Below are 144,179 nucleotides of genomic sequence, written 5' to 3' on the forward strand. Positions count from 1 at the left end.
GATGTGAAAATTTTTTTGATTAATCAATTTGGTAGTGATTGATTTCACATATCCTGATGCTTTTCGCAAATCAATGATGGTATTCAGTGTGTCAAATAATGTTGCCGATAGGTTAGCTGAATGCATTCGCAATATGAAAGATCGGGGGCAGGAGAGCTCGGGGTGCCGAGAAGGGGGCAAGAGAGCTTGGGGGGCCAAGAAGGGGGCAGGAGAGCTCAGGGGCCGAGAAGGGGGCAGGAAAGCTCGGAGGGCCGAGAAGGGGGCAAGAGAGCTTGGGGGCCGCGGGGCCAAGAGGGGGCAGGAGAGCTCAGGGGCCGAGAAGGGGACAGGAGAGCTCGGAGGGCCGAGAAGGGGGCAAGAGAGCTTGGGGGGCCAAGAAGGGAACAGGAGAGCTCAGGGGCCGAGAAAGGGGCAGGAGAGCTCGGGGGGCCGAGAAGGGGGCAGGAGAGCTCGGGGGGCCGAGAAGGGGGCAGGTGAGCTCGGGGGAACCGAGAAGGGGGCAGGAGAGCTCAGGGAGGCCGAGAAGGGGGCAGGAGAGCTCGGGGGGCCGAGAAGGGGGCAGGAGAGCTCGGGGGGCCGAGAAGATGTGGCTTCGTACAGACCAACACACGATAGAGATCACATGACCTACCCACATCCACCTGGAGTAAAGAGTAGACAGGTCTGTAAAGGAGAAGTTGCATGGAGGAGGTTACCCCCAATTCCAGATGCTTGTATGTATTAGTCATGACGTGTGGTTGTAAATCCAGGTGGAGACCAGCAAGCTGCAGGTGATGCAGGAAACACCTGAAGTGCATCCCCACACGTGTATACCATGTGACTAACTGTAGCAATCCAGTTGGCCTTTCATTCTCCATGTTGAACCTTCGGTGTTCTAATCATTCATCTTCCATGCACAAAATCCATGAATGTCCTCATTGATGCAGTTTGCACGAATTTCCACTTCTTACCAAAACGTGAGGACGACGTGACAATAATTCCGAATCTTTTTTTGTCAATTCAAACATTAATATCTTTGTTATTGTTCAGCTGATTTCACTTCTGATTGTACCGTCACCAATAAGAACGTACGATGATGTTTTGAATCGATTAGTTCTGTTTATATGATTTTTGGTTTTCAAATACTTTCAGAAATTGTTATTATAAACTTTTACATAAATGATGTGATCTTGTTTACCTCCACCACCAAAGTTGGATGGAGGTTATGTTTTCACCCCTGTCTGTCTTTGTTTGTCTGTCTGTCTATGAACATGATATCCCAAAGCTGTGGACGCATTCGGACGAAATTTGGCAGAGATGTAGTGTATGTGACGAGGACGAATCGATTCGATTTTGGTGAAGATCCGGATTTGGATTCGGATATAAGAATTATTTAATTATAAAGTGATTCTTCACCATTGACAGATCAGGCGAAAAGTGATATATAACGTGATATTTAAAAACGTTATGGGCGAGTTTTGACTAAACTTGGTGGACGAGTTTAAGTGACAAGAACAAGGTGATTCGATTTTGGTTCAGGTCCGAATCCAGATCCGGCCTTTCATTGGGATACAAAACAAAGTGTTCAGCCTCGTGGAGGTATGTGCTCTTCCGAGTGCCGTTCTAGTTTATGAAATTGAAAATATAAATTTCCTTTATTTTGCCCAATAATTTATCATATTAGAAAAATACAAAAGTACAGGCTGTTTCAAAAAGAGTGATACAACTTTAAACGTTTATTTACAAAGAAACAGAAACCTCGGGAATGTGAACCAAACATTTCTTTAAAGCTTATGACCTGGTATTCTCTGTCACTGATTGCTATTTCAGTGAAGTCACTGATGGAGTTAGTGAGAGCCCAAGGTCTGAAATTGGCATTTATGCAAAATCCTTGTAATTGACGTCTCTGTGTGTGCCCCACATCGGTTCAGACAGGCATTGATCCTGACTCCAAAGTTCTGTCCAACTTTCCTGTAGGTCTCATGTGGCACTGCCTAGAGGTAGTCTGAGACCTCCTGCTTCAGATCATCCAGTGTGGCAGGGTGGTTGACGTAGACAGACCTCTGGCAGCCCCCCAGAACCGAGTAGTCCAGAGGGTTCACGTCTGGGCTATGGGATGCCCAGTCATGAGCGGTACCCAGGGCAACGAGGCGGTTTCTGAAGAGCTGCTGCAGGAAAGTGATGGTGTCACCAGCTGTATGTGGGGGTGCACCATCCTGCATAAACCAGGTCATGCTGAGCTGGTTTGGGGTGACCTTTTGGGCTCTATCATTATGGGACTTCTGGAGCATGGCCCAGTAGCGCTCACCGTTGATCGTCACCGTCCTGCTGTTGTCATTCTCAAACCATTAAGGCCCTAGCATTCACCATCTGGCATTGAAAGTGCAGAAGTATGTGACCTTGGGCCCTTTCAGGTACCTCGCAGTGATCTCCTCAGGTGGTTCTGCCCCCCAGAAAATGTTGTTGTGGTTGTTGATTTAGTCTCATACCACAGACCCACCACTTTTGTCTTCTGCTCCACGGTCAATGGCAAAGTTGAGCTACGGAGCTAGAAATCCCAGCGAACAAATACCACGATAACCCCACCAAACGCTGAAAAGGGAAAACGGTATAGGTCTAAAAACAAAGAAATAGCAGAAAGTCGAAGTTGTGTCAATCTTTTTGAAACACCCTGGATATACATTCTCAATGCTTCTACTTTACATTAAACACAAAATGTATTTAAAAAAGAGTGTTTCCTGAAATAATCTTCTTCATTTTCTGTTTTCCTCACTTGACAAAAGGTTTGTCTGAACAAAATCTGCTTTATTGTAAAACCTCGTTTTAAAAAAAAAGATCTTGATGAATTGTTTGTTGTTTCAAAATTCAAAATGCTGTCTTTTTGGGGATTTTTTTCAAAATAAAAATCTTTTATTGGCACATCGAAATGTCACAAACGACATTGCTTTGTTTAAGTATATTCAAACCTTTTTTTGGGGAAACTTTTAAACTAAAAATAATTATCGCTTGAAGTACTTTTTTTTGCCTTTTCGACAAAATACAGATTATCTCATTGACAAATTTTGACAAATTTCCTTTTGGAAACGACAACAAAAAAAGTCCAAGAGGAAACTTGCATTCAAAGTTGGAGAAAATGCCGGTAGTTCATCTCGCGTTTCATGAGGAAATGAGAGTCGGGTCACATTTATGTCAAAGAAAATAATTACCAAGTTTTCTTTAATGTTTGTTATCCTCACATTTGTGCTTTTGAAGTAACTGAAGAATGCTTTGATCCCTTGGCTTTTTGTGGTTGCCCTCAGTTTAGCCTTGTGTACGCCTCCTGAAATGTGCTGCTTGATATCGGATAAGCTGCCAAGTGAAATGGAGAAACTCCATGAGCTGCCATGTAATAAGCTGCCTGATGATTGTATCTTTAATCTACCAGTCATAGCTGGTAGAAAGCCGTCGTTCTACATGAAAGAGTTGTCCTTTTTGGGGTTCTTCCTCTTTTGCGGTCAACTTTGCCACAATAAGGTTATTGCAGGGTTGCCGGCGTACCTGCCTGCGCTGCGTGTTACCTTGCAACTTTCAAATACTTGCATCTTGCCCTCCCCTGGCCCTTCCACACAGGCCAAGTCAAAAATATTCTGCCTCCGGCCAACTGAGGGAAATTTACCACGGTCACTTCTCTTCAATCTTTGGGCAGAGTAGATCTTCTCTTGGCTTATTGTGCAGGGGATGGTTGGGGTTCTGAGATGCATTGAGGGCTTCTTGTCTAGTAATGGCTGCTCATCTAATGTCATGGGGATGAGTGCCCACGAGGACTAGGAGGTGATAGGTGGGTGTAGGGCGAAGGCATCCACTAATGCTCGGGACGGGGGAAGTTCCAACTCTTTTCTCATACCCCTCTATCCCCGGCTCACTTCCAAAGTCTCCGTGCTCCCCAACGCGCTCCCCAAAAACGATTTCCCTACTTATTACATGGTGGTTCTTCTTCACGACAATCGGAGCATGCTAATCTATACACTCTACCTGGTTCTCAGGTAATCATTGTCTACCCCCGACAAACGTAACAATATTTTACCAACTATGACATCTCTAACAAATCTTGTACCAGCTATGACCTCTCTACTAAAAGCTTTTACCAGCTATGACATACAGTATCTACCTCTGCACGTGGTCAGGTCAGATCTGTGGTACCATGTAAACCATGTGGTTGCTGCAGGTACCATGTAAACCTGTATGTACGACCTATTCCATGGTCGAGTTGTTTGACGACTAAACTGACTCCTCCACCGGGTCTCCAGGTGAAGAGGGTGTATCAATATGGATACCCAGCAGGATTTAAAACAAAACCTGAAAAAGGGTGGCAGAGATACAAGTGAGCCAACAACCATCCATCCATATCTGGTTCCCAACTGTGTCCGTGGACGTCCTCCTGTAGTTGGCTTAGCTATTTCCTGGAGGTTGGTGGCAGGATTGGCACTCTGACCACCATAAAACACTTCATTCCGCAACAAATACTAACATGAAGAACCCGATGAAACCCAGAAGAAACTGTTCACAGGGCAGCTCACTGGATGATGGGATTGGACCAAAGCCTTCAGGACCCACAGTCTCTGATGATAGGGGAGAAACCACAGGGTAACCTTGCTGGGCCGGATTGTGGGGGTTTGTGTCAGGGTGGTGCTGAGGTGTCCTCCACTAGATGGCAGTCTCCTCGGGTTAATCTGAGGTGGTTCCTTTGGGTGGGTGCCTGGAATGTCCTCACTCTTGGAAAGGATGATCACCTGTCTCCACTGTCATCTGGGCTACAGCACCACGGCATCAGTATTGCAGCACTTTCTGAATTTTGGAGACCGGATAGTGTTGAGATAATGGTCGGAGGCTACACTTACAACTCGACTGGTTGCTCTAATGGTTACCATTACCAGGGGGTTGTTGTAGCTGTGTCCAACAAACTGGCTCCTTTGGCAGTTGAGGTAACACCGGTCAACGAGTGTATTATGAGACTGAGGATTCGTCACTCTCTGGAGGTCGTTTCCCTGGTCTCTATATATGCTTCGACTGAGACAAGTGATCTCACTGTGAAGGAGATATTCCATGCCACACTCGAGGCGGTGGTTGATCGGTGCCACAGGCGAGGTACTCTTCCAGTCTTGGGGGATATCAATGCATCGACTGGCACTGGTAAGGATACCTATGAGACGTGTGTTGGTTCACATGTGTATGGAACCAGGAATCAGAACAGCACCAAGTACCTTGACCTTTTGAGATGCTGTGGACTTGGGATAGCTGGTTCATGGTTTTAGCACCCACAGCCTCATCGCTGGACTTGCTATTCCGATGTTGGTGGTGTGGCAAAGGAGATCGACCATGTTCTCGTTGATGGTCGCTGGAGGTTCCTCTGGAACTGCGGGGTCTACCAGAGTGGTCATTTCCTCAATACAGATCACAGGCTTGTTTTAGCAACTTTGAAGCTGCAGCACAAATCCAAGAGGAATGGTACCATCCCAGTGTCAGGGAATAAATATTCATATTGACAATATTGCTAGAATATATCTCAATGTGATCGTGTGTAAAGTGGAATATGTTTTACTTTACGAATGAGCAAAGAGCATAGAACTAGAGTTAACAGGTGGTCGGGAGAGTTAATTTCAGACAAAATGTGTAACGCTCTTGGACCGCCATCTGTTTATCAAAATAGCCTATGTTCAGTTCACTGCACACAGGCTGCAAATTCTCCCTGAGCAGGTCAGAGCATTTGACCTCTTGAACAGAAATAAGTGCTCTCAGTCGCTCAACATAGAAATCTGGCCAAGAGAGAGCCAAATAAGGTTTTGGATAAGGGAACCAGAGACACCCTGCATGCTCCGCAACATCAAAGGAGTTTGGGGCTTTAAAACCAAGAGAAAGTTGCGATTGGAGAGCAGAGTGGACAGAGCAGAGAGAACTGGGAGAGTGACGGAGAAGCAGTGGACTGGGAGAGTGACTGAACAACTGAAGACCAGTTGACCTGATCAACCAACTGGAGACTGGTCAACAACTGAACGAGGTTCAAAAAAGACCTACAGAAGGAGCTACAGCCACGACCGACAGAACAACGTCATTAATATCTAATTCGTACATTTAGTGAAATACAGCAAAACTCTCAAAAGTGAATAAAACATTGATTTTGCTATAACGAGTTTCTGGAAGTTTCTGAAGTCGAAAATCAGTTAAATTTATTATTCTACAAATTGGTGGTCCGTAAGGGAGTCAACTCCACAGAACAAGGTAAGCTTTTGTTTGTTATCTGTGTAGTCTGATGTTAATCTGCGCAAAATTGTTCAGTGTTTGAGTTTTGTGTATTTTTGTTGATATGTGGAAGGTGGAAAAAGCCACGAGGCACACCTCCTCGAGGGAGAACCGCTTGGTCCCTTCGGGGTCTTAAAGGTGTGAAAAGATTTCAGAAGTCATGACGATTAAATTTAAATAATATAAAAAAAAATTGTTTTTTGGTTTTTTTCTGTAATTTGAATTTTTTTTTCGGTACATTCTACGACTGCAAAGAGCCACTAACGAATCCCGGGACGTTAGCGAAAAGGGTGCTGCATTCGTCCAGTCATGAAAATATTTTGTGTATGAATATGCTTTTTGTGTATTCATTTGATTTCATACGTGATTCCAGTTTAATGGTCTGCGTCACATATCTGCCCGTTCCTTTTGTATGATGATTCAAATATTGTTGGGTTCCTACGGTTGAGACTTATATAATATTTTTTCCTGTGGTGAGCCTCTTCTTTGATGTGGTCACGAGGGACGAGTCGATATGCTCTCGCACACGTTGAACAGCGATTTTTTAAACGATTATCTGAGGATTTTTAAATAACTAGCGATTTTTGTAAAAAAACTGCATTTTATACAGTATACAGTGCTAAGGGAAAATCGGCTGGATTCGATTTTCAAACATGAATTCCCAGTGCTACAAAAGTGAGTTTAGCATTGTCATAAAAGTTAATCCGACACGTGCTAGTCTGCACGAGTCGATGGACGGTCTAAGAATAGGCATTCTTTTCCACTTCCAGCCGGGCACGTTGTAAAATGCGTGCAGGCAGGTTGCCCATGGCAACGCTTGGTGTTGCGTCTTGGTCCCTGTCCACTTCTTACATATGGGATCAGAAACGATTTTTTAAAAATGTAACCTCTTTCACCTTCTCCTGCCCTACACCCCCCAGCCAAACACATTTGGGAGACAATTGTAATTACATATGTAAGTTACAGATGAGTATTGGGTAGGTCATACAGGAATTTATTGAAATAAGATACTATGCCATGTGGCAAGGCAATTAACTGGACCCAAACACAAAATTGTACCTGTTTGATGAAACAAAACTTAGATCTGTATATATATGGGTGAATTTACAGGTAAATGGATTTGGTGACCCTTTCAAGTGGTGAACTAACATCACGTCCTTTCCCTCCCCCCCCCCCCCTTCCATTTCCTGTCCCCTCTACCCCAATCCTAAACCCCATCCTGCCATCATCGTCCCCACCAAGTCAGGTTATATTACAGATTGTGAGGCATGTATAGAAGTGTGTTGTTGAATAGGATTGTTGATTGTATGGGATTGGATGGGATTGTGGATCCCATATCCCATTGGATCCCATATTGATTTAGCATATCACCTCATTATGTGGTCTTGCTGTGTTTTTGTGTGTGTGGGTATGTGTTTTTGCACCCCTCTTCCCCCCCCCCTCCTCAAACCATGGCCCAATACTGCTAAAATAATTTGTGAAATGGTACGACACAGTTTACATCGTTAGATAATACACAGATGAGTGTATGGCTTGCACAGAAGTTTGAGAGGGACAATAGTATCCACCATGAAATCTCTCACAGCCTTGTAAGGGAGAATAAGTGCAGCCAATAATACACAGGTATTTTTAGAAAAATACAATGTGTCGTATTTCGCATAGTATTAATACCCCTAAGGGAGCCCCGCCCCACCCCCCCAGCCTCATCCCTCCCTTGGCATTCTGCCACTTCTCCTCCTCCCTTCCCCACCCTTCATCATTAATGATCAGTGGTCTTGTTCATTCTCAAAGTTTGTTGAAATGACTGATTATGGTATGACTCTGATTATGTTAATGCATTACAATTTACAATTATAATTTATAATTGCCAATTTACAATAATGGTAAATTTTCATTTATAATTACAATGATTTACAATGAAAATGGTTTTACAATCATGAAAATTGCTATGATTGTCAGGCATGTCATCACTGGGTTTTGATGTAAATCGATTGCATGGACTTTAAGGATAGCTTTACAGCCCTGCAGGATTAATGATGTATTACAAGTTACAAAGTTTGTTGGAAGGTTGCACTTTCAGTGTGATTGGATTACATTGGTCAATATTATGAATTAATTGCCATTCATTGGTACGGCATTTCAGGAATCTTACAACATTTTAATTATCAAGCACTTTGGGTACCCAATGAACTGGTTCATATCTGTGTGATCAATTTGGTTGATTGTCTCACAAATGAAGGGTTGAATTGCCTTCAGTGGTTGTTAAACTTGCATTTGTGACCAGACAGGATTGAAAGATATGTCAGATATGATCCAGAGGCAGAACGGTTATTTGTCAATTGACGGAAGGTATGGGTCGAAAGTGACGTCCATGATCAAATACCTCCGCCAGCGGACGGAACTGTTTTGGCAACATTGGGAAAAGGCTTAGGTATAGAGTTATCAGACTGATAAATGTGACTTTTGATATTATCATTTATATTATTTTATTATGTATTATTATTAGAATTTTATTGATTAATATTGATAAATTGATTGAAATTGCATAATTGAATTAAATATGGTCGACCTTGGGTTTGTTTGGGTTTGTTGTTTATTTTTGTGGGTATATATTTTTGTGTATTTTGTATATATTTTCACGACAAATTCCAGTTAACATCCTGCAAAATTTGCTCGTTTTTCTGGCCGAGTCGAAATTGCGTTGAGTTCCTATGGCATGCGCCATTAAAAGCGCCGTGTAATGGTTGAGCTCCCTTTATTTCGTTTTGGTCATGCGGATGAGCAGACAAAGTGACGAATGCTGCGGCTGGAGCAGTAGAAGCGATTTTTCTTTCAATTGTTTAATGATTAGTCGATATTGTTATGACTTATTGTCAATAGGTATACTAAGTGGTCAGGAGGTAGCCTTTTGCTATGTACAGTTTATTTTATTGTTGATTATACCACATAGCTGTGGTGATAAAGGAAATGTTTGTTTTTCAAATAGATGATTATGATATGACCATGGTTATAAAATCATGATGATTATTATGAATGATATCATAGGGTTCCAATGCAGAATGATTGCACGAACTTGGAAAAGAACTTTCAAGCCCTATGGGATAAATTGGGTATTACAAGCGATGGAGTTTCAAAATTTAGCATGATTGAAGGAATTTGACAGTCCCATTTCAGGACTTTTGCGAAAATTATATTGCCAAGAGATTTGGGTACTATTAAAAGAAAAATGATGAGATATTTTTCCCAAAGAACTTTAATATCTGCCATCCATTTTGGCGATCTCACGAATGAAGGATGAGTTGCCTTTAGTGGTTGCAAAGGAAATTTGTGGAGACCAGGCAAAATGGAAAAATAGGTCAGATATGACCCTAGGACAGAACAGTGATTCGTCAATTGACATGAGGTATGAACCAGAGGTGACGACCGATGAGCTTCGATCTTAGTCATTAGATGGACCTGTCCTGACATCATTGGGGAAAGGGCTTATGCAAGGAGTCATCCAAAATGATTAATTTGATTTATTGATGAATATTGATAAATTAATTGAAATTGAATAATTGAATTGAACTGAATAAATTTAATTGAATAAATTTAACTGAATAAATTTAACTGAATAAATTGAATTGAATATATTGATTGTTTGATTGATAAAAATTGCGGTCTCAAGAAAGAAGCTTTGAGACATTTGCGAAACATCAATGTGCAGACAACCTTGGACGATGAACGAGGTGGTGAGTCTAGTAGTTATTTGTTATATTATATGTGGTTATTTTTGTTTGACCCCCCCCCCCCTCAACAGGACTTACTGATCCAGACTCATCTGCAACACTGATCAGTGAGATTGGGGTGTGGGAAAAGCCACAGGTAGTACCTGCCGAAAGACCAGAACAGAGTGCAGCGATTGGTTCTAGTCAACAGAGGACAGGTGAAAGAAGTGACCCATTTGAGGTAACTACCCAAGAGGGTGCAATTGGGGCACAGGAACCGACTCAAAGTGGGCAAACGATGCAACCAGCTGCTATACCTTTATCATGCTCTCCATTTCACCATACAAGGAGTAAGGGTCGTGTGATAAATGCCAATCAATCTAACGATCAATGTGATTGGCTAATGAATGATCAAAAGTTGACTCTCTCACAAGGAGGGTTTGAGCAATGTGGTGTTATGAATTTTCCTCAGCAGCAATTTCCAGGGGCAAATCAGCAACAACCAGATCTGATGTATAGACCATGGCAGGTACATCAATTGAAGGCATTGCAGAGTAGTATGCCATCAATCAAAACAGATCCACTTCAATTTGCGGAAGAACTGCGGTTAATGGTGGAAACTCAGTTGCCCACTGCAAGAGATATGGAAATACTTTTGAAGTGGTTAATTCCTAATACCACCACTTTGAGGAACTTAATGCGTGAGGCCAACTGGGTAAATATGGAAGATGGACAGGTAGACATGCCCACGGAGGCTAGAACGGCACAGATCAATACATTGATAGAGGCCATACAAAAATTGCCACCAGTGACGGATTGGAACAAAGTGGTTACATGCAAGCAGAAAACAGGCGAAGATGCTAGCGATTATTTGGATAGATTGCGAGATGTTTTCCGACTATATTCAGGAATAGACCGGGCACAAATTGACAATGCCTTAAAACCCCTTTTTATTAATGGTCTGTTGCCCAAATTGAAGAGTGAAGTGGAAAGACAATGTATTGCTTGGGAAGGCAAGCCAATGCAAGAAATATTGAATTACGCCTTGCATCATCAGCGGATTCAAGCCAGGAATAGTGCTGTAAATGCCGAGAAATTGATGCAACTACAGACTCAAGCCCTGATGACTACGAATCAACGCAATAGGTTTTCTGGGCAACAATGCAGTAGGAGGTAACCAGAAAGTGGAGTGGCAACCCAGAAACCAAGAGATGCAGCCTAGAAATACAAGTGAACAGGTGGACAAACCAGCCAATGACAGACATCGATGTTTTAATTGTGGAAATATTGGACACTGGAAACGATGTTGTCCATATTCAAATAGGAAGACGAGTTCATAGGACGAACCAAGATCAAGGGTACCAGTGCTTACTGGTACCTCAGATAACGATTAGGCCTTCATTGCTGCAGATCCCAAATGACGACAGGCCTCAACAGAGTAAATCATCAGACCAACATCCAACATGAATAACTGTTGATGCTTCTTGTCTCAAAAATTTTCGGAGCAAGAATGAATTTTACTTTTGCTTATTAGCGAATTAATAATTAATTGATTAAATGCCAAAATTGGATTTTTTTTTGGAACATGAATTAAAAGATCCAGAATTAGAGTTCATTCTGGAAGCCTCATATTTGCCAATTATAAATGTCGTTTTAGGGAGTATTTTGGGCGAAACAATTTTTTACAACAAAACAATTACCAAAGTGTGGAACATTGCTTTGCACAATTTTTTGGAAACCAAGTGACGAGCGTCACATGATCATCAGGTGGGAATTTTGGACTATTCTTTTGCATGCTGATAGGTCAGTGGTTGACTGACATGTAAATAGAGGTGTTGTAAAATTTGGATAAATTATTGTGGGACCAAAAAGGGTAATTTCAATGTGACATTATAGGGGTTTTCTAAAAATAAACTTTTGTCTATTTGTGTATTAGCGTTTCTAAAATTAAAGGATAAATTTTACAAAATTGAAATGAAATTGACACCCATCTTGATCTGTTAATGATGGTTCAAATGCAAACAAATATACATAATGCTTGGGTTTGTGTATGTTTGTGTGTCAGTTTTTTTTGTTTTGTGTGTCAATCTTACAAGAATATCCAGAAAATTCTTCCAGTGTTAATCCAGTGTCAATTTCCAGTGTCAATCTTACAAGAATATTCAGAAAATTTGTAAAATAAAATAGGAATATAATTTGATTATGAACATTATCTCTTTTGTCAAGGGCGATGGAATATACAGATTTGATGTGCTAGGTTATGAGCAGCCATTAATTAATAGTAAAATTGTGAGTAATTTTGGGATTCCATTTTGATAGAATTTATATGAGAATAACATCTATTTATGGATATGAGCTTCATAAAAGGAAATGAGGGAGTACAAAATTATCCAAATTTGGGAGAGGTCTTACACTGACTTCCCAGAATACTCTGCTCATGGATTTTTACATATATAAACTTGACCTTTATCAGCATATAAATTGTGCTGTATGTATGGATGTGTCTTAGGCATAGATGATATGGGCAGATAGTAAAGACAATTTTGTTGAATTGAACTATTGTGAGTTTTAAAACGAAATGCATTGTGAATCTTAAAACTTAAATTCTTAAAATCTTAAAACCTTAAAACCTGAATCTTAAAACCTGAATCTTAAAACCAAGGGGCAGACGTGAACGCGCTGTTATGTTTTTTTACACTCAGATGTTTTTTTTGTTTTTTATGGGTTTTTACACTCAGAACACGATGTTACGTGTACCTGCAACATATTTTGTTAATCTGCCACACCTATATTGGCATACTGGTGTTAGTAGTATTCACTAAGTTGCATAGAAATGGAGGAGCAACTTTTAAGCGAGCATACAACCACTTATTTGGATATTTTCTACAAAAGTAGGGGTTTCAATACGTGGTAGCTGTACACACGGGATTTATCAAATTAAGTTATGGAGTTTAAACAAAGTTACTGGTAAACAGAAGGGAAATGGATAGTAAATAAATTCTTCAATGCTGGGTAAATTTAATGAGATATTACAAAGACTTATAAGAGCTACTGTTCTTCCTTATAGCAGTGGGAAAAGGGTGAATTAGAACCAAATGAATCTATAAATGAATGTGATAGGGATAATATCCTCAATTTGTGTTACTTATTTGATTGTGGGTAAAGGAATTAATTTATTGTAGTGGATTGTTAACAGCAGCCTGAAAAATGTCCTGAGAGTGTGCATCCATGTAATTAGAAATCCCAGATTTGTTTTCATAAACAACATTTTGGTAGAGGTCTTATGTCGACGAGCACTTACTTGGTAGATAAAAAGGTTCTGCATGTTGGCAGCCACTTTTGCGGCCATTTAGGCCAAATAAATTGATAGGAAATTGTAGTTCAATAAGTAATTTACACATGGCTATTTGTAAAAGGGAAGTTGTTGCGATGGGAAACATTTCTGAAGGTTTATTAAAGTGTTATAATATGACATGTGTCAAGGCAAACTATTGGAAGGGAGAATTAGATCTGGTTATAGAATGAATTTGCTGACCCTTTGAAGTTAATTCTTTGAATTGATTGTTTTACTAGTATTTTGAGTTCAACTTGGAAATAGTATGGTAGAGCTTTGTTAAAACCTATGGTTGTGGTATTTTGGAACGAATTCACAGATCGTAGGAAGTTGATAACAATAGAAACAAATATGGACCCCGGGAGATAGGGGCATCAGGATAAGGCAAATAATCAGATTTATGTTACATATTAAGGGATTAAGGGATGTTACATATTAAGGGATTTTTCTTTAGTCTCATTTTAAGAAGTTTGTTAGTTTGGTATATAATGTTGAATGTCATTGACATATAATTATGTTATAGGTATGAACATATACGAGGAGTAGCAGCTGAGATACTCCAATATTTGTTTATTGGATTAGTGGTTATATTGGCAATAGTTTTAGTAGTGGCTTGCTTGAAAACCTTAGTGACGGTGGGTTTGAATAAGATAACAAACAACACTATGATAGTGCAAGCAGCCACAAAATAGGAAATAAACAAAGCAACAAATGAGGAAATGAATGTGGAACCACAAAAGAGGAAGACTTCTATGGCGACATGAATACTGAGATTCAACGATTGAATCAAGTAATGTTGAAAATGAATACAGTAGAGTTAAAATAAGGGCATAACAACTTGTTGTGAACTATGTCCGTTTTACAAGATCGATGAACTCATATCACCACAAGTTACGCTGTTAAAGAAAAACAAAAAGCGGGGAGGACTATGCTAATAATACATTATGCATAGTTTGCTTGTTTGCAAGATTTGTTGGGAATTAGATATTCCTGTTTGTGATTTCAATCATATATACTCATTATTAATGCATTTATTTTCTTTGAAGTTGGGTTACAATACCTGCATGAGTTTAATTTTTGAATTATATGAACCTGAAAGCAATTGTGGATGCTATTCTAAGTTTAGTAGTGAAAAACACATGTCTGATTTGAATATTATTCGTGTGAAGTTGTTATAAAATATAGTGATTTCATGTTACAATGTACCCCATCTGATTCAATCTGTGTGGAGAGCAGATATAAATGTGGCTGAGTAAAGGGAAGACCAGATCACATCCCAAATGGAGTGCTAACGACATCTGGGAAGAAGTTTGAAAGGACAATTTGTGAAAAAATGAAGTTAATCCTGGCATACACCCTCTTTCTCAAAGAACGATGAAGAAATACTCCTTTGTAAGATGGATGTTTACCTTCACCAAGGGAAAATTATGTGACCATTTGTCTGGATCACACTGCAACATACGAAAAATGGCGATCACTTACTTTTGTTCGAATACCTCGAACATTCATCACATCAGCAATTGCAGGACGACGACATTTTACCTGCAACGTCTACGGGATACGGTGACGTGTGTCATTACTTCATCAACTTCCGGGGAGCCAGCATGGAGCTGCAAGCGAACGTCTGCGCCTTTTCCTTCACAACAGCTGTGCACGATTCTGCTGTGTGCTCCTGGTATGGACCATGGACAACTGAGTACCATGGTTCCAACATCATCATTGCGGATGCATCCGGCATCCCTGCTCCACATCTTGTTGACAAATCAACATCACATCAACACTTGCTCCATGCTCACGATGAGTGAGGAGGCAAGTCGACTACAACTGGATGGAGGCCTTGTTCAAATCTACTATGGCTCACAGCAAGAGTGGCAAGGATGCTGCATGGAGAGCAGGGTCAGTCTATGACTCTGCCCAGCTATCAGAACAGCAGAAAAATTCTACGCAAATAGTGAAGATGTGATGAAGACAACAGGAGAAAAATGTTTTATGCTGAAATTTCAAACACAAGTGATCCGCCCCTTTTTTTCAAACAAAGTCAATATTTGATTAAAGGCAAATATTTTGCCAAATGTTGCAGATGCTTTATTATTTTAATGATGAACTGAAATTATTGCGTTTTGGTGAAGGTGAAATGTTTTGTGATCTTTATGCAAATGAGTTGAATTGAATTATCAACATAGAAAGAGTCAATGAACAAGGAAATGTATTGTGATCAAAATTCTTCCAGAATGACGGTGTATGCCTTAGGAAATTGAATTACCAGATTAGTGGTTTGAATATTTAATGTGGTAATGTTTAGATTAATGGTTAATATAAACATAAAAGAGAAAAACCGGGGACTGTCAGGGAATAAATATTCATATTGACAATATTGCTAGAATATATCTCAATGTGATCGTGTGTAAAGTGGAATATGTTTTACTTTACGAATGAGCAAAGAGCATAGAACTAGAGTTAACAGGTGGTCGGGAGAGTTAATTTCAGACAAAATGTGTAACGCTCTTGGACCGCCATCTGTTTATCAAAATAGCCTATGTTCAGTTCACTGCACACAGGCTGCAAATTCTCCCTGAGCAGGTCAGAGCATTTGACCTCTTGAACAGAAATAAGTGCTCTCAGTTGCTCAACATAGAAATCTGGCCAAGAGAGAGCCAAATAAGGTTTTGGATAAGGGAACCAGAGACACCCTGCATGCTCCGCAACATCAAAGGAGTTTGGGGCTTTAAAACCAAGAGAAAGTTGCGATTGGAGAGCAGAGTGGACAGAGCAGAGAGAACTGGGAGAGTGACGGAGAAGCAGTGGACTGGGAGAGTGACTGAACAACTGAAGACCAGTTGACCTGATCAACCAACTGGAGACTGGTCAACAACTGAACGAGGTTCAACAAAAGACCTACAGAAGGAGCTACAGCCACGACCGACAGAACAACGTCATTAATATCTAATTCGTACATTTAGTGAAATACAGCAAAACTCTCAAAAGTGAATAAAACATTGATTTTGCTATAACGAGTTTCTGGAAGTTTCTGAAGTAGAAAAGCAGTTAAATTTATTATTCTACACCAGCCTAGGCCACATGTTGGATTGTTGGTAATTTATTTATTCATATTGTTGTGGTTTTTAGAACCCTCACTTTGTAAATAATTATTGTAAATATTCCATCATTTAAAAGGTTAAAGGTTGCACCCTTAGTTAGTCCATATGCAACACGTAGGCCACCATAGGAACTTTAGTTATTTCCTTATTATGTGTCAGATAAGGCCGTGTTCCCAATTGTTGAATCTACGTTGCATCAATTAAATAAGAATAGGCCCTTCCGTTCATTTTGCAGCCGCTCTCTCCAAGCTACGTCATAATGCGCCCCTACAGTCGGGGCTTGTCTCTCCCCAAATTGTCACGTGGTTTGATTAGCAGCGTTCGCTGCATTGAGCCTTCATCGCCTTAGCGCTCACTCCAAACGCCATTAACCATGCGGTCTCAGGCCGAGGAAAAAGGGGGCGGGACACAAGAACGAGGCGTGGCCCTGTCAACTCGCCGTCAAGGGCGAAGCCGGTGAGCCCACGCCAACCAACCAGGGCTGAGGTGAACTCACTGGCGGGCGTGGTTTGATGAAGCGCGCATTGATCTGTGAGCGCATTATATAAGCGCACGCGCCACGGACTGCTTATTGTGAAGGACTGCGTGGAGAGAGCTCAATTACCACGGACTTGGGGACTTGAGGAACTGCGTGAGGGAGCTCGTTTGATACGAACTGCCTTTGATACGAACTGCCCTTTGATACGAACTGCCTTTGATACAAACTGCCCTTTGATACGAACTGCCTTTGATAAGAACATTGATCGGGAGAGAGAGGGAGCGTTGGCTCAAAATACGTATTATGTACGCCGCATCCCTGTTCCCCCGATATCTGTAAGGTCCGCTCGCGGTCAACGGCAACGACGCGCTGCCGGCCCGCTTCCCTCACCACCACAGCACGAGTCGGGACCGGACGAGGAGCCTGGACATCTGCTTGGACCTTCCTCCCCTACCAGCTACCATCCCGTGTGAGTGTGTCTGTTTGTCCTGGGGTCGTTAAGTTAAGACTGTATAGGTAAGCCGACCCTGTGTCCTGCTTCTTCTTCTTCTTCCTGTACATTCTTTCGTTTCCTCTTCTTTTTGGTTTGTTAATAAATTCACCTTGTTATTTCTTGGTTTTTCCCTAATCCGATCGCCTCCGTCCTTTCTTTCCATTGAGTACCTGTGGCACGATTTCGGAACCGCTTAGAATCGGGTTTAGTATTTGTTAATGGCTCGGATCGCGGATTGCTAACCGCTCAGCAATATTCCATTTTATCCGTGGTTCGAGCGGGAGTTATTTCCCTGCTCGCGGTCGGTGTTGGTAATTAGGTATTTGGGACCCAAATTGACCAATCACCCTACCCAAGACCGACCGGGAGGAGCGTTGTAACTTCCCAAGGACTCGGGACGGCCAGCTTAAAAGACAAGGGGATTAACCCCCCCTTGGTAAGGGGAGAGCCGACCCCCGAATCCACAACAATATGTAGCCTTTGGCTGCTCAGCTGCATCATTTTCTGGGGGTGTGGTTGTGCTGCTGATGCAATGCTCCTTGCCAGCTAGCTGGTACTCATTTTGCTGACCTTGGAAGGATGATGGGCTGAGTCGACCCACATGGTGTTAATTCAACGGCATGACAGGGGCTTGAACTCAAGACCCTAGGATCTTAAGCCAGACACCTTAACTGTTAAGCCAACACCAGGCTTTGATGTTGGCAAGCTCAAGGATGAAAGGGTAGCTGAGGAGTTTGCGAACAGGTTGAGTGGGGGCGGGAGGGTTCTCAGAGATTTGGGGATCCTGAAGAGTTGTGAAGTTCCTTAAAGATGACCATCCTTTATGTTTCCGGTGGTTTTTTGGAACCCCACATCAGGTGAAGTAGTCTTTCAAGGGACACTCCATTTGTCTCCCAAGGGACACTGGATGCAGTTGTGTCCAAGGGGCACAGACCTGAGCTGTTCAGGAAGCTGAGGCATAAAACTGTAGGTTCATTGAGGACAGACAAGGAGGCCTATGTGCAGAAATCTGTGAAAGGTTAGAGCATCACCTGTGGCCGAGTAATTCTCCTGCTTACAGAGCGTTCCGAGCATCACCTGTGGTCATTGCGTTCCTCCATGCCTGCCCCTCTGTGTACTGCAGTTAGAGCGTAGGGTGGTGAGTTTTTGACAGAGGAGTCTGAGGTGCTGGGCCGGTTACTTTGAGCGGCTTTACCAGGCTGACCCAACATCTGCTGAGTTTAATGTCAGGGGTGTTACTATCCCTATTGCTAACCCCCCCAATCAACTGTGAACCACCTTTGTTTGTGGAAACGCAGGATGTGGTGAACAATTTAAAAGCTGCAAAGCTCCTGGGATTGTGGCATTCATGCTGAAATCCATGTGGCAAGGCTGGTGGAAATGATGTAGGTACTTATGTTATTTGTTGCATGCACATCTGTGCTATGGTTGGAGCACATGCATCATCCCAAACGACTGGAAGAGGGACCTTATTGGCGCCCTCCGGAAAGGCAAGGGTGATCGCCATAACTGCACCAATGATCGAGGGGTGACGTTGGTCTCAGATAGTTATTGCTAGGGTTCACCACCATCTGCTTGAGCACCAGCGCCCAGAGCAGTCTGGCTTTACACCAAAGGGGTCAACAATTGACCGTATCCTTGCTCTTTGGGTCCTCACTGAACGTGGATGAGAGTTTCGGCAGGAGCTGCTCACAGCCTAAGTTGATCTCCGCAAAGTGTTCATTTCAGTGAATTGGGATGCCCTCTGGAGGGTCTTCGTGGGGTGACACCAAAGCTTATTTCTGAACAACCCAGTACTCTCCTGTCGAGAGTGCTACATAATGTGTGGTGGTTCCATCTCTGACTTATACGCTCGCCTGAGGAGAGGGTATTGCATTTGAGTCAGTTTGTTTGTTTGTTTGTTTGTCCGCACAAAATAAATATGATTTTCTCTGCAACTGTTGGTCCGATTGACAGGAAATTTTCACCATAGGTGCAACTCCACCTGTATAATTTTTTGTGATAATTATGACATCATAGGTCACGTGGTTCGACCGCCATCTTGGAAAAATTGAAAATGTTGAACCTCCATATCTCCGAAAGCGGTGAATAGAAAAAATTGAGACGGCTCATTGTAAAGAACTCTCCATGGGGAATAAAATATGTTAATGATGATGTCACAGGTGCCTCCATTATGACGTCATAATTCGACAAGAACAAAACTTCATCCGATGAAGATGAAATTTATTGAGCGCAATGTAGGCATAAGCTGGTGGAGAATTTTTTTTAATGATGTCATCGGTCACGTGGTATGGGCGTCATCTTGGAAAAACGGAAAAACTTTGCACCTCTATATCTCTGAAAGTGCTGAATGGAAAATATTGAGACAGGGCTCATTGTAAAGAACTCACCATGGGGAATAATGTGTTGATGATGATGTCATAGGTGCCTCCACTATGACGTCATAATTCGACAAGAACAAAACTTCATCCGATCAAGATGAAATTTATTGAGCATAATCTAGGAAGAAATAAGTTTAGAAAAAAAATGATGACGTCATCGGTCACGTGGTTCGGCCGCCATATTTGTTTTAACACAAAAGTTTTGAAAACCAATGAAAATACATCCTGGCGAGAGTTTGCAATCTCTGATTGCTCTTTCTTGTTTTCATTTGCCACTTGAGTATGTCCGGGGTGTGTATCGGCACCCACGCTTTTCAACACTTGGTTGGAGTAGATTCTGGGGGAGGATGTCGGAGAGATCAAGCTGCAGTGCATCGTTTGGGAATGTCAAGATCTCTGACCTTGATTTCGCAGATGGTGCAGTCATCTGTGCGGAGACGCTGGGCATCGTTACGGGGCTTTCAAGGCACCGAATGAGGAGTCTCCTGGTTCGAGATTGAGATGCAGGCGTTCAATGACATCTTGATTCCTGCTGTTCTGTCTGTGGCGAAGATGTTAAGGTCACTGAGAGATTCACTTTCCTTTGAAGTGACAAACTTAGGGGATGAAATGAGATGGGGGTGCACCAACTGCTGGAAGTCCTGGAGTTGCCCCACTGTGAGATGATATGTACCTTCCCTCATTTTCCCCTTCTTAGTTATGAGCCTTGATGTTGTAAAGAAAAAAAAATACAATGGTTCCACCATTTGCAGATTAATTCCCAGAGAACCCCCACAAAGAATGGCAGATGCAAAGCGTCGCATGTTATCAGCGGTGGTTTTAACGGTGTTTAAGAGCCATGATGACATAGTCCGTCGCGGCCGCCGTTTATTTTTTATTTTTTATTACTTTCCTTGTCTGTTTGAATTACAGAATAGAAAATGATATATTTAATGTTATCGCAAAATCTTCGTTTAATCTTCTGGGTTTTATTATATGTTATAAAACTAAACGAAGAAAGAATAAAGGGGAAAAAAAATTGAACATGTCACGCCCTTTCAAAGGGCGGGGACTTTGTATTGCTCTTGCTCACGAACTTCGGCGAGACAGAGACAGACAAGCTTCTTGTACGAGAGCAAAATGTCCAAAGACTGAGGTGAGTCGAAGCGTCTGTCGGGATATCTCAATAATGTCTGTCATGAGTAACATCCCTCGTTGTGTCTTCTCTTCCCTGATTCCATCACGTCCCTCGTCCGACGTCGGGAAATCATCCGGTTGTACAAATCAACCTGCGGACAGGAACTGCCTTGTTTATGCTCTGTTAGTGTTATGAGACAGAGCTGTTGTTCCCGTTTGTTTCATTTAATCCAGAAGGTTTTTGTTCCGAGTTTAACATCGATATGTGCGGACACAATGAGGGTTGCGGACACAATGATGGGTGCGGACACAATGATGGGTGCGGACACAATGATAGGTGCGGACACAATGATGGGTGAGGACACAAGACAATGATGGGTGAGGACACAATGATGGGTGTGGACACAATGATGGGTGTGGACACAATGATGGGTGTGGACACAATGATGGGTGTGGACACAGGTGGGTGCCGACGCAATGAGTGCTTCAACACAGATGTCATTTTCTTTCCATATTTACAATTCCCCCCCCCCCCCTTTACCCCTTAGTTTTTATTTCCGTATGGGCCGACCCTTGCACAATCCTCCCCTCGCCCCCACACACCACCTTTTATCCATCTCGCAGGGGTGGCAATTTATATTGTAATTCCATTGCTGTTTTTTGTTCAAACAAGTTCAACTCCTTATTAAAGATCGGGGGCAGGAGAGCTCGGGGGGGGGGGGGGGGGGGGCGAGAAGGGGGCGGGAGAGCTCGGGGGGGCGAGAAGGGGGCGGGAGAGCTCGGGGGGGGGGGCGAGAAGGGGGCGGGAGAGCTCGGGGGGGCGAGAAGGGGGCGGGAGAGCTCGGGGGGGGCGAGAAGGGGGCGGGGGGGGCGAGAAGGGGGCGGGAGAGCTCGGGGGGGGCGAGAAGGGGGCGGGAGAGCTCGGGGGGGGCGAGAAGGGGGCGGGAGAGCTCGGGGGGGCGAGAAGGGGGCGGGAGAGCTCGGGGGGGCGAGAAGGGGGCGGGAGAGCTCGGGGGGGCGAGAAGGGGGCGGGAGAGCTCGGGGGGGGCGAGAAGGGGGCGGGAGAGCTCGGGGGGGGCGAGAAGGGGGCGGGAGAGCTCGGGGGGCCGAGAATGGGGCAGGCGAGTTCAGGGGGCGGGAGAGCTCGGGGGGGCAAGAAGGGGGCGGGAGAGCTCGGGGGGGGCAAGAAGGGGGCGGGGAGAGCTCGGGGGGCCGAGAAGGGGGTGGGAGAGCTCGGGGGGGCGAGAAGGGGGTGGGAGAGCATGGGGGGGCGAGAAGGGGGTGGGAGAGCATGGGGGGGCGAGAAGGGGGTGGGAGAGCTTGGGGGGGCGATAAGGGGGCGGGAGAACTCGGGGGGGCGGGAGAGCTCGGGGGGGCGAGAAGGGGGCGGGAGAGCTCGGGGGGGCGAGAAGGGGGCGGGAGAGCTCGGGGGGGGGGCGAGAAGGGGGCGGGAGAGCTCGGGGGGGCGAGAAGGGGGCGGGAGAGCTCGGGGGGGCGGGAGAGCTCGGGGGGGGGAGAGCTCGGGGGCTGAGAAGGGGGCAGGAGAGCTCGGGGGCCGAGAAGGGGGCAGGAGAGCTCGGGGGCTTAGAATGGGACAGGAGAGCTCGGGGGCCGAGAAGTGGGCAGGAGAGCTCGGGGGGCCGAGAAGGGGACAGGAGAGCTCGGGGGGGGGGGGCGAGAAGGAGGAAGGAGGGCTCGGGGGGGGGGGAGAGCTCGGGGGCTGAGAAGGGGGCAGGAGAGCTCGGGGGCTGAGAAGGGGGCAGGAGAGCTCGGGGGCCGAGAAGTGGGCAGGAGAGCTCGGGGGGCCGAGAAGGGGACAGGAGAGCTCGGGGGGGGGGCGAGAAGGAGGCAGGAGAGCTCGGGGGGGGGGCGAGAAGGAGGCAGGAGAGCTCGGGGGGCCGAGAATGGGGCAGGCGAGTTCGGGGGGCCGAGAAGGGGGCAGGAGAGCTCGGGGGGGCCGATAAGGGGGCAAGAGAGGTCGGGGGGCCGAGAAGGGGGTCGGAGAGCTCGGGGGGCCGAGAAGATGTGGCTTCGTACAGACCAACACACGATAGAGATCACATGACCTACCCACATCCACCTGGAGTAAAGAGTAGACAGGTCTGTAAAGCAGAAGGTTACCCCCAATTCCAGATGCTTGTATATATTAGTCATGACGTGTGGTTGTAAATCCAGGTGGAGACCAGCAAGCTGCAGGTGATGCAGGAAAGACCTGAAGTGCATCCCCACACGTGTATACCATGTGACTAACTGTAGCAATCCAGTTGGCCTTTCATTCTCCATGTTGAACCTTCGGTGTTGTAATCATTCATCTTCGATGCACGCTTAGCTCTTTCACGAGCCTCGATTCAGTATACAAAACAAAACAAAACAAAACCCCCAAAAAATAAATAAATAAATCCATGAATGTCCTCATTGATGCAGTTTGCACGAATTTCCACTTCTTACCAAAACGTGAGGACGACGTGACAATAATTCCGAATCTTTTTTGTCAATTCAAACATTAATATCTTTGTTATTGTTCAGCTGATTTCACTTCTGATTGTACCGTCACCAATAAGAACGTACGATGATGTTTTGAATCGATTAGTTTTGTTTGTATGATTTTTGGTTTTCAAATACTTTCAGAAATTGTTATTATAAACTTTTAAATAAACTAGGACGTGCCCGTACGTGGGTGCCCGTTCCTTGCCAAAAAAAAAAAAAAAAAAAGTCTTCGCCCATGCATGCATGGGCGTGCCCATGGGCGTGCCCGTAAGTGCGTGATGTGACCGTACAATGAATGTATCGTCCCGACGCCGCAGCTCGGATGGCGCTGCAGTTAATCGGGCCTGTATCGGCAGAGTTATTATAAACGTGTACTACAATCGATCGTACCTTACAGCGTCTGCTCGCCACGTTCAGCATCAGTACGTCGTCACTATGACTATCCGTAAGTCCGGAAGTGACGTCCTCATTTGACTGTCCGGAAGGTCGCATATCGCAGTTACGATGAATCGCAAATTAGTTTTAATTAGTTTTAAAACGTAGTTTAACGCCAACATAGCGCCAACATAGTTTGCCAACGTGAAATAAATGAATACGCTCTCAAATGTGCCGTCCGAGGCAGAGTCTGTTCGCCACGTTCGGCACACGTGATAGCTCGCTGCTCTCTGATTGGTTGAATCGTTTTTTGGACATAGCTCGGTAACTACTTCTCCGATTAATATGAAACCTTGAAAAGGCACATCCTCAGGTCCCCAGCAATATATCTGGCAAGTTTCAATTAGATCGGACCCGTGGTTGTCGAGAAACAGCGGTCACAGACAAACACACACACACACACACACACACACACAGACACACACACACACACACACAGAGATTACTGGAATTGTAGATAGATGATGTGATCTTGTTTAGTCCCGGGGCCGTATTATTACCTCCACCACCAAAGTTGGATGGAGGTTATGTTTTCACCCCTGTCTGTCTGTCTGTCTGTTTGTTTGTCTGTCTATGAACATGATATCTCAAAGCTGTGGACGCATTCGGACGAGATTTGGCAGAGATGTAGTGTATGTGACGAGGACGAATCGATTCGATTTTGGTGAAGATCCGGATTTGGATCCGGATACTGTAATTTTTTAAAAGTGATTCTTCACCATTGGGAGATCGGGCTAAAACAATACATAGCAGGATATCTCAAGAAGTTATGGACGGATTTGCACGGACCTCGGTGGACTGGTTGGGTGTCTGACAAGGACGAATCGATTCGATTTTGGTGAAGATCTGAATATGGATTCGGATATGAGAATTATATAACTTTAAAGTGATTCTTCACCATTGATAGATCAGGCGAAAAGTGATATACAGACTTGGCATTTAATATGGAATAATTTTTTTTCCTTGACTTGGGTTTACTTTCTGAACTCAGTATATCAATCTGGTGAGTTTCTTTTATCCTTCGGTGATGTCTTTGTTGAAAGAACCACATCACCGATTGTCTTTCACAGCAAGAAGTCAATAACAGGATTATATCACAGGTGGCGTGACAAAATGTACGGACAGGTACATTTGACGATTGGCTTCACAATCGGGTATATAAGGGTTGTTGCGTTCTGTATTCGTGGAAAACAACTGCTGCACGTCTACAAAAGTTATTGCCGCTTCCTCTGGAGATGGTCCGTCAAATTGACAATGCTGTTTGTCATGGAGTGGTGGCTTTACGAAATTCTGGCATGAAACAGCGTGCTATTGCTCGGCAGTATGGCATCACTCAAGGTCAGGTGTCAAAGATCCTGAAACGAAATGCTCAGAGGGGTGTCCCTACTCCAATACCGAGGCCAGGACGTCCACGCAGAACCACAAGGAGAGATGATCGCCAGCTGCACCGGTTAGTCTGCAATGGCCGTACCAAGTCAGCTAATCGGCTTTGGGCTGAATGGCAGCAACTGACAAATGTGTCTGTATCCAGAAGGCTAGTCAACCAACGACTGGTTCAAGCAGGCTATCGTGCCAGGCGTCCCCTGAGAAAGCCACGCCTGACCAGACAACACAGCCAGCGCCGATTGCAGTGTGCCAGAGAGCACCGTCAATGGCAGCCAGGACACTGGAATCACGTGACCTTCAGTGACGTCTAGATTTCTGGTCTATCGTCGTGATGGCCGCGTCCGAGTGCGCAGACAAGTGCATGAAGCCCACAACGAAGATTGTGTAGTGCCAAGAGTCCAAGCTGGAGGTGGTGGGGTGACTGTTTGGGCTGCTTTTCATGCAGGGGGGCAAAACTGACCTGGTTGTTCTGAATGGAAACCTGAACCGGTTCAAGTACAGGGTCATTCTGGAAGAAACATTGCTTCCATTTGCTCGTGCAGCCTTTCGAGGAAACTTTGTCTTCCAAGATGACAATGCACGGCCTCATTGTGCTCGCATGATCCAACACTTTCTTGCTGACTGTGGTGTAGAGCATATGGAGTCGCCTGCCATGTCCCCGGATATGAATCCGATAGAGAACTTGTGGGCAGAATTAACACGTCAAATCGACAACTTGGACCAGCAGCCTGCCTCTGTGCGTGAATTGCAGCAGGCTATTGCCACTGCATGGCAAGCGATTCCTGTCCAAACCTTGGCAAATCTCGTGAACAGCATGCCTCGACGTATACGTGCTCTCCTGAATGCTCGTGGGGGTTACACGAAGTACTGAACTGTAATTTTACTGTCTGTAATCCCAGTCGTAATTTAACTTTTGTTTTTGCAAAAAAAAATTTTTGGCTAATGTGCAAAATAAAGAGATACTTCTGGAAAACGCACAGAAGTTTAACACAGTCCTGTCCGTGAATTGAGTTCGATATCAGTTTACATCACATTCAAGGATCAATTTATTTGCTTCGAAATGTCAAATGTGGTTTTTGTTTCTTTTAAAGGTCACACTAACAAAACCTAAAATAATTTCAACATAATTCCAATGAACTTTTGGTTTTAAATCATCTTGAAAAGTAAGTTCACCCCCACAAAAAAAAAAAATTCCATATTAAATGCCAAGTCTGTATAACGTGATATTTAAAAACGTTATGGGCGAGTTTTGACTAAACTTGGTGGACGAGTTTAAGTGACAAGAACAAGGCGATTCGATTTTGGTTCAGGTCCGAATCCAGATCCGGCCTTTCATTGGGATACAAAACAAAGTGTTCAGCCTCGTGGAGGTATGTGCTCTTCCGAGTGCCGTTCTAGTTTATGAAATTGAAAATATAAATTTCCTTTATTTTGCCCAATAATTTATCATCTATCTATAATTCCAGTAATCTCTGTCTGTACGTCTGTACGTTTGTTTGTTTGTCTGTGACCGCTGTTTCTCGACAACCACGGGTCCGATATACTTTTAACTTGCCAGGTATATTGCTGGGGACCCGAGGATGTGCCTTTTCAAGGTTTCATATTAATCGGACAATTACTTACCGAGCTATGTCCAAAAAACGATTCAACCAATCGGAGAGCAGCGAACGATCGCGTGTGCCGAACGTGGAGGACACACTCTGCCTCGGATGGCACATTTGACAGCGTATTCATTTATTTCACGTTTGCAAACTATGTTGGCGCTATGTTGGCGTTAAACGATGTTTTAAAACTAATAAAAACGAATTTGCGATTCATTCGCTTTCCTGCGCGTTTGTGTACGCGATGGCGATTTCTTTACCAAACTCCGGAAGCCGTTCGCTTTGGACCGAACCATTTCATGTAAATAGAGGGGGGGGATTGTCACCACTCGCAAGCCGTTCGCTTTGGACCAAACCATTTCATGTAAATAGAGGGGGGGGATATAATTTTAGATATATATATATATAGTACGGGCATGCCCTAGTATTAGAAAAATACAAAAGTACAGGCTGTTTCAAAAAGAGTGATACAACTTTAAACGTTTATTTACAAAGAAACAGAAACCTCGGGAATGTGAACCAAACATTTCTTGAAAGCTTATGACCTGGTATTCTCTGTCACTGATTGCTATTTCAGTGAAGTTACTGCTCGAGTTAGTGAGAGGCCAAGGTCTGAAATTGGCATTTACGCAAAATCCTTGTAATTGACGTTCTACGTGTGCCCCATAGCGGTTCAGACAGGCATTGATCCTGTCTCCAAAGTTCTGTCCAACTTTCCTGTAGGTCTCATGTTGCACTGCCTGGAGGTAGTCTGAGACCTATTGCTTCAGATCATCCAGTGTGGCAGGGCGGTTGGCGTAGACAGACCTTTGGCAGCCCCCCAGAACCGAGTAGTCCAGAGGGTTCAAGTCTGGGCTATGGGATGCCCAGTCATGAGCGGTACCCATGGCAGGGCAATGAGGCGGTTTCTGAAGAGTTGCTGCAGGAAAGTGATGGTTTCACCAGCTGTATGCAGGGGTGCACCATCCTGCATAAACCAGGTCATGCTGAGCTGGTTTGGGGTGACCTTTTAGGCTCTATCATTATGGGACTTCCGGAGCACGGCCCTGTAGCGCTCACCGTTGATCGTCACCGGCCTGCTGTTGTCGTTCTCAAACCAGTAAGGCCCGAGCATTCCCCATCTGGCATTGAAAGGTCAGAAGCACGTGACCTTAGGCCCTTTCAGGTACCTCTCAGTGATCTCCTCAGGTGGTTCTTCCCCCCAGAAAATGTTGTGGTTGTTTTTGGCTCATACCACAGAGCCACCACTTTTGTCTTCTGCTCCACTCTCAATGGCAAAGTTGAGCTACGGAGCTAGAAATCCCAGGGAACAAATACCACGATAACCCCAGCAAACCCTGAAAAGGAAAAACGGTATAGGTCTAAAAACAAAGAAATAGCAGAAAGTCAAAGTTGTGTCAATCTTTTTGAAACACCCTGGATATACATTCTCAATGTTTCTACTTTACATTCAACACAAAATGTATTTAAAAAATATTGTTTCCTGAAATAATCTTCATTTTCTGTTTTCCTCACTTGACAAAAGGTTTGACTGAACAAAATCTGCTTTATTGTAAAACCTCGTTTTTTTTAAAGATCTTGATGAATTGTTTGTTTTTTCAAAATTCAAAATGCTGTCTTTTTGGGGATTTTTTTTCAAAATAAAAATCTTTTATTGGCACATCGAAATGTCACAAACGACATTGCTTTGTTTAAGTATATTCAAACCTTTTTTTGGGGAAACTTTTAAACTGAAAATAATTTTCGCTTGAAGTACTTTTTTTTTGCCTTGTTGACAAAATACAGATTATCTCATTGACAAATTTTGACAAATTTCGTTTTGGAAACGACAACAAAAAAAGTCCAAGAGGAAACTTGCATTCAAAGTTGGAGAAAATGCCGGTAGTTCATCTCGCGTTTCATGAGGAAATGAGAGTCGGGTCACATTTATGTCAAAGAAAATAATTACCAAGTTTTCTTTAATGTTTGTTATCCTCACATTTGTGCTTTTGAAGTAACTGAAGAATGCTTTGATCCCTTGGCTTTTTGTGGTTGCTGTCAGTTCAGCCTTGTGTACGCGTTCCCTTCCAACGTGATAACCGATACAGACAAATCTGCCGGCGAGCAAGGGCGGATACAGACATAACACTTCCTACGGATGGAAACTCCAAAATCATAATTGTATTGAGGAATTTATGAAACCTCCCACCCACCTTAGAATACCTGCTGGGATCCAAAATGCCCCGCAGAAAGTGCGTTGGTCTGTGGAGATTCGGCTTAGCCTCTTGTATCGTACCCTGTGGGGTAATCTTCTCTGAACTCCCGCTACTCATGGAACCCACCTGTCAGATATTGTACTGCTGTTATCTCGGTGACGATCCAAAGCTGCGTCTTGTATACACTTATTTGCGCCATTTCAGGTGATTTGCGCACCATTTTTGAGAAGTCAGTCAGTCAGTCAGTCAGTCGGTTGGTTGACTTGTCTCTCAGAGCTAATGCGTCCCTCCATCCTCTCCTGTCCTTCAAGTAACACATCGTCCTTTACAGCTTGGAGTTTCCATCATCACTATGATGCAGCTGTACCTGCGGATTCAGGTTCTTCTCCACATTTCGGTGATATGAGGACCTCACCTTTCCAAGAATTCCAAAACGTGACTGTCAGGAGGCTTCACAATTTGTGCGCACCGTCTGGACCCGCTGGGGTTACTGCAAAAACTGCTTGCTTGAGCTAAGTTTCCATGTCGAGAGTCACGTGTGAACTTGTGGCTGCATTGCCGTCTGCTGAGGGTTGGACATACACAATTTGGGGATTCCTTTACCCCCCCACCCCCCTCCCCCCCCTTCCCAACCTGCACCCCCCCCCCCCCCCCCCCCACTTTACGTGACATGTGTTTTGTTCTTCATAATGTAGTTTTACTACACCAGTGGTTATTGTTGTTTCCGGTTTTATCTTTCTTTTTATTCTTGCAGTTTACAAGGTCTTCATTTTCTAAGGACAGATTGCTGCAGAGAGTACCAAGTAGGGGAAGAGACGCAATAATTGAAACGTATCTGAAAGACAGGGTGGAGGAAGAGGTTGACACAAGGGATTGCTGAGCTTGAAGAGGTGGTTGTTTTAGAGGAGGTGGCATTTGGGCTGCCAGGGTTTGTTCTGTCCATGGAGAGTTGGGGTTTCTTGGACAGGGTGACGTCCCCATTGATATGTCAGCTCCTCTTGTTCCTCCATCTACTCACCCAAGGTAAACGTTCGGATATTTTAATTTTTAATTTGTTTGTTGACATTCAGTGTTACTTGCATTAGATTTCCACTTCCAGCAGAAATCCAGGTCTATCAATTGAAAGTGTTCTATCAGTCTATGCTAATATGCTGATTTGTTTAATCAGTGTTTAGAGCACTTCGATTTAATATTGTCGCGTCAGACGCCCAGGAAAGATATTCTGAACTGGGGGTTTGTTTAACCCCTGCGAGTGGCCGAAATGGTGTTTAAAATTACTGCATTCTATTAACTACTAGTGGGGGGGTTACCCAGCGTTGTTGTGGGGGCAACTGAGAAGGGGGGCATGAGCTGGGAGAGGGGGGGGGGGCAGGACAACCACCGGAGCGGGGGTGTAGAGGGGTGGGGTGGGGGGGGGGGGGAGACAGAGGAGGGTACCACGATAACGGTTGGAGGGGGAGGTAGAGGGGCAGGACAATAGACTTGTTGCCAAAGTATGTTTTAAGCTTCGGAAAGACAACAACACGTTGAAATGACTCTCAAAAAAAAACAAAAAAAACAAACAAATATATATTGTTGCGGTTCTGAGAATGTACATATACCATCAACAACAACAACATGCATTTTAAGGCCATTTTCCCTGCTAGAGTGGGGGTTAGCCTTGCGGTCCCCATGACAATCTTCTCCATCTTGCCCTATTTTCTGCATCTCTCCTTGTTAACCCCCTTGCCCGCATTTCTTCTTCCACTATCTTTAGCCAAGTCTTTCTCGGTCTTCCCCGTCCTCTACTTCCTTCTACATTCATTTCCATCACTCTTTTCAACCAGTCACTTTCATCCTTCCTCAACACATGACAAAACCATATCAACCTGTTCCTCTTCACAGCATCAATCACAGGCTCTATTCCCATCATCTTTCGCAATTCATCATTTGTCTTCCTCTCTCTCAACGATACTCCGCACATCCACCGAACCATTCGCATTTCCACCCTTTCCAGCCTTCGTTGCTGCTCTACATTCATGACCCATGTCTCACTCCCATAAATCATAACACTTCTCACACATGCAGCATACACCTTTCCCTTCAGCTTCAACGACACTCACCTCCTCATCAGCACGCCACTCAGTTCCCGAAACTTCTTCCATGCACATCTCACTCTAGCAACCGTTGCCGAGTCTGATCCGCCTTCTCCATTCAGCATGTCTCCGAGGTAGCAAAGTACATATGCCATCATTAAAGGTTAAAGGTTTGCCCCCATAGTTAGTCCACAAGCAACGTGTAGGCCACCTTAGAACACTAGTTATGTCATAATATGTGTCAGGATAAGGCCATTTCCATTAGTGATACCAAAGTGTGGATGGTTTTGTTGTATGGAGTATGTGGGAGTATGTGGGAGTATGTGGGAGTATGTGGGAGTATGTGGGAGTATGTGGGAGTATGTGGGAGTATGTGGGAGTATGTGGGAGTATGTGGGAGTATGTGGGAGTATGTGGGAGTATGTGGGAGTATGTGGGAGTATGTGGGAGTATGTGGGAGTTTGTATGGAGTTGTGGGAAGGAGTATGGATGATTTTGAGGGAGTTCATGGGGGTTACGGATATGGTGTGAGAAATGGAGAAGGTGAAAGGATTTTGGAGTTTGCTGATGGAGCTGATTTGTTGATTTGTAATACTCAGTTCCAGAAAGAGGATAATAAGCTTGTTACATACACGTCAGGTGGGTCGACGACAACTGTTGACTACCTGATGGTGCGTAGGTGAGATAGGGGGAACCTCCGGGACACAAAGGTGATCCCGGGGGAGGAGGCTGTTTCACGGCACCACTTGGTTGTCTGCGACATAAGGGTGAAAGGTGCGAGGAGAGCTCGGCGGGTGAAGTACCAACCAAGAATGAAGGTGTGGAGGTTGAAAGAGGTGACAGGAAGGGAGGCAGTAAAAGAGAGGCTGAGTATGGTAGAGGATGATGTGGTTGAGCTTGAAAGTGGTTGGATGTCAATGAAAGCTTGTCTGTTGGGAGCCGTTGGTGAGGTATGTGGATGGACAAAAGGACCACCGAGGCACTCGGAAACATGGTGGTGGGATGATGAAGTTGGAAAGAGGATTGACGAGAAGAGGAAGAATTTCAAGGAGTGGCAGAAGGTGAAGGGTACGGGAGCAGAAACAGCAGAGCATGAAAGTTATAAGGCAGCCAGGAAGGCTGCAAAGAAAGAGGTAGCAAAGGCGCAGGAGGCATGTAGGAAAATGTTCGGAGAACGCTTGGATTCAGAAGAGGGTCAGAAAGCAGTATTCAGGATTGCAAAGCAGATAGCGAAAGAGAGGTGTGATGTGATGGGGGTGAGTTGCTTGAAGGATGAAGTGGGACAAATCGTTGTCGACCCAGATGGAATTAAAGGAAGATGGAAAAGATATATGGAAATGCTGTTGAATACAGAGAATGAATGGGATGGCAACATAGAGAGTAACCCAGTTTTAGGACCGGCAGAGAAGATAACTGAGAAGGAAGTTGAGGAAGCGATAAAAGCAATGAAGAGTGGAAAAGCGGGAGGGCCGACGGGAGTTGTGGGAGATATGTTGAAGGCAGCAGGAAGTTGGGGTGTGAAGAGAATGACAGAGATCTGTAATCTGGTGGTGAAAGAAGGCCGCATTCCTTGGATTGGGAACTGAGTACCCTCGTCCCTCTATACAAGGGGAAAGGTGACCCTCTGGAGTGTGGCTCGTACCGAGCGATAAAGTTATTGGAGCATGGAATGAAGGTATTGGAAAGGGTGTTGGAGAGGAGGATAAGGAAGAAAGTGAAGATCGACGAAATGCATTTTGGATTTATGCCAGGAAGAGGAACGACAGATGCGCTTTTCATTGTGAGGCAGTTGCAGGAGAAGTAAATGGAGAAAAGGAAGAAGTTGTTTTTTGGATTTGTTGATCTGGAGAAAGCATTCGATAGGGTTCCACGCAAAGTATTGACATGGGCATTGAGGAAGTTAGGAGTGGAGGAATGGTTGATCAGAGTAGTGATGGCAATGTACAAAAGAGCGCGCACAGCTGTAAGGACGAAGGATGGGAACAGTGGTGAGTTTGAGGTGAAGGTGGGAGTGCATCAGGGGTCGGTACCAAGTCAACTACTATTTGTAGCTGTGATGGAGGTGCTGGCTCAGAACGTAAAGGAGGGTTTACCGTGGGAGTTGTTGTATGCAGATGATCTGGTGTTGATTGCGGAAAGTATGGATGGACTGAAGGAAAAGATGAACAAGTGGAAGGAATGTATGGAGACAAAAGGTCTGAAGGTGAATATCGGAAAGACGAAGGTGATGGCAAGTGGTAAAGCATGTGGTGAGGTGGAAAGAACTGGGAAGTGGCCGTGTGCTGTGTGCAGGAAGGGTGTCGGAGTGAACTCCATTCAATGTACAATGTGCGTTGAGTGGGTTCATCAAAAATGTAGTGGTCTGAGAGGGTCATTTACCAGTGTGGCAGCTACATTCAAATGTAAGGTGTGCACAGAGGAAGCTGCAGATGGAGGAAATGTTGAGTTGGATCTTGGAGACGGCGTGAAGCTGGAAGGTGTGAAAACATTTTGCTACCTCGGAGACATGCTGAATGGAGAAGGTGGATCCGACTCGGCAACGGTTGCTCGAGTGAGATGTGCATGGAAGAAGTTTCGGGAACTGAGTGGCGTGCTGATGAGGAGGAGAGTGTCGCTGAAGCTGAAGGGAAAGGTGTATGCTGCATGTGTGAGAAGTGTTATGATTTATGGGAGCGAGACATGGGTAATGAACGTAGAGCAGCAACGAAGGCTGGAAAGGGTGGAAATGCGAATGGTTCGATGGATGTGCGGAGTATCGTTGAGAGAGAGGAAGACAAATGATGAATTGCGAAAGATGATGGGAATATTGCCTCTGATTGCTGTGAAGAGGAACAGGTTGAGATGGTTTGGTCATGTGTTGAGGAAGGATGAAAGTGACTGGTTGAGAAGAGTGATGGAAATTAATGTAGAAGGAAGTAGAGGACGGGGAAGACCGAGAAAGACTTAGCTAAAGATGGTGGAAGAAGAAATGCGGGCAAGGGGGTTAACAAGGAGAGATGCAGAAAATAGGGCAAAATGGAGAAGATTGTCATGGGGACCGCAAGGCTAACCCCAGCTCTAGCAGGGAAAATGGCCTTAAAATGCATGTTGTTGATACCTGTGTTGTGTAAAAGAAATAAGCTTCGGTCCCGTTCATTTTGTGGCCCACCCTCCAAATCGACCTCGTTGAGCAGCATCCATCCCGCGCCCCGATTCGGCTAATGCACCTTACTTGTCAGCAGCGTTCGCTGCTCTTGGGTTTTCGCTCAAACTAGTCGGGTGGCCACGAGGTAGGCCTGGAAAAGGGGAGGAGCGCGAGAAAGAGGTGTGGCCGCATCAAGCAGCACGTCAGAAGGCGTTGACGGTGAGAGCCAACAACCAACCAGGGCTCGGGTGACATGGCGTGAGGGGCATGGTAAGGGCGCGGCTGGCAAGTTCCAGAGGGTTCGCTGGGCGGCGCTATATAAGCGCATGTACAAAGCCCTCGAGAGGACTGATGAGCGAGGGGCTTTGTATGAGGACTGCCCTTATAAGAGAACTATATAACAGGACTGTCCAGGACTGACGCAGCTGCACTCGTTGTAGAAGGACTCTCGTGATAAAGGACTCGTGAGGAAAGCGCATTGGAAGAGGACTGCAGCGGATACGCGCTTGTATGAGGCCGTATGATATTGAACTTGCATTGGAGAGCGCCTATTGAGCGGTATTGGGAGCGCATATAGTGCCAGTTCATCTAATACGTACGCGACCGTGGTCGCCAGTAACCGCCAGCCAGCCTTGCCTTTCGCTCTGTAATTGTCCGCTCCGCGTAAACGACCCGCGGGGAGCTTCTGCCGCCCTGACCATCTGCTTCACGGTACGAGTCGGGGACCGGAGTGGACTACCTGGACGCCATCATCCCTGGACCATCAACCCGACCATCTACATCCCCGTGTGAGTGTGTCTGAGAGTGAAACGGGCCCGTGTCCTGGGATAAGTTAAGACTGTATAAGCTTCACTGTGTGTTCTTCCTCTCCTTCCTGTACAAATTGTGAATAAACCAATCTGTTCTTCCTGTCTTTCCTGATTCGACCGTATCAGTCCTTTCCTCCATTGGGTAAGCGTGGCATGATTCGGAACCGCTGAGATCGGGTTTAGTTCTTGTTAACGGCTCGGATCACGGCTCGCTATCGCTCGGCGTTTCCACTACAACCGTGATTCGGGCGGGGTTATTTCCTTCCTTCCTGGGAGGTGTTGGTAATTAGGTAATAGGAATTCGGCCTACGACCCTTAACGCTGACCGGAAGGAACGTCATAGCCCCGGATCACGTCGGCTAGTAAAAGACAAGGGGACTAATCCCCCCTTGGTAAGGGGAAAGGCCGACGTTGAGATCCGCAACTATATATATATATATATATATATATATATATATATATATATATATATATATATATATATATATATATATACACACACAGTGGAACCTTGACTTACGAGTGCACCAACTTACGTGTTTTCCGAGATACGAGCCGTCGCTCGGGCGGTTTATTGCTTTGAGATGCGAGCCGAGATCTGAGTTACGAGCTTACGCCACCCGCCACTAGGTGGCTCAACGAGCGTTCCGGTCACGTGGTTATCTTGCCGTGCAAGCATCTCTGCCGTATATCGCTGCTGCTTTGTTTTCGCATGTTGGTTATTTTGGAAAATTTCTTAGTTTTAACCATGGGTCCTAAGAAATTGAGTGGCAAGGGCAGTACTGAGAAGAAGAAGAGGATGATGTGCTTGGATATAAAACACGCAATCGTCGAAAAACATGAGCGAGATGTGCGTGTTGTCGACTTGGCGAGGCAGTACGATCGTAGCAGTACGATCGAAACATTTTGAAAGGGAGGAAGAAACAAACCTCGTTGGACAGGTTTTTATTGAAACGCCCTGCAAGTGAAAGCGAGGAAAGTGTGGCGAAAAAGGCAAAAGTCATCTCCTCCACCTCCGCCAGCATCTTCGTCTGATCTTCAAGGTAAATACACTTAATAAAACCAGTTTATTTCTTTGCATTGTGGCGGACACGGAAGCTCACTGGCGTGGTGACATCATTCCGCGCACCAAGTGGGCGGTGGCCACGCCGAGGGGTAGGCGTGGCCTCAGGATATACACCGGGCACGCAGCCCGGAGCGCGCCATTGTTACAGTGAGCTCTTGAATAAAGACTCTTACAAATTACCGCGTTGTCCGCTTCCTCCTTGTTTACAAGCAGCGCGCGTAACGCCGCTTATTATGTACAGTATATACGAGGTCATGCTTGTTTATACATTATTTGTTATTTATAAAGTACATTTTTCTTATTTAAAAACACGTAACAAAAAAAATTGGTGTGGTTTTTTGGGGGCTGGAACGGATTAATAGCATTTCAATGCATTTTAATGGGGAAATTTAATTTGAGAAACGAGCAAATTGAGTTACGAGCTCGGTCACAGAACGAATTAAACTCGTAAGTCAAGGTTTCACTGTATATATATATATATAGATATATATATATATATATATATATATATATATATATATATATATATATAGATATATATAGATATATATATATATATATATATATATATATATATATATATATATATTGTTTTCTTCATAAGAAACACTTCAAAAATATACATCTCAGACTAGCAACGGAGTTTTCACACAACTTCCACACTTTCGTACTGGGGAAGAAACGGCGCCCCATGACCACAACGCCGTCCGAGAGAGGACGCCACCTGGAGTGATGCAGCCACAGTGACGTGCAGCACTCCCCGATGGGACCTTCACAAAACGATCCACAAAGTGCACCACACCACCTCTAAAGCATGGCCAAGTTGGAGGGGGGAATTGTGGGGGGCACTGACTGCAGACGATGTTTGAACAAAGTCCTCCCCAGATAATGCCAAAGTAGATTTCCCCCTCCCCCCCCCCCCCCACCCCTCCCCCCCACCCTTTCTCCAACATCCACAACCATTAATCTTCATTCTGATGAAGTCGCACTTGCATGGAAGGAAGAAGCTCACCTCAGTGGAGGGTTCTTGACGGGGCAACGTGGTTCTCACACAAGTCTTGCGGTTTTGGGCTCGGAGGTGCGAGGTGGAGAGGGTGGGGGTACTCGGGTTTGCTGTTGAGAGAGGGGCGGGACCTGGTGACTGAGACCATACCCATAAACTGTCACAATATAATTAAGAATTACAATTGGTGATATCATCATTATCAGTAGTCTTAAAAATCAAAGTAGCCCATGTGCAACAGGAGGTCCAATTTGGTCTGTTTTTACAGACAGACAGACAAGTTTTGTGGCCCAGTAGTTTTGGTGTTTGGTGTTTCACAGACGGACAGACACACAGACACACACAGACACACACAGTGTTCTGCCTTGTATACAGAATCGAGGTTCATGTAAGAGCTAACACATTGAACATGAAAACATGCACAGACACATAAAACGTACAATGAAGCGAGCAGTGGACAGGAGGGGTAGAGAGAGGGAAACACACAAGCACAAGACCAGTAGAGAACAGGGACATCGGTAGATCTGTGGAAGGGGGAGGGCTGAGGAAGGAGGGATGGGTACATGGTATAAAGCAAATGAACACTTCTCGGAATTTCAGGAAAGAAGTTGGGGATTGAAAGAGGCGGATTTGGAGAGTTTTAACGGGGGTAGAAAAGATCAAGGTTTTGGATGGGGGAAGACAAGAGATGGTGGTGAACAGTTGTTTTGAAGACCTGGAGGGAGGAGAGGGATTGAAGGGAGTGTGGGACTTTGTTCCAAAGGCGGGAGAAAAGAGGAATGAAGGTGGGCAGAGAGTCTTGATTTTGGCAGTTTCATCAGAAGAGGGTTGCAGGCAGATCTTGTGCGTCCTACAGGAATATTTGGGGGGCAGAGCACCGACGGAGCAAGGCTGGAGAGGAGTCGGAAGAAGATAGAAAGACCACCAACCTGCCTGCAGTGAGCGAGAGTGAAAGGCTCTCAGAGTTAGCTTCATCGCGGGAGAATCCAATGATCCTGAAAGCTTGTTACTACAGCATGAAGCCGAGCTAGGTGTGAGGCAGGAGCACCAGTCCCGAGGGGAGAGCAGTATTCCATTGAGCTGTGGATGAAAGCTTTGTATGTGGTGAGGAGCTCAGAGGTGCCAAGGAAGGACTTCGCACGAAGGAGGATGCCCAGTCGGCGACTGGCTTTGGAGGCCAGCTTGGAAATGTGGTTTTCCCAGGAAAGATCATGGCAGATAGTGAGACCCAAAAGCTTGAGTGACAGAACTTCTTTGAGAATTTGTTCAGAAAGTAGATGGTAGGGTTGTCCAGTCGGTCTTTTCAGAGAGACATAGTAAGAGTGTGAGATTTGTCAGGATTGAAAGACATGTTCCACTTGTTTGACCAGTTTGTGTTTTTGTCCAGGTCTGCAGAGAGTGAGGAGGCTGCAGGCTGCAGACTGCCGATCTGAGGGATGAGGTATGGAGCGGCAGAGAGTGGAGTCATCAGCAAAGAGATAGAGGATTTTCCAGAGAGTCGGAGAGATCATTAATGAAGACCAGAAAAAGCGCAGGGCCCACAACACTGCCTTTATGAACTCCAGCCTGGACAGGAAGGTGAGATGAGAGAATTCCATTCAGGGCCACATGTTGACCGACCAGAGAGGAAGTCCGCAAGCCATGCTTGGAGGTTTCCATGGATACCATTGGAGGAGAGTTTGGTGAGCAGGGCTGGGTGCCAGACCGTATCGAAGGCACGTGATATGTCAAGGGAGACGGCTCTGATTTCCTGTTTGGCATTTGGGACGTCCATACATTGTTGAGACAGCAGAAACAGCATGTCCAGAGTATAATGACCTGGTCTGAATCCAAATTGATTATCCGAGATCAAGCCATTGGAGAAGAGGAAGGATTTGATGTCAGAAGCGATGATGGATTCCTTGAACTTGCTGATTATTGAAGCAGGCTGATTGGTCTGTAGTTGCAAGGATCTGTTTTTGCACCTTTTTGTGTAAAGCGGTAATGTTGGCTGATTTCCAAACTGGAGGAAGATGACCTCGAGCAAAAGTGAGGGTGAAGAGAACAGAGAGAGGGTGTGAAAGAGCAGCAGAGCAGGCTATTAGGATCCGTGGACTGATGCCGTCTGGTCCACTTGCAGAATCAGAGTCGAGGTTTGACAAACTTCTTCACCTTGTCAGGAGAGAAGGACAGAGTCCAGGAGCAGCTGTGTTCAACTGGGTAAGGTGGGCACAGACAGAGATGGGTTTGGGACAAGATTTTGAGGCAAACACAGAGTTGAGGCATTCAGCTTTGTCACGTGCAGTGTCAGCTATGTAGCCATTTGAGGTAGGGGAGGGGATGGAGGGGGAGCAAACACCAGAAACAGATTTGACCAGACGCCACCAGGATTTGGAGGAAGGAGACAGGTTTAAGAGTTCATTCTTGAGAGTAGAGAGATAGTTTCCTTGCTTTGTGAAAGGAATGGAGATTGCCTTCAGTTGGATTAGCCTTCCAAGAGGCGAAGGTAAGTTGTTTCAGGGAAACTGCCTCACTACAAGATTCAGTGTAACATGGACGGGAGGAAGGGTAAGCCAACTGAAGACGAGATGGGATAAATCTGTGCATGAGAGAGAGCAGTTTACTTTGGAAGAATTCCCAGGAAGAGTTGATGTCAGAGGCAGTAGAGATTGGATACAAGTCCAGATGACTGATGGCTGCTTGAAGACCATGGCAGTCGGCTTGAGTGAAATGCCAGACTCGTCGACGCTGAGGAGGCTCTCTGAGAATGGCCAGAGAGATGTCCACTTTAATAAGCACATGATCAGATGAACTGACTGGAACAGAAGAAGACTAGCAGACATTTGCAGGGAAGTTTGTCATAACCAAGTCTAGAAGAGAAGATGCTTCGTTGATTGAGATCCGGGTCGGGAAATTGACAGATTGTGTCAATCCCAGTTGGTTGCAGAAGTCCTTTGCTGAGGTGCCATGGCTGGTGAGAGAGGTACCCACATCCAGCCAGCTGGCATGATGACAGTTGAAGTCTCCTCATATGAGGAAGAGAGAGTTGGAATGAGTGGATAGAAGTTGGTCCATGTTGTCGGACAGCTCGATGTAAATGGAGTCATCACTGTTTGGAGGACGGTACAAAACACGGAAGCGTATGAACGGAAGCGTATGAACCAAAGGTGGGAGCGGAGGGAAAGCCGTAGCCAGAGGTACTTCTGGGGCTGGGTTGGAGAGAGGGCATTGCAAGGAGAGTGAGGAAGAGAGTTTTTGATAAAGATAGCAACCCCACCACCAGGACGAGGCTCAGGTCTATCATTCAGGAGGAGTGCGTAACCAGGAAGGGATGTTAAGGAATCGGAGACATCTTGAAGGAGGAAAGTGTCTGTTAATCAGATTATGTCTGGTTTGTCAGAAGCAACCTGTATGGAGAGATCAATCAGGTTTGAGCGAAGGCCCCGGATGTTTGAGGTCCATCCCGTTAAGGAAGAGGGAGGGGGAGCATCGGTTGCAGGACAGGGGAGGGGTAGGGTAAGATGAGGGGTGAGAGGGGGAGGTAGGGAGAGCTGTTGATAGTGTGTTATATCAGGGAGAGGAAGTGGGGAGGAGGCATCTTGGAGGAGGAGCAGGAGGAGGAGGAGGAGGAGGGAAAGGGGAGAATTGGAGAAAGACTGTCGGGGCGGAGATTAGGAGGGGTAGGGGGGGGGGTGAGATTTGAAGGTGAGGTGGGAGAGGGAGATTTGAAGGTGAGGTGGGAGAGGGAGCTTTGAAGGTGAGGTGGGAGGGGAGATTTGAAGGTGAGGTGGGAGAGGGGAGATTTGGAGGGGAGGGGCGAGGGCGAGGGGGGAATTTAGGAGGGGAGGGGTGAGGGGGGAATTTAGGAGGGGAGGGGCGAGGAGGTAATTTAGGAGGGGAGGGGCGAGGGGGGAATTTAGGAGGGGAGGGGTGAGGGGGGAATGTAGGAGGGGAGGGGCGAGGGGGGAATTTAGGAGGGGAGGGGCGAGGGTGGAATTTAGGAGGGGAGGAGCGAGGGTGGAATTTAGGAGGGGAGGGGCGAATTTAGGAGGGGAGGGGCGAAGGGGGAATTTAGGAGGGGAGGGGCGAGGGGGGAATTTAGGAGGGGAGGGGCGAGGGGTGAATTTAGGAGGGGAGGGGCGAGGGGGGAATTTAGGAGGGGAGGGGCGAGGGGGGAATTTAGGAGGGGAGGGGCGAGGGGGGGAATTTAGGAGGGGAGGGGCGAGGGGGGAATTTAGGAGGGGAGGGGCGAGGGGGGAATTTAGGAGGGGAGGGGCGAGGGGGGAATTTAGGAGGGGAGGGGCGAGGGGGGAATTTAGGAGGGGAGGGGCGAGGGGGGGAATTTAGGAGGGGAGGGGCGAGGGGGGAATTTAGGAGGGGAGGGGTGAAGGGGAAGAATTGATTGGGGGGGGAGAATTGAATGGGAGGGGTGAGGGGGAGTTTATGAGGAGAGGGGGAGGGGGAGTTTATGAGGAGAGGGGGAGGGGGAGCTTATGAGGAGAGGGGGAGGGGGTGTTTCGGAGGAGGGGAGAGAGGGAGAGTTTTGAAAGTGGACGATTAATGACAAACAAACATTTATTACAAACTGGGTTTATTGTGATTTTCAAGTCAGAGATCTGTTTGAAAACGATAGAGGAGGGGTGGAATGAAGGTGAGTTTGGAGAATGTCGAAAGGAAAGACTGTAAGAGATTGAATTTTTTTTTTTTGAAATGGAATGATTTGATGAGGAAATTGAAAAAAGCCTTTTAAATAGGAAGGAAAACAGTGTGTTGTAATATACCACTTAATAAAACACTGCAGCGGAAAGTTTAAACATTTAAATAATATTTAAACAAAACCGTGAAAAACAATCTGGGGAAAAGTCCCTGAAGTGAGGGCGTGGATTTCAGAAAGCAGGTGAAAGGGTTGAATGAGTATGGTGGAAACTACAATTGGAGAGGTGGAAGAAAAAGGAGAAAAAGGGGGGCAGGGCGAGAAAACACGCACGTGGTCATGGGTGGGTTCTGCGAGGAGGGAAGGAAAAAAAAAAATGTTTGTTTTTGTATTTTAAACGTTAGACGAAGGTAAGATGTCCGGAGGAGGTTGGGGAAGAAAAGAAAATCGAAGAAAAACGCAATACAACGAAGGAAAGAACTTAAGTTTACAAAACACAGACGAAGGGGGGGGGGGGGGTCTCGAGGGACCAGGGATGTCTCGAGGGTCCAGGCCGCGCACGTGGTACGAACACAAAACGACTAATTACACAAGTTTGCACGAATTAACCAAACCTAACTAGAAGCACATAATAACACATACACAGTAAAAAAACCAGTGGAAATTTGACAAAGATACAAATGGGAAAATACTTAACTTTGACGTGGAGAGCTTGAAGGGCGCTTCCTCGCCGGAGGAACCGGAAGCGGAAGTCCAATACTTACACCAAATCTGCTGCTTGTTTGCATGGGAAGGGAGGAAGTTCTGAAGACGTTTCTTATACATTAAAAGGTTTCGTTTACAACTTGTATAAAACCTGTCAAAACTATGGGGTCAAGGGCCGATAATGGATGATACTTGCAATACACCCCACCTTCCGTCCGTCCCCCCCTGCACCCCCGCAATCACAGCACAAACCACCATCACAGCACAATTGTTAAATCCTATAACTCAAAAGCTTGGAGATTTATTTGTGTTTCATAAGTAATATAGTTTCTGCATTGTGAAACTTGTAACTTGCTCCCCTGCACATACAATTAAGTGTGTGTGTGTGTGTGTGTGTGTGTGTGTGTGTGTGTGTGTGTGTGTGTGTGTGTGTGTGTGTGTGTGTGTGTGTGTGTGTGTGTGTGTGTGTGTGTGTGTGTGTGTGTGTGTGTGTGTGCAGCACCACATGGTGAGGCAGTCTGTGTGCAGGTTGAGTCGCGTACCCAATATGAGGTTGGAAAAAATGCGAAGTTAACATGCATCTGGTGCCAGAACAGGCAAGAGATGAAACCCGCTACTATCGATGTCAAGTGGAAGTTTACTCCTAAAGATTCAAACACGAGCGAAATGGTAAATCTGATGGTCCTCTTCTCCTCCTAATCTCGTAGGCCGCACTTGGAGCTCGGCTGATAAAAGTGTTTGGATGAGCAGGTTTCATGTGATTCCACTTTACAAAATCTTTAGATACAATAGTGCACATCTGCTGCTGGTTTTTTTTACCCCCCCCCCCCCCCCCCCCCCCTGTGCTTTCTTTGCCTCTATCTAATGAGAATCGCTGGGAAAGCATTCCTGTTGAATTCTGATCCATTCCATCCGTGTTTCTCAATATCTGCACATTTAATGCCTTTGAGGCAGGATGAGTCGTACAGTCGAATATAGTTGTCTGCTCAAAAAGGGTATTCTTCGCTTTTTATTGGTGAAACACCAGAACTTACAAAAGGAAAAAGGTCTAAATGTGTTATCATTTTACCCGGAAAAGACGTACGCATCTATGTATGCTCGTATTGCTGGGAAACGTCACTCAACGTCTTGATTGCTCTTGATTGGCATGGACACCCCTTGTGTTTAGTGCCCACCTTCAGATGTACGAATCAAGTCCATAATGTACAATAACACCTTCTTCTTTTTTTTTGTAGATCTTGGAATACGAATATGTTGCATCACGATGCAATATGATGCACAATGATACTCAATGTGATCTTGATCATTTTACCTTCAATAAAAGCGACATTACCTTCAATAAAAGCGACGACCACCAGGAATTCTCAATTGTCCTGACAAATGCCACGAAGAACGACAGTGGCACGTATAGATGCATCATCTTTCGTAGGTTCGAAAATGAAATTAGATGTCACAACAAAACTCGCAAGATCGAACTGGAGATCTGCGATGAATGTAAGTATCATCCGATACCGGCCATTTGTAGCTCCTCTGCGGGTTATTTAGTTGTTTATCTGTACAGTTACTCCACAATGGTGATATTGTTTATTTCCTTCGCCAGAAGAAAGGGTATTGCATTTGGGTCCTTGTTTGTGTGTCTGTCTGTTTTGTTTGTCTGCACAGACTGCAAGTATCTTCCTATAATTCGCCAAATATCCGTCCGTCTGGCTGTTCGAAGGTACCTCAAAAACGGCTGAACCGATCGCAACGATATTTTGGGTGGATAATCCTTGGACCCCCTGGAGTAAAATGGGCTATATTGCTTTTCCAAGTTTTTCCAATTTTCCAGTTTTTCCAAACACTATGGAATAATATTTACCGATATGAACAGTGATGTGGCTTTTGTTGAAATTCTACAAATACTGTTTATTCTACGTACCAGGAGAGAGTAGATCGACTCCTGACAAACTCTTCCTATATAAACGTGCGGCTCCGAAGTAACATGGCTGCGTGTGCAAAGCGACTGAGAAACAGGTGGAGTGGCCGCTTCCGTGTTACAGATTCGGCACGCACTCTTCACACATAAACGTGCGACTGCGAAAGACGTGTAGTGGTCGCTTCCGTTTTGCAGAATTCAATCTTTTTTCAAAATGGGCGCCATGTACTGTTTAGATTTTGATGACTTGCGTGTGATATGATTCAACTTCAACGGATGTTTATATGAATCTTTTAATATAAAAAAACCCTTCAATTTCTGATATTTTGCCTTTTCATTTGGGCTTCCCAATTGAAGCCCCGCCCATAGGGCGGGTACCGTTGATAGTTATATTAATTGCATATATTCTATGAAAGGAGCTTGCGTGTGTCTGGGTTCCACCCATTGGTTGGACAGTTTGCTTGATTACACACACAATGTCTATGCTGCGGCCGCCATGTTGGTGATTACTGCTATGCGAAGTGAGACGTCGTATTCACAATCGCCATGCCCTCCCTATAGGTTTTTCCCTTCAGTGTAAAATGACCAAAGCGATAGTGAAAAGGATTTTGGGTCTTTAGGCACCACGGGCCTTTACAAGATAGGCCTCAGCGATCGAGGCAGCTGACGAATGCAGTATCTCTCAGAAATGGAACTTTGCGTCGATTTGTTTCTCCTTGGCACATTGCCGAAACTATTTTGTGCACCTTTGGATGAAATGTGTTTAAATATCTGATTAAATCATCAGTATTTATTACTAGGTTTAATTGCTCTTTAACCCTTAAGACCTATAATCCTTTAACCTATCTCTCCATACAGGTTGCTTCTGTCAAACCAGACGTGATCTGCTTAACAGAAACTTTCCTCCTTTATGATGTCTCTGATTCCATAGTATCTCTCCCGGGCTACTCCCTCCTCCGGTATGATAGACCTGAGCCTCGTCCTGGAGGCGGGGTTGCTATCTTTATCAAAAACTCTCTTCCTCACTCGCCCTGCACTGCACTCTCTCCACCTCACCCCCAGGAATACCTCTGGCTACGGCTTCCACTTCGCTCCCACCTCTTGTTCATATGTGTGTTGTACCGTCCACCAAACAGTGATGACTCGATCTACATCTCGCTGTCTGATGATATGGACCAACTTCTATCTACTCATCCCAACTCTCTCTTCCTCATATGTGGTGATTTCAACTGTCATCATGCCAGTTGGCTGGGTGTGGGTACCTCTCTCACCAGCCATGGCTCCTCAGCAAAGGACTTCTGCGACTCACTGGGACTGACACAATCTGTCAATTTCCCGACCCGGATCTCAGTCAACGGAACATCTTCTCTTCTGGACTTGGTTATGACTAACTTCCCTGAAAATGTCTGCTGCTCTTCTTCTGCTCCGATCGGATCATCTGATCATGTCCTTGTTAAAGCGGACATCTCTCTGACCATCCTCAGGGAGCCTGCTCAGCGTCGACGAGTCTGGCATTTCACTCAGGCCAACTGGCACGGTCTTCAAGCAGCCATCAATCATCTGGACTGGTCTCCCATCTCTACCACCTCTGACATCAACTCATCCTGGGAATTCTTCCAAAGTAAATTGCTCTCTCTCATGCACAGATTCATCCCATCTCGTCTTCAGTTGTCATACCCTTCCTCCCGTCCATGGTACACGGAATCTTGTGGTGAGGCTGTTGCCCAGAAACAACTTGCCTTCGTCTCCTGGAAAGCAAATCCAACGGAAGGAAATCTCATTTCCTTTCACAAAGCCCGAAACAAGTGTGTGTCCACCCTCAGGAGAGCCAGGAAACAATATCTCTCCGTTCTCAAGACCGAACTCTCTTATCTGTCTCCCTCTTCCAAATCCTGGTGGCGTCTGGTCAAATCCGTTTCTGGTGTTTGTTCCCCCTCCATCCCCTCCCTTACCTCAAACGGCTACACAGCTGACTCCGCACGTGAAAAAGCTGAATGCCTCAACTCTGTGTTTGCCTCTAAATCTTGTGTCCCAAACCCATCCCTCTCTGTACCCACCATACCCAGTCGTACCCTGCTGCTCCTGGACTCCGTGTCCTTTCCTCCTGACAAGGTGGAAAAGTTTCTGTCAACCCTCGACTCTGATTCTGCAACTGGACCCGACGGCATCAGCCCACGGGTCCTAAAATCCTGCTCTGCTGCTCTATCTCACCCTCTCTCTGTTCTCTTCACCCTCTCTTTTGCTCAAGGTCAACTGCCATCTGCTTGGAAATCAGCCAACATCACCGCTTTGCACAAAAAAGGTGCAAAAACAGATCCTAGCAACTACAGACCAATCAGCCTTCTCCCAATTATCAGCAAAGTCATGGAATCCATCATTGCTTCTGATATGAAATCTTTCCTCTTCTCCAATGGCTTGATCTCTGATCATCAATTTGGTTTCAGACCAGGTCACTCTACTCTGGACATGCTGCTTCTGCTGTCTCAACAATGGATGGAGGTCCTAAATGCCAAACAGGAAATTAGAGCTGTCTCCCTCGACATATCACGTGCCTTCGACACGGTCTGGCACCCCGCTCTGCTCACCAAACTCTCCTCCTTTGGTATCCATGGAAATCTCCACGCATGGCTGGTGGACTTCCTCTCTAGTCGTCGTCAACGTGTGGCCCTGAATGGGTTTCTCTCATCTCCTCTTCCTGTTCAGGCTGGAGTTCCCCAAGGCAGTGTTCTGGGCCCCGTGCTTTTTCTGGTCTTCATCAATGATCTCTCTGACTCTCTCGAAAATCCTCTCTATCTCTTTGCTGATGACTCCACTCTCTGCCGCTCCATTCCTCTTCCCTCAGATCGGCAGTCTGCTGCCTCCTCACTCTCTGAAGACCTGGACAAAATCACAGACTGGTCAAACAAGTGGAACATGTCTTTCAATCCTGACAAATCTCACACTCTTACTATGTCTCTCCGAAAAGATCGACTGGACAACCCTCCCATCTACTTTCTCAACAATCCTCTCCAAGAAGTTCTGTCGCTCAAGATTTTGGGTCTCACTATCTGCCATGATCTTTCTTGGGAAAACCACATTTCCAAGCTGGCCTCCAAAGCCAGTCGCCGACTGGGCATCCTCCGTCGTGCGAAGTCCTTCCTCGGCACACCTGAGCTCCTCACCACATACAAGGCTTTCATCCGCAGCTCAATGGAATACTGTTCTCCCCTATGGGCCGGTGCTCCTGCCTCACACCTAGCTCGGCTTCACGCTGTTGAAACCAAAGCTTTCAGAATTATTGGAATCTCCCGCGATGAAGCTATCTCTGAGGGCCTTTCACTCACTCACCGCAGGCAGGTAGGTGGTCTTTCTGTCTTCTACCGACTCCTCTCCGGCCTTGCACCCCCAGCTCTCTCTGTGCTCTGTCCCCCAAATATTCCTACAGGTCGCACAAGATCTGCCAGCAACCCTCTGATGGTTAAACTGCCGAAATCTCGGCTCTCCGTTCACCTTCACTCTTTCATTCCTCTTTTCTCCCGCCTCTGGAACAAACTCCCTCACTCCCTTCAATCCCACTCCTCCCTCCAGGTCTTTAAAACAGCTGTTCACCACCATCTCTTATCTTCCCCCATCCAAAACCTTGATCTTTTCTACCCCCGCTAATTCACCCCAGATCCACCTTGTTTGAAATTCCAACTTCTTTCCTGGAAGTCCTGGCAGTGTCCATATGTTTTATACCTCTCCCACTGCCCCCTTCCCACGCCCCCCCCCCCAAAGCCCTCGCCCTCTCTCAGATCTCTCGATGTCTCCATGTCTCTCGGTCCCTGCTCTCAAATGTTGTGTTTGTGTCCTTCCCCCTCTCTCCCCATCTTGTCTACCGCTCCCTATGTTATATGTTTTATGTGTCGGTTTGTCTTTCTGTGTGATTAATGTTCGCTCTTTCACGAGCCTCGATCTTGTATACAAAAAAAAAAAAAAAAAAAAAAAAGACCAAGGGACACATATGTCCCTAAACTTTGAAGTGGTGCATCTCCGATATTTCCCCTGCAATTTTAGATTGAACAACATTGGAAATAACATTGGGTAAGAGCTTTTGTCATTTGCACAATTTTTATTACTTGTAAAATCAAAGATTTTTCAAGTACAGACTTGGCATTTAATATGGAATATTTTTTTGTGGGGGTGAACTTACATTTCAAGATGTCTTAGAACCAAAAGTTCATTGGAATTATGTTGAAATTATTCTAGATTTTGTTAATGTGACCTTTAAAAGAAACAAAAACCACATTTGACATTTCGAAGCAAATAAATTGATCCTTGAAAGTGATGTAAACTGATATCGAACTCTATTCACGGACAGTACTATGTTCAACTTCTGTATGTTTTCCAGAAGTATCTCTCTTTTGCACATTAGCCAAAATTTTTTTAACAAAAACAAAAGTTAAATTACGACTGGGATTACGGACAGTAAAATTACAGTTCAGTTCTTCGTGTAACCCCCACGAGCATTCAGGAGAGCACGTACACGTTGAGGCATGCTGTTCACGAGATTTGCCAAGGTTTGGACAGGAATCGCTTGCCATGCAGTGGCAATAGCCTGCTGCAATTCACGCACCGAGCTAGGCTGCTGGTCCAAGTTGTCGATTTGACGTGTTAATTCTGCCCACAAGTTCTCTATCGGATTCATATCCGGGGACATGGCAGGCCACTCCATATGCTCTACACCACGGTCAGCAAGAAAGTGTTGGATCATGCGAGCATGATGAGGCCGTGCATTGTCATCTTGGAAGACAAAGTTTCCTCGAAAGGCTGCACGAGCAAATGGAAGCAATGTTTCTTCCAGAATGACCCTGTACTTGAATTGGTTCAGGTTTCCATTCAGAACAACCGGTCAGTTTTGCCCCCTGCATGAAAAGCAGCCCAAACGGTCACCCCACCACCTCCAGCTTGGACTCTTGGCACTATACAATCTTCGTTGTGGGCTTCATGCACTTGTCTGCGCACTCAGACGCGGCCATCTTGACGATAGACCAGAAATCTAGACTCGTCACTGAAGATCACGTGATTCCAGTGTCCGGCTGGCATTGACGGTGCTCTCTGGCCCACTGCAATTGGCACTGGTGGTGCTGTCTGGTCAGGCGTGGCTTTCTCAGGGGATGCCTGGCACGATAGCCTGCTTGAACCAGCCGTTCTTGACTAGCCTTCTGGATACAGGCACATTTGTCAGTTGCTGCCACTCAGCCCTAAGCCGATTAGCTGACTTGGAATGGCCATTGCAGACTAACCGGCGCAGCTGGCGATCATCCCTCCTTGTGGTTCTGCGGGGACGTCATGGCTTCGGTATTGGAGTAGGGACACCCCTCTGAGCATTTCGTTTCAAGATCTTTGACACCTGACCTTGAGTGATGCCATACTGCCAAGCAATAGCACGCTGTTTCATGCCGGAATTTCGTAAAGCCACCACTAAATGACAAACAGCATTGCCGAGTTGACGGACCATTTCCAGGGGAAGCGGCAATAACTTCTGTAGACGTGGAGCAGTTGTTTTCCACTAATACAGAACGCAAGAACCCTTATATACCCAATTGTGAAGTCAATCGTCAAATGTACCTGTCCGTACATTTTGCCATGCCACCTGTGATATAATCCTGTTAATGACTTCTTGCTGCGACAGACAATCAGTGACATGGTTCTTTTAACAAATAAATCACCAAAGCATAAAAGAAACTCACCAGATTGATATACTGAGTTAAGAAAGTAAACCCAAGTCAAGAAAAATAAAAAAATTCCATATTAAATGCCAAGTCTGTATATTGGTTGGTATTGTGTTATTACTTGCCAATTTTTTTTTTTTCTTTGACATGTATGTTGTATGTTGATCACTCCAGTTTGTGTGTTTGTGCGTTTCTGTCCACTCACTTATACTTGCCTACAGGTCACAATTTCAAACCGATCTTCACAAAATTTCACGAAATGGTAGAGTCTGTCTGTGGTTTGACAAAATACTATATATATTTGAGGTCAAAAGGTCAACATAAGCCAATGGTCAACCCCTTTTTTCAAATTCCTAAAATCCTCAATTTTCATCCGATTCACTTGAAATTCGAATAGGATTTTCATATCAGCTAATTGAATTCAACCACCAACTATTTTTGAGATCAACATGGGCCAAAAGGTCAACATAGGCCAAAAGGTCAACATTGGCCAGATTTCTAAAATTATCAATTTTCATCCGATTAACTTAAACTTTGAAGGCGATTTGCATATCAGGTCACAATTCAACCACCAATTGAGGTCAAAAGGATGCTCTACTGAGTGCCATTCTACTTTGTTCTCTTTTGCCAAGTATCACTCCATGAGTGATCTTTCATTCTGTCTGTTTGTCTGTCTGTCAGTCGCCCACAGGTCACTATTTAAAACTGATCTTCACGAAACTTCACCAAATGGTAGAGTTGGTCATAAGTAGGAAGCCTATTGATGTTGAGGTCAAAGGTCATCTTGAGGTCACATTTCTAAAACGAATTTTTCATCCAATTGACTTGAAAATTGAACAGCATTTGCGTATTGAGTCAGAAAATGGGGAAATGAACTTTTTGAGGTCAAAAGGTCAAAGGTGAACTCAAGGTCAAACTTCTAAAATCATTATTTTCATCCGATTGACTTGAAAATTTAACAGCATTTGTAGAGTGCCTCACTGAATTGGGAAACCAACTATTTTAAGGTCAAAGGTCAACTCAAGGTCGAACTTATAATATCAATTTTCATCTGAAAAATCATCAATTTTAATCAGATTGACCCGGGCTTTGATTAAGATCGTCGATTTCAATGTTGATGAAATGGACATTTTGATGTATCCATGGAAACTTTTTATTTTGGGGTGCAGTGGATTTTGCAAGTGTCATGCTCTGCATGACATCTTTCTTGTTTTGTTGTTGCTGATTAGAAAACCTTGTATTTTTCATCATGCATACTCTTGAATTTTGATTTAAAATTTTTTAAATTATCCAAACTAATAAAATAATTGGACTTGTATCTGTAAATTACTTTCAAAATGTCTGTAGTTCTCAAAGGGTTGAAGGTTATTATTAAAGGTAATAAAACAGATTATAAAATGCATTACAAAAAAAACGGCGTAAAAAATTGAAGAATAAATATAACATACATCCAGTTTATTCCTTCATAGTCCCAGATCCACTAAATTTTGTCATTTCAACTTGGCAAGCAGCTTGATTACCTCTTGTCAAGCTGTCTCCATGGAAACAGTGCTATCGTGGTACTCGAGCAAATGCTGTCCGGGCCGTTGTTTTCAGTTTTACTCAATCTTTTTGTGGCAGTAATTCCCCCAGACAAATTTATTGTTATCAGTAGCTATAGAGAGTACAATATGATGAGGAAAATAAAGTTAAAGAAAGTGGAGTCGGAAGGAGGAACCCCCATCAAACTTATCGATGGACCTGCCAATGTGCATTTTGTGGAGCGGTTGGAGGAGTTTTGCATGTTTTTTTTATTTTAAAGAATTGGGATGAAAGATAGAATTAACATTACCAAAACGAAACACATCCCAGCTGTAGATTAAAATGGCGACTGCTTTGAGAAAACCAAAATAGTGTGTGAGGAGTAACGTCAGAAAAGGTGCAGGTCTGCACTCTTGGTGCCAGCGAGCATTGCAGGTCAGCGAACAGAACAGAACATTGCAGGTCATCTGCGGTCTGATGAGATGAAAATTGAACTATTTGGCCTGAACACCACGTCAGCGAGATACCTGCATGGAAACCAATTTTTTTTTTAAAATTGTTTTGTGATAAGTAGAATTATATTTCTTTTTCTTTTTATCATTTATTGCTTGTAATTTTGTTTATAATGATAACCAGTGGTGTAGGAAATGATGTAAAATGAGCTTGAATGCAAAATGGTCCAAAATGAGAAAATTATTGAACAGACATTATCAGGGGAAATTTGTGTGAATGAGTTGGCACAAGCACAGTATATGAAGTGAGCCGGAACCAACATATTCCCACTACTTACATGAGATGCTTTGTCAAAGGGAAATTGTTGCTAAAGAGACATTGGAGCAGCCTTTTTTACCATGTTTGTAAATGTAGAAATGTAACTTGGTATAAATTAAGTGAAACCCTCTTCGACACTTGATGTGCTTGTAACTGGGTTGTCTCTTGTGCAGTGAGTGCTGACCTCACTTCTGTGATATCAGAGGTCATGTTGTATTTTATGATCGTGTCGAGCGCCTTGTGCCTGATCGTGACACTCGTGGTTTGCTACAAGCAGGTGGAACAGGCCGACTTAGAAAAACGTGGAAATGTGTAAGTCACGTGACCATTATTACCCTCGCCAGAGGAGAGGGTATTTCATTTGATTTCCTCACTTGCGTTATTTTTCATCCCACAATCATGATGCACCCCCCTCTCACCCACACACACACACACCTTTCACAATGTCATTGTCTGTTAATTTGCTTTAATTTTCACTTCTGCTGCCCATCACCAACCATGTTTGCAATTGTGCTACAAACCGCCATATTGGTGCTGCACATGTCAAGACAGGTAATTACTTGTGAATACAGAGCCTTCAGAAGGTATTCGCACCTCTTGGAATTTTTCACATTTTGTTACAGCCTGAATTTTAAATGGTTTAAATTGAGATTTATTGGTACTAATCACCACAAAATACCGCATCATGTTAGTGGAATTTCTTTTTTTAGAAATCTTTACAAAATAATTGAAAATGAAAAGCTGAAATGTCTTGGGTCAATAAGTATTCAAACCCTTTGCTATTGAGCTCAGGTGCGTCCAATTTCCTTAGATCATCCTTCAGGTGTCTCGACAGCTTTATTGCAGTCCACTTGCGGCCAATTCAATTGATTGGACATGATTTATAAAGAAACACACCTTTCTATATAAGGTCTCACAGTTGACAGTGCATGTCAGATCAGAAACTCTACCAGGAAGTCAAAGGAACTGTCCGTAAACTCCGAGATATAATTGTGAGGAAGCATAGATCTGGGGAAGGGAATAAAACAATTTCTCGTGTTAAAAGTTCCCAAAAATACAGTGAGCTCCGTCATTCGGGAAATTGAAAGAATATGAAACTACTCTTCATAAGGCTGGCCGTCTGACCAAACTGAGCAACCGGGCAAGAAGAACCTTGTTCAGGGAGGTGACCAAGAACCCAACGACCACTCTGAGAGAACTACAGAGTTCCTTGCCTAAGATGGGAGAAACTGCCGGAAGGATAACTGCCAGTCTTCACAAATCTAGGCTCTATGGGAGAGTGGCCAGACGGAAGTCACTCCTGAGAGAAAGGCACATGACAGCACACCTGGAGATTGCAAAAAGACACGTGAAATACTCTGAGCATGAGGCAAAATATTCTGTGGTCTGATGAGGTGAAAATTGAACTCTTTGGCCTGAATGCAAAGCGCTACGTCTGGCGGAATTCGAGCATAGCTCATCACCCATCTAACATCATCCCTGCCATGAAGCATGGTGGTGGCAGCATCATGCTATGGGGATGCTTTTCAGTGACAGGGACTGGGAGACTTGTAAGGATAGAGGGAACAATGAATGGAGCCAAATACAGGTAAATCCTTGAGGAGAACCTGCTTCAGAGTGCAAAAGACTTTCGACTGCGGCGAAGATTTACGTGGCAACAAGACAATGACCCCAAGCATACAGCCAAAGCAACACTGGAATGGCTTCAGAACAAGAATGTGAAAGTCCTCGAGTTGCCCAGCCAAAGCCCAGACATGAATACCATTGAGAATCTGTGGAAAGACTTGAAGATTGCTGTTCACTGATGCTCCCCATCAAACTTGATAGGGCTTTAGAAAATCTGCAAGGAAGAATTGGAGAAATTCCCCAGATCCAGATGTGCATACCTGATACAAACATACGCAAGAATACTTGAACCTATAATCACTGCCAAGGCGTTTCCACGAAGTATTGACCTCAGGTTGTTGAATATTTATGCAAGTTAGACATTTCTGTATTTCAATTTTAATTGTTTTGTAAAAATCTCCAAAGTAAAATTTCCACATTGACATTAAGTGGTATTATGTGTAGATCAATGACAAAAAATCTCAATTCAATCCATTTTAAATAAAGCCTGAGTAGATGTAAAAGGAGAGATCCAGAACACCTCCACCTCAGACAACACTCCCCACATTCCCCACATTCTCCCACCCCCCTTGCCCCCAAACCGAAACTGCCTCAACCCAAAACAGGAAGTGACTCACCACTAACCGGAAGTGAGCAATTAATTAATTATTTTTCAGATTTCACGATTTTCTAAAATTTCCAATTTATCATTTTTTCCCGATTTTCACAAAAATAATTCTAAAAATAAAAAAATTTGATTTTTAGTTTAAGAAAATACTTTCCCTATATAAAATACATATGGCGTTGACTTATCTGAATTTTGATATTAAAAATATTATCTTTGAAGAACCAAAATATTACAACAACGGAACTAACTATTACCGTATTATGATTAAAATATAATTATGATCATACTCACCCACAAGGTGGCATTAGAAAACTGCTTAGGCAGTTAAGACCGAAAAATAGGGCGTATCGTTCATTTTTTCAGGAAAGCACCAAATTTGGCACAGATGTAGTATGGACCTATACAATTGTTTTCCTGAGGGGCGCCCAAAAATTCAGAACCCCTGGTGGCCGCCATATTGAATTTCAACATGACCGCCCTCTGTGACCTATTTCCCCTCAATAACTTCTATACTATGAGCGATAACACCACAGTTCCAGTGTCTTACCCCATGTTTTCATGGTCTCTGAATCCAATGGGATCAATTGCATAAAGATTGGCATCCATCATCTTTAATTTCAAGATGGCCGCCATGGTGTTTCCATTTTCCTTGAATCTCTCATAGTATTTTAGGTAAAATTTCAATTCCAAGTGATACACATTGTTTTATTGGTCTCTGATAACAATGGAATGGTATTAATTAATCAAAGTTACACACAGTTGCAGTTTTAACTGAAAATATTGTGGGCACTTGAAAGGTGGAGGCTCTCGCACAGACGCGTAGTACTACAAGCACTGTCCATCACAGTCACACAGTGATGTGCAGGGCAGATTTGCCCTGGAGCATTTACAGTTGCCTTTACAGGCCGACTTACAATGGCAGCTTGTAAGCTCTGAACATGCCTCCTGTATCAGTGGTATTGTGGTCCAAATTGGTGTCCAAGAAGTCCCTGTTTTCATCCAGCCCCAATGAGCTGGTGATGGAAGTTCTGGGTAGGGCACAAGTGCCTGACTCCATACATGTCCAGCCTGAAAACATGCACGTTTTAGGTGTTGTTCGAAGGCGTCTGCTGTTGGGGGAATGTGATCAGTTGTTCTTGCCTTCTTCGTGAACAAGTGTCGGCGCATGTCATTCACTGTCTTTATCTCGGTAGTCCAGTCATAGAGGATGGCAACATATCTTTCTATGCTCTGTAGTTCCATAGTAATAGCGTCCACAGATGGCCTATAAGCGAGAGCATGAAAGGTCTGCGTGATGCTGGGGTATGCCTCCCAAGCCTTCCAGGCTGTCTTTTTCCCAATTTGGGCAAAAAATGACAGTGTCGCAGCCAGTGAAGGCATGAAATAATGGCAAAGACTCGGACTTCCTGCGGCCAAGGCCGGTGGCAATTTTATGGATGGCAAGGTAGCGGTAGCTTTTACCAGTGCCAATGGCAATCCAGAGTTCCTCCACACCGTGTGACTGGTAGGTAAAGTAGTGTGCTATTGCCAAGACCACAATATCAGAATCTACAGTTCGAATCAATACCCGTTTTCTCCCCTTTTTCATGGCATCCAGGACATTTTTTTGGATTTTTTGAATTTTCTGAATTTTTGGGCGCCCCTCAGGAAAACAATTGTATAGGTCCATACTACATCTGTGCCTTTTTGCATCGAGAGGTTTGTCCACTTCCCTTCAAACGTTTGCATTGAAGGATACCCACCGACAATGTACCCAAAACTTTTGACTAAATATGAATGGCATAGGGAAGTGGACAAACCTCTCGAAATTATAACTTTGTTTTACAACAACACAGACAGCGAAGAATCATGCCCCATAGGCCATTGTATTAACCCAGAGGAATTGATGTACAAGAGATGTAAAGTTGTTTGCTCTGAAATTGAAATATCAAACGTTTTTATCGGTGATGCGAAACCATCCATTCAAATGAAAGTAAATGATGTTATTGTTCAAGCACAATTTTTGAAAACAGACATGTTGATGATTAATATGGGTAATCTTACGACCGCAAATAAAATTATGGGGACAGCGGCGACGCGTATGTTTAGTGATGTTAATACTGGGGTAACACACAGGTAAATTTACACGATGAGTTATGGGTAAGTTGTGGTTAAAATTATAGAAATATAACATTTATGTTATACTTCTTCTAAAATATTTGAGAAAAAACTTTTTTATTGGAGTATATAAAATGGAGAATCCATTTTCAAAATATTTCAAGATATATTCAACACAATTAAACGGTTGGTTGAATTGCTTCTAATATGTATACACAATTGTAATACAAATAGGGATAACAACACACAGGATGAATGATTAACCGTTATATATTTTTTAACATATTGTTGCGGATATGAGGATTGTATTTTTTTTATTGTGTTGTATTGTAGTAAATTGTGGTGAATTATTGCTTAAGTCTGGACCCTCCTGCCTCCAGTGTTGTATAAAGGTCAAAGGGCGTTCCCGTAGTTAATTCCATAAAGCATACACGTTAGCCAATCATAGATTTCCCCCTGGTTGATAGTTATATCTTTATTATGTGTATTAGGGTAAGGCCTTGTCTTCCATTAAGATGACACTCCATTGCACCAAGTGAAATAGATAGATTCCTTTCATTCCCCATTCCCACTCCCAAAACTTTCATTGCCTTTCATCATTGCCAAGCCTCGATTGCCAGTTACATCCCCTCCAAAACCACCATTGAACATGTGCTCGGGTCGGGGAAGAAAGGCGTGCCCGCCCGTCGTCATCAAGGGCGGAGCCAGAGGGTCGCGCGACCAACCAGGGCCGAGGTGAGCACACCGATGGGCGTGTCCTAAAGGCCGGCGGCTTGATCGCCGGAGGCGCTATAAAAGCGCGCGCGCAAGGACGTTGTAGAGTGGAGTAGTTGCTGAGTTGTGTAAAAAGATCATCGAGGAGAACCAACTGCGAGAGTACATTGAGATCACCCAAGGAAGCTTTGTACACAGCAACGGCTGATCAAGTGGGCCGATGGTTGTTCCGGAGCTGGTGCTTTTCCGAGCAGAGTCTGAGGCTGGCATGTGAGCAAAAGAACATAGAGAACATTAAGGAGATCATCATCCAGGGAAGCACAAAGCCTGTTGTAGTCCTGGCAAAGCACGCGACGTCCGCAGCAACAGCAGCAGCAGCAGCGGCGGCCACAGCAGCAACAACACTCAACAGCCGCTTGGGGCCTGGACGGTGGTTTTGAGCAGGGCCGCGAAGGAACGGCGGCTGCTAAACGCGCCGATCGTGCTGCAGGACCCCTAGGACCTTCCTTTCCCTCCAGCCATCCACCTCCTGCCTTTCCATCCTTTTGGTGTACGTGAGTTTGTTCTGTTTGTTTTGTCCCTGGGTAGTTAATTAAGCTCGTATAAGCTAGCGTTGCACTGTCTCTAAAATCTTCTGTATATTATTTTCTTATCTTTCCTTCTCCTTGGTTATTTTTGGGTGTAAATAGAAATAAATTATATTCGTATTTCCAACCTTTTTGTCTTCTTCTTCTTCACATACGCGTCGCCTTAGTCTTTTCCCTATTGAATATCTGTGGCGTGATCCGGCCAACGTTCGGGGATCGGGTTAATCGGGGTAACTGTTAGGCCGCGGTGCCATCCGCTCGGCAAACCAACATCCTTATCCGCGGGCCGTAACAATATATATAAAATGGATGATTTTTTACCCGTGTGGGAAAGTAAGATAAAATTTAATAATCATAAGAACATCCCAAATTCATTAAGATGTCTAATAGTCGGTTCAAGCGGATGTGGGAAAACCTGCTTGCTTTTAAAGATGCTCATTACTCCAAATTTTTTAGATTATGAAAATTTAATAATTTTTTAAAAGTCAAGTTTTCAACCAGAGTATCAACTACTATCCCAAGGTTTTAATGCGGGTCTTCAAAAAGAAGATATAATCGGGTTATTTAAGCTTCAATACGAACTAAATGAGCTCGACTTTAAAGATGTAATACAACTATTTTGTGATACTCCACAAAAAAGGAAATCAAAACCCACACCACCTATAACTTGTATTGTTAGCGATAATACGGATGATATACCTTTACCCCAAGATTTAGATGACACAAAAAAGAACCTCGTTATCTTTGACGATTGTGTTAATGAGAAAAATCAAAGTTATGGACAGCGACTATACAAGGGGACGACATTCTTCTTGTAATTGTATTTATCTTAGTCAATCATACTTTCAACTCCCTCATTGCTCAATAAGAAACAATGCTAATACTTTTATTTTATTCAAACTAAATGCATTAGATATAACAAATTTTTGGAGGGATAATTTTTCTACATTATGTAGTAAAAAGGAATTTGAGAGGCATATGAAACATACGACTGAAAAATATAAATATATCATTGTTAAAGGAGATGATGTAATAACTAATAATTTATTTGCATAAATAAAATGAATGCTGAAGAACAAGCAAGAAAATTTAAGGAACATCAACAATTACTTTCAAAAGTTGATAAAGAAGAAGCGGAGGCAGAAACTAACGGGTGAAGAAATATTTGAAAGAAAACGAGTTTTTTAAACCTCTTTTAAAATCTGCCGAACAAAAGGCAGTTTCGTTTCAACCTCCTGCGATAGAATATACCCCCCCCCCCCGACCCCCCCCCAAAAAAGTCAAGAAGCGCATGATTTGATTGACCTATCAGGCCAAGTTCCCACGATAACATACACTACCAAACAACAACAAGAGTTGAGAGAGTTGGAGGAACTAGCGAATCAAGAACTTACAAATATAGAAACAACACAATCTTCCCGAGACTTTTTTTTTTTTTTTTTTTTGTATACAAGATCGAGGCTCGTGAAAGAGCAAACATTAATCACACAAAAAGACAAACCGACACACAAAACACAAAAAACAAGGGGAGCGGCAGACAAGATGGGGAGAGAGGGGGGAGGACACAAAAGAGAGGGGGAAGAAGGGGAAGGACACAAACACAACATTTGAGAGCAGGGACATCGGGAGGACTTGGGGGGAGGTGGGAGAGGATTAAAACATATGAACACTGCAAGGACTCTGGGGTGAATTACTGGGGGTAGAAAAGATCAAGGTTTTCGATGGGGGAAGATAAGAGATGGTGGTGAACAGCTGTTTTAAAGACCTGGAGGGAGGAGTGGGATTGAAGGGAGTGGGGGAGTTTGTTCCAGAGGCGGGAGAAAATGGGAATGAAAGAGTGAAGGTGAACAGAGAGCCTAGACTTTGGCAGTTTAACCATAAGAGGGTTGCAGGCAGATCTTGTGCGACCTGAAGGAATATTGGGGGGACAGAGCACAGAGAGAGCTGGGGGAGCAAGGCCGGAGAGGAGTCGGTAGAAGACAGAAAGACCACCAACCTGCCTGCGGTGAGAGAGTGAAAGGCCCTCGGCGTTGACTACATCGCAGGAGATTCCAATGATTCTGAAAGCTTTGGCCTCAACAGCGTGAAGCCGAGCAAGGTGTGAGGCAGGAGCACCAGCCCAGAGGGGGGAACAGTATTCCATTGAGCTGCGGATGAAAGCCTTGTATGTGGTGAGGAGCTCAGGTGTGCCAAGGAAGGACTTCGCACGACGGAGGATGCCCAGTCGGCGACTGGCTTTGGAGGCCAGCTTGGAAATGTGGTTTTCCCAAGAAAGATCATTGCAGATAGTGAGACCCAAAAGCTTGAGCGACAGAACTTCTTGGAGAGGATTGTTGAGAAAGTAGATGGGAGGGTTGTCCAGTCGGTCCTTTCGGAGAGACATTGTAAGAGTGTGAGATTTGTCAGGATTGAAAGACATATTCCACTTGTTTGACCAGTCTGTGATTTTGTCCAGGTCTGCAGAGAGTGAGGAGGCTGCAGACTGCCGATCTGAGGGATGAGGAATGGAGCGACAGAGAGTAGAGTCGTCAGCAAAGAGATAGAGAGGATTTTCAAGAGAGTCAGAGAGATCATTGATGAAGACCAGAAAAAGCACAGGGCCCAGAACACTACCTTGGGGAACTCCAGCCTGAACAGGAAGAGGAGATGAGAGAAACCCATTCAGGGCCACACGTTGACTACGACCAGAGAGGAAGTCCGCCAGCCATGCGTGGAGATTTCCATTGATACCAAAGGAAGAGAGTTTGGAGAGCAGAGCAGGGTGCCAGACCGTATCGAAGGCACGTGAAATGTCAAGGGAGACAGCTCTAATTTCCTGTTTGGCGTTGAGGACCTCCATCCATTGTTGAGAAAGCAGAAGCAGCATGTCCAGAGTAGAGTGACCAGGTCTGAAACCCAATTGATGATCAGAGATCAAGCCATTGGAGAAGAGGAAAGATTTAATATCTGAAGCAATGATGGATTCCATGACTTTGCTGATAATTGGGAGAAGGCTGATTGGTCTGTAGTTGCTGGGATCTGTTTTTGCACCTTTTTTGTGCAAAGCGGTGATGTTGGCTGATTTCCAAGCAGATGGCAGGTGACCTTGAGCAAAAGAGAGGGTGAAGAGAACAGAAAGAGGGAGTGAAAGAGCAGAAGAACATGATTTTAGGACCCGTGGGCTGATGCCGTCAGGACCAGTTGCAGAATCAGAGTCGAGGGTTGACAGAAACTTTTCCACCTTGTCAGGAGGAAAGGACACAGAGTCCAGGAGCAGCTGGGTACGACTGGGTACGGTGGGTACAGAGAGGGATGGGTTTGGGACACAAGATTTAGAGGCAAACACAGAGTTGAGGCATTCAGCTTTTTCACGTGCGGAGTCAGCCGTTAAGCCGTTTGAGGTGAGGGAGGGGATGGAGGGGGAACAAACACCAGAAACAGATTTGACCAGACGCCACCAGGATTTGGAAGAGGGAGACAGATAAGAGAGTTCGGTCTTGAGAATGGTGAGATATTGTTTCCTGGCTCTCCTGAGGGTGGACACACACTTGTTTCGGGCTTTGTGAAAGGAAATGAGATTTCCTTCCGTTGGATTTGCTTTCCAGGAGACGAAAGCAAGTTGTTTCAGGGCAACAGCCTCACCACAAGATTCCGTGTACCATGGACGGGAGGAAGGGTATGACAACTGAAGACGAGATGGTATAAATCTGTGCATGAGAGAGAGCAATTTACTTTGAAAGAATTCCCAGGATGAGTCGATGTCAGAGGCGGTAGAGATGGGAGACCAGTCCAGATGATTGATGGCTGCTTGAAGACCGTGCCAGTTGGCCTGAGTGAAATGCCAGACTCGTCGACGCTGAGGAGGCTCTCTGAGAATGGTCAGAGAGATGTCCACTTTGACAAGCACATGATCAGATGAGCCGATTGGAGCAGAAGAAGAGCAGCAGACATTTTCAGGGAAGTTTGTCATAACCAAATCCAGAAGAGAAGATGCTCCGTTGACTGAGATCCGGGTCGGGAAATTGACAGATTGTGTCAGTCCCAGTGAGTCGCAGAAGTCCTTTGCTGAAGAGCCATGGCTGGTGAGAGAGGTACCCACACCCAGCCAACTGGCATGGTGACAATTGAAATCACCACATATGCGGAAGAGAGAGTTGGGATGGGTAGATAGAAGTTGGTCCATATTATCAGACAGTGAGATGTAGATGGAGTCATCGCTGATTGGTGGACGGTACAACACACATCTATCTATAATTCCAGTAATGTGTGTGTGTGTGTGTGTGTGTGTGTGTGTGTGTGTGTGTGTGTGTGTGTGTGTGTGTGTGTGTGTGTGTGTGTGTGTGTGTGTGTGTGTGTGTGTGTGTGTGTGTGTGTGTGTGTGTGTGTGTGTGTGTGTGTGTGTGTGTGTGTGTGTGTGTGTGTCTGACCGCTGTTTCTCGACAACCACGGGTCCGATATACTTGAAACTTGCCAGGTATATTGCTGGGGACCCGAGGATGTGCCTTTTCAAGGTTTCATATTAATCGGACAAGTAGTTACCGAGCTATGTCCAAAAAACGATTCAACCAATCAGAGAGCAGCGAGTTATCACGTGTGCCGAACGTGGCGAACAGACTCTGCCTCGGACGGCACATTTGAGAGCGTATTCATTTATTTCACGTTGGCAAACTATGTTGCCGCTATGTTGGTGTTAAACTATGTTTTAAAACTAATTAAAACTAATTTGCGATTCTTTCGCTTTCCTGCGCGTTTGTGCACGCTATGGCGATTTCTTTACCAAACTCCGCAAGCCGTTCGCTTTGGACCAAACCATTTCATGTAAATAGAGGGGGGGGATTGTCACCGTACTCGCAAGCCGTTCGCTTTGGACCAAACCATTTCATGTAAATAGAGGGGGGGGGGGGGGATATAATTTTAGATATAGATATAGTACGGGCATGCCCTAGTATGAACAAAAGGTGGGAGCGAAGGGGAAGCCGTAGCCAAAGGTATTCCTGGGGGTGAGGTGGAGAGAGGGCAGTGGAGGGCGAGTGAGGAAGAGAGTTTTTTATAAAGATAGCAACCCCACCTCCAGGACGAGGCTCAGGTCTATCATACCGGAGGAGGGAATACAAATAAACTTTGGGAATACAAATAAACTTTCTGATTATGTTGCGAAAGCTATTCAAAACAATGAATATAAAAGGGATACATTAACCAAAATGGGACTCATTTCAGCAGGAGAACCAGCATTGTTTCATTTTGTTAACGAGACGGTATTGGTATTTAATGATGAGTTAATGTGTTTGAGAGATACTCACCCAAATGTTAAATTAACCCCTAGATTAATGTTTCTTCTTGCAAACACTGGGCTCAATGGTTCAAAATATTTTGATGCACCACTTGATATGGAAAGAGAGGAAGATAGAGGGTATATTGAGTTGCTAAACGCAATTGATGATGAGGGGTATATGAGGGGTAAAGGTAAGAAGAACGAGAAGGAAAAACATTAAAAATGCTTTAAATAAACTTGGACTGAGGTCAGGCTCCAGCGTTAGTTTGCTTCCGAGTGACATCACAATTAGTTAATAGACTATTACTGTTGCTAGGTAGTAAGGAGGTGGGAAATAACAATTGTTTTAATGAAATATCAGCCATTCTAGATCAGTTGATGAATCTGAAAATAATTAATAAATGCCAATACCAAAACCTTTTATCTCACATACAATAAAATGAGAAGCACAACTCTTAGATTTGATATTACAGCGAGTGATCACACGGCTTCATTCCCATACCTGATACAACTTGATCCCACAAAATAATATGAAGCGGCGTTATTGTCTATGGAAGCCTATAATCCCTTGTTTAATATCACAGAAAAGAATAACAAGTTTAGTTATGATCCGGGAACTGGATATAAAACTATAGCAGTACCCCCCCCCCCCCCCCCCCCCGGAGCTTACGAGAGATACCTGTACTATGTTCAGAAATTTCTCGTGTTGTGAAAGAAAAAGGTGATGAACCAAAAAATATCGAAATAGATACTCAAAAACATACATAAAAATCAACTATTAACCTTAAAAATAATTATAAAATAGATTTCACGATTACTAATTCATTCCGAGAGATGTTAGGTTTCTCCGCAAAAAAGCTTGATGATAATAATATGTTTGTCAGTTATAACGTCGTTGACATATCCTCAGGTATAAATTCGGTGTTTATGAACTGTGATTTTGTTGATGGTGCTTATGACGATGGAGTAAAAACAAATACAATATTTTCTTTCAGTGCTTGTTCAACCCCAATAGGTTATAAATTCAATATGGAACCAAAGAATCTCTCCTATTTACCCGTGCCGGGAAAAACCATTTCTAAAGTAAATTTTAAGATAACCGTTCAGGATCACCGTATGGTTTCTTTCAATGGTGAAATTATATCCATCAGAATTCACCTACGTGAAGTTGTTCAACAATCGATTGTAGATCAGCTACGTGAAGTTTTTCAACAAATAATTGGAAAAATTATATAATAACTAAAAACTAATTCATAAATGAACATCCAACTGTTTTTTCTAGAATGTGGTTTTAACACGAGTGATCAAGATAAAAAGAAAACTTACCAAGAGTTAGCGTTTGGAAAAATAGGGCATGGATTTACTCGGGAAAGGAGCGGTTATGTTAACGTTGAGCGGGGAATTTTTAATTCCATCAAAATTTTTAATGAAAGATAAATTACGTTTTGAAAAAATGTTTTGGCCGCCACACTAATTATTCACGACTAGAACGAAAAATCAAAGCGGATAAATTGAAAAAATTAAAACTAAAATGTTAAAAGCTTTTATTCTACTTAGAATAAAAACACGATGGTTGTTGTAAGAAAACATGAGTTAAGAAAATATAAAATAATTACTAAAGATACGAAAGGTGTTAGTAAAAGCTGGGAATGGAATTGGGGAAGGTATGTATCTTTCACCCTACTATAAGGGGGAAGGTATGTTTCTTGGGAGAGGATACCATAAGCATACGAGAGAACGTGGTGTAGGAGATCAATTTAGAAATAAAGGAGATGGGTTAATTGATACTCTAATGGGTATCGGTTCAACTATTCTTCAACATAAAGACCTAATTGGTTCAACCGCTTCTGCCGTAGGAAATGTAGCGGGTGCTGTAAAGAGTATAAAAGACGCACAAAAGGAGTCTCATAAATTACAAGCGATCAAAGAAATTAAAAAAGGTAAAACTGAACTAACGCCACAAGAACAACGAAGAATAATTGAAATACTTGGGTCGGGTTTTCAAAAGTTTTAAATATTTTATTAGTATCACACGTAAATATAATAAATTTATTTATTATATTTTTTATTGTTATATATAAAAAGTATGGAGGCCATCAACAGTATTTATGATTTGGATGATACGATTATCATTTCCAACTCGACTAAAAAAGAAGATTATTATAAGGTAAATGCCGTAGCAGGAACAGATTGGAATAAGACAGGAACAAATAATTTTGATATAAATAATCAACAAACTTACTTGAACCTAGCCGATAGTTTCTTGTTGTGTAAATTTAAATTCAATAAGTCTGCAGCTGACACAAACGTTACACTCGTAAATGATTTCTTCTGGAAAATGTTTGATAATATTAGTTTGTATATTGGAAAGCAAGAAGTGGAAGCGGTTGATTATGTCTCTGCTACATCTAAAATGGTGAAATTCACATTATATTCGCATGGTGATAGATGGGGTAAGGGAACTGACGAAGGTTTTATCCCCAATATGTCAAAGGGAACAACCGAAGATCACGGTTATACTCAAAGGAGGTTAATGTATAATGATGAGACAAAACAAGAGAATAGTTTTGCCATAGCTGTACCCCTTCAAGGTATATTTGGATTTTGTGACTATGATAAAGTTCTATACGGCCTTAAAATTAGACCAACTAAAAAGGGATACGAATGAAAATATATTGTTTTTTTGGGGCTGCTAATGCTCTTGCTGCTAACAATAAATTTATTATTAATGATCTGTGTTGGGATATCAACGAATATACTCCTAGTCTTAAAACGGAAGAGATGTTGAATAGAAGACTTAACTCAAAGACCCCGCGAAATGCATCATACCTTAAAAGAAGATGTCAACACATTAAAATGGACAAATCCACTTACACGTGGAATTTGGGCGTTCTTCAAGGTAAACCGCAATACCTATGGCTCATTTTTAAGAAGCCAGATGGAGATACTGCTACTGATAAGAATGCGTTGTGTGATAATGCTCAGGTAAAACAACTTCGGGTTTCTCGAGTCTAGACGGTACATTTTACCCACGAGATAGATTGGAAATTAATTGGGAAAATAATGATTATGCCGAAGCCTACAAGTCTTTCCAAAAGGTGTGTGAAGGTAACGGTAATATGAATCCCATTTTGGATATGGCGTCGTTTAAAAGTCTATATACAATCTACGCGATTGACCTGGGTGCTCAAAAGGAAATGATAAAGTCCAATAGAGTCGATACTTCCCTATACATTGAAAGGGAGGGAGATGACGAACTTGATGCATATTGTTTGTTCTTGGAAGAAACAGAACTACAGATTAATACGGATAATGGGGTTATGACTAATATCACATAAGCAATAAATAGAAAATTTATTTTTGTAATAAATAGAAAATTTGTATGTTTAGGGGATATTGTAGATTTTTATTTTTTTTCTCATATAACTAGGAAAAAAATATTTTCATAAATAAAATGAGTAAAGTACCAAGTGACGTATATATTAATCAAACAAATTGCAATAAACTATCATCTTGTATCCAAAATAAAAAACCTTGTACAATTCAAAGAAAGGATGATTGAGAATTAGTGTTTTGCTCACAAAAGTGCAGGAGGAAAAACTAAATAGTACCGGTTCGCTTAGTTTAATAATGTCAAAACCTATGTTGAAGAAATATTCACTCAAGGAAATATATGGAGGATTTCTCCCACTTCTAACCCTAATCCCCTTAATTGCCAGTGCTGTATGTGCAGCGGGATCTGTGGCGGGTGGTATCTCAGAAGCGGTAAAAGCCGCTAACGAAAGGAAAGCTCAACTAGCAACCCAAAAAGAATTGGAAAGACATAAGGCGTTGGAGAAAGAAGTTGGTGGAAGTGGTGTAATTGTAGATTTTGCTGAAAGGCTTGAAAGTCTGCCTGATAGGGTGAGATCGTTAGTCAGAGATATACTTTCTTCTATCGCACAGGCAGGTGTAAAACTAACTAAAAGAGGTAATGGATTATATCTTTCTCCTAAATAAAAAGAAAATTTATTTTCGAAAATAAAATGGAGGAGTGGTTTAAACATTTTGGAAAGAATACAACGTCAAATATAGAACTCGGTAAATATTGTAAACAGCTAAACCTCGATAATGTAAGTATTTGTATGAGGGATGAATTACCAAAGTTGCCTAAAAATATGAAGAATATTATAATGAATTTAGAAGATAATAGTGGGAATGGATATCATTAGACTTGTATTTATAATGGTGGGGATAAATATTATTTCGATAGTTATGGACTTCCACCACCTCTTGAAGTAATGAAATTCCTGCAGCATGGTGTTTATCAAACATTTCAGGTCCAAGAAATAAATTCTCAATGTTGTGGGCAATTATGTTTATACGTATTATTTCACCTCAACAATAATGGAAATTTTTACGATATTATTTTACATCTTAAGTAAAATGACCTACGTTGGAAAATATGGTTCTATCTTTAGGGGATCTCAAGAGACGACTGTTGATTTATCAAATTAGTATACAAAAGCACAGGTTGAACGATAGAAATATGATATAAATAAAAATCTTAATATGAAAAATAGTTATAAATTAATCAATTATCCGAGTCCCACGGGTAACAACGACTTGGTGAGATTAAGTGATGTATTGCAATATATATCCCAAGAGAAAACGGCACGTTTTTATAAACAAGTAGAATTTACTGTCACAACACCTGGTTCTCCAGACCATACACCTTTTCGTATTAAATTTAACGTACCACTTACAATTAAACTTTATAAAGAGGGGGATATTGTTAATATGGTAATTGATAAATGGGGGTATGATATGCCTGATTTAGGGTATAATTGGTTCTTTTCAATAAACTTGGAAGACCTACAAGATATTATTTGGTCCCGTAAAGAAGACTATTACCCCCTTGGTGACCCTAATGCGGTATGTGGAAACACAATTAGTAACCAGCAAATACATGAGTTTGGAAATAAAAAAAATTATATGATAGCATAGCGATGGTTTGTATGACAGAGTCAAAGACAATCATATAACTATACAAAGTCAGGGAATACAAACAGATTTGGTGGTGGGAAGATGGAATGGTATTACCTGTCATAGTATTAATCTCATGTATATTTCAAAAACATAAATAGTTATTTAATTTGAAATTATTTAATTTCAAATTAGTTTTACCAATTCTATGTACGGTATTCACTCCTCATCCCTTGCTGCCCTTACCACTTCTTCTATTGTTGCCTCTACTTCCTCCTCTTCCTTTGTTGACTTTGCTGCCCTTGTCTCAAATATCCATGTTGTGTGGTACTCTGGCGGCACCCTTCCCCTGTATCTCGCCTCTATTAGTGATACCCCCCTTTCACTTGCCTTCACCTCTTCCTTTGCTGTCCTTGCTTCCTCTGCTATCCTTGCTTCCTCTGCTATCCTTGCTGTCCTCTCCTCTTCCCTCTTCTCCCATTCCTCCTTGATCTTCTTCAATTCTTCCTTCATCTTCTCCTCTTCCCTTGCTTTTGCTTCCCTTATTTCCCTTGCTCTCCTTGCTTCCAACCTTGCTCTTATTGCTTCCCATTTTTCCTTTTCTGCTACTTCCCCTGTTTTCCTTTCCTCCTCTTCCCTTGCTGCTCTTACTTCCTCATCTTCCTTTGCTGCTCCTGCTACTCCTACTACCCCTGCTACCCCTTCCTTTGTTATCCCTGTTACTCCTACTACCCCTGTTACACCTGCTACATCTCTTACTGTTGCTTTATTTCTTCCAACGCCTCCTCTTCCCTCGCTTCTGATTCCCTTATTACCCTTGTTACCCTCGCTTCCTCCTCCTTCATCTTCTCAAATTCCTCCTTCATCGTCTTCCATTCCTCCTTCATCGTCTTCCATTCCTCCTTCACCGTCTTCCATTCCTCCTTCACCGTCTTCCATTCCTCCTTCATCGTCTTCCATTCCTCCATCGTCTTCCATTCCTCCATCGTCTTCCATTCCTCCATCGTCTTCCATTCCTCCATCGTCTTCCATTCCTCCTTCATCGTCTTCCATTCCTCCTTCATCGTCTTCCATTCCTCCTTCATCGTCTTCCATTCCTCCCTATCCTTTTCCTCCTTCTCCTCCTTCTCCCTCTCTTACTTCTCCTTTTTCTCCTTTTCCTCCTTCTCTCTCTCTTCCTCATCTCTTTTTACCCTTCGTGCATCTCCCCAGAGTACATTATACATATATTCATCTGGATTTTGAGCTAATCTTGTATTTATAATTCTTTTTCTTACAATAGGGTACCAATAGGATTTGTTAACATTTTCTAAAAGACTTTTATATTTCATAACCTTGAGAAGTTCATTTTTATTTAGTATTTTAAGCAGGTCTCCAGTTGTGGGTTTTACAATATCTGTATATGGCCAAGCCTTGATTACAAACTTTCCCTGTTTATGTTCCAATTCATAAGGAATTAAAATTTTTACTCACTTTTCTTGCAAGTATCCTTGAATACAAAAATTATAATTCTCCTGAAGTAGTTTTCTTGCCATTTTAATATAAAAAAATTATTAATTATCTTCAATTGGGTCAATAAACATTTTTACCGTGCCTATAACGCTATTACAACATAAAAATAACGGTTTGGGGATATTATTCTCATTCATTTCTGCATGTATTGCAATAGGATTACTCGAAATAGAACCAAGTTTCCCAATACGCGTAAATTGTTCTGATTTAAAATAACCGTGATAATCTAATTTATTTGTTAACCACTCCTCATCCTCCTCTATTTCTGTTTCTGAATTAGTGAAAGAAACAATCTGTTTTACCATATGTGCCATCTGAAAAATAAAAGAAAGAGTATTATTACTACATTTTATTTCGATGGTTGGCGTTTTAAATGATTGACAAAGCGAATTAAAACTTGATGGTGAAATGGGGGTTGGAACCGTTTGATACGTTTGAATATTTGCAGGAATTATATTTTGAACAGATTCTATATTAATCCCAAGCTACATGCTAGAATTATCAACCAACGACTTTACATCAACGATAAATTCAAGGGGTGTTTCCATTTTAAAAACGAGCTCTGCTTTACTTTTGATACATTTGAAAAACTGGTGTGTAATCCAAGTCCAATGTGAAGCATATCTGTATGGTTGTAATAATATTCCTCGAAACAATCGTGGGGTAATATAACTTTGATCAGTATGTTTTGCATCGTATACGTTTCAAGATGTAAACCTTTGGCAGTTATCGTGAAACAAACGGTATTCATGTTATTATATAACAATTCAAACAGGGCTTTAAACTTGTTTGAATGTTTTGATCGAGCGTAAAAAAAAGCATTACTTATTTTAATAACGCAATGTTTCTTTATACTAAAGATCAATTTTTCATATAATTTATTCACCAAGTTTTGTCTTTTGTAATTCTTGTGAATAAAATTACCCCAAGATTTCTTCTCCATGTAAATCATATAACTTAGAAGTCCAAGGTACTGTATCAGTTACCTCAACAATTTAAAAAAGTTCATTAGTCCATCTCTTTGTATAACCCTTCTCAAAATGACTTTTGCACCTGTATATTCTTACAATATCACTAACTTTGAATTTTGGTTTTCTCAAATTAATCTTCTTTTCATATTATAATTACTCCCGCCAGGGAGTAATGCATTCGTGTGTGTGTGTGTGTGTGTGTGTGTGTGTGTGTGTGTGTGTGTGTGTGTGTGTGTGTGTGTGTGTGTGTGTGTGTGTGTGTGTGTGTGTGTGTGTGTGTGTGTGTGTGTGTGTGTGTGTGTGTGTGTGTGTGTGTGTGTTCGTTCATGAACAAGATATCTGGAAAAGTTCTGAACGGATTTGGATGAAAGTTGGTGGGATGATTGCCCTTGGGATAAGGAAGAATTGATTAGTTTTTGTTGAAGCTCAGGATATTAGTCCCGATCCAGGAATTTTTTGAAGGATTTTTTTTACCATTGGAAGATAGGGCTCATTTTTTTTTAACATTAACATTTTTCAACATTATCTTCTATATATTCTATATTTAACATTGTGATATGAAAATAGTTTTCATATTTGTTGTAAATGTAGTTTGAACTCGTGTTTATGCGTTAGAGCGGTGTATTTTTTTTAGCAGCGTCGTCTTCAATTTCATTTTTTTTTTTCTAATAAAGACATTCTGTCATTTTAAAACCACCAAAGTGTGTATTAGGTTTCCCCGTTTCATGAAATGTATCGTTTGATACGTATAATGCTTTAAAACTGTTTTTTTTTGTTTTGTTTGTTTTTTAACCTCAGAAGAGATATCAACATTTAGCTCAGCGAATGTCATTTGTGGTGTCAGTATTTGATGAACTTGTAAAGACTGAGTTCCAGATTTGTCAATGGCTGAGGTATATTAACAAACGAATAAAACAGATTTGGCAAAATTCGAACTTTTTAAAAAAAGATCGCATATTCACCCAGGGTTGTGAGAGGCTGAAGAAGAAGAAACCTCGAATGGGCTTCCCAGACCAAAAAATAATTCTGGCTCTGCGATTTTCAGGTTTATTTATCTATATATTGTTACGGATCCGGGGGACGGCACTCCCGTTAGCAAGGAGGGGTTAATCCCCTTTGTTTTGTTAAGCTGGCCGCCCGACCGGTCCTGGGGGTGTGACGTCACTCCCGGTCAGCGCTGAATAGGGTAGTAGGCCAATCCTTCCTATGACCTAAGTACCAGCGCCTTCCGGCAAGCGAGGAAATACTCCCGCCCGGGCCGCAGCGTAATAGATGGATTGCGCCGAGCGAAGCGAGCTGCGATGTGGGCCGTTAAAGGACTAAACCCGATTGTAAGCGGTTCTGCTGAAATCGCGCCACATGTACTCAATTGGGAAATCACTAAAGCGATCGGATGAGAAAGAAACCAAAGAATAAGAAGGAACAAGGATTTATTAATTATTTACACAAAAACCAAAACCAAAGAAGGGAACGAAAGTAATTTACAGAAGAAGAAGAAGACACAGCGCAAATCCTTAAACAGTCTTACTTAAACCCACAAGACAATACAGACAGACTCACACGAATAGGGAATTGCAGGCAGGAATGGCTGGAGGAGATGGTTCAGGTGGGACAAGGTTCCGGTGGATAGGCAGCAGGGCTGGAAGGTCCGGGCAGGGCACAGCGTCGAGGCCCGTTCAGCTTCACAGTTCGGGCTTGTACCGTGATAAACCAGCGGCACCGTCGTCGCTATATTGTAGCAGCCCGACGTCGCTCTCTCTCCTCCTCTCCCGAGCTCAAACCTCTTCTCATCTGCTCACAGACCTTGGTACTCATCTGCTGCCTCTCCTCACTCATCCCCTTCTCACCGACTCTCTTGAACCTCCTCACGCGTCTCTGTAAGCAGTCCCTCACTCCTTTTATTGGCCTTGGCCGTATCAAACTGCCGGCCCCGCTGACACGCCTACTGGTGGGCTCACCTCGGCGATGGTTGGCTGGTTCGGGCTGGCTGACTCCACCTTTGATGACGATGAGGTGCCACGACCGTGATGTGGCGGCTCCTCCCCCCTTCTTCTCCGATCTTGGCCTCATGTGCAATGGAGTTTTGGGGCGTGGTGCCAACGAAAACAACCCAATGCAACGGCGGCGAACGCCAACGCAAACAGCCCAACTGTTACTGACACTTTGAAGAGACGATTGGGGCACTGAAAGGGACCTATTTTATTTGATTGATGCAACGTAGAGTCAACTATTGGAAACACAGCCTTACCTGGAACACATAATAATGACATAACTATAAAGAGAGCCTAAAGCAACCTGCCTGCAAAGATCTGCCTGCAACCCTCTTATGGTTAAACTGCCAAAATCAAGACTCTCTGCTCACCTTCACTCCTTCATTCCTCTTTTCTCCCGCCTCTGGAACAAACTCCCTCACTCTCTTCAATCCCACTCCACCCTCCAGGTCTTTAAAACAGCTGTTCACCACCATCTCTTATCTTCCCCCATCCTAAACCTTGATCTTTTCTACCCCCGCTAATTTCACCCCAATTCCACTTTTTTGAAATACCAACTTCTGTCCTGGAAGTCCTTGGTGTTCTTGTGTTTTGTACTTCTCCCTCCCCCCCCCCCCCCTTCCCACGCCTCCTCCCCCCGGGCCCTCTCCCTTCCACGCATCTCCCTGCTCTCGGATGTTGTGTTTGTGTGCTTCCCCATCTCTCCCCATCTTGTCTTCCGCTCCCTCTTTTTATACGTTTTGTTTGTCTGGTTGATTTGTTTGTGAGATAAATGTTAGCTCTTTACGAGCCTCGATTAAGTATTAAAAAAAAAAAAACGTTTTTAATCTTCTATATATTATATTTAATTATATATATATATATATATATATATATATATATATATATATATATATATATATATATATATATATATATATATATATGTATATATATATATATATATGTATATATATATATATATATGTATATATATATATATATATGTATATATATATATATATATGTATATATATATATATATATGTATATATATATATATATATGTATATATATATGTATATATAGATATATATATATGTATATATAGATATATATATATGTATATATAGATATATATATATGTATATATAGATATATATATATGTATATATAGATATATATATATGTATATATAGATATATATATATGTATATATAGATATATATATATGTATATATAGATATATATATATGTATATATAGATATATATATATGTATATATAGATATATATATATGTATATATAGATATATATATATGTATATATAGATATATATATGTATATATAGATATATATATGTATATATAGATATATATAGATGTATATATATACAGTCATCCCTCGCTATATCGCGGTTCACTTTTCGCGGCTTCGGTACATCGCGGGTTTTTCTCGCTAGTATATGTAAAATTATATCGCCGATTTTTCGCTATATCGCGGGATTTTGCGGTATAAATGTATTTTTATATACTATTATTTTAAATATTTTTGTGGTAAAATAAGCATTTACTAGCCTAAAAAATTAAAAAACGTAAAAAAATAAGAAAAATACAGTAATTAAAACATATTACAAGAAATAAAATACTGTACATAGTGTACAGTAGAACAGTAGACAAAGAGACAAAGAGTCGTGCGTATGGAAAACGCAGATGCGGCAGCTTCCATTTGCGCTAGTTACCCACGTAATGGGTAACTGTAATGCTCTTTCTGGCTGTGCAGTACATTCATCATCGTCATCACCTTCATCGTCATCAGTACTGCACAGCTAATTCATCATCATCTTCATCACGCAAGTTGTAGTATTGAAGAGCCTGGGCTCTTGCTTGATACGGACGAAATGACGGGCAAGACACAAACTCGTCCGAGAAGATATTTATTCTCAAAACCAACTCGGGAACACTGAAAAGCCCATTTATCGGGCTCCATTATAAAGCACAACCAGAAACCGAAAGCCACGCCTCTCAAGCGTGGCGTGCTTCGGCGGTCACGTGATCAACAGGTGTAGCTGATTATACCCGCACGCGTGGCACGCTTTGGCGGTCACGTGACCAGCCACTCTGGCACCGGGGATCCCCGCCGGTGACGTCACCGGCTGGAGCAAGGAGATTCTGATGCTGGTCTTGCTTGGGGAACCCATGGGTCGCTACAGTATCTTCAATCGTGAGTACCCATTAGAATTTTATATGTTGTTAAAATTACGTATGTTTAAGAGTGTAAAAAGTGTTTAAGAGTATAGGAAGTGTTTATAAGAGTATGGGAAAGGTTAATAAGAGTGTGAGAAAGGTTAATAAGAGTGTGGGAAACGTTAATAAGAGTGTGGGGAGGGTCATAAAGCTTTAAAATATATATAAATAATAAAATAAAAATATGGTCGCTACTTCGCGGATTTTCGTCTATCGCGGGGGGTTCTGGAACGTAACCCCCGCGATAAACGAGGGATCACTGTATATATATATATATATATATATATATACAGTACATATATATATATATATATATATATATATATATATATATATATATAACATGCATACATGCATACATGCATACATGCATACATGCATACATGCATACATGCATACATGCATACATACATACATACATACATATGTCGGTCTTCACTTCATAGGAAAGAAGAGGCAAGTTGAAGCAACAGTAGATTAATAAGAATCAACCAAACACAATTGTGGAGCGTCACCGAAATGCAGAGCTTTATTACGTAAACCAATGCAAGTCCGAGCCACACTGAAAATACTCTGAAAAGGCATGTCTTTATATACAACCAAAGTAAGATAGCAATCTCCACTAATTCTGCAAGCTAAGCAATTTCAAACACAAAAGGGGGAAAGGTTGACCAGCAGCCCCTACCCTTGTCCCATCCTTGGAGTGCTGTGCCAGGGAAAAGTGTAGGAGAAGACGCACGTACTGTTATTGCAACATTCTTTAAGTTCTTATCTCCCCTTGGCAGATGTTTACCAGGCCCTGGCTTTTACAAGGACAGGGATTGTGAAAGTTATCTCCAAGGGCAGCTTGACCAAAGCATGAACTTTGCAAATGTAATCATCAGTATTTTCCTGCAGCATAAAGCATACATGAATTTAGCTGTTAAAGTAAACATTAATTGGACGAGTCAAGAAAAGCACAATTTGTGTCCCACATACACATATGATCCCCACATAGACATATACATGTCATGGGACCTAAGTCACATGGTGTATGAGGCGTTTAAAACCTTATCCTATATATATGTATATATATGTATATATATATACTACTGTGTTCAAAAAGTATCCGACCTTTATTTTTCGTGCGTAAAAAAAAAGAAGCTAGGGAGGTGTTGATTGGTGCACGTATGTAGGCGATCCTAATGCGCACGCGTGAATTTTTTCCCACCTGCAGAAGCTGTCATTCGACGGCAGACCGCCGATGAGTGAGGTCATGTAAGCGAGCGCCGTCGGATTTTCGTTTTTGACAAAATGACGGAAAAACTTGAACAACGCTACTGCATCAAATTTTGTGTAAAATCTGGCGATTCCCAAGTGGAAACGATCCGCAAGATTCAACACCGTTCATTCCATTATGAAGGAGGATTTGGGCTTCAGGAGAATCTCAGCGAAGTTCGTACCAAAGCTGCTAACGATTGAGCAGAAGCAACTCCGTTTGGAGATCGCACAGGACATGCTGGAGACTGTGAACGGCGATCCCAGCTTCCTCAACACAGTGATCACTGGCGATGAGTCCTGGGTTTATGGGTACGACCCAGAAACCAAGTTGCAGTTTTGATGCAAGTTTGATGAAACACAAAATTTGATGCAGTAGCGTTGTTCAAGTTTTTCCGTCATTTTGTCAAAAACGAAAATCCGACGGCGCTCGCTTACATGACCTCACTCGTCGGCGGTCTGCCGTCGAATGACAGCTTCTGCAGGTGAGAAAAAATTCACGCGTGTGCATTAGGATCGCCTACATACGTGCTCCAATCAACGCCTCCCTGGCTTCTTTTTTTTTACGCACGAAAAATAAAGGTCGGATACTTTTTGAACACACTACGTATATGTATATATATATATACATATATATATATATTGTTGCGGATATGGGACTAGGCCTCAATATCCGCTTGTAAATACTCCCCTATTTCCCCAATACTCCCCAACTATCCCCAATCCCCCATTCCCTAGTCCCATTGCCTGTAAATAACACTCTGTAGAACCGACCTTCCCCTTTTTCCCCCATTAAATGTCGTGCCCAGGTCCACCGCATCACACGTAGACAACTTTCGGACATCTTGCTAGTTATTCTTAGTCTATGTCAGTTAAGGACTCGTTTCCATTAATTCTGACTCTTCGTTGCACCAGAATGTGATTATATGGCACCAGTAGTGAGTTTAGGACCTTCCCTTACCTCCTCCCATCTTCCCCATGAAACAACAACTACAACAACAACAACAACTACAACTACAACTACAACTACAACAACAGAGGAGAATGGGGGCGGCGCGGCGCGGGGGAGTGTGCGTCCTCACACCGGCTCGGTTAGCCGCCATTGACCATGCGCTCCGACGGGGTTACCACGAAGGGGCTCCCTGTCAGCCCCTCGTCAAGGGCGGAGCCGGTAACCCCCCCCGCACGCACCCAATGAGAAGCAACGGGCCGATTCCATCTGGGGCGGAGCTAACGAGCCGAGGGCGTGTCACTCCCCGCCGGATATACGCGGCCACTTACCGGACGTGACGTCAGATGCGCCCCCGACTGAAGAAGACAAGTCGCGACCTCCAAGCGCTGAGCGAGCTCCACGCATCGACCCGGTATTGCAGTACCTCCGAGAACGGTGCACCCCCTCCGAGAACGGTGCACCTTGAGCCATCGACGGCCCGCTTTCCTTGCCATCAATCCCCGTGTGAGTCAGTTTTTGTCCTGTTTATCTGTCGTCTGTCGGGGCTATTATAAGAGTGTGTCTAAGTGCCTGTCTTCCTATGCTGTCCCTCTTGTCGTTGTAATCTGACCTTCCGCCCTAATATAACCTCCTCCGGAGGTCTTGAGAACTGAACCCTTGGTGTCGTGTCATTTTAATCCAGCCGTTGTCTTTTCCATCATTGATTTAGCATAGCGCGATTTAGTCAACGTTCGAGTATAATCGGGTAACTTGTGCGGACACGGCGGCCATTCCGCTCGGCCCACCCTAACATCAAAGTCGTGTCTGTAACAATATATATATATATTGTTACGCAACCGTGATTAACACCACAGTTACGGATGACCGATTTGCGAGACTTTAACTCCCGAGGCGAAAACTCAATGGCGGATTCAAGTTCAACACAAAGTTAAACGCGCGGAATGGCGCACGCAGCAAAGCTCCGCAACCTTACCTATTAAAATCAAACACCCAGGAAAACTGCGTTCAGATATATATACAGAAAATAATATAAGGATTTATTATCGAATAGTAATACAGTGAAAAAGCCGCGCCGGTAAATCTAATAACTCTAAATCGGGACGTCCCCACACGACTGACAGCAAACACGATACGAGGGAGATTATGAATACAAAAATAACACGTCACGTCGTTCAAATGTACGCGGATGCGGCTTATCTGTCTTTCGTCGTCTCTCGGGGCGGCCGTCCAACACCGCTCCTTTTGGCCCGATCGCACACCACCAGGTCCTTCGCTCCAAGCTCTACGAGGCCCCGCTCCAAGCACCACGCGTCCGACGCGTGGCCAGCAGCTTCACACGAGGACGATCTCCACAAGGCCCGTGCACCAATGGTTCAACGGAGGGCTCGACTTGCAACGAACTGCTGCGAACTGCCGCGTGCTCTGTGGGCTTGGTGTGCTCGGTGTGTGAACGAACTCTCCACCAACTGCCTTCGGGGAGCCTTTCCACCAACTGCCTTCGGGGAGCTTTTCCACCAACTGTGTCTCTGCGTCGACTGTGTGCTCCAACCAACTCCTACGAACTCTCTGGTGTCTCCTGCGTCTGCCACGAACTCAACTCAACTCAACTGCCACGAAAATGGCGTCCGACCGTCCATATATTGGTGGCCGATGACGTCACATTGGCGCACTCCTCAGCCAATCATAGCCTCCCAACTCGCCCAGGTCACGCCCTCTGCGGCATGCGACTCCTGACATCTCCCGTCCGTGACCCCGCGGTCCTGGTGTAACACGTCCCAGGCGAGGTTGGTAGGCCTTTGAGGTGCGAACGGCGGCGGCCAACCGCGGCGGTGTTTTTGGCCTGGTTTCCTGTCTATTTATTACGAAGTCAATGTCAGGGAAAGGGAATTATTTAATGTTGCGCTAAGGACCTAACTAATGTTTATGTGGTTTGCAGTGCCATAATGGACGGAGGTTTGACTACCAGGTGAGACTCACAGGGCGTTACCTTTAATCCCTCACTATTTAACACTCGGACCTCCAGGTAGATCCACAATCATACATCTTACCCCGACAACCGCCTAAACATCAAGAACTTATTACATGTAGAGTCCCTGTCACGACAGCCGAATACCTACCTATTCAGATCTACCTAGCTCTAGATATTGCTCTACCAAATTCATAACACAGCCCCCCCCCCCCCTGGAACCGTAGCTCCTGCAAGGTTCACCGCAGGCGCTACCATTCCAGCCTTAACACTTACTGTCACACACTTAATTAACCTATGAAATAAATCAGGAAGGGCTGTGGGAAGTGAGTCGGACTACCTACCTACACTTCCTTAACATGCTGAACCCCTTAACCATCATGCAAGTATGTACATTTTCTTCGTTGTTCCTGTGGAGGGAGGAAACAACAACACACAACACTAACTTAACCACAAAACTTAACCATCTTTCCAAACTCAAAACTCTAACCTTTGTACATACCCCGGTCTACAGACCGCGTCCCCCGGTGGATGCCACAAGACACAACCTTACCTGCGGGGCCATCCCCAATGCATCCCCCTAAATTTTCCACGGCCCTGTCCAGATGTTACAGGTGAGTGACACGGCTCGGTGGATTTCGCCCACATTCATGCTACACAGACCCCTTAACCACTCATTCTCATTCCATAGGTCATCAAGGCATTTCAAAAATCAATGAGGTTCTTCTTCAATACACCCCCCTGCAGGACCATGGCATTGATGTCATTCACGTGTGTGTGCATTCCTCAACTAGGCAGCGGGGAGGTACCGCACAAAAAGATGGTGGGGGCGCATCAGGCTGTGGTGCCCGCAGTCCCAAAAACAAGTCAACCGACTTACAAGTTCATTGCCCCCCCCCCCCCCTTTACCTCTTGGCCCCATGACAGCCCAACAGCCCCTTTCCGCCGTTACCTCGCCGGTGAGGGTCTCCACACACACCAGGCTCCTTTGCCTCCTGCTTTCGCGCAGCAACACGGGTCACCGGGGGACTTCCTCACCCCGCGGCGCCCAACCAGACCCTCCACCGACGAGCTCCAATTTCCAGTTACCACCGGCTGCCAGGGGTAATTGCCGCAGAGGGGGGCCCGCAGGCATCGCTCCTCAGAGCTTGCTCTGTACCTGCGGACACACACACCTTCCCCACCCATGGTCCCCAAAACACACTTCCTCCCCCGCTGCCATTCAATTCTCCACACAACTCAGCACAATTCAGTACAATTCCATAGATGGTGTAAAAGGTGTTACAAGGCTTGCCATGGCCTGCCACATGTGAAATCCCCCAGTTCACATTTAAACCATCACACATTTCCAAAAGCACATTTCCAAAAGCACAATTATCGCCCCTCATTATCTCCAATAATCATCACTCACTCTCCAGGTTCCACTCTCACGACCACATCAAAACACCTAACCACAACACAAAAACATACGCCACCCACAAGACACTGTGTGGCTCCCATTCCATCCCCTCACCGGCCATGTCATCACTCTCACCCGCCTCCCAACTCCAATTTACATGTCCCCAATTCCCCAAAGCAAGTCCTGAAGCCTGGGACAGTACTACTTAAAACACTCACCTCAAGTGCAGGTAGTTGCAGGTTGGTCAAGTCCAAAGGTGCCATCCACCCATACAATTCCCAAAATTTCACATTGGGCCTACCCAATACTTCCAAATTTCTCTTTTGTCCCCACTACACTGGCAGGTATGTGGATCCGCATCCAACGGTGATCATCACTACACAACTACCTGTGGCCACGACAGCTCTGCACCTCTACCGTGCAAGGGTCACCGGGACAAGGTGAGCAGTCAAAACGCCAACATGGCCCATGAGTGTCCATAAGGGTGCGACCCACCATCCATCCTTCGGCCCCCCTGCGAGGAACACAGCTGCAGCAGCCCCAGCTGGCCAATGTGGTGAGCACTTGCTGCCACAACACACACTACCGCACACACAACCTCGGCCCTGGGGGGCACGGTCGCAGTGCGTGGCATCCCTACAGCCACGTCCCCTGCACCTCCCCATCATCCCCCAGTCCGACTACAGAACTGCAGCCCCCCAGTGCTCACCCACACTTGACCACACCAAGGTCCAGTCAACAGCCATGCTCCACCAGGAGACCCACCCAGAAGACATGGTCCACACACCTCGGACACGCACAGCACCACGTTGACCCTCAGGCTACACAACTATATCCCCATCATCCCGCGTCCCAAATATCAGCACAGTTGCCCCCGCAACCAGATGAAAGCTGTGTCTTGCTACCCTATTAATTTCATCACAGCCTCCAACACTTTGGTCTACACACCTGGATCAATAATGGCGTCACTGTACAGTGTCCACCATGGCATTTCAAAATCCACCCTTAAATTTGCATCTAACCCACAGATTACCCATGCCAAGCATTTGTCACATTTCACTAACCTCACCAAAGAAAGATGCTTTGCCATACACATGCCAGCCGAGCATGGCCCATATGCTCGGCTCGTTACACATCTCCCGATTCACATCCCCATGGCTCTCTTCCCAACCCGAGAGTCCATAAATCATAACGGAGCATCTGTGGAAGGTCACTCACACCATCACGTTCCACAGATGCCCCTATGGTTGTCCGGCAGGCTATCTCCATCCCTGTCCATTCGGTTTGACCCGCGTCCATCGACCAACACGGCATGGCAGGTCATCACATGCCAGTTGTCCCAAAGTCTCAGGGAGAGGGGGTCAGGTCGCATGCCCGGGTGATCACTACATCAGGCCCAAGCTGGCCATCTGCGGTGCCACCACCAAAGCGCGACCCACAACACCTCCCCCTAGTGGTCCTCAATATTTGCCATCCCAGGCTTGAGAAACCACCTCGGACCTCCCTGGAGGTCTTAACCCCCACCAGGGTCCGGTGACCCTGCCGGCCCGAGCCACCAGCTCGGACGGCGCCCCGATGGACAAGGGACGCCACACTCCACCAGACCCCCCGTGGGACCCAGGTCGTACCTCGACACCCAAGGCTGGACCCCACGTCCAAATCTCGCCATCACAGCCCCCCAGCTGGCTGGCATACCCAAATTTTGAAAGGGGCAACTTTGGCCCGAGGCCATCACCCATGACCTCGCCATGTCCAGATCCCGCAGCCCGGGGACCAATCCCCACCATGGCTGCTCCAAATCAATTTCCCATTGTAATTTTATTTTAAATTTTCTTTTACAAATTTTCATTCCCACTGCCAAACCGCAGCTGCAGGGAACAACCTCTACCACCGGTTGTTCTGCCCCTCCCTGCAGTTGATCCAAATTCCCTACAGGGACCAAATCTCCAGAAGCTCTATCTCCCGATCCTCCAAGATCCAAATCCAGCCCGGAGCCAACACACTCCCCCAACTGGTTGTCCAATTTTGGAGCCTCTGTTTCCAAATAGCAGTGTACAGTGAGCGTCCCCTCGGTCATTCCAACCACCTCCTCGGACCAACTCACCTCATCACCCAGGCTCCTTTGGGCCTGAACAAGCTCTACCTCCATGGGACTGTCACAGGTCTCCAGCCGCTGGATCAAATCATCCTCATCACAAATCATTCCTGGCCCCGCCAGGCTTTGATCAATATCCCCAATAAATACCTGGTCCGGCTCCATTGCACGGACCCCCAAAAACTCTACGCCCTCTTGCTCCGCACCACCGCCCTGGTGCTGCACAATTCCAAATTCATCCCCCGGTTGGGGTGTTGTGACATCCACACGGTCCCGATAAACAACCAGGCCAGCATGTGGGAAACATTCCCCATTACAACTCTCACATTCCAAATTTCCTTCCCCGCTCACCTGTGGACACTCCACGTTTACCTGCAGGCATTCCCCATCTACCTGTACACATTCCCCATCGAACTGTGGACATTCTCCGCTCACCTGTACACTTACCACAATTGCCATTTCCCTTTTTAATCCTTTAATTTGGTCACTCATGTCCTTCATTCCTTCCCTCCATTCATTCCCCTGGGACTCCATTTTATTTTCCAGCCCATCAATTTGTTCCTTCAAGCGATCACTCATTCCCTTCATTCCTTCCCTACATTCCTTACTCATTTTATTTTCCAGCCCGTCAATTTTTCGAAGCAATTGACCCAACATCTGGTCGGTTGTCGGGGCCGTTCCTACTGCTCCCGACTCCCCGGTGGGGGAGGGGGATAAGTTGGTGCTCGGGACGAGGGAGGTTCCAAGGCTCACCTCTGCATCTAATTCCCCTATTTCCGGCTCACTCCCGACGCTGACGGAGGCCTCGCTGCGTACTTCCATCTCATCAATTTCCGACATCCGCTTTCCGGAAGATTGTTTCCCGCGCGCGTATTTATTTTAATAATTCCTGAAACAATTTAAATTTGATGAAGACGCGATATCGCGCTCCGTTTGCCCGATTGATTATTAAATTTCTCCGCCTCAACTATAACAATTCTGCGTTCGAACGTCGGGCGCAATGTACGCCCGACCGTGTCGATGTCGCCCCGCGGACAAAAAAATTTGTCCGACCGTGTCGATGTCTCGCCGCGGACAAAAAATTTGTCCGACGGGTTCAAATCCTACACTCCTGACACCACTTCTTACGCAACCGTGATTAACACCACAGTTACGGATGACCGATTTGCGAGACTTTAACTCCCGAGGCGAAAACTCAATGGCGGATTCAAGTTCAACACAAAGTTAAACGCGCGGAATGGCGCACGCAGCAAAGCTCCGCAACCTTACCTATTAAAATCAAACACCCAGGAAAACTGCGTTCAGATATATATACAGAAAATAATATAAGGATTTATTATCGAATAGTAATACAGTGAAAAAGCCGCGCCGGTAAATCTAATAACTCTAAATCGGGACGTCCCCACACGACTGACAGCAAACACGATACGAGGGAGATTATGAATACAAAAATAACACGTCACGTCGTTCAAATGTACGCGGATGCGGCTTATCTGTCTTTCGTCGTCTCTCGGGGCGGCCGTCCAACACCGCTCCTTTTGGCCCGATCGCACACCACCAGGTCCTTCGCTCCAAGCTCTACGAGGCCCCGCTCCAAGCACCACGCGTCCGACGCGTGGCCAGCAGCTTCACACGAGGACGATCTCCACAAGGCCCGTGCACCAATGGTTCAACGGAGGGCTCGACTTGCAACGAACTGCTGCGAACTGCCGCGTGCTCTGTGGGCTTGGTGTGCTCGGTGTGTGAACGAACTCTCCACCAACTGCCTTCGGGGAGCCTTTCCACCAACTGCCTTCGGGGAGCTTTTCCACCAACTGTGTCTCTGCGTCGACTGTGTGCTCCAACCAACTCCTACGAACTCTCTGGTGTCTCCTGCGTCTGCCACGAACTCAACTCAACTCAACTGCCACGAAAATGGCGTCCGACCGTCCATATATTGGTGGCCGATGACGTCACATTGGCGCACTCCTCAGCCAATCATAGCCTCCCAACTCGCCCAGGTCACGCCCTCTGCGGCATGCGACTCCTGACATCTCCCGTCCGTGACCCCGCGGTCCTGGTGTAACACGTCCCAGGCGAGGTTGGTAGGCCTTTGAGGTGCGAACGGCGGCGGCCAACCGCGGCGGTGTTTTTGGCCTGGTTTCCTGTCTATTTATTACGAAGTCAATGTCAGGGAAAGGGAATTATTTAATGTTGCGCTAAGGACCTAACTAATGTTTATGTGGTTTGCAGTGCCATAATGGACGGAGGTTTGACTACCAGGTGAGACTCACAGGGCGTTACCTTTAATCCCTCACTATTTAACACTCGGACCTCCAGGTAGATCCACAATCATACATCTTACCCCGACAACCGCCTAAACATCAAGAACTTATTACATGTAGAGTCCCTGTCACGACAGCCGAATACCTACCTATTCAGATCTACCTAGCTCTAGATATTGCTCTACCAAATTCATAACAATATACATAATATATATACATCTGTGCAGTGTCTGTCTTGTGTTGTCTTGTCTTGTCACTGAACTACTCCCTCAAACTTTTGTGAAATCGTACTATTCCAACTTGACCCACGGCGGTAGTATGCACTCCACTGAGTGGCGTTCTAGTTTTGTAGCGGTTTTGATTTTGCCGATGAATGTACCGCATTGTTATAATTATCAACAATATCCTGAATTTCTGATACCCATTGTTGAGAACCGACTTGTGTGAATTTTTTTATATAACCTCTCTTTCAAAGTACGATTAAAACGCTCAATAACAACTGCTTTTCCTTCATTAAATGTACTGTATAATGTAATACCATACTCTTTAAGAAATTTCATGAATATGCTGTTGTAGAACTCTGTCCCGTCATCGGTCCACAGCTTCTTAGGTGTTCTCTTACTTTTATTAAATATTTGTTGGAAGGCTAACATCAGAGTATTACCTCTCGTTTTTCAGGGGAACAACCCAGGCAAATCTACTCCTCAAATCAATAACGGTTAAAGCATACTTGTACCCTTTATCATTATTTAGTTCAATTAAATCAGCAGACCAGATGTAATCTACACCTTTGGAATAAACCTTCCTTCGTTTAAACTTTGTGATCATAGGTTTGTGTAACTCATTAGCTAAAATGACTCCTTCCTCAGGTTTAATATCATCCTTGGAGTTTAGTGGTTTTTTTGAAGGGTAATTCCAAGCCCTAATCTCAATTTAGCGCCTATCATCTTCTTCACGATAAACCTATCAATTTTCTCTCTCAACGTTGGATTTCGGATCAGAGACAAATTATACAGCATTTCTCTATCAGCTTCATGTTTTTCGTCCAACGTGGTGGCATTACCATAATCAGTCATGCTTCATACACACTTCATCAACCCTATTTTTAGGTTTAGTTAGACCAACGTTTAGGATTGCCATCCTCATCTAATCTTTTATCTAAGTTTGTTCCAGGCCCACAGAAGGAATACCCCGGTATATGTAGTTCCCCTGGAATCCCCGTTGTTGTAAACCTACTACCTGACAAATACTTTTGTATATCACCTCCACTTTTAGGTGAGATGAATCGATACTTTTTAGCACCGCATATCACACATTTTCCCTTTTCATAAACTCTATTCGCTTTATTTATTTTATACGATATATTTTTAGTTTTGGTTTTCTTATTGCACTTGATACAATAACTCATTTTTATTGTTAGATTCATTTATTTTTTAATTATGTACATGTTCCCATTAGAGCAACAATCAATTCCATTGTTTAAAATAAACCTTTTATCATCATAAGCTTCCAGGGCCTTCTTGTTCACCTCCTCTGTATATAATTGATGTGCATAACTTCTTATCGTATTCATTTTTCTAAACTCCTCTTTCTTTAAAGTTAAACAATTATAATAATGTTCAAACTCAATTTCTTCTTTGATAACACCTTTCTTTATTCCTTTTAACTTCTTATCACATCTTTCAATATTATTATCATCAATATATTTATAAGCATAAGCCTTGGCTCTCAATCCAACATATTCAGTCATTAGCTTTCCTCCTAATTCATCCTTAAACTTTCCAATAACCTTTTTATTCTCTGAGGAAAACAACTTATCGGTAAACTTATAATTACTCGTATCATAAGTCACTATCCTTGAGCATATCTGAATAAACATCTTCCGTTTTAATTTCTAAAATGAAACTATCCGTATCCGTATAAAGTAGAGAAACATTATTTTGATATTTCTTCAAGTTATTGTAAAGGTAATCATACATTAGTAATTTTGATAAATCAAGAACCGTCGTTCCTATATAAATAGGTTTATCCATTTTAATGCTCTCTTTTTGCAAATGAATAGCAACAAAGTTCTCTGAAAACACCACTTCTCTTTGAAAACTAGGTTTATTAATTAATTTTGCTGCTTGCTCTAAAGATGTAGTAAGTCTTATGTTTTCTCTATTCCTAAGATTTTCCATCGTCTTTCCAAATACAGAATTGTTCATCAATTTATAAAAGTCTTTCTCAAAATCGGTTTTTGCTTCAGTTCTCCTTTGAGTTTTAAAATCAATATACTCCTTCATCCAATGACTTTGGTTAAACTGTATAACTCTATGGACTTTCTTTACTATCAATCCTGCTGATATATTGCTTCAAGTTCCTTTGGTGTAAAACATAATTTTCTTTATCATATAATGTAGTAAATAATTTTTCTGTTGGTTTACCTTTTATATTAAATGTTCGTTGATAATCACTTAGCCATTCTTCTTTCGGACATTCCTTGGTAGGGGCATATGGTAGACCGGCGTGTTTATTATGGAGTTCTTCAGGATATTTCAAATCAACCTCAAAATAATATCCAACTTCCGAATCGTCCATTTCTTTTTGTGAGGATGTAACGATGTTTTGTAAAACCTTTTTCATAATCTTTCTCTTCAACCCATTTGAGCCCTCCATAAGGTAGAGCTTGAGACATAGCCCATCCATACAAATTATTAGCATCGTAATACATCAGGTAAGAACTATCTTTCATATCATCATAATTAGGAAGATACTTATTGTTAGCCTTAGCATATCTCTTAGAACATACTTGTGATATTCCTCCTTTTTTAGCCTCTTCTATCATCAAAAGCATATCTTCATCACTGATTAAATCCAACTTTTGTTTCGTCATTTTTAGCATGGCACTCCAAGCTAATCCGGGAGCGGTGTAGTAGTGGACGGGATCTAACCCATATGATTGTTTATTTTGACAAACTGTTCTAAAGGTTTCAAAGATGTCGGCTAGTAGTAAGACGTCGGTTTTAAGATACAAATCATCATGATACTCTCCAAGGTTATTTATGTTAAACATTTTCCAAATATTTTGTGCTTGAGTATATTCTTTATCGGTTATATGACATTTATTTAACTTGTTATAGAAACATTCTTTAGGGGGAAGTTGTGTTTCTTTATATCTCTCAAATGAATCCATGTAATCATACGGGTATATTCCCTTTTGTGATAAAAGTTCAATTTTTTTTTAATCTGATATATACTCTGAAAGACACGGAAAGTTTTTAATATTTGATGCCAAGGTAGATAATGGGCTTGCCATAAATTGAAATGAGTCAAGAAACCTGATGTGAGTCGTAGCATATATAACTTTACCTTTTTTTTCTTCATCAAATCCTATTTTTGTACGTATTGTTTTTGTGAATGAAATGTAGTCCTGATCTGTGGTAGGAATTGCTGAAATGTTCCCATATGTTTTTGAAAGTTCCTTAATAAATAGATACGTGTCATAATGAGCGTTGTTGTGAAAAAAGACCGGAATGAAATTGGGGGTTTTATAATTAAGATTACATTCATTATGAGCCGGACCCCTATATTTACCGGTGAGATGACAATGGTCTCAAACCTTTGGTCCCCCAGTATCTTCCTTCCCATCAATTTTCTTCCCACAGATATGACAGATACAATTTGGTTAGTTAAATTCTGTTTTTTCTGCTTTTGTTAGGGGGTTCATCGGTTTATTGGTTAATCTCATTGTCTTTCTTAAGCGTACACAGTCCTCTTCTAATCGTTTTATAAGCTCAGAAGCCACATCTTCTCCTCTATAAAGTTCTTGTTTGTTGTATTTGTCACCAACAGATGATTTGATATAATAACAGAAACCACAAGGAGTATTTTTTTTTTTTGTCCCCCGTCGCACCACGGAGCGAAAGGGGGACTATGGTTTTCCCCTCCGTCCGTGTGTGCGTGCATGCGTCCATTCGTCCGTGCATGCGTGAGTTCGTGCGTGCATGCGTAAGCACATGCGTAAGCGAAGGACCGAATTCTAATTTGGTGTGTGGGTGGCCACCGCCATGTCAAAATCCAAGATGGCCACCGCCATGTATGTCTGAACCTTGTGAGCGGAATATCTTGAAAAATAAGCGAAGTACCAACTTCTAATCTGGTGTGTGGGTGTATCTTGGCATAAGGAAGAACGCTGTTAAAAATTGGGTCGCCATGTCAAAATCCAAGATGGCCGCCACCATATATATGTCTGAACCTTGTGAGCGAAATATCTTGAAAAATAAACGAACTACTAACTTCTAATCTGGTGTGTGGGTGTATCTACGCGTAAGGAAGAACGCTATTGAAAATTGGGTCGCCACGTCAAAATCCAAGATGGCCGCGCCATGTATGTCTGAACCTTGTGAGTGGAATATCTTGAAAAATAAGCGAAGTACAAACTTATAATCTGGTGTGTGGGTGTATCTTATAATCTGGTGTGTGGGTGTATCTACGTATAAGGGTGAACGCTATTGAAAATTGGGTCGCCATGTCAAAATCCAAGATGGCCGCCTTGCATCTTCCACTTTGTCAACTCGCATCACTTCACCGACGGGGGACCTGGGCATAACGCTTGTTGATATTTATTCGTGGATGTTTCGTTTGGTTTTGAAGAAGCGTTATTTATCTTTTCAGGAATATATTCAAAGTTAGCATATATCACGAAGGGGTGTTTTATTGTTTTATCGAAATCTTTGAATGTTATGTTTGAACCTTCTTCGGGTGTAGTAATTCTGACGGCTTTGTTTACCACAGAATTCTAGGTGTTTGTTTAACGCTTCTTGGCTCCTGTGGGTGAGGGAGTGACATCGCAAAGAGGGGTACATTTTGCCATGATGTTTACTTGCTTGTGAAGAAATTAATCTTGAATTTTTTTTGATGTAAGTGTAATGTGAATTTTCTCCTGATTTATAATATAGAAGGTTAATATGAGTCATCATTTTTAGAGTTATCAGAAATATACAAATTCTGAACGTTGTTTTTATCCGTTAGTCCATAAACATTAATAGATAGATTATTCATTTTCTCAAATTTATGAATATCAGATAATGGCATTGGAAATGGTAAACCAGTAACATTTAACTCATTTTCATATTTGTCATAATGTGATACTCTTTGGACATTATGTTCAGCGGGATGTAGGCGTGCAATAACACCCCATAGAAAACATTTATGATCTTTGTTTTGAATATTCATAACCGCATTTTTATTTTTTATAACCGTCGGCAATTCAATGTAAGAAGGAGCTTTTAGGGGGTTTGATTTTAGAACATGTATATCGATGAAAAGTATTCTAGTAATAGTAAATCCACTACCCACAAGCGAATGATCCACCTGTTCTTCTTGTTCTATAAGTTTATCATAAACGTCCGTTAATAAAAACCCCTGGAGTGATGCTATAAAGTAAGGTTTTGTTCTCATATAACGTTTTATAATAAGATCCCCTATTTCAGTATTCGATATTTTTCAATTCCATTTTTACCCTCATATAAAATTTAAGGGGGTTAATCTCAGTCAACGTATTCTTTACAGTTTTTAACGGCAGGTTTGATTGTTTCAACCGCCTCAGCTCTTGATTTTGGTTCTGGGGGTGGTAAATTAAAAATCCTTATTTTAATATGTCCATTAAATGCCCCATCAGTGTCCTTAATAGTGTATCCCCTCAACTTTTTTTTTTTTTTTTTTAAGATGAGCAGGAAAGCTCCTCTTCAAGACTCTTATCACAAACGTGGCAATATTTTGTTTCTCGTTCGGGCGGAGCTACCATATGTAAAAGTTTGAGTGTGTGTTTGCATAATTTAAGATGTCTTTTACGTTCACTTTTATAATCACGTTTACAAACATCGCAATACCATGTTTTTGGTTTTTCTTGTTCAAGTGGAGCTATCATCTGTGAAAGTTTGGCTTTGTGTTTGTTGGATTGAAGGTGTTGTTCATAATTGTTTTTATAATCGTGATCACAAACATTACAATATGTTGTGACCCGCTTTTTATATCCTCATATTGTTCATTTTATATAAGAGAAAGTTCTTTAAACTAAAAATCAATTTTTTCCCCACAACATAAAATGAATGGAATTAAAATGTTGGTGTAAATGCCCACCCCAATGTGTTGAAGCCCACCCCACCCCAAGTTATGACAAATCTTATCATGAAATTGTTTACGCTCAATTGATTTTAAACCAGTAAAATCTTCAAGATTACATTTATGATTATGTTTATGCAATAACTGAAATAATAAATATTGTATATTCAGAAAAAAAATTCTATCAAGTGCCTTGTCTTATCTCTGCCATTTCATAGTATAGGTTTAATAATGTTTTAAAATCGGTAATTAACGCTTGTTCTAAATGAGAAATGTCATCCAATTTCTTCTTGGTTAATGTTACATATATTAGATTAATATTACCATAATGTTTAGTATATTTTAATTCTTTTCGAAACATGGTGACATGAGTTTTCGTGATATTGGAATATTTTATAACCTCGTCTTCATGGTCGATCAAAAGTCTATATGCTTTAAACTTTTCATTCAGATCGTTATAAACCTTTTCTGGTATTTTACAATATTGTTTACCTTGATATTGAGTAATACATTTTTGAAAATTAGAAACTCCATTGTAAATATATTTCCCTATTATATTTACTCTCTTATAATCATTATGTCATATTTTGTTATATTAAAACTTAATTGTTGGTTATTACACCACAAACACGTTTTAATATTTGTGTTAGTTATTTCAAAATCAGAGAAGAGAATCAGAGAACAAAATGTACAAGTAATATTAGCGATAGGTTTAATTTCATATAAAATGGGTATATTCCATAATTTTAACCTTATTATTTCTCTAACAATATTTAAAAACTCATTTATAATAGATACTTTCTTTTTAAAGATTGGATTATGTGTATTCATCGGTGATAATGGTTTAGATAAAATTGATTTATATTCATGTGTCAATAATCCTGTCTTTACAATGTCGAACATTTTATCCTGATTAATATTCTGTAATGTTTGTTCAATTCTGTAATATTCTTCCAAAGTAAATTGCTCTCTCTCATGCACAGATTTATCCCATCTCGTCTTCAGTTGTCATACCCTTCCTCCCGTCCATGGTACACGGAATCTTGTGGTGAGGCTGTTGCCCAGAAACAACTTGCCTTCGTCTCCTGGAAAGCAAATCCAACGGAAGGAAATCTCATTTCCTTTCACAAAGCCCGAAACAAGTGTGTGTCCACCCTCAGGAGAGCCAGGAAACAATATCTCTCCGTTCTCAAGACCGAACTCTCTTATCTGTCTCCCTCTTCCAAATCCTGGTGGCGTCTGGTCAAATCCGTTTCTGGTGTTTGTTCCCCCTCCATCCCCTCCCTTACCTCAAACGGCTACACAGCTGACTCCGCACGTGAAAAAGCTGAATGCCTCAACTCTGTGTTTGCCTCTAAATCTTGTGTCCCAAACCCATCCCTCTCTGTACCCACCATACCCAGTCGTACCCTGCTGCTCCTGGACTCCGTGTCCTTTCCTCCTGACAAGGTGGAAAAGTTTCTGTCAACCCTCGACTCTGATTCTGCAACTGGACCCGACGGCATCAGCCCACGGGTCCTAAAATCCTGCTCTGCTGCTCTATCTCACCCTCTCTCTGTTCTCTTCACCCTCTCTTTTGCTCAAGGTCAACTGCCATCTGCTTGGAAATCAGCCAACATCACCGCTTTGCACAAAAAAGGTGCAAAAACAGATCCTAGCAACTACAGACCAATCAGCCTTCTCCCAATTATCAGCAAAGTCATGGAATCCATCATTGCTTCGGATATGAAATCTTTCCTCTTCTCCAATGGCTTGATCTCTGATCATCAATTTGGTTTCAGACCAGGTCACTCTACTCTGGACATGCTGCTTCTGCTGTCTCAACAATGGATGGAGGTCCTCAATGCCAAAGAGGAAATTAGAGCTGTCTCCCTCGACATATCACGTGCCTTCGACACGGTCTGGCACCCCGCTCTGCTCACCAAACTCTCCTCCTTTGGTATCCATGGAAATCTCCACGCATGGCTGGCGGACTTCCTCTCTAGTCGTCGTCAACGTGTGGCCCTGAATGGGTTTCTCTCATCTCCTCTTCCTGTTCAGGCTGGAGTTACCCAAGGCAGTGTTCTGGGCCCCGTGCTTTTTCTGGTCTTCATCAATGATCTCTCTGACTCTCTCGAAAATCCTCTCTATCTCTTTGCTGATGACTCCACTCTCTGCCGCTCCATTCCTCTTCCCTCAGATCGGCAGTCTGCTGCCTCCTCACTCTCTGAAGACCTGGACAAAATCACAGACTGGTCAAACAAGTGGAACATGTCTTTCAATCCTGACAAATCTCACTCTTACTATGTCTCTCCGAAAAGATCGACTGGACAACCCTCCCATCTACTTTCTCAACTATCCTCTCCAAGAAGTTCTGTCGCTCAAGATTTTGGGTCTCACTATCTGCCATGATCTTTCTTGGGAAAACCACATTTCCAAGCTGGCCTCCAAAGCCAGTCGCCGACTGGGCATCCTCCGTCGTGCGAAGTCCTTCCTCGGCACACCTGAGCTCCTCACCACATACAAGGCTTTCATCCGCAGCTCAATGGAATACTGTTCTCCCCTATGGGCCGGTGCTCCTGCCTCACACCTAGCTCGGCTTCACGCTGTTGAAACCAAAGCTTTCAGAATTATTGGAATCTCCCGCGATGAAGCTATCTCTGAGGGCCTTTCACTCACTCACCGCAGGCAGGTAGGTGGTCTTTCTGTCTTCTACCGACTCCTCTCCGGCCTTGCACCCCCAGCTCTCTCTGTGCTCTGTCCCCCAAATATTCCTACAGGTCGCACAAGATCTGCCAGCAACCCTCTGATGGTTAAACTGCCGAAATCTCGGCTCTCTGCTCACCTTCACTCTTTCATTCCTCTTTTCTCCCGCCTCTGGAACAAACTCCCTCACTCCCTTCAATCCCACTCCTCCCTCCAGGTCTTTAAAACAGCTGTTCACCACCATCTCTTATCTTCCCCCATCCAAAACCTTGATCTTTTCTACCCCCGCTAATTCACCCCAGATCCACCTTGTTTGAAATTCCAACTTCTTTCCTGGAAGTCCTGGCAGTGTCCATATGTTTTATACCTCTCCCACCGCCCCCTTCCCACGCCCCCCCCCTCCCCAAGCCCTCGCCCTCTCTCAGATCTCTCGATGTCTCCATGTCTCTCGGTCCCTGCTCTCAAATGTTGTGTTTGTGTCCTTCCCCCTCTCTCCCCATCTTGTCTACCGCTCCCTATGTTATATGTTTTTTGTGTCGGTTTGTCTTTCTGTGTGATTAATGTTCGCTCTTTCACGAGCCTCGACCTTGTATACAAAAAAAACAAAAAAAACAAAAAAAAAAAAAATTTTTGCAATATTTGTTTTAATATCAACTGACGTTTCATTGTAAGTTACAATTAAATCTTTTATCTTATTTAATTTTCCATGAAGAACATCAAATTCCATGTTAAATTTATGATTTATTTCATAAATAAATCATAATAGATAGATATGTTAAAATAGATATGTTAATAATCTCTATTTTTTCATTTAAGTTATTCATTTGTATTATAATTCTCATCCTGTTAAATAAAAAATTTAAAAAAAATTATTTTTATCATTATTTTTGTGAAAATCGGGAAGAAATGATGCATTTTAAATTCTAGAAAATTAAATTTTTTTAGAAAATCGTGAAATCTGAAAAATAATTAATTGGTCACTTCCGGTTTGTGGTGTCACTTCCTGTTTTGGGTTGAGGCAGTTTCGGTTTGGGGGCAAGGGGGTGGGGGAATGTGGGGAGTGTGGTCTTGAGGGGGAGGTGTTCTGGATCTCTCCTTTTACATCTACTAGCCTGTAACCCAACAAAATGTGAAAAATGCAAGGGGTGTGAATACTTTCTTAAGGCAATGAAATAAATGAAAAACAAATTATCTGCAAGGTAAATTTTGGCCATGTACCTTTTTTTTTTTTTTTTTTTAAATACGCCAAACTTTTCTTTTTAAATGCCGTTGAAAACCTTCTCTCCATTGTCTGCCTCACCTCACGTTTACTTTGTCACTTTTATCAAATGTTCTTCCTTCATGTTATTGTTCTGCAGGACTGATTACCTGGTCATTGCACCTGTAAACAAGGAGGGTGGTGCTGGAGAAACTGCAGAGGAGATGATAAAGGAAATAACATAGGGTTTGTTCCTGCAAGTTGTACAACAATCTTTATTGAAGTACAAGTTTACGTTTTTGTAAATTTCCTTATTTTTTATGGATAAACCATTGCGTTCATTTAGCTGCCTGATTTAGAATATTTATGATATTTAAGCCCAAAGCACCACATTATGAACCAGGAAGAAAGTTTGATATAATATATACAGCATTACTGAGAGGCCGAAATCGCATGCACTCTGTACCGATAACTTGGCTTTGTGCTTTGCCATATCTAATGCTGTATGATGAAAATTTGATGTTGGAAAACGCAATTGTACCCGCATTGCACGTTGCTTTTAAATCACGTGATCATTGCAGCAAGTACATGCAGCATTTGATAATGATGGAATCCACAAGATGTCACGTGACTGTAAAAGCATGAAACTCGACATATGGTAGTAGCCACAAATGTGTACGACGAATCCCATCCAGGATATAACAGCAATACATAGACAAAGATGCAACATAAAAACATGACAAATCCGGTTCAGGATATAACAGCAATAACCTAGACAAAGATGCAACATAAATACACGACAAATCCGGTTCAGGATATAACAGCAATAACCTAGACAAAGATGCAACATAAATACATGACAAATCCAGTTCAGGATATAACAGCAATACCTAGACAAAGATGCAACATAAAAACATGACAAATCCGGTTCAATATATAACAGCAATAACCTAGACAAAGTTTGCAAAATCATAACACGACAAATCCGGTTCAGGATATAACAGCAATAACATAGACAAAGATGCAACATAAAAACATGACAAAGCCGGTTCAGGATATAACAGCAATAACCTAGACAAAGATGCAACATCATAACACGACAAATCCGGTTCAGGATATAACAGCAATAACATAGACAAAGATGCAACATAAAAACACGACAAATCCGGTTCAGAAAACTTAGCCTTATTGACGTGGAAACATGAGCTGCAGATTTGACCAGCACGAACAAAAATCCCCGAACTAGAAGTCTCAAATACAGTGGAACCTTGACTTACGAGTTTAATTCGTTCTGTGACCGAGCTCGTAACTCAATTTGCTCGTTTCTCAAATCAAATTTCCCCATTAAAATGCATTGAAATGCTATTAATCCGTTCCAGCCCGCCAAAAACCACACCAATTTTTTTTTAAATATACAGTATATATAAAAATATCTCGCGCTTTATATTTCACCTGTATGCAGCATACAAGTTGGCAGGATGGCCTGGACTGGAGGTACGCACACTTGACTCTAAAGTCTAAACTGTCCAGCCTGGGTTTGAATCCCGACCCAGCTATAACCTGTCATGGGTGAATCACAGGCAGGGTGATTCATCAATGTGTGTACCGCTAAACTGGGCGCCCCGTTTGCGTCCCATTAGTTGTTGGATGTTAAGGATCTCACCGTGTTTTCCACAAAGAGAAGGCGAGCTATCGCCGGCACTCTGAACAAGTTGTGGCCTGGCATGCTCTTCTCCTCTGCCGTTATATACGTCCTCCTCGGCACCTCGCTCATGTTTTTCGACGATTGCGTGTTTTATATCCAAGCACAAGTTTTATATAAAACACGACGATTGCGTGTTTTATATCCACAAGTTGTGGCCTGGCATGCTCTTCTCTTCTGCCGTTATATACGTCCTCCTCGACACCTCGCTCATGTTTTTCGACGATTGCGTGTTTTATATCCAAGCACATCATCCTCTTCTTCTTCTCAGTACCGTGTTTTCCACAAAGAGAAGGCGAGCTATCGCCGGCACTCTGAACAAGTTGTGGCCTGGCATGCTCTTCTCCTCTGCCGTTATATACGTCCTCCTCGGCACCTCGCTCATGTTTTTCGACGATTGCGTGTTTTATATCCAAGCACAAGTTTTATATAAAACATGACGATTGCGTGTTTTATATCCACAAGTTGTGGCCTGGCATGCTCTTCTCCTCTGCCGTTATATACGTCCTCCTCGACACCTCGCTCATGTTTTTCGACGATTGCGTGTTTTATATCCAAGCACATCATCCTCTTCTTCTTCTCAGTACCGTGTTTTCCACAAAGAGAAGGCGAGCTATCGCCGGCACTCTGAACAAGTTGTGGCCTGGCATGCTCTTCTCCTCTGCCGTTATATACATCCTCCTCGGCACCTCGCTCATGTTTTTCGACGATTGCGTGTTTTATATCCAAGCACAAGTTTTATATAAAACACGACGATTGCGTGTTTTATATCCACAAGTTGTGGCCTGGCATGCTCTTCTCCTCTGCCGTTATATACATCCTCCTCGACACCTCGCTCATGTTTTTCGACGATTGCGTGTTTTATATCCAAGCACATCATCCTCTTCTTCTTCTCAGTACCGTGTTTTCCACAAAGAGAAGGCGAGCTATCGCCGGCACTCTGAACAAGTTGACGGCAGAGATACTGTACTTGCACGGCAGGATAACCACGTGACCAGAACCCACCTGGTGGCGTAAACTCAAAATAACCAACATGCGAAAACAAAAATGCAGCGCTATACGACAGAGATACTGTACTTGCACGGCAAGATAACCACGTGACCAGAACCCACCTGGCGGCGTAAACTCAAAATAACCAACATGCGAAAACAAAAATGCAGCGCTATACGACAGAGATACTGTACTTGCACGGCAAGATAACCACGTGACCGGGTGGCGAAAGCTCGTAACTCGGATCTCGGCTCGCATCTCAAAGCAATAAACCGCCCGAGCGACGGCTCGTATCTCGAAAAACTCGTAAGTTGGGGCACTCGTAAGTCAAGGTTCCACTGTATCTGATAAATGCTTGCATTTTTTTTTTTTTAATTCACGTGTGAAAAATGTCCGTATCACCTTTAAAAAGCACGTTGGCACACTTGTTTCCATCATGGAAAGTATGGGCAAACTTTTCAAAATGCAGCGAAGACCTACTTGTGTTAGAAAACAAGGAAATTGGTGATGAGCAGGTAAAAGCGACCATCAGGCAAATAGGAGATTTAGGAACACAACAGGATAATCTACACTCCAAGAACTGTTTGTCTGTTCATCAAACTTTCCGAGGTTCATCAGTGAGGGCCGACGAGTGCTTTGGGCAAAAAAAATAAAAAAAATTAGGAAAAATTTTTTTTTTTTAAAGTTGCATTTTTGGGGATTTCGTTTTCTTTTAGTCGATCTATCATGGGAGAGGGGAAGTGTGTAGGGACCCCACTCCTTAGTGTGTGTACGAAAATGTTTTAGGTCAATAAAAAATACACCGGGCAACCCTGCTAGTATGTTTATAAAAGAGCGTTTATTAAACTAGAAACACTCGCTCTCTCTGGGGGAGGAGGGACAAATATATTTTGTTGCTGTCGCTCGTAAATCCCCCCTTTCTTGAGCAGGAGTCGGTAAAGCACTTGTGCACTGTTGGTGAGAGAAACAATTCAGGTGAGTTTTACTGTGCACGTGTTGCTCGTCACATGCAGCGAATTTCACCTCTGTGCGCCTTGATTTTCTTGTATTTTTTAAAAACCATTCTGTACACTGCCTGCGAGGCTCCGTTTTCAAGACGCCATCTACAATTTCATTAGAGGAGCCATAATAACTCATTTATGGAAAATGTTTTTGTTTGTTTTATCCTCAAAAATATACCGTCGTGATCTGAACACATATTCGTGTTTAAAGATTCACCGTTAAAGCCTACGCTTATGAAGGGGACCGACATCTGTACAAATACACAAACTGACTTGGTGGTTTCTATTGTGTGACAACCTGCCAGGTTTCATGCTTTCACCTCAAAGCACAATTCTCTCGATCTCTTGCACCATATTGCTGTACTACTACAGGTACGCACACACACTCGATACTATCTAGCCCGGGTCTTGATCTCAGCCCAGCTATCAACTATCATCATGATGTTTTGCACTTTGGGTGAGGCATGAAAACTGTGTGCTGTCCCTCAGATGGATGTTCAACTGCGCGTCCCGTCTGCCAACATTTGTTTGTACATGTTAAAGATCCCATGGTGTCCTTCACAAAGAGTATGCAAATTATCGCCAGAACCCTGAACAAATTACAAATTTCTATGTGAATGTGTCGAGGCACCACATCATTGGAGCAGCTGAGGGGTTTGATCAGATATTTGATACGTGATACAATTTCTATGGATAATGGCTGTTCATATTTTACCATGTAATAAATTTCTGCAAATTACCTCAAATTGTCTTCCTACAGAGATCTAGCAGAGGAAGAGATGAGACTTTGAATTGTTTCTTCGCTCTGACTCCATCACTTGCACAGTGGCTGGAACTCTGTGGATCTTCCTCCACCAGATCTCACTTGACGTTCATATGACCCGTCCCAATGCTGCTCTCGTATCATTGTCTGTTTTCCTTTTGCCTACTTTTTCTTTCCTCTTCCACATTAATAGTTTTGTTAAACCTTTGTACCTTTGTACCTTTGGCCTGACGTTCTGTCCTGTGCTGAGCACATATCGAGTCTGAATGCTGTAGTGACGTCATTGCTGTTAACCTCTTGCACATTGGAGTCGGTGTGTTTGCCAAGTCCGATGATGGGGTAAAGTCTTTGCACAAATGTTTCTTATTTATGTATGTTTTATTTATTTCTCAGCCTGAACTTGTTTGTAGCAAATGTTTTTCATAGCTGGAAACCTCATGACATATTCACAAAATAATGATTGTAATCTTTTCAAATGCTGTAATTTGCTGTGAAGCTGGAAGGGCTGGAAAGGGAAGATAACATTCATTGAAAAAGATTGTAATGGGGGTGGAATGGATTTTCCTTGCAGGAGTTTAAAAGAATATGTGAACTTCACCTTTTTATTTTGTAGCCTGGCAAAGCAGCTGTGCATGTAAAAGTTATCATTAACAGTTCTGCTGCATGCTTGAGTTTTTTTAATGATAAAGGATTTCGTTATTGTCATTAAGATTGAATTTTCTCTCATGGAATCCACAGCTAATAGTCTGGTGGTGGTGGTAAGACGGGGGACATGACGTGTCGAAGGGAAGTGTGAAATAAACTTTTAATACTCGAAGGGTGGCCGACAGGATGGTCTACAGGTACGCACACTCTCCTCTGAGCTGTCTATGACATCACCAATGCGCTTGTGGCTGAATGGAAGCAAATCCCCGCAGCAATGTTCTAACTTGTGCCTGGAGGATTCTCAAACACTCTAAAATAACTCAGCAAAAGCAAGTCTTATATACAGCAAGACAAGATGTTCGTCATAGCTTTTCCCAGAAATGTTGAGCAAATTTCGGAGAAAGGGGGAAGTGGAACAACTGCCCCCACCTCTTGTCCCATCACCAGAACTGCCCAGAGAAACTTATTCAAGGACATCTCCCACTCATGATAGAATCTAGGCCGAATGCCAACTTGTTATTCTCTCACATTCCAGGGTGTTTTTCGTTTCTCTTTAGTGACCTGGCTTGAACTGGTCTTAGGTCATGCTCTTTTCTGTAAAGTAAAATGAGAGCATACATGTTTAAGCAACACATAATTTGAATGAAGCAAAACACAATTAAAAGATACAATCCCCACATTCCCTCATCTTGTCTCTGTTGAGACAATGTATCAAACAGACGACTTGTTAATTTAGTCATTTTGTCAAAGAGACAATTTAGTGTCAGCATGCAGGCATTTCTTCGTACTCCGCAGTCCATCTTCTTCATGCCCGTTCACGCCTGGGGAAGCCTCCAGTTCACCCTTGCTCCGGCGTAGGCATCTTGCCTAACCTTTGTCAACCCCAATCTTTGGACTGAGAACGCAAGACTATGGAAAACCGAGACAAAGCTACACCTACAATGCTTAATTTAGCGGTGGGAGATTGTCACCTATCGGGCCCTCGTGGCCAACTTCTTCTTTCTCTGAGTCTCCACGTTGTGGTTGTACATGTTGCAGTTGTAACGGCTCTCCTTTGGCAGCCAGACCCGAAGCTAGATCGATGGGGATTAGACTCGCACTGAGAGCTTGTAATACATAGGAAGCAACAGGAACAGACAATTCCCACACCCGCAGAGGATTTTGTAAGAAATCATAAGGCTGAGAAAAATATATTTCTGGTCTCTGGTCAGACCAAAGTTCCAGAATTGATGTGGCGATGCGCTTTTTTTTTTTTCTTTTTTTCTTTTTTTTTTGAAAAGCATGGATTGCACATATAAAGGTGTTGTTTTTTGTGTCCTCATGCCTTGCGGTCCTCAACTGCCGTGGCGCCATCCAGAGAGAAATTAAAGATAGCCAATGGGACAGGTAGGCCTTTTTGTAAATAATGACCACAAGCTTGTTATTTTAAAATGTATTTATTCTGAAAATCATTAAGTTCTTCAAGCATATTATATGTAGTGTTCAAAAAGTATCCGACCTTTATTTTTCATGCGTAAAAAAAAAAGAAGCTAGGGAGGCGTTGATTGGTGCACGTATGTAGGCGATCCTAATGCACACGCGTGAATTATTTCACACCTGCAGAAGCTGTCATTCGACGGCAGACCGCCGATGAGTGAGGAAATGTAAGTGAGCGCCGTCGGATTTTCGTTTTTGACAAAATGACGGAAAAACCTGAACAACGCTACTGCATCAAATTTTGTGTTTCATCAAACTTGCATCAAAACTGCAACTTGGTTTCTGGGTCATACCCATAAACCCAGGACTCATCGCCAGTGATCACTGTGTTGAGGAAGCTGGGATCGCTGTTCACAGTCTCCAGCATGTCCTGTGCGATCTCCAAACGGAGTTGCTTCTGCTCAATCGTTAGCAGCTTTGGTACGAACTTCGCTGAGATTCTCCTGAAGCCCAAATCCTCCTTCATAATGGAATGAACGGTGTTGAATCTTGCGGATCGTTTCCACTTGGGAATCGCCAAGCTTTACACAAAATTTGATGCAGTAGCGTTGTTCAAGTTTTTCCGTCATTTTGTCAAAAACGAAAATCCGACGGCACTCACTTACATTTCCTCTCATCAGCGGTCTGCCGTCGAATGACAGCTTCTGCAGGTGTGAAAAAATTCACGCGTGTGCATTAGGATCGCCTACATACGTGCACCAATCAACGCCTCTCTAGCTTCTTTTTTTTTACGCACGAAAAATAAAGGTAGGATACTTTTTGAACACAGTAGTAGACTGACTTGCCTGGTTGGTAAGTGTTTTAAAAAAAAAATACAAACATGGTGTGAATACCTTGTTATACTACTTTGACAAGTAGGCAAGGTAGCAGAATTTTCAAGATACCCAATATAGTCAGGCAGATAGGTGTAACAATTGTGGGTTTATACGTACAAGCATGAAATTTGGCACAGTCATAGATAATAGTCTAATGAATAATTCCAGATATGGACCCACCGTGAAAACGTCCTATGGTAGCCGTGGCGGCCATTTTACAAAATGGCCGCTTTTAGTCTAGTGGCTAGATAGGGGTCTCGTGCACCCCCCCCGAAATATACTTCTCATTGGTGTCTATAGATAGGAAAAAATGTGTAGAAAAATCTCAAGCCAGGGACAAACGTGGGAAAGGCATTCGAAGGAGAGTTGACGGATCCACTGTTCTTCCAGGAAATTGGCAGCAGTTCCTGAGAATTGATGCAAACAAAACAGAACTGTTTGCCTTCTTGACAAAACACATCACACATCTTGTATCAGATAAGCAGATAGTCACCACGGATGGTTCAGATGTGACGTGCATTCCCGCACGCGACACCAGTCATCTTGCCCCATGTGACCATGAGGAGGCTGATACACGAATGATGATACATCTTGCGGATGCAGTCCGTGATGGATTTCAGAAAATTCTTCTGCGTACGGTGGATACAGATATAGTGGTATTGGCTGTGGCAGCAACAACCAAACTCAAAATCCAGGAGCTTTGGGTGGCCTTTGGGACAGGCCAGCACTTCAGGTATATTCCAGCACATGAAATTGCAGCATTCCTCGGACCAGATAAGTCACAGGCCCTCCCGATGTTCCATGCATACACAGGGTGTGACACAGTCTCGTCATTTAATACACGGGGCAAGAATACAGCCTGGGATACCTGGAAAGTATTTGACAAATTGACGCCAGCGTTAGTTCATCTCTCCACGGGGACAGCAGACATCTCTGATGACGTTGTGGCAGTGCTCGAGCGGTTCACCATTCTTCTCTACGATCGCACCAGCAATCTCGTCAACATAGACGAAGCTCGACAGGCACTCTTCACGAAGAAAGGACGAGCCATGCAAGCTATTCCCCCTACCAGAGGAGCCCTGGTACAACAAATCAAGAGGGCTGTGTACACGGGTGGCCACTGCTGGGGAAACATGCTCAAGGTTGTTATGGATCTGCCCTCACCTGGGGATTGGGGATGGATCGATCCTGTCGTGGAAGTGCGTGAGACTCAAGACTCCAATGATGTCACAGGTTTACAAAAGATCCAGACTTTATTAACTGGTTGTTCACTTTCATTCCAATACCAAATAACTACCGTTTAACTCAATGGACCAGGTCACTCTATCCGCATGGTCCTTCTTGTTCGGCCGATGTTCCTCCGCCATTCCCGTCCTCCTTCCTCCCGTCGGGCAGAGGTTCTGATGACAAGTCTCCTGACTCATAGTTTGCCCTGGTTTATATGGGCCTTGTCGCGCTAATCCCTTCTCCGCAAATGCCCCGAGGTCATGCATGCTCGCCCCCCTGCTGGGGAGTTCCTTCACCCTCTTTGCATCCCGATGTCCCAAGTCAATAGTGAAGGCTTGGGAATGTGTGTTAGCCCGGGGCCGTGCTAAAGCTACACAACAGGACTCCCAGCTTCGACAGGGCGAGATGCATTCCTGACATTCTTACGACCACCTGCTCGTACCTTGGTTCGTTACCAGTTCCAACCAATGAGTTACACTGAGTTACACTTCCACAATTCCCTCATCTTTTTGTTTTTGTTTATATTAACCATTAATCTAAACATCAATATAAGTAAACAATCAATCACTACAAGTAAACATCAATACAAGTACTCAATCAATCACTACAAGTAAACATCAATACAATTTCCTTAGGCATACACCGTCATCCTGCAAGAATCTGATCACAAAACATTTTGTTGGTCATTGACTCCTTCCATATTGTTAATTCAATCTATTTCATTTGCATCACAAATATCTTTGTAAAACAACACTTCACCATCACCAAGATACAACAATTTTGCTTCACCATTTTCAAGTTTTTAAAGCATCTGCAACATCTGGCAAAAACGTTTCCCTCCAAACAAATGTTGATTCTTTGTTTGAAAGGAAGGGCTGATCACTTGTGTTTGAATTCAGGTATGAAACATTTTCTTCTGTCTTTATGAACACCTGCACTACTTCGTGTAGGATTTCGCTGTTGTGGTAACGGTGCGGAGTCATAGACTGACCCTGCTCTCCATGTAGCATTCTTGCCACTCTTGCTGTGAACCATAATGATTCCTTGAACAAGGCCTTCGCCCAGTTGTAGTTGACTTGCCTCCTCCCTCATTATGAGTGGGCAGCAAGTGTTGGTGTAATGTTGATTGGCCAGCAAGATGTGGAACAGGGATGCCGGATGCATCCACAATGATGTTGGGACCCTGGTGTTCAGGTCATTCATGGTCCATACCAGGAGCAACCAGCAGAATCTTGCACAGCTGTTGTGACAAGGGCACAGCCGTTTTTTGCAGCTCCATGCTGGTTCCCCGGACGTTGGTGAAGTAATAACATATGTCCCCGCATTTCACAGAGGTTGCAGGTAAAATGTCGTTGTCCTGCAACTTCTGATGTGATGAATGTTCGAAGCCTTCGAACAAGAGTAAGTGATCGCCTTTCTTTCATATGTTGCAGTGTGATCCAGGCAAATGGTCACATAAATTTCCTTGGTGAAGGTAAGCATTCATCTCCAAGTTACACGGGAGAATGTCTTCACCATTCTTTGAGAAAGAGGGTGTATGCCACGATTAACTTCATTTTTTAGCCACAAATTTTCTTTCTCGAACTTCTTCCCAATTCCGTTAGCACTCCCTTCAAAATGTGATCTCGTCTTATCCTTATGCTCAGTCACATCTGAATCTGCTTTCCACACACACTGAATCAGATAGGGTACATCTTACCATGAAATCAGCATAATCATGTATATCTTCCGACAGTTTCACATTCAACAATTTGTTGTTTTCCCTTACAACATTCAAAAAGTTATATTCATTTATATGCGTCACACAAATAATATTCAATCAGGTATGTATTTCACTACTAAACTAAGAATAGCATCCACAATTGCTTTCAGGTTAATATAGTTCAAAAATTAACTCGCGCAGGTATTTTAGCACTACTCTAAGAAAATAAATTGTATATGATTACAATCACAAACAGGAATATCTAATTCCCAACAAAAATTTTCCCAAACCAACAAATTAAGCATAATGTATTATTACCATAATTCCTCCCCACTTTTCCTTTTCCTTCTTCTTTTATTTTTTTTTTTTTTTTTTTTTTTTTTGCTAACAGTGTGTCACTCGTGGTGATATGAGTTCACTGATCTTGTAATTGACACAACTCATAACATTGTCGTTATGCCATTATCTTAATTCTACTGTATTCATTTGCAACATCACTTGATTTAATCTTTTAATCTCAGTATTTATGTCGCCATAAAAGTCTTCCTCTTGTGGTTCCACATTTCTTTCCTCATTTGTCACTTCATGCGTTATCATCGTGTTGTTGGTTACCTTATTCAAACACACCGTCACTAAGGCTTTCAAGCAAGCCACCACTAAAACAATTGCCAATATAACTACTAAACCAACAAACAAGTCTGCTACTCCTTGTATATATTCATACCTATGACATAATTATATGTCGATGACATTCAACATTATATACCAAACTAACAAGCTTCCTAAAAGGTAAATAAAGAAAATCCCTTAATATGTAACATAAATCAGATTATTTGTCTTACCCTGATCCCCCTATCTCCCGGGGTTGAACTCATTCCCCTGATCATGAGTGTAGTTGTGATACATTTTTCACTCATGTTGTATTAATATCAGCAGGTAATTGTATGTCATGTAGGCAAATAAATGTCACTATCCCAAGTAGGAATATCACATGTTGAAAATGTAATGTTTATCAATGCAAGGGGTGTTAAAATGTAATTCAAATGACTGTAAATCACGACTATCATTTATCTGCCACTGAATGTTCTGCTGGGCTGCTAGGTGCAGCCTCATTTTCTGTGGGATCGTCCACCTTAGCCCCATGTGCTTGTTTGCAATGAGGGGCATGAATCCAACTTTCTATTTTGGGTCCATATTTTTTTCCTATTCTTATCAATCTCCTATGGTTTATCATTTCGTTCCAAGATACCGCAACCAAAGGTTTTAACCAAAGCTCTACCAAACTATTTCCAATTTGAACAAAAAATGCCAATGAAACAATGATTCGAAGAATTAACTTCAAGGGGTCAATAAATTTATTCTATAGCCAGATCTAATTTTCCCATCCAATAGTTTGCCTTGCCACATGTCATATTATAACACTTTAATAAACCTTCGAAAAATGTTTCCCATCTCAACAAATTTCCTTTTTACAAATAGCCATGTGTAACTTACGTATTTAACTACAATTTCCTCTCAATTTGTTTGGCCTAACTGGCCGCAAAAGTGGCTGCCAGCATGCAGTACCGTTTTTTATCTACCAAGGAAGTGCTTGTCCACACAAGACCTCTACCAAAATGTTGTTTGTAAAAACAAATCTGGGATTTCCGATTACATGGATGCACTCTCAGGACATTTTCAGGCTGCTGTTAACAATCCACTATGATAAATTAATTCCTTTACCCACAATCAAATAATTAGTACAAATTGAGGATATTATCCATCTGACATTCATTTATAGATTCATTATGTTGGATCTAATATATATATATATATTTTTTCCCAATAATTTCGCACTGGTGTAAAGAAGAACAATAGCTCTCATAAGTCTTAGTAATATCGTAGTTAATTTACCCAGCATCGAAGAATTTATTTACTATCCATTCTCATCTGTTAACCAGTGACTTTGTTTGAACTCCAGAACTCAAAACTCCCAATAGTTCAAACCAGCAAAATTTCCTTTACTATTTTCCCATATCATCTATGCCTTATACCCATCCATACATACAGCCCAATTTATATTCTGATAAAATTCAAGTTTATATATATATAAAATCCGTGAGCAGAGTACTCTGGGAAGTCAGTGTAAGACCTCTCCAAAATTTGGCTAATTTTGTACTCCCACATTTTTTATGAAGCTCATATCCATAAATAGCTTTGATTCTCATATAAATTCTATCACAATGGAATCCCAAGATTACTTCCAATTTTTTTTACTATTAATGAATAGCTGCTCATAACTCAGCAATCAAATCTTTATTCTCCATCTCCCTTGACAAAAGTGATAATTTTCATAATCAAATTATATTTCTATTTTTTATTTTACGAATTCTCTCGATATGCGATCCCATCCCCATGGAACTATCTATTTTTCAGACAAGGCCCACTGTCGGTGTCAACAATCTTGTAAGATTGATACACAAAACAACGACAACAAACACAAACATTGATACACAAAACACACACACACGCATGCATTATGCATATTTGTTTGCGTTGGAACCATTATTTACAGATCAGGATGGGTGTCAGTTTTATTTCATTTTCATAAAATTTGTCCTTCAATTTTATAAATGCTAATACGCAAATGGACCAAAAAGTTTATTTTTAGAAAACCCCTATGATGTCACATTGAAATTACCCTTTCAGTTCCCACCATAATTTATCCAAATTTGACTATACACCCATTTGCATGTCAGTCGACCACTGACCTATCAATCATGCGGAACACTAGTCCGAAATTCCCACCTGATCATCATGTGACTCTTGTCACTTGGTTTCAAAAATTTGCAAAGCAATTGTTCCAACTTTGTAAATTTAAAATTTTGTGCCCAACATAAAAGATCCAATTTCGGCATTTGATCAATTAATTACTAATTTGCTTACAAGCAAAAGAAAAAATGAATAATTCTTGCTCCGAAAACCTTTTCAGACACAAGAATCATCGACAGTTATTCATGTTTGTCCAGTAATCTAATCTGTTGAGGCCAATCGTCATTTGGGATTTGCCGCAATGAAGGCCTAATCGTTCTCTGAGGTACCGGTAAGCAGTGGTACCCTTGATCTTGGTTTACCCTATGAACTTGTCTTCCTGTTGGTATACGGACATCTTCTTTTCCAATGTCCCATCTGTCCACACTTGAAACACCGGTTTCTGTCGTTGCCTGGTCTGTGCACCTGTGCACTTGTATTGCTGGGCTGCATCTCTACATTCCTGAGTTGCCACTGCAATCTCTCGTTATCTCCTGAAACATGAAAAAATTCTCTGTACCGTCCTTTTTGGGGAGACAAATGGGAATCAGATGGGACAACTGTCACTTTCATTCCTAATTTCGAGGGCAGTTGTGCATTTGTCTCCTCCACTGTATCCTGTATCCTTTTTATTTTAAGTTCTAGATCCGTTATCCGTTCTTGCTGTTCCCGTTGTCTGGATTCACCATCCCAAAGATGGAATGCAAGCCAGTCTACCGTTAGATTCTGTCTCTTCCTGGCTTTCAATCTTTGTTCCAATCTTTCCAATCGACTTCGCTCAAATGTACCATCTCTTGGAAACTCCTCATCATGTCCCTTTGTCCACAAATACCAATTCTCGACCTGCCTTATAGCTTCGGCACCATAACGGTCGTACATATGATGTGTACAAGTACCTTTTTGTGGAATCTCTGGTTGTCCTTGTGTATTCTTGCAGGCTCCATTTCCCATTTTGCCTTTTATCAAAGTAGCGTTGGATGTGTTGTAGTTTGTTCCTCTAAAGCTTCACTCGTACCTCCAGGAAGGATCTCTCCACCGGTTCAAACGGTGATTTCCAGAGAATCTCTCACCTGTGGCTTTTGCACAATCCAATCTCACAGATCAGTATTTGCAGATGAGCCAGAGGGTCAGTATGAAATGGGTGAATCCTCAGGTGTCCGCTCTGTTGAAGGGGAAATCACAAAATGGTAACCGCACATATATATCTATATATAACTCACCACCTTGCTCAATTTTCCAAGGTTGTCTTCACATTGATAATATCTCACAAAGATATCAAAGCTTCTTTCTTGAGACCGCATTTTCATCAATCAAACAATCAATATATTCAATTCAATTTATTCAGTTCAATTTATTCAGTTAAATTTATTCAATTAAATTTATTCAGTTCAATTCAATTATTTAATTTCAATTAATTTATCAATATTCATCAATAAATCACATTAATCCTTTTGGATGACTCCTTGCATAAGCCCTTTCCCCAATGATGTCAGGACAGGTCCATCCATTGACTGAGATCGAAGCTCATCGGTCGTCACCTCTGGTTCATACCTCATGTCAATTGATGAATCACCGTTCTGTCCTAGGGTCATATCTGACCTATTTTTTTTTTTTTTTTTGCCTGGTCTTCACAAATTTTCTTTGCAACCACTAAAGGCAACTCATCCTTCATTCGTGAGACCGCCAAAATGGATGGCAGATATTAAAGTTCTTTGGGAAAAATATCTCATCATTTTTCTTTTAATAGTACCCAAATCTCTTGGCAATATAAATTTCATAAAACTCCTGAAATAAGACTGTAAAATTCCTTCAATCATGCTAAATTTTGAAACTCCATCGCTTGTAACACCCAATTTATCCCATAGGGCTTGAAAGTTCTTTCCCAAGTTCATGCAATCATTCTGCATTTGAACCCTATGATATCATTCATAATAATCATCATGATTTTATAGTCATGGTCCTATCATAATCATCTATTTAAAACGAACATTTCCTTTATCACCACAGCTATGTGGTATAATCAACAATAGAATAAAACTGTACATAGCAACAGGCTACCTCATGGCCACTTAGTATACCTATTGACAATAAGTCATAACAATATCGAATAATCATTGAACAATTCAAAAATCGCTTCCACTGCTCCAGCCGCAGCATTCGTCATTTTGTCTGCTCATCCGCGTGACCAAAACGAAATAAAGGGAGCTCAACCATTACACAGCGCTTTTAATGGCGCATGCCATAGGAACTCAACGCAATTTAGACTCGGCCAGAAAAACGAGCAAATTTTGCAGGATGTTAACTGGAATTAGCCGTGAAAATATATACAAAATACACAAAAATACACACCCACAAAAATAAACAACAAAACCCAAACAAACCCAAGGTCGACCATCTTACACAGTAAATTACATCATTTCAGCATCGTATTGATTGCTGAAATATTCCAGGGTTTATACACCTTAAAAGAGGTATGCGTGGTGTTGCCCCCTCCCATGTTTATTCCAGGGTTTATACACACCTTAAAAGGTATGCGTGGTGTTGCCCCCTCCCACTTTTAATTCCTCATTAAATTACTCATTAAATTACTCATTAATAATAATAATAATAATTCATTTATTTTGTATAGCGCTTTTCCAGAAGCCCAAAGGCGCTTTGACAGAGTGGAAAACATAATGCATAACAAACAATACATGAAAACAACAATTGCAAAAAGACAAGAATCAAGAAAACAAACAGCAGCGATATACGGCATATATATAAGACAAGAATCAAAAAGACAAGACAAGAATCAATAGGGAAATATTTAAAGCAAAAGGAGGGAGAAGGAGAAGAGATAGTCAGGGGTTAAATGCTGTGGGTTGAATGTTGAATGCAGCGTTGAACAGGTGGGTCTTTAGTGATGTTTTGAATGTGGTGAGTGAGGAGGAGTCTCTGATGGTGTGAGGTAGTGAGTTCCAGAGGGTGGGAGCAGCGATGGAGAAGGCCCTGTCCCCCCAGGATCTGAATTTGGTCCGGATGGAGGGGGTCAGGAGGTTGGTACCAGCAGAGCGGAGGTTGCGGGTGGGAGTGTGTCTGGAGAGGAGGTCAGCCAGGTAGGATGGGGCCAGGTTATGGAGGGCTTTGTATGTCAAGAGGAGGATTTTGTACTGGATTCTCTGGGGGATGGGGAGCCAGTGAATTGCCAGTCAGAAGATGAAGGAGCCAGTCATTAAATTACTTATTAAATTACTCATTAAATTACTCATTAAATTACTCATTAAATTACTCATTAAATTCCTCATTAAATTACTCATTAAATTACTCATTAAATTAACTTACATAGTTTCAGCATTGTATTGATTGCTGAAATATTCCAGGGTTTATACACACCTTAAAAGAGGTATGCGTGGTGTTGCCCCCTCCCACGTTTATTCCAGGGTTTATACACACCTTAAAAGAGGTATGCGTGGTGTTGCCCCCTCCCACTTTTAATTAAATTACATCGTTTCAATTAAAAACATCGCTTCTACTGCTCCAGCCGCAGCATTCGTCACTTTGTCTGCTCATCCGCATGACCAAAACGAAATAAAGGGAGCTCAACCATTACACAGCGCTTTTAATGGCGCATGCCATAGGAACTCAACGCAATTTCGACTCGGCCAGAAAAACGAGCAAATTTTGCAGGATGTTAACTGGAATTAGCCGTGAAAATATATACAAAATACACAAAAATACACACCCACACAAATAAACAACATTTATTCCGTTCAACAGAACAAACATTTCCTATATCATGACATGCATGTCTTCAAAATTATATGACCAAGAGAAAAAGTAAAACTAATTACAACTGCGGGCAGTGATGATCCGGGGACCATACCGCTCCATCCTGATTGGACGGGTGCGTGCTAGAGTCGTTAACAACGACAGTCCAGATCCGATTGTTCAAAATTTCAACTCAATCGATCGAAAAATGAACGCAGGGATGCATTTTAAAGGTGCAGTGGCACTAACTGAGTTGCCACGAATATGGCCATGAAATTGCCAATATGGCCATCACAAAATATTTTCCTTAATCAATTGGCTCATAGCATAACCAATCTGCAAGTATTTCATCCGAAGATGTATCTCTGAGGAATTTTAATTAAATAAGTCATTTATAAATCAACGAGTTAATTTATTAAATGATTAATCAATAAATCAAAATTTTCCTTGACAGCCACATCACTTGGTCAGTGTCATGTCCAAATATCAGCTTCCTTACTCAAAAGGTGCCTGAGTTAATGTAATGTAATTACTGTAATAAGATTACTGCAATTACTGTAATGATTACTGTAATTACTGTAATTACCGGAACTGTAATTACTGTAATTACCTCAGGTAATTACTGTAATGTAATTACTGTAATGTAATAAGAAATGTACTTAATTAAATAAGTACTTCATTAATCGCTAATAATTAAATAACTCGTGAATTCTTATCCGATTTACTTAACATTCGAGTGTCCCCAAAACGTTGGAGCAAAACGTTGCAACAACGAAAGTGAAACGTTGTAGCGACGTTGTGGACACGTCAGCAAAACCCAACATTTGAATGTTCCCAAAACGTTGGAGCAAAATGTTGCAACAACGAAAGTGAAACGTTGTAGCGACGTTGTGGACACGTCAGCAAAACCCAACATTTGAATGTTCCCAAAACGTTGGAGCAAAATGTTGCAACAACGAAAGTGAAACGTTGTAGCGACGTTGTGGAAACGTCAGCAAAACCCAACATTTGAATGTTCCCAAAACGTTGCAGCAAAACGTTGCAACAACGAAAGTGAAACGTTGTAGCGACATTGTGGAAACGTTTTACAACAACATTATTTCAATGTTGCAGGAAAGTAATGTGAAAAACGTTGAAACAACGTTGTGGAAACGTCAGCAAAACCCAACATTTGAATGTTCCCAAAACGTTCCCAAAAATGTTCTCTCTCTGTCTGTCTATCTCTCTCTCTCTGTCTCTCTTTCTGTCTGTCTATGTCTCTCTCTGTCTGTCTCTCTCTCTCTGTCTCTCTCTATGTCTCTCTCTCTTTCTGTCTGTCTCTCTCTCTCTCTGTCTGTCTCTCTCTGTCTGTCTCTCTCTCTGTCTGTCTCTCTCTGTCTGTCTATCTCTCTCTCTCTGTCTGTGGTTCTCTCTGTCTGTCTCTCTTTCTGTCTGACTATGTCTCTCTCTCTGTCTCTCTCTGTCTATCTCTCTCTGTCTGAATATCATCTTTATCTCTGTCTGTCTCTATGTCTCTCTCTCTGGCTCTCTGTCTGTTTGTCTCTCTCTGTCTATCTCTCTCTGTCTGTCTCTCTCTCACTTTCTGTCTCTCTCTGTCTATCTCTCTCTGTCTGTCTGTCTGTCTCTCTCTATCTGTCTGAATATCATCTTTATCTCTGTCTGTCTCTATGTCTCTCTCTCTTTCTTTCTGTCTCTCTCTCTCTGTCTCTCTGTCTGTTTGTCTCTCTCTGTCTATCTCTCTCTGTCTGTCTCTCTCTCACTTTCTGTCTCTCTCTGTCTATCTCTCTCTGTCTGTCTGTCTGTCTCTCTCTATCTGTCTGAATATCATCTTTATCTCTGTCTGTCTCTATGTCTCTCTCTCTTTCTTTCTGTCTCTCTCTCTCTGTCTCTCTGTCTGTTTGTCTCTCTCTGTCTATCTCTCTCTGTCTGTCTCTCTCTCACTTTCTGTCTCTCTCTGTCTATCTCTCTCTGTCTGTCTGTCTGTCTCTCTCTATCTGTCTGAATATCATCTTTATCTCTGTCTGTCTCTATGTCTCTCTCTCTTTCTTTCTGTCTCTCTCTCTCTGTCTCTCTGTCTGTTTGTCTCTGTCTGTTTGTCTCTCTCTGTCTGTCTCTCTCACTTTCTGTCTCTCTCTGTCTATCTCTCTCTGTCTGTCTGTCTGTCTGTCTCTATCTGTCTGAATATCATCTTTATCTCTGTCTGTCTCTATGTCTCTCTCTCTTTCTTTCTGTCTCTCTCTCTCTGTCTCTCTGTCTGTCTCTGTCTATCTCTCTCTGTCTGTCTCTCTCTCACTTTCTGTCTCTCTCTGTCTATCTCTCTCTGTCTGTCTGTCTGTCTCTCTCTATCTGTCTGAATATCATCTTTATCTCTGTCTGTCTCTATGTCTCTCTCTCTTTCTTTCTGTCTCTCTCTCTCTGTCTCTCTGTCTGTTTGTCTGTCTCTCTCTATCTGTCTGAATATCATCTTTATCTCTGTCTGTCTCTATGTCTCTCTCTCTTTCTTTCTGTCTCTCTCTCTCTGTCTCTCTGTCTGTTTGTCTCTCTCTGTCTATCTCTCTCTGTCTGTCTCTCTCTCACTTTCTGTCTCTCTCTGTCTATCTCTCTCTGTCTGTCTGTCTGTCTCTCTCTATCTGTCTGAATATCATCTTTATCTCTGTCTGTCTCTATGTCTCTCTCTCTTTCTTTCTGTCTCTCTCTCTCTGTCTCTCTGTCTGTTTGTCTCTCTCTGTCTATCTCTCTCTCTGTCTCTCTCTGTCTGTCTCTCTCTGTCTGTCTCTCTCTGTCTGTCTGTCTGTCTCTCTCTATCTGTCTGAATATCATCTTTATCTCTGTCTGTCTCTATGTCTCTCTCTCTTTCTTTCTGGCTCTCTCTCTCTCTGTCTCTCTGTCTGTTTGTCTCTCTCTGTCTATCTCTCTCTGTCTGTCTCTCTCTCACTTTCTGTCTCTCTGTCTATCTCTCTCTGTCTGTCTGTCTGTCTCTCTCTATCTGTGGTTCTCTCTGTCTGTCTCTCTTTCTGTCCGTCTCTCTCTATCTGTCTGAATATCATCTTTATCTCCGACTGAGAAGCCAATCATCAAATGCACCTGTCCGTACATTTTGCCACGCCACCTGTGATATAATCCTGTTGTTGACTTCTTGCTGCGACAGACAATCAGTGACATGGTTCTTTTAACAAATAAATCACCAAAGTGTAAAAGAAACTCACCAGATTGATATACTGAGTTAAGAAAGTAAACCCAAGTCAAGAAAAAATATATATTCCATATTAAATGCCAAGTCTGTAGTTCAACCAACAACTATTTTGTTCCACATAGGCCAAAAGTCAACAACAATTTCAAAATCCTCAATTTCCATCCGATTTACTTGACATTCGAATGGGATTTAAATATCAAGCACAGGGAGCAGAGGAAAAACACGAAAAAGCAACAGCCCTGGCTTTGCTTCCTGGAAGCTTCCTGGAAGCTTCCTGCAAAACGCTTTGCTTCTCGCAAAACGTCCGCCAATGGGAACTAGAGGGAGGGGAGGGAGAAGGAGTGGGAGCAAGAGACAGGTAGCCGAAATGGAAATGAGGGACAATGAGGGACAGTGAGGGAGTGTCGGTATGCAATTTTCATCCAATCGCCATCTTTCACAATAATTCTGGACCGGCATGAGATGGCGTTGTCTGTCATTAATTTATATTGTAATCAAACGAGTTTTAGAAATGGCGGGAAAACTGAAAAAAATTATTTATTTATTTATTTAAAACGGGTGTACACGATTGTACACGTGTACGGACCTTACCGAACCGGCAAACAAATCTCCTCATGGTGCACTTCATGAGCCGATTTGCCTGCAGACCAGAGTAAGGCTCTTAACACCCAGCGTATACCGTACGCATCCTCGCAAGCACACGAATAATAGAATCATTTAAAACGTTCCATCCGTGACTTTTACCTCGGACGGTCGTGACAAAAATACGTTTACACTCCTTGGATTATGTTACCTATATCGCGGCAAGCCCCACACACACATCCTCCACCATGTTCAGAATTAAACACAAGTTCGTATTTCATAATGGACCATCCCCAAGACGCCATGCTTACCTTGGCGACGTCCACTCGAAATCCCAGCGGTGCCTCCAGATTGTCGTGGAAGTGCGTGAGACTCAAGACTCCAATGATGTCACAGGTTTACAAAAGATCCAGACTTTATTAACTGGTTGTTCACTTTCATTCCAATACCAAATAACTACCGTTTAACTCAATGGACCAGGTCACTCTATCCGCATGGTCCTTCTTGTTCGGCCGATGTTCCTCTGCCATTCCCGTCCTCCTTCCTCCCGTCGGGCAGAGGTTCTGATGACAAGTCTCCTGACTCATAGTTTGCTCTGGTTTATATGGGCCTTGTCGCGCTAATCCCTTCTCCGCAAATGCCCCGAGGTCATGCATGCTCGCCCCCCTGCTGGGGAGTTCCTTCACCCTCTTTGCATCCCGATGTCCCAAGTCAATAGTGAAGGCTTGGGAATGTGTGTTAGCCCAGGGTCGTGCTAAAGCTACACAACAGGACTCCCAGCTTCGACAGGGCGAGATGCATTCCTGACATTCTTACGACCACCTGCTCGTACCTTGGTTCGTTACCAGTTCCAACCAATGAGTTACACTGAGTTACACTTCCACAATCCCCACAACTGGAAACCCCTGTGGTCCATGCTTCCTGAAGCCAGCATTTCATCAAGGGAGCTGATTTGTTGTAAATGCAAAAAGGGTTGCAAGGGACGATGCAAGTGCAAACAAGCTAGTTTGAAATGTACCGCTTTGTGCCAGTGTGGTGGAGAAAATTGTGACGTATAAACAAGATCAAACTGGAACTATCTAGTAATATAAGTTACCGTTACAGTGCTTGGTGGGTTAATTGACATTGCTGGCAACACAAATGCAAATTGTGGTCATTTGGAGAATACAATTATGGCATATATGTGTATCTAGAGTCATTTCATTAGAACATAAAGAAGCATTTGTGTCGTCCGGTAAAAAATAATCGCGGTCAAAACGGCCATTTTGTAAAATGGCCGCCATGGCTACCATAGGACGTTTTCGCGGTGGGTCCATATCTGGAATTATTCATTAGATTATTATCTATGACTGTGCCAAATTTCATGCTTGTACGTCTAAACCCACAATTCTTATGATGGATACACCTATCTGCCTGACTAATACCCCTCACCTGTGATGTATTGTTGATCATGCTGGGTGACTTAAACCACCAGCAATGATCCCTATTTAGGAGGACTGTATGAAAATAGTGTCAGTACAAATTAGGTATAGATCAAAGTCAGTTTGAAATATGGATCAGATGTGAACAACATTTTTCAATACACGTTCACAAGTGTGCAGATGGAAAAGCAAGTATGAAAATATAGCTTTATACCAGGTAAAAATTATGTGTATGACAAAACTTATACATGCAAAAAGATGCAGATCTTGTAAGCAAGTCGTGGTGAAAATTAAAATACTGACGGGAGTGATGCATAAGTGAAAAAATGCAAGAGAGGCCTATTGCTCCTTCATCATGTTCATTTCAAATACATGTATCAATACAAAGTCCTAAATTTTTTTGCAGCAAGCAAGTCGAAAAGGCTAGAAACCATTCCTCCCCGTCACTGCAAATACCAACAAATACTACCAACAATAATATACTACCAACTACCTATAGCTAGGGATTTATAGGATAGTGATTTTGATCATGACGTTCATACCTGTTCTAAAATGTTGAAGAGCTGCTGTGATAGTGTTACCAATTCATCATGGTTGAGTCGCTGTGGCAAGTGCTTATGTTTTCTGGGGTCATTAAATCCTGTAAAAGAGTCAAAAATGTGAGGAACTCCACACAGCTGCTGTTGCAGGGTTGGTCTATGGGGTCTAACATCCAAAGTATATCGCAGAGAACCCCCACAAAATGTTCTCCAAGGTGTAGGTATTCCCTCCTCCGACCGAGGTCACCGGCACGCAAGAACGTTAGGATGGAGTTGTAAAGTTCGAACTTCGCATTTTTTCGTGTCGTGTCTCAGGCACAGGTCAGGCATTTTTCTTTGGCAGACTGCATCATGAGTTCAAAAGCATTAATCACCACGGCCCTCTTTTGAACAACTAGCATGTCTACCACAAATTTAAAATACTTCCCGAATTCCAGACAGTCACTAACTTGTTCTGTAAGGGGAATAGCTTGGAAAAATCCGTCGGGGGACGATCCATCCATCGCAGTGACCTTTCATCCAGCGTGTTCTGCGTCCAGAACAAATTGATCGGCACTGCCGGAGGCCAGAGTCCCATCGCACACCGATTCGTACACATAAAGAAGACTTGCCGAGCCATCACACGATACAATGCCGAAAGATCGAAGAGTTTTCACTCCAAAAACAGGCGATACAGAAATAAGCGGCATATTTAGACCACAAAAGAACTAATTTGACACAATGTTTGTCCTAGTTTTCACAAAGCCGCCATTTTAATATACATGTGTTATGATCCGGCAGCGCAATTTCCGCGAGGCGCGAACACTTGAGATGGCGCGGCATTGTTTATGTTTAATGTGCTCTATAATTTATGATGTGCTGTATAATAATTTATGATGTGCTCTATATATAGACGGCGGGCGCTGTTGTAGGTACCGTTGCAAATTTGAAAAAAAAAAAATTGTTGACGTGCACTGTCAAAATCGATGCGCGCGCTGACCAGAGACCGGAAATATATATTTTTTGGCCTAATCAAAAGCATCAAAAACATCAGAATCATATTCATTTCGGACAAGGGGAGACATACGTGGGGAATTAGCCGATACTAGTTGGGAGAGGTTTGGGGAAGAGCAATCATTGCTATCTAATGACGCGTCGTCCAAGTACTCGTTCAGATCGGTGGACAGCACCATAGCCTTTGCCGGCGCTTTCTTCGACGCCCATCCTGTAAAGTATTTCTTTACGCACATAAGCACAAGGGCTTTCATTAGTGCCCCCCAAATTACTACCCCGATTACCATCGCAAGTGCGGTCAGCATCCATTTAACAATCGTGTCTGTCCATCCTTTGAACCAATCTGCGATCCATCCGACATTCCCACATTGCTCTCTTGCTTTGCATATTTAGGGGCCTTTGTTCTAAGTCATCTAGTATCTCAATATCGGGGGGTACTGATCCTAGATAGCATGTGCCACCCCAATTATCCGGTAAATAGGGGTACGATTTATCATCGCATATGAACATCATCCCATGAGGTGGAATCAGGTGGGTGGATAGACACTGAATTCCTGTCGTCGCCCCATTGGTCCTACTAACCCCCCTAGAGAATGTTATAGCCGTTATATTGTGGGTGTGCTTATCTTGTAGCATCACTCGTAGTGTAATCCCATTTTCCCATCTTCCCTGGGAGGGTGTATATGCATTCCGATTCCCCCATACGTAAATGGCCACAGCCCTGGAGGCAAACTACCCCTTTTTGTGGTTTAACCCAGACGGGGGGGGGAGGCCTCAGCCACATGAGCAGTCACCGGAGGTCGATAATTAAACGGCCTATTACACCCCTTGTTGTGATTAACACCCTCTTTCCAAAGTGGTAACCAAACATGGGGAATCGATGGGCTGTGAGCAGAGATCGTTAAGGGACAAGGGTAACACTATCATTTGTATCCCAGCAGTGCTCGTTTGGGGAAATTTCATGCACGACCAGCACTGAGTCCTGTTCTGAATTGTTGCCACCTCTCTTGCTACTTTCCATTATGTGTTCTCATCATTTCTCACTCGGGCCTCATCTCGAGGTTGTGGTCTAACTGTAATTTCGAGGTTTGCAATGTCACCACACCGCTTTCCCTATTCTGTCCATGCTCTACACCTAAGCTTCATAAACATGGTAATGATATCTCCTGCCCCATTACTTCGGTGAGGTTTCGTGTTTCCCAGATACTCCCTTGTGCGCTACTAATAGATACTGCTGCTATCAGTAGCATTATTCCTGGGGCTCAGAACATCATTACTGTGTTGTGGTGTCTGGTGCTTTGATGGCCAATTTGCAGTGTGTGGCGTGGATCCAGGAAGGCTTACCCTTGCCGAAGACTGTGGTCGTCAACAATATCTGGAATGGCCCCGTCCACCTTGGTTCCAGGGCGTTCTTGCGGGTGAAGTGTTTCACGGTCACCTGAAAGTCGTGGATGGCGTAGTCTGTTGGTTCGGGAACAATCTCTTGGATCAATCAATTGCACAAAATTGTTGCATCCAACAGAAACCATTATTTTAAACAAACCAATTTTCTCTAATCCACCCAGCCCCTGCCCGGGTCCCGCTTTCAGCATATCATGCACCTGTTCCCTGCACCTGTTTCGGCCTCTGGCCCAATAGGTGCCCAATATCTACTATGAATCCCAATATCTACTACAATCCCAATATATCCCAATATCCCAATAATATCAATATCCCAATATCTACTATGATCTAGAATGACACTCGGTGGTTAGCCACATCACTCAATGGTGAAGAATCACTTCAACAAAAATTAAATAATTCTCACATCCGAATCCAATCGTCTGTCCCTGTGAAACACTTGCACTGCACTTGCAAACACTTGCAAACATTTGCACTGGTCCTCTTATCAATCATCGTCATCATCAATCATTGCCTTGAAACCACCATTAACCTCCCTTATTTATTTATTGTAAATAAAACAAATAAAAATAACCTGGTCTGTTTATCAAAAACAAAAATAGTTGTCTGAGTGCAGGTGTCCTGGTTACTCCCTCGTGGTTTGGTATGTCTAGAGGTGCCTCTGTTGACAATGTGATGCATGTATCAGGTGGTTTTACCTCCATCGAACCGCGATGCCACAACCACAGCACCCATGACGTCATTGTCAACAACCAGGCCACAACATAATCGGAGATCCGCAACATCCTGGCCGATTAACATTTCCACACTCGCCACCCGGTGTTCTCCACAATGACATTGCACAACACAACTGCCCGGCGCAATCAGCACCACCACCCTTTAAGGTCAAATTCCATCCACTACTCACACCACCGGATCTTCTTTCAGACTCGTCCTCACCCCTCCTCTTGTTCCAAAAAGGTGACCCGACAGACGAGCAGAGCAGACAGACAGACAAATGAACATACTGGGTGAGAACATAACCATCCATCCTATTTAACTCGGTGCACATGACGTCAGACAAAGCAACCCTCTACAATTCATAAACATTGTCATTTTGACATTATTTTCCAATAGAATATTCATTAACAATACCGACAGCTGAAATCCAAACCTGGACCTCACAATTCTCAATTTCACCAAGCAAAATATCTTGTTCCAAAACATGAACCAAAATGCCCAGTTCAATCCCGGACAGATAGACAGCATTTCAATTGGGCAGTCAATTTCCTCATGGTCGAAAATGAATAACCATCGACACCAAAATAACACAGGAATTCCTGCTACCACGAGCCACCGATATCTCAATCAAAATGCGAAACGCTTGCTCCCATCTCACCAATCTTGTCGGGGCGGTCACGGTTTTTCAAAGCTGTTCCACGATCTTCACGCACGCTCGAAGTTAAGTAATTGTCACATTTGTATTTTTGTCGAAACTGTATTTATCTTACGGGTGTGTACCTTTTTGCGTGTCCCTCGGAAGATTTATCGGTGTTAATCTTTCATACCTGTAAAAAATAGGCGAGTATTTCGTGCCACGCGGCCTAGTTGTTGAAGCTTCCGACCTTGAGGCTTGGTTCTCTTCGGGCATCCAAAGCGGTTATTTTTTTCATTCGTGTGGTTGTCAAATTTCAACTCGTTATTTTATCGTCTATGCGTTATTGTTTGTTTATAGTTAGTTTTGGTTTGAATTTCCTGTAACTCGTAATTAATTAATCGTGTTCTGCTCCGCGTGTGCGGCCTCGTACCCCCGTCGGTGTTTGTTAACTTAAGGCCCCTACATCGTGTTTTGCCTGGCTCTTAGTTTTTTCCCTTCTACCCCGAACATAATACTCTTTGTCTAACGTTTTAAATCCCGCCCCCCCCCGCCCCCCAAAAAAAACAAAACAAAAAAAACATTTATTTTCCTTTCTCCACGTGTGCTGTTGTCTCATCCTGTACTTTCTGTCCAGGTGTGCTGTTTGCCCCGCCACCATTATCTCCTTGCCATCCACCTTTTGCCCTGTTCACGTGACTCATGATGGTCCCTCTCGGCTCTCCCCCGTTGGTATTTTGTGCATATAAGATTGTTCACGGTTCTGTTTAAATATTATTTAAATATGTTTAAACTTTCCCCTTCAGTGTTTTATTCAGTGGTATATTACAACACGCTGTTTTTCTTCCTATTTAAAAGGCTTTTTTCAATTTCCTCTCCAACTCATTCCACATCAAAAAAAAGAAATTCAATCTCTTATACGTCTCCCTCACTACATGGTCTAAATTCACATTCATTCCACCCCTCCTCCATCGTTATGAATCGGATTGCTAACTTGAAAATCACAACAAACCCAATTTGTTATCAATGTTCGTCTTTCATTAATCATCCACTTTCTAAACTCTCCTCTTGCCCCTCCCCTCCAAATCCCCCCCCCCCTTGCACCTACACTCCTAAACTCCCCCCTTGCCCCTCCACTCCTAAACTCCCCCCTTGCCCCTCCACTCCTGAACTCCCCCCTTGCCCTTCCCCTCCTAAACTCCCCCGTTGCCCCTCCCCTCCAAATCCCCCCCTTGCCCCTACACTCCTAAACTCCCCCCTTGCCCCTCCCCTCCTAAACTCCCCCCTCTCTCCTCCCCTTCAAAACTCCCCCCCAACCCCTCCCATTCAAATCTCCCCCCATACCATTCCTCTCCAATTCTCCCTCCTCCCCCCTCCTCCTCAAAGCTGCCTCCTCCCCACTTCGTCTCCCTTCTATCTCATACCTCCACCCCCCCCCCCAACCTTCTACTTTCCTCTGCCCCCTCTCAAACAACCCCTCACTGTGCCTCCTCCCTTCACCATCAAACCTTTCATCCTCCTCATCCTTCCCTTTCTTGGAACTCTTCTGTAATCTCTGATACACTATCAACTGCTCTCCCTACCTCCCCCTCTCATCCTTCATCTTACCCCACTCCTCCCCTCCCCTGTCCCGTACCCGATGCTCTCCCTCTCTCTTCATTAACAGTATGGACCTCAAACATCCGGGGCCTTCGCTCAAACCTGACTGATCTCTCCATACAGGTTGCTTCTGACAATCCAGACTTGATCTGCTTAACAGAGACTTTCCTCCTTCAGGATGTCTCTGATTCCTTAATATATCTTCCTGGTTACTCCCTCCTCCGGTATGAAAGACCTGAGCCTCGTCCTGGTGGTGGGGTGGCTATCTTTATCAAAAACTCTCTTCCTCACTCTCCTTGCACTGCCCTCTCTCCTGTTCACCCCCAGGAGTACCTCTGGCTACGGCATCCTCTCCGCTCCCACCTTTTGTTCATATGTGCTCTGTACCGTCCTCCAAACAGTGATGACTCCATTTACATTTCACTGTCTGACAACATGGACCAACTTCTATCCACTCATCCCAACTCTCTCTTCCTCATATGTGGTGACTTCAACTGTCATCATGCCAGCTGGTTGGGTGTGGGTTCCTCTCTCACCAGTCATGGCGCCTCAGCAAAGGACTTCTGTGACTCACTGGGATTGACACAATGTCAATTTCCTGACCTGGATCTCAGCCAATGGAGTATCTTCTCTTCTCGACTTGGTTATGACAAACTTCCCTGCTAATGTCTGCTGCTCTTCTTCTGCTCCAATTGGTTCTTCTGATCATGTGCTTGTCAAAGTGGACATCTCTCTGGCCATTCTCAGAGAGCCTCCTCAGCGTCGACGAGTCTGGCATTTCACTCAGGCCGACTGGGACGGTCTTCAAGCAGCCATCAATCGTCTGGATTGGTCTCCCATCTCCACTGCCTCTGACATCAACTCATCCTGGGAATTCTTCCAAAGCAAACTGCTCTCTCTCATGCACAGATTTATCCCATCTCGTCTTCAGTTGTCTTACCCTTCCTCCCGTCCATGGTACACTGAATCTTGTGGTGAGGCAGTTGCCCTGAAACAACTTGCCTTTGCCTCTTGGAAGGCTAATCCAACTGAAGGCAATCTCAGTTCCTTCCACCAAGCTCGGAACAAGTGTGTGTCTACCCTCAGGAGTGCCAGGAAGCACTATCTCTCCACACTCAAGAATGAACTCTCAAACCTGTCTCCTTCCTCCAAATCCTGGTGGCGTCTGGTCAAATCCGTTTCTGGTGTTTGTTCCCCCTCCATCCCCTCCCTTACCTCAAATGGCCACACAGTTGACATCGCACGTGACAAAGCCGAATGCCTCAACTCTGTGTTTGCCTCAAAATCTTTAGTCCCACACCCATCTCTCACTGTTCCCACCTTTCCCAGTCGAACCAAACTGCTCCTGGACTCTGTGTCCTTCTCTCCTGACAAGGTGGAGGAGTTTTTGTCTCACCTCGACTCTGATTCTGCAACTGGACCAGACGGCATCAGCCCACGGGTCCTAAAATCCTGCTCTTCCGCTCTATCTCACCCTCTCTCTGTTCTTTTCACCCTATATTTTGCTCAATGTCATCTGCCAGCATCCTGGAAATCAGCAAACATTACCGCTTTACATAAAAAAGGTGCAAAAACAGATCCTTGCAACTACAGGCCAATCAGCCTGCTCCCAATTATCAGCAAAGTCATGGAATCCATCATTGCTTTGGATATGAAATCTTTCCTCTTCTCCAATGGCTTGATCACTGATCATCAATTTGGTTTCAGACCAGGTCACTCTACTCTGGACATGTTGCTTCTGCTGTCTCAACAATGGATGGAGGTCCTCAATGCCAAACAGGAAATCAGAGCTGTCTCCCTTGACATATCACGTGCCTTCGATACGGTCTGGCACCGAGCTCTGCTCACCAAACTCTCCTCCTATGGTATCCATGAAAATCTCCATGCATGGCTTGCGGACTTCCTCTCTGGTCGTAGTCAACGTGTGGCCCTGAATGGATTTCTCTCATCTCCCCTTCCTGTTCAGGCTGGAGTTCCCCAAGGCAATGTTCTGGGCCCTGTGCTTTTTCTGGTCTTTATCAATGATCTCTCCGACTCTCTGGAAAATCCTCTCTATCTCTTTGCTGATGACTCCACTCTCTGTCGCTCCAATTCCTCTTCCCTCAGATCGGCAGTCTGCAGCCTCCTCACTCTCTGAAGACCTGGACAAAATCACAGACTGGTCAAACAAGTGGAACATGTCTTCCAATTCTGACAAATCTCACACTCTTACTATGTCTCTCCGAAAAGATCGACTGGACAACCTTCCCATCTACTTTCTCAACAATCCTCTCCAGGAAGTTCTGTGATTATATCACCTTTATCTATCAATATTGTTGAAATGAAGATCAAATAGCTGGATGTTCAAATATGTTGAAAAAGTCAAAACTTTGCATGGGGTGTACTTACTTTTTCACGTGACTATATATATTGTTGTGGATATGAGGACTGTATATATTTTTTTTTATTGTGTGCTGTATGATTATTATTATTGTTGTTGTGCTGTGCCTCCTGCCTCCGGAGCTGTGTAAGATCAAAAGGGCGTCCCATAGTCCACAAGCATACACGTCAGCCAATCATAGGATATTCATGTTCGATAGTTATATCTTATTCTGTGTTTTAGGATAAGGCTGTGTCTCCCATTAATTGAAGTACTCCATTGCACCAGTGAAAGAGAATAGATCCCCCTTCCATTCCCATCCCCAAAAATCCCCATTTCCTTCACATCCCCCTTTCGTGATTGCCGACCCTCGATTGCCATATTACATCCCCTCTCGTCATTGCTGAGCCCTCGATTCCCAATCACCTCCCCTCCAATAACCGCCATTGACCACGAGGCTCGAGTCAGGGAAGAAAGGCGTGTCTCCACCTCGTCAGAGGAGGGGAGGGGCGCGCCCGCCCGTCGTCGTCCGGGGCGGAGCCCGAGGGTCGTGCGACCAGCCAGGGCCGAGGTGAGCGCCCCGATGGGCGTGTCCAAAGCGCCGGGGGCGTGATCGCTGGGGGCGCTATAAAAGGGCGCAACCGGAAGTGGAGGAAGGAGAAGAAGAAAGAGAGATGCACTCTGGGTTGGTCGGAGAAAGAGAGAGAGAGGAGGAGTTGGTTGCACCGAGAGAGAAAGAGAGAGAGAAGAGTTGGTCTGAGTCGGGTGCCAAAAAGGAGGGTCAGTGGTCACAGTTGGTTGCGGTGGTGAGAAGTCGGTGGTGAGAAGCGAGTAAGACAAGGCCTGGCAAGGCAACTGCAGGCCGCCGCAGCAGCGACACCCGGCAACCGCAAAAGGGGGCAGGAACGGCGGCCGCTGAACGCGCCGGTTGTGCGGCGGGACCCCCCTTGGACCTCTCCCTCTCCCTCCAGCCATCCACATCCTGCGATTCCTGCAATTCCCCGTGTGAGTCGTCTTTGTTTGTTCTGTCCTGGGTAATAAGTTAAGTCTGTAGATAAGCTAAATTTGCACTGTGTCACCTGCGTCTTGTACTTGTAAATAAACTGAATTGCTTTTTGTTGCTTGTGTGTAAATAGTAGAAATAAATTCAGTAGTAATATTTCAAACCTTTTTTTTTGTCTCCGTTTTCCTCTTGCATTGCGTCGCTTTTGTCTTTTCCCTCATTGAGCAGCTAGGGTGCGATACAACCAACGTTCGGGTGGAATCGGGTGAGTTTTGTTAGGTCGCGGTTTTAAACCACCGCTCGGTCTATAACATCCTAACCGCGATCTATAACAATTGGTGTCGGGGAGTGAGATCGACCCGGAGCGCGCTTCACGCGCTCAAAATTATAAAGTACGAAATTTGTTTTGTTTTAAAGGAAAAGCCCGAATTTTGAAATCGCGCCATGGCTGTCCAAGGCGACGGGATGCCGGTGGGAGAGATAGAGGGGTTAGAAGTAACCCAGGACTTCGGGGAAGAAAGGGAGGAGGAAAATGGCAATGTGGTTGCGGGAATATCAGGCGTGCAAAATGGCGCGCTCGCTCACGTGGTTGAAGGGTCCCAAAATAGCGGCGCCGCGGAGGGCGAGCCTGCGGTGGCGGCTGGGGACGCTGGGCAAACCGGGTTTGACCTCAGATTATTCTTGACCCAACTGAATGCAAAAATGGATAGGATGGGGGGCCAAATGGGGGTAATGGGGAACCGGATGGATGCTCAGAGTGAGCAATTGGGGGTGATGGGAAACCAAATGGGGGTAATGGGGAACCGGATGGATGCTCAGGGTGAGCGATTGGAGGGCCAAATGGGGGTAATGAGGGACGAAGCAAGGGGTACCGTTGAGGGGTTAGACAATAATTTTAAGGGGTTAGACAATAATTTTAAGGAGTTAGACAAGAAATTTGAGGGGTTAGACAATGGGATAGAAGGGGTGAAACATGGGTTAACGGGGGTGGAAAATAGAATGGCTGCCCAGGAGAATCAGTTAGAGGGGGTGAAAAATGGGTTAATGGGGTTAGAAAATAGGATGGAGGACAAATTGCGGGAAATAGGGGAACAATCCGCCCGGGAAATCGAACAGATGGGGAACCAGATGGAGGAAATACGACGAGGGGTGAGTGAGGAGGTCTCGGGGCTATGCGAGGAGGTAAAGCGAGGCGAAAAGCGTATAGAGAAAGAAGTGAGGAATAATACGGCTAAGTTACAAGGGGGAATAGAAGATCTGACGGAGGAGGTGGAACAGCTGACAGAGGGACAAACGAAGTTAGTGGAGCAGGTTCAAAAGAACACTGCGGTACTAGGAGGGTTAAAGGCGACACAAAAAGAAATTAAAAACGAATTAATAGCGACGCAGAAGCAATGTCAGATGGTACGGGAGGAACTGACAATGAGGGTGGAGGAGGTGACAGAGATAATGGAGACAAAGGACCGGCAGGTGAGGATGCACATAGAGACGGTCACGGTAGCCTTAGAGGACGAGCTTGAGGAGACGCACCGAGAAATAAAAGAGGTTAAACAAAAATTAGAGGAAGTGGGAGAAGAGGTGAGTGAAATTAAGAAGGGACGGACAGAAACTAAGAGAGAAATCCAGGAGGAGGTGATGGAATATGTGCAAGGTCGGTGCTCAACTCATGATGTGATGCTCACTAACCAAATAAAGAGTTTGCAGGTGGCAAAGGAGGTGCGGAGACAAGGTACGGAGGTGAGTGGCAATGTATATGATGTGAGGAAAGCTTCAGTCGGCTTGGGGATTGGTTTGGATCCGGGTGTTCGTGAAAGGCCGTTGGTGAAGTGTGTGACAGGTCAGGTGTGCGAAAAAAGAGGTGTGCGAGAATGTCCGACCATGGGGTGTGTGAGGAAAAAGTGCACGCCGAGGAGTGAGTGTGCCGTCAGGAGTGAGTCGGTCGTAGCGCGTGTGCGAGGGAGCACAGGGAAGCGCGGTGTGGTGAGTGTTACGGAGGAAGTAACGGAAAAGTGTGCGCGAGAGGATGCGCGAGAAAGGTGTGTAACGGACGGGTGCATGAGGAAAGAGTGTGCTGTCGAGAGTAAGGGTGAGTGCGCGACCGAGAGTGGAGGTGAGAGTAGTGAGAGTGAAACGGAGCGTGAGTTGGTTGTGACAGGTGAGCGAGGATGTACACCTGGAATGGAAGGAAGCACACCTGGGATGGTAGAGCGTGTGTGGGAAGGCACATTTGAGTTGGTAGTGAGGCACGTGGATGGGTGTGCGAATGAGAGCACACCTGTGATTGTCACAGAGGAAGTGACCGAGGAGGGGGCGCGAAGAGGTGTGTTAGTGAGGTGTGCGAGCGACGAATGTGTGCCAAAGTGTTCGGTGGTCAGGTGTGTGACCAAGTCGGTGAGCGGAGTGAGTGTACCGAGGTGTGAAATAAAAGGTACGAGGAGAATGGGAACGGCTGCATGTATGAGCAAGAAAGAGGTAGCGTATGCATGTAAGCCTGCAGGTGAAGCGTCGACGGTAACCGGGTTAAAGGTTAGGTCGACTTTTAGCCGGATCGGGCCCTCGGTGCGTGCCGGGCTTCGCGTGCCGCGAGAACCAGCGGAGATCCGAGCCACGGCGGGTTCGAAAGGACCGCCGTGCGCGATCCACGCTGGGCCTCGCGTGGAGCGGCCGCGTCCGGGCTCCACTAGGCGGAGCGGGCAGCCCGATAGGAAGGGTCGTCATGGCGACCACTTTCTATTGAGACGTGCCGGCAGGTCGAGATCGGGACATTGGATGGCTCCACGCCGAGGTGGTGCATGGGATCTCGGCCCGGGTAAGCCTCCGTCCCTGCCCCGAATGCGGGACGTATCCAGTCGCTGGCACAAAAGAACCCGCGTTCATTGCTCGGCTGTACGAAGCCGGGCTGTAGATGTGAATTGGCGCACCGAGAGGACCTAATAAGTAGACGGGTGATGGTGATAGTGATAGTAGTGATTTGATACAAAATTTAGAAAAGTGAATAGAATTGGCAGTAAATAGAAAATTTTAGACTTGTGGAATCTGGACGAACAAAATTGATAGTGAGAGACCCCCGATGTGGTGGGATGGCAAATCCACCATCCCTCACAGAGTGGGGGCAAATGCGCAATAGTTTATGGGGTGGCTATGACAACCGAGCCAGGGAGGGCTTGGATAATGATAGGGATCTAGAAGAGATTGACATTAGGTAACGTTAAGTTTAGTTAGTGACTGATACCTGTAGTGGGGACGCAGGTAGATTAGTGTGGATTATAATGACGTGGGAGCGCAATAGTTTAAAGGGACGACTGGGAAGCGCAAGTTTCAGAGGGGAGTAGTCAGCTGAGATGATGCCGTGTGTGTGAGGATTGAACAGGTGAGAATTGAACAGGTGTGATTGCACAGGTGTGCAACTGAACAGGTGTGTGGAGCAGTGTATGAGTGAGTGATGGTGATGTGTGTTGTGTTGACCAACTGGTCCAGGAAGAGGAGGAGGGTGCAGGTGGCACCAGGTAGGATTGCACAGGTGTGCAACGACAGGTGAATGAAAGACAGGTGTATGGAATAAATGGTATGGAGTATTGGAATGGATGGTCGTGGAGTGAGTATGGTGGAAATTGTGGAGTGGAGTGGATGGTGCGAAGGTGTGAATGGGGGAAGAGTGGACCCCCATCACGGATACCCGGGGCGGGTAGTGTAAGTGTTAGGTAGAGGGTACAGGTAAATTGTGGTTGGATATTGGCATCTGTGGTGCGGTTGGAAGAATGATGTTTGGATGGGTGCATTAGTGTTGTGGAAATGGCTGGGCGTGTAGCCTGTTAGTGTGTGTAGTTGGTTTGGGCACTCCACCACTGTAAGGATGTCGGCCAGGTGAGGCCGCAGGTGGGCTCTGGGAGCCGGTAGTAGTTGTTGTGGATGGGGCCCGAGGATCCGGAGGACGGACCCGGGTAGCCCAGTGCCAGAGGGCACCATGGGGTGACAGAGCCAGGAGAGGGGCTGTCCCCAGTTAGTTAGGTTAGGGTGAGGAGCTAGGTAAGCTCGGGTGGCAACTACAGTGGTGGAGGTGTGCAGGTGGGTAGACCTGTTGGGAGAGGTACACGTCGCAGCCCAGAAATTGTGCTAGAGCACCGGGAGATGAATCGGGGGAGTGAGACCCCAAATTGAGAAGCACCACAGTTTGGCCAATGGGAATTGGTTATTAGAACCCCTAGTGTAAGAGGGCCAATGGTTTGGCCAGAGAAAGACCCCGGGTAGTGTAAAGTGTGTTAAAATCATTTAGAGGATAGTTAGGATGAAGGATCTCCTCGCACCATCTGCATCCACTCACCTGAGGTGACAGGTACTCCGCACCATGCCATGTTTAATTATTTTTGATGCAAATGTTTTGGATTGTGAGACGCATCATGACGTGGGTGTGACATTGTGCTTTGATGTTCCATCTCTGCCTCCTTATGAGGATTGATGATGAATTGATGATGGCAAATTTTTGAAGTAGAGGGATTGTGGTGACGAATTTGATATAGGGGAAATATGGGGAAGACGTGACAGTAGTGACGAATTGGTAATGTGTAGGTTTTGTACATATGGGGTAAGGGCAAGGGTGGGCTAGGTAACAGGGGGGTGACGTACGGTAGGGACGAGCTTTCTCACTGCGCCCTCCGTACGCATTTCGCCTTGCATTGCCTTTTTGATGTGTACCCTTGAGACCTTACCCCTCGCTCATTTGTCTTGTCCCCCTTTTGTCTCCCACATGACCTGTGCGCCGTTGGGCGCCGAGGGGAGCATGCGTGGGTCGGCCATTGTGCGCCCGAAATTCCCAGAACCAGCTGTCTGCATCGATGCACCACATTATGGACCACATGTCAGTGGCCGAGCACCACTTATGGACCCCATGGGTTGGGGCATGGCCCCTCTGCTGGAACCGGCCATGAGGGCCCGAAATCTTGCTGGCGGACCTTGGCCACAGGGCACCAATGCCCCACAGGTGAACCATACACATAGTCGGCCTGGTGGGCCATAAATAAATAAAAAGGACACATTGGGTGCAAGTTTTATTGAAAATAGGCCGCCAGTAAGCAAAGCAAAGGAAATGACAACATCTGGAAGAGAAATATTAATAACCAGCAGAGGGAGCCAAAGAGCCAGAGACACCTGCAGGGTTAGGGGTTGTTGGTTTTATTTTATTCATTGAACAATGGTGACTGCACCGATTGGTGCTTGGGTGTGTATTGGTGCGTTTTTGGGTGCTTTAATGGTGCATTGATGCAGAGCAGACTGTCCTCCCCCCAGAAAGAACAATTACAGGTCCTGGGTTAGTTTTGTAAATAAAAGCAGAGTCATTGTAAATAATGCTCCCCACCGTCAGTGTATAGTTTGAAGACCATTCCGCAATTCGGTTAACTGTGGGCGAAAGTCTGTTAGGCAGGGTGCAATGGAGCAGCGGGACACATTTATTTATGTTTAAACTGTCGCACTCAGGGTCAGGTTAAAAATAGAGGGAACTACACCTACGTGTCACGCTAAAGCTAAAAGTTGTAGGCCCGGGACGTGCATAAGAGGAGGAGAGTGCAGTGTTGTGGATATGAGGACTGTATATATATATTTTTATTGTGTGCTGTATGATTATTATTATTGTTGTTGTGCTGTGCCTCCTGCCTCCGGAGCTGTGTAAGATCAAAAGGGCGTCCCATAGTCCACAAGCATACACGTCAGCCAATCATAGGATATTCATGTTCGATAGTTATATCTTATTCTGTGTTTTAGGATAAGGCTGTGTCTCCCATTAATTGAAGTACTCCATTGCACCAGTGAAAGAGAATAGATCCCCCTTCCATTCCCATCCCCAAAAATCCCCATTTCCTTCACATCCCCTTTCGTGATTGCCGACCCTCGATTGCCATATTACATCCCCTCTCGTCATTGCTGAGCCCTCGATTCCCAATCACCTCCCCTCCAATAACCGCCATTGACCACGAGGCCCGAGTCAGGGAAGAAAGGCGTGTCTCCACCTCGTCAGAGGAGGGGAGGGGCACGCCCGCCCGTCGTCGTCCGGGGTGGAGCCCGAGGGTCGTGCGACCAGCCAGGGCCGAGGTGAGCGCCCCGATGGGCGTGTCCAAAGCGCCGGGGGCGTGATCGCTGGGGGCGCTATAAAAGGGCGCAACCGGAAGTGGAGGAAGGAGAAGAAGAAAGAGAGATGCACTCTGGGTTGGTCGGAGAAAGAGAGAGAGAGGAGGAGTTGGTTGCACCGAGAGAGAAAGAGAGAGAGAAGAGTTGGTCTGAGTCGGGTGCCAAAAAGGAGGGTCAGTGGTCACAGTTGGTTGCGGTGGTGAGAAGTCGGTGGTGAGAAGTGAGTAAGACAAGGCCTGGCAAGGCAACTGCAGGCCGCCGCAGCAGCGACACCCGGCAACCGCAAAAGGGGGCAGGAACGGCGGCTGCTGAACGCGCCGGTTGTGCGGCGGGACCCCCCCTTGGACCTCTCCCTCTCCCTCCAGCCATCCACATCCTGCGATTCCTGCAATTCCCCGTGTGAGTCGTCTTTGTTTGTTCTGTCCTGGGTAATAAGTTAAGTCTGTAGATAAGCTAAATTTGCACTGTGTCACCTGCGTCTTGTACTTGTAAATAAACTGAATTGCTTTTTGTTGCTTGTGTGTAAATAGTAGAAATAAATTCAGTAGTAATATTTCAAACCTTTTTTTTTGTCTCCGTTTTCCTCTTGCATTGCGTCGCTTTTGTCTTTTCCCTCATTGAGCAGCTAGGGTGCGATACAACCAACGTTCGGGTGGAATCGGGTGAGTTTTGTTAGGTCGCGGTTTTAAACCACCGCTCGGTCTATAACATCCTAACCGCGATCTATAACAATATATACATACATAAACACACGTTTATGTTTACAAGATTTCCTAAATCATAATTCGTCATGTATGTAGCATCACATAAATGAATTCAACATTGGAAAAACTTAATCTCAACACCATGTCTCAAAGCACAATATATAATTCGTCATGTACTTGACATGACACAAAATCAATGGAAGTGAGGGTGTGAATCCCAGTAAAATCCATCGCAGAATGAAGATGCAACATGGTGATGCATGTTTATCGCTGCAGCAGGTGTACAACTGGGACAGGAAGTTTAAAAGTGGAGTGTCCAGTGTGGCAGATGCTGCTCGCTCGGGCCGGCTGACACCAGAAATGGTTGCAGGAGTTGAGCGCGTGCCAAGGGAAAACCGTCGCATTATGCTGGATGAAGTGGTCTCCGAATTGAACATTAGCCATGGTTCCACACCATATCATTCACAACGTGCTGGGGTTCCGCAAAGTGTCTGCAAGGTGGGTGCCGAGACAACTCACACCCGAACTGAAAGAACGGCGAGTGGACGCATGTGAAGAACTTCTGCGACGTTACGAAACAGATGGCGACGCTTTCTTACAGCACGTAGTGACTGGGGATGAAAGCTGGGTCCACTACTTTCAGCCAGAAACGAAGAGGGCAAGCAAAGAGTGGCGCCATTCAACTTCACCGAAGCCCAAAAAATCCACACACAGCCTTCCGCTGGAAAAGTGATGCTGACACTCTTCTGGGATAGCCGAGACCCACTTGTAGAGCATTACATGCCCAGAGGGACCACAGTCACCAGTGCATCATACTGTGACCTTCTTAAAAATAATCTGAAACCAGCAATCAGATCAAAACGTCATGGACTACTCACCAGTATCGCACTGCAAGGTGTGGTGTGTGCTTTTAAAAAGTTCAAATTTAGGGGTAATAGCACAACATAAGGGGGGGGGGGGGGAATTAACAACAGGGTGCAGGGAAAATGAATTGTCTATCTATTACATACGCAACACATATCTATTCCGCAAATAATACGTCACCCTTATACTAATTATTACATTGTGGCGGTTACCTTATGTGCAGGTAACCGCATGTGGCGGTTACCTTATGTGATTACCTTATTTGGGCATAATACACGTGCACGGGCCTGTTGGACTTGTGGTTGTGCGGACGTGACGCACGCGCGGTTGCCGGAGCCACGCCCTCTGAAGAGGGCTTTAGGCTTTATATAAGCGTGACGACTTCCGTTCGAGTTTAGTGTGCTGGATCTTGCTGTTACAATAAACCATCTTCGAACCCTACGAATGGCCTCGTTCTCTCGCCTTCCGCGACTCCTAAACTGGTGACCTCCGACTGCCCCCGAACGGATTCGGGGGCTGCGAACGAACACGGCAAGCGCGCCCTAGCCAGGGAAGCCACCTAAACTGGTGACGCCGGCTTCTCCCGCACGGCTTCGGGCGCAGTTTCGAACGAGGTTTCGAAATGCCGGAGTTTCGGTAACGACGACGGCCATGACTATGAGGTTCGTGCACCGCGCTCGGCTCCTCCTCTACGACCGGAGGGGCGAGCCTGCTCCAAGACCCTCCGAAGGCACGGCTGCTTCGTCACCTTCGCGCGCACTGACGTTGGCGGAACGGCTGCTTCGTCACCTTCGTGCGCGCTGACGTTAGCGGCACGGCCGCTTCGTCACCCTCGCGCAACTACAACTACAACTGCAACTACTTCTTCGACCCTGCATCCTCGGGAGGCCCGCGAGGAACCTCGGCAGCCTCCCCCGAGGCCTTGACCAGCCCCTCGGTTGGCTCACCCGCTTTTCGCGTGCACCGCTCGAGCCTTCTCGGCACTGCACCCGCGACCTGCAACCTCGGGAGGCCCACGAGGAACCTCGGCAGCCTCCTCCGAGGACTTGCCCAGCCCCTCGGTCGCCTCAGCCTACGCATAGGCCCGTGGAGTGCATTCTGGGGGGACGTATGTGGCGGTTACCTTATGTGATTACCTTATTTGGGCATAATACACGTGCACGGGCCTGTTGGACTTGTGGTTGTGCGGATGTGACGCATGCGCGGTTGCCGGAGCCACGCCCTCCGAAGAGGGCTTTTGGCTTTATATAAGCGTGCCGACTTCCGTTCGAGTTTAGTGTGCTGGATCTTGCTGTTACAATAAACCATCTTCAAACCCTACGAATGGCCTCGTTCTCTCGCCTTCCGCGACTCCTAAAACATAATGTTATTATAACCAGTTTTACCCCACTAGGGCCATTTACGTAACACTACCCCCCTTCCTCTTTCAGCCAAAGGTGAGGCTATAGATGAGTGGACACCAGATGGTGAGCCGGCTGAAGCTATTCTCATTGGCCAAGAGTGTGCAGCGACAGCAGGTGAGATGGCCGGTTTATTCCCTAACTTATACCGAACTGCCCCGCTAAAGCCTCTATCTAAGTATCACCTCCTGCCCCTCTAAATCTCTTTAAACTAAGGTATCACTTCCGGGGCCCACTGATCCATAAACTATATCCTGGGAGGAAGATCAAGACATGTACGATGATAAACACGATGAGGAGTTGTGGCCTCACCTGGCTTGCTGGCACAGCTGCCTGATGGTGGTGGGTGAGGGGGGGGGACTTGCCTACCGCTACACTACAATTTGGGACACTAGGTCCTCACAAAATCCATTTATCCCAATGGCAGCAGACATCAAAAATGGTATGAAGGGGGAGCATCCTTACTCTAACCTAGCATCATCAGAACCATTTCCTCATTTACCGTTAAGCCCTGTCTACTGTGGTTCTAAGTAACCAATGTACCTGAGGCTCCACATGCTGGTGCTCCAACAGGTTTGGGCCTTGCCCCTCAAACTTTCATCCTGTGCTCCTGCACAATGTCAGGGCTGGGCAGTGTGGCTCCCTTTCGCAGGCCTGACCCTCTGGCATGCCACCCCCCCCCCCCCCCCCCCTGAGCTGCTGGAGCCAGCTCCGAGCTTGACCGCTCCTGTCCAAATTCTGTCGAGAACCTCTCTGGCTTCTCCCTGTAGAATCCTGGCACGTGGCACCTCGGGTCCACTCTCAGGGTACCCAGGCCCAGAAATCTGACTCGTCCCTCAGGGCCCACAGCCTGCTCCGGAAGCAGTTACCCTTGAACAACCTACCCACATGAGCCACACTCCTAGCCATTAGTTAACCTTTACATCCATTGCAAATAAAACTTTTACCAACCCGTAAATGGTATCCATGGGTGATTTAACCAGTTGGCAGTTGAATATCCTCCCAGGGCAAGTTCCTTCGTCCAGAAAAGGAAGTGAAACTCGACTTGATGATAAAGTGAAAACAACAGCCTTCTCTCATCAATGTGCAACCTTGTCTTCCTGATCCTTGTCTTCCTGATCCTTGTCTTGCTGATCCTTGTCTTCCTGATCCTTGTCTTCCTGGTCCTTGTCTTGCTGATCCTTGTCTTGCTGATCCTTGCTTCCTGACCCCGTCTTCCTGAACCTTGTCTTCCTGATCCTTGTCTTCCTGATCCTTGTCTTCCTGATCCTTGTCTTCCTGATCCTTGTCTTGCTGATCCTTGTCTTCCTGATCCTTGTCTTGCTGATCCTTGTCTTGCTGATCCTTGCTTCCTGATCCTTGTCTTCCTGATCCTTGTCTTCCTGATCCTTGTCTTCCTGATCCTTGTCTTCCTGATCCTTGTCTTCCTGATCCTTGTCTTCCTGCTCTTTCGTGCTTTGCTCTTTAAGTCCGAAACTGTGGGGCTTGTGGATTGGGTCCTGTCCATCCATTCGTGCGTGCGGGATATCTCGTAGATGTATGGATCCATTTTGTTCATACTTGGCACAAAGACAATACATGAGGGTATACATGTGCACATCATTTTGTTTCACGATGTGATCAAAGATGCCCGACTGGCGGCCATTTTAGTTGTAATAAATAGCACCACAAAGCGGGCGTACCCCCTCAGCCTATGCATGGTGGAAACCGATATCAAGATGGCTGCCGTGGCGGCCATATTGAAAATCGCAGCGCACCCATTTTCGAAAGCAACCTTCCTCTACTCAACCCCAACACACACTGCAAAAATGGATTTAATCAGACAAGCCGTTCTGCTTGAAATTGACGGAAACCAATTTCAAGATGGCTGCCGTGGCGGCCAGATTGAAAATCGCAGCGCACCCATTTTCGAAAGCAACCTTCCTCTACTCAACCCCAACACACACTGCAAAAATGGATTTAATCGGACAAGCCGTTCTGCTTGAAATTGATGGAAACCAATTTCAAGATGGCTGCCGTGGCGGACATATTGAAAATCGCAGCGCGCCCATTTTCGAAAGGCACCTTCCTCGACCCAACCCCAACACACACTATAAAAATGAATTTAATCGGACAAGCTGTTCTGCTCGAAATTGACGGAAACCAATTTCAAGATGGTTGCCGTGGCGCCTATATTGAAAATCGCAGCACGCCTATTTTCGAAAGGCACCTTCCTCGACTCAACCCCAACACACACTGCAAATATGGACTTAATCGGACAAGCCGTTCTGCTCGAAATTGACGGAAACCAATTTCAAGATGGCTACCGTGGTGGCCATATTGAAATTCGCAGCGCGCCCATTTTCGAAAGGAACCTTCCTCTACTCAACCCCAACACACACTGCAAAAATTAATTTAATCGGACAAGCCGTTCTGCTCGAAATTGACGGAAACCAAAAGTTGACGGACGCCCGGACGCCCGCCCGCCCGGAAGACGCCCGTGACGACATTACCCCTTAGCCCAATTTGGGCTGAGGGGTGAAAACCTGATGTTGAACACATCCTAAACCATTACTCGGACATTCATTTACCGATCTTGTTCAAACTTGGCACACAGATGATGAATGATGGCGTACATACATTACATATACACGTCGTTTTTCTTCGAGATCAGATCCAAGATGGCTGACTAGCAGCCATTTTGTTCCTTACATGTGTCCCCATCCATTTCTCGACATACGTGGGCCTATTTTGTTCAAACCTTTTTTTTTGTATGCAGGATTAAGGCTCGTGAAAGAGCTAACATTTATCACACAAAAAAAATGAAACAGAGACACAATGTATATAATAAGGGCAGCGGTAGACAAGATGGGGAGAGAAGGGGAAGCACACAAACACAACATTTGAGAGCAGAGAAATCGGGAGATCTGTGGGAGGGAGAAGGCTTGGGGGGAGGAGGCGTGGGAAGAGGGGTGGGGGTGGGAGAAGTATAAAACACAAGGACACTGCACGGACTTCCAGGAAAGAAGTTGGTATTTCAAAGTGGATCTGGGGTGAAATTAGCGGGGGTAGCAAAGATCAAGGTTTTGGATGGGGGAAGATAAGAGATGGTGGTGAACAGCTGTTTTAAAGACCTGGAGGGAGGAGTGGGATTGAAGAGAGTGGGGGAGTTTGTTTCAGAGGTGGGAGAAAAGGGGAATGAAGGAGTGAAGGTGAGCAGAGAGTCTTGATTTTGGCAGTTTAACCATAAGAGGGTTGCTCGCAGATCTTGTGCGACCTGTAGGAATATTTGGGGGACAGAGCCCAGAGAGAGCTGGCGGAGCAAGGCTGGAGAGGAGTCGGTAGAAGACAGAAAGACCACCAACCTGCCTGCGGTGAGTAAGTGAAAGGCCCTCAGAATCAGCTTCATCGCGGGAGATTCCAATGATTCTGAAAGCTTTGATTTTAACAGCGTGAAGCCGAGCTAGGTGTGAGGCAGGAGCACCGGCCCAGAGGGGGGAACAGTATTCCATTGAGCTGCGGATGAAAGCCTTGTATGTGGTGAGGAGCTCAGGAGTGCCAATGAAGGACTTCGCACGACGGAGGATGCCCAGTCGGCGACAGGCTTTGGAGGCCAGATTGGAAATGTGGTTTTCCCAGGAAAGATCATGGCAGATAGTGAGACCCAAAAGCTTGAGTGACAGAACTTCTTGGAGAGGATTGTTCAGAAAGTAGATGGGAGGGTTGTCCAGTCGGTCTTTTCGGAGAGACATAGTAAGAGTGTGAGATTTGTCAGGATTGAAAGACATGTTCCACTTGTTTCACCAGTTTGTGATTTTGTCCAGGTCTGCAGAGAGTGAGGAGGCTGCAGCCTGCCAATCTGAGGGATGAGGAATGGAGCGGCAGAGAGTGGAGTCATCAGCAAAGAGATAGAGAGTATTTTCAATAGAGTCAGAGAGATCATTGATGAAGACTAGAAATAGCACAGGGCCCAGAACACTGCCTTGGGGAACTCCAGCCTGAACAGGAAGGGGAGATGAGAGAAATCCATTCAGGGCCACACGTTGACTACGACCAGAGAGGAAGTCCGCAAGCCATGCGTGGAGATTTCCATGGATACCATAGGAGGAGAGTTTGGTGAGCAGAGCGGAGTGCCAGACCATATCAATCTTGGCATAAAGGCAATACATGTGTACATCTGCAGAAGATTTTGTTTTGTAATTCTACCAAAGATGGCCGACTGGCGGCCTTTCACTCCGTACAGCAAAATAACTAAAACCACGGGGGCTATGACATTTTATGTCTTTTTCTCCTTGTTAGTTTTGGCCCGTGCTGCGTTCTTCCGCTCTCTTTGCGATTGGTTGTTAACTGCACGTGGGCAGCGTGACTTCACTACAATCGCAACATCACGAGCCATAGCGATTTCTCCACAAGCCCTCTGTGGTGATTTAACTGCCTTTAAAAATGGCACCTGTTTATCTCTCGGCGTCTGCCTTGCACTTCAAGGATTCGCAAGTGCTTTTAAATGAGAACTTAAAGGACAGAAAACATAGGCTCACAGGGATGATAAGTCTAGACACAGACAATGGGAGGGAACACTAACTGTCTATCTATTACATACACAACGCATATCTATTTCACGATTAATACTCCACGACTCTATAGCACACTATACTAAACAATTACTAGGATTTAACTAAGGTTATTATGGTGTGAGTCTTCGCTTTAGACGAATCTCTTCCCTTCGTTGGCATGCGATGGCTGTGTAGGTAAAAATGGGTGGTGATCAGGTGCCAATGAGGGGAAAAACCTGCACAAAGAAGAGATTAAAGTGATGGAGGTGTGTGCTATCCCTCTCCCACTCTCTATTCCTATGAGCATTGTTGGCTGCAGGTGCAGTAAATGGAACATGAAGTGCAGGTGAAGCAGACTCGCCAGGTCATCGGTATGATGACGGCTGCTCTTGATGTCCAAAGTGGACACGGCTGTCTGCAGATTCTGTACAGTGATGCCCAAATTGGTGCCACCACTGACTTTCATGGGCACATTTATCCGCGATGTAGCACTGCCCAGGCTGACCTACAGGTGCGGTTTGATATCTTAGTGTCCTCATAGCCTTTGCCTATAGAGGCTTCCCAACCACATACTAGGTAGTGGAGATCCGTCATCCTGGACAAAAGGGCCATACCAGGTATTGTCAGCCGAAGCCAGCTGAGCCTGGGACTCGCATAGGGCAGGGACGTCACTCCCCCTGAGATAGCTGAAAAACAGCTACCCTGATACCCATGTTTATGCACAACCTTCTCTTAACAGAACTCACGATAACTAATGTTATACTAGACAGATTTGCCCAACTAGGGCCAATCAGGGGTTCTTAACCTGTGGTCCATGGACCCCATTGGGGTCCGTGGATGGGCTTTAGGGGGTCCGTGAACCATTTTCTCTGCAGGCAGAAATGTGCAGACACCTGGAAACACTGCAGAACTCTTTCGAAGGTTACTTCTGCTCAGATGACCTTAAAGTTGAAACGTGGATTCGTAATCCTTTCCTTGCTGATATAAACTGTATTAATGATGCAGACCTTGCCAAAGATGACCTCATTGACCTGAGGACAAAGGAAATGATACGACATGAGTTCAACTCGAAGGGTCTTGGAGAATTTTGGTATTCCTTAACACAAGCCTACCCTCGTCTGGCAAAGCGAGCTGTGGGAGCTCTGATTCCGTTTGCAATCACATATCTTTGTGAGTCAAGATTTTCAGCACTTGTTACCATCAAAACGAAAAGCAGAAATCGATTGGATGTCAAACATGACATGCGTGTTGCCTTGTCAAAGACCACTCCCCAATTTCATCTTCTTATTGAAGCCAAACAACAACAGCCTTCTCACTGAAATGTACTTTTGAGCAGAATTGAAGTTATTTTTTGTTTAATTTGCACAATTTGTATATATTGCATTTTATTCAGGGAATTGTCATTGATTTTTGCATGAAAAAAGTGGGATATATTCTTTGTAAAGATTGTTATTTTCATTCTGGTATGTGAAGGAAATGATTTTCCTGTGCAATCAAATTTATTCATTGTATGCAAAATTTTGTGTTTATGTGCTCATGTGCATTTTTCTGGGGAGGGGTCCGTAGCTTTCACCAGATTCTCAAAGGGGTCCATGACTCAAAAAAGGTAAAGAACCCCTGCTCTACATCATACTTCTGACCTCTCTCAAATTTCCTTACTTTTCCAAGACCACTACATCCTCGCTTGCCTCGAGCGCTCAAATCCTCTACTTGTCTCTGCAAAGCTACGACCCAATCGTTCCTCACTGCCTCCATGGATTCTATAATCTCCTTCTTTACTTCCTCTACCCACTTTTCCTTTTTCTCCAGCTCCCCCTTAGTTTTGTCTACCTCTTCTGTAGCTTTATTGGCCTTCTCTTTGGTTTCCTCTACTGCCCTCTTTGCTCCTGCGAGCTCCCCTTCTGCTTTTTTCTCCCCCCTCTCTGTCCGGGATTTTACCTTTACCCATTACCTAGGAAAGCACTTTTAGAACTCCGGACAATGTACATGAGAATTTATTCAAGATAAGGCTTACATGCAAGGAAGCTTGCCGAGTCCCCACGACTCAGCATCTTAGGGAGCCACCAAGTCACACTGGCGTTAATATACTTTGCCCAAGGTCGAAATAACTGTCAACATGCTTTTTGTGTTCATTCCTTCAAATGATAACAGATTGCTGTCTCGCAGAGAGAAATAGTACATACCTGTTTATCTATCTCCCATCTCTTTGCCTCCATGATTTCTCCCATCCCTTCTGTCTTCTTTACCATTTCCTCATTTCTCTTTTTGTGCTCTTTCTTTATTGCTGTTATTTACCTTCTTACCTCCTTTGAGCTGTTTCCAAGTTATTTTGTCCCTTTGCTAGCCCGTCTAACCTTCTCCATTAGTCCCTCTACCTCCGCAACCTCATACTGTGCCTCGCTGACAACCTCCAGTTTGGTCACCTGCTCTGCATGGCTTGCATCCATTTTGGTCATCAGCTCTGCATGGCTTGCATCCATTTTGGTCATCAGCTCTGCATGGCTTGCATTCATTTTGGTCATCAGCTCTGCATGGCTTGCATCCATTTTGGTCATCAGCTCTGCATGGCTTACATCCATTTTGGCCATCAGCTCTGCATGGCTTGCATCCATTTTGGTCATCAGCTCTGCATGGCTTGCATCCATTTTGGTCATCAGCTCTGCATGGCTTGCATCCATTTTGGTCATCAGCTCTGCATGGCTTGCATCCATTTTGGCCATCAGCTCTGCATGGCTTGCATTCATTTTGGTCATCAGCTCTGCATGGCTTGCATCCATTTTGGTCATCAGCTCTGCATGGCTTGCATCCATTTTGGTCATCAGCTCTGCATGGCTTGCATCCATTTTGGTCATCAGCTCTGCATGGCTTGCATCCATTTTGGTCATCAGCTCTGCATGGCTTGCATTCATTTTGGTCATCAGCTCTGCATGGCTTGCATCCATTTTGGCCATCAGCTCTGCATGGCTTGCATCCATTTTGGCCATCAGCTCTGCATGGCTTGCATCCATTTTGGTCATCAGCTCTGCATGGCTTACATCCATTTTGGCCATCAGCTCTGCATGGCTTGCATTCATTTTGGTCATCAGCTCTGCATGGCTTGCATCCATTTTGGTCATCAGCTCTGCATGGCTTACATCCATTTTGGTCATCAGCTCTGCATGGCTTGCATCCATTTTGGCCATCAGCTCTGCATGGCTTGCATCCATTTTGGTCATCAGCTCTGCATGGCTTGCATCCATTTTGGTCATCAGCTCTGCATGGCTTACATCCATTTTGGCCATCAGCTCTGCATGGCTTGCATTCATTTTGGTCATCAGCTCTGCATGGCTTGCATTCATTTTGGTCATCAGCTCTGCATGGCTTGCATCCATTTTGGTCATCAGCTCTGCATGGCTTGCATCCATTTTGGTCATCAGCTCTGCATGGCTTGCATCCATTTTGGTCATCAGCTCTGCATGGCTTGCATCCATTTTGGTCATCAGCTCTGCATGGCTTGCATTCATTTTGGTCATCAGCTCTGCATGGCTTGCCTCCATTTTGGTCATCAGCTCTGCATGGCTTGCATTCATTTTGGTCATCAGCTCTGCATGGCTTGCATTCATTTTGGTCATCAGCTCTGCATGGCTTGCATCCATTTTGGCCATCAGCTCTGCATGGCTTGCATTCATTTTGGTCATCAGCTCTGCATGGCTTGCATCCATTTTGGTCATCAGCTCTGCATGGCTTACATCCATTTTGGCCATCAGCTCTGCATGGCTTGCATCCATTTTGGCCATCAGCTCTGCATGGCTTACATCCATTTTGGTCATCAGCTCTGCATGGCTTGCATCCATTTTGGTCATCAGCTCTGCATGGCTTACATCCATTTTGGCCATCAGCTCTGCATGGCTTGCATCCATTTTGGTCATCAGCTCTGCATGGCTTGCATCCATTTTGGTCATCGGCACAGCGTTGCCAGCGTGCATTTTGGCGTCAGCTCAGCATGGCTTGCATCCATTTTGGTCATCAGCTCTGCATGGCTTGCATTCATTTTGGTCATCAGCTCTGCATAGCTTGCCTCCATTTTGGTCATCAGCTCTGCATGGCTTGCATTCATTTTGGTCATCAGCTCTGCATGGCTTGCATTCATTTTGGTCATCAGCTCTGCATGGCTTGCATCCATTTTGGCCATCAGCTCTGCATGGCTTGCATTCATTTTGGTCATCAGCTCTGCATGGCTTGCATCCATTTTGGTCATCAGCTCTGCATGGCTTACATCCATTTTGGCCATCAGCTCTGCATGGCTTGCATCCATTTTGGCCATCAGCTCTGCATGGCTTACATCCATTTTGGTCATCAGCTCTGCATGGCTTGCATCCATTTTGGTCATCAGCTCTGCATGGCTTACATCCATTTTGGCCATCAGCTCTGCATGGCTTGCATCCATTTTGGTCATCAGCTCTGCATGGCTTGCATCCATTTTGGTCATCGGCACAGCGTTGCCAGCGTGCATTTTGGCGTCAGCTCAGC

At 44.1% G+C, this 144,179-nt stretch overlaps 1 protein-coding gene and 1 long non-coding RNA gene across 3 annotated transcripts; both read left to right on the top strand.

Annotated features, from left to right (window-relative positions):
- The first annotated feature begins 10,054 nt into the window (after positions 1–10,054).
- Positions 10,055–16,307, top strand: LOC144892885 (uncharacterized). Its single transcript, XR_013624001.1, has 2 exons — positions 10,055–10,203; positions 14,533–16,307. It is a non-coding gene; the product is annotated as an uncharacterized LOC144892885 (long non-coding RNA).
- Positions 16,308–20,766: 4,459 nt separating this feature from the next.
- On the top strand, positions 20,767–100,021 carry LOC137413382 (sodium channel regulatory subunit beta-3-like). 2 transcript variants are annotated; one of them, XM_068098782.2, is made up of 7 exons: positions 20,767–20,881; positions 29,721–29,989; positions 42,881–43,050; positions 43,617–43,875; positions 52,455–52,593; positions 94,909–94,994; positions 99,202–100,021. In XM_068098782.2, the coding sequence occupies exons 2-6, from the start codon at positions 29,908–29,910 to the stop codon at positions 94,991–94,993; spliced, it is 735 nt and encodes a 244-aa protein (XP_067954883.2). In that variant the 5' UTR covers positions 20,767–20,881; positions 29,721–29,907; the 3' UTR covers position 94,994; positions 99,202–100,021. The 2 variants fall into 2 exon arrangements, with proteins under 2 accessions (XP_067954883.2, XP_078637366.1); XM_078781240.1 differs by having other exon boundaries at positions 20,795–20,881; positions 29,298–29,989.
- The last annotated feature ends 44,158 nt before the right edge of the window (positions 100,022–144,179 follow it).

The sequence above is a fragment of the Myxine glutinosa genome, chromosome 7, assembly GCF_964187855.1.
Source record: "Myxine glutinosa chromosome 7, kmMyxGlut1.1, whole genome shotgun sequence".
NCBI classification, from domain to species: domain Eukaryota; kingdom Metazoa; phylum Chordata; class Myxini; order Myxiniformes; family Myxinidae; genus Myxine; species Myxine glutinosa.

Excerpts from the sequence above, each read along its gene's own strand:
- LOC137413382 (XM_068098782.2), top strand. The coding sequence starts at position 29,908 with ATGGAGAGTTGGGGTTTCTTGGACAGGGTGACGTCCCCATTGATATGT. Across the intron at positions 29,990-42,880 it reads CCTCCATCTACTCACCCAAG|CACCACATGGTGAGGCAGTC; the intron begins GTAAACGTTCGG and ends GTGTGTGTGCAG. Across the intron at positions 43,876-52,454 it reads ACTGGAGATCTGCGATGAAT|TGAGTGCTGACCTCACTTCT; the intron begins GTAAGTATCATC and ends TCTCTTGTGCAG.